Below are 135,995 nucleotides of genomic sequence, written 5' to 3' on the forward strand. Positions count from 1 at the left end.
ATCCTAGAGATGGCCCTTGTCATGTCCCTCCACTGTTTAATGTCTCCACAGGGCCCGTCCTCCCTCTCCCTCCCCCTTCCTTTCTTATTTCTTCTCTCCTTTCCTTTTTCCCTTCCTCCCTCTCTCCCTCCCTCCCTTCCTCCTGTTTGCCTCCTTCCCTTTTCTTTCTTAAGTGTTTATCAAGAGCCGTGCATGTTTTGTTGATGTATTGCTTTATTTATCTGATACCACCCCTTCACCCCCCACACTAGAATACAAGCTCCATGAAGGCAGAGACGATGCCTCTGGAGTACATGGGGGTGTGTCCCTTTGTGGGGTCCAGTCCCTCTCTTGGCACCAAGGAGATGCTCACCACTTGCTGGGCACACGAATGCACCTATGGGAGGTATCTGTGATTCTAGAATGGGAACAAGGGAAGACACATTTTTAAATCATCCTCCAAAAATGTCAGTGCTCTTGGGGAACCTGTAGCCAGTTTCTAAGCGAAAACTGCATAGACTGGTCCACCTCACCCCAGTGGTCTTCAGCAGAGTCAGGGTGGGCCTCGGGGACGGGGTAGGGGGCTTGTGGGGGTGACCCCATCCTCCCCCGCTGCATGAGGGTGGGTGAGGATGCTGTGAGTGCCCTGCTCAGGCCCCCAGTGGTGCAGCTTCCCTGCGTGTTGTCTGCAAGCAAATGCGTCTTTGTGATAACATCGAATAGAGCACAGAAATTTGAGAGAAAGTAAAATCTGACTTGAATAATAGTCTCTCTTCTAATTACAGAAAGCTGTGTGGTTTGAAAGGAAGAGAGTTTTCCATTAAGAGGTCTCTAAAAATAGTCATTGTGATTTGAAACGCCCTCTCCGGTTTCGGCCTGAATGTTAATTACGTGAGCAAATCAGCCTGGTGGCAGGAGCAGGTACGCCCACCGCTGCCCGGGCAGCCTCTCGTAAACACGCCATGCTGACGGGAGCCCTGCTGGAAACTGGGCTATTTAGAAAACACACTCACACACCTTGCCTGGTGTTTCCTGCAGGTGCTTCTCAGCCTGGACTTCATTGCACGGAACTTGCAGGGGCAGAAACTCATAAATCCTTTAGGTGAACTCCAGACGGCTGGCAGGCGTCCAACACACAGCCGCTGGGCAGCTGGAGTTGCACCTGGAGAAGACACGAGTGGGGATCGCAGGGAGGCAGCATGTGGGAAGCAGCAGAGACGTCCTCCCTCATCTCTTGCCCCGGCCCCAGTTGGGGTGGCTTTCTGTCCTCTGGTCCTCGATGGGCTGGTACCCTGCTTCTCTCGCCTAGAAAATGCACGAGAATGGCTCGAACCCTGAGGCCACGTGGGAGGTTTCCTGAGGAGATTTCTTACCTTTGGAAGGCTCCCAGATCTTCTGGAGCCAAGTTTGGGGGTGTTCAGTGCACATGGGGCAAAATGTATTTATTTCTGATTACTTTTTTGGCTTGGCATTCCACCGTGAGGAATTTGCAGTTTGATTTTTATGAAGCGTTGCAGCTTCTGGATTTAATTTCAACTTTATTCCAATATCATGCACACATGCCCAGAAGCTCAGAGGCAGCTAAGTGAGGCTGACATGATTTATAGCAGGGGTGTTTGGGGAGCAGGGATTTGGCAGGCCCACCAAGGCCCCGGAGCTGTCTGGAAGAAGGAAGGTGCCACATCCAACGGTGCGAGGAGGCTGCTGTGGGTGGGGAGGAAGAATCTGCCTGCTGGACTCAGTGTCTGCCCTGACCTCAGCGTAGTGTTTCCTTTCTGTGACGCATCTTTGTTCCATCTCTCTTCTAGGTGGGCATTAGTGTCCCATTTTATAGATCAGGAAACTGAGGCTCAATACGGTTACATACGAGGTTGGCACGTGTCTGCCCGTGTTGTCCCTCTGTCACGTTTCTGAAGACTTCTGCAATGAAAGGAGGAGACCTGCGGTCTGGACTGGGGTTCACGTGGAGGAAGTGAGCTCAGCCCGGCCACGCCGACCCCCAGAGTCGGTCCTGGGCCAGGGACGTCACCCTCACTGCACCGGGGAAGCACCCTAGGGCTTGGGCTCGTCCACTGAGGGTGATAGAGGAGGCCCCGCTTCTGGGTGAGTGGCCTGGACGCAGGACGGAGGAGGACCGGGGTGAGGTTGGGGTGGGAGGCAGGAAGCTGGGGAAAGGGAGGACATGGCTGGCGGGAGCGCGGGGGGTGCTCATGCCCGTCTGAAGCAATTTGAGGAGGCCGCGGTTGGGTGGGAGGAAGAAGGAGCCGGGAATGTGCAGCCAAGGTGGGCCCAGGGGGCCAGAGGGAAGCCTGGAACTTTGTGTGTTGGGTAGGGGACCCCTCGATCACCAGCATCCTCTGCCTTGGACTGACAGCGTCAGGGCGCAGTCACCGAGCACCAGAAAGTCAGGGGCCACAATGGGAGGAGGCGGCTCAGGGCTACCTGCTGCCCCCGAGTTGGCGGATGGGGCAACTGAGGCCCTGAAAGACTCAGGCACAGGGAGTGGCATCCCCAGAACAGAGAGGCTCCCTGCCCAGGGCTCCGTCTGCCTGCTCTACCCTCTGGGACCACAGCTTTGTCACAAGGTCGCACTATCCCAGCACAGAATTCAAGCAGGGCTGTCCAGCTGCTCTGGAAAGGTCTGTACATCTGTAAGCAGGTGCCTGCAAATGGCCCGGCTCCCGGGCTGCATCCAGTGTTCGTTCTCTCCTTTTCTTTCCCTCTTGCCGTTTGCTGAAAGGCCCACGCTGGAAATGGCCTTGCTGAGCGGAGCTCTGTGTGTTTGCAATGCCAGTGCCTAATAATGAGGCTGCAGAGCCCCACTCTGTCCTGGTCTCTGCTCACTTCCCGGCACACCTGCCACCTGCCTTGCCCAGTGCCTGCCACAGGATGACCCTTGGGGACCCATCTTCACAGTGCATGGGAGGCTGATCCCTCACTGGGATGCAGTGGCCCTCCAGGGGGTAGGCGGGGTGGGACAGTCACAGAGGCTGGGGGAGAGGAGGAGGCTGAGCACCTAGGAGGCAGGGTGGGACAGGTGGCAGCAGAGGGGACAGCACTGCTGGGAAGGCAGGATAGCCGGATGTGGGAATGCGGGGTGGGGGGTGCTCAGCTTGGCCAGAGAAGGGGTTCATGAATAACAGAAGTGGGGGTGAGTTTGGAAACACAGGTTAAGGGCAGAGTTTGGGAGAGCCCTGTGTTGGCCCTTACTGAGCACTTGTCCCTGCAGAGGGTTGTGCCAGACATGGTCACACCTTCGTGAATAAAACACACAGGAAGCCGACAGTGGGATGGTAATAATACAATTTAGCCTTTCTGATGGCGAGAATAGGATGCAGAGCCAGGAAATGAGGGAAAAACGGTAAGTCCTTTTTGAGATAGAATTTTCCAGAAAGGGGTCTCTGAGGAAGTGACATTTAAGCTGAGATGGGAAGGATGAAAGTGATTTTATGTATGTAAGTAATAACTGGGAAGGTTTCATTTGAAAGTGAAAATATTGTGTACTGATTTCCATCGTCATGCTATTTTCGTTTTATTTCCTAAGGCTCATCTACTTTTTTTCTCCAAAGAGGGGGCCGAGAGCTGCCTGGGCTGCGGCGGGGTGAACTCGCGGGGGGGCCCGTGTGGGTGGGAGGCCTCACGTCCGGCCGGGCAGCCCCACGCCAGGGGCTGGGAGCTCCTCCCAGTAAATCCGTTTCTGCCTGGCAACTCTGGCTTCATTTCCACCTCCCGGCTGTTTAAAATATTAATTGGTTTGGCTCCAGCGTTTCCTCCTTTGAGAACGAGAACGAGACCTGCTGTAAAATTTCAAGGGGCTGTGCCAAGCGGGGAAGGCTCTCTGCAGGTTACAAAGCCCCTCGGTGCCCCAGCCTTGGGTTCCCTGAGCACCAGACGGGGAAGCCGTAGCCTGGTCCCGCAGGAATAGCGGGTCCTCTTCCCCCACCCCTGGGAGGACCTCCCCGATGAGAACGAGGAACCTGAGGACTGGGTGGTGACGACAAAGGTGCTGGGACAGGACAGGCGGGGTCCCCGGATTTCAGCTGAGCCAGGAGACGGGGAAGGGCATGTGGAGGACATGCAGTCCGGGCGAGGATGCGACTTTGAAAGTCAGGTTCGCAGCACAGCTGTTTATGGAGCACGGACTCTGTGCAGAGCACTGGGAGAGGCCTTGAGGAGGGTGCCGAGAGGAATCACACTTTGGATTCTGCTCTTATGGTCTCTTCGTCCAGCTATCCAGCCAGCTGGACTTACTGAGCACCTTCTGCACGCAAGAGAGATGCCCTGTGCTGGCTCTGAACACTTGCCCCATGCCAAGAATTGTGCCAGATGAGGGACCCTGGAGGAGGTCATCTGGTAGCAGGGATCACTCCCAGGTCCCCCATCTACACACAGGTCCTGAGGGTGTGGCAGCCATTCAGGGAGCTGTGGGAGCTCAGAGGTCAGGGACACAGGGCCTCACCCCTGTAGTCTGGGAGGACTTCCCCAGGAAAAGGCATTAGAGCTCGGCCTTGGCATGCAAGTGGGGGTTGGCTGTGAGAGGAAGAGCAGGAGAGCACCCCACATAGCAGCAACTAGGTCTGCAAAAGCCGGGGTGACAAGAAAAGAATGACAGGGCATGGTGGGGAGGTGGCCTCGCTCCTTTAGGCAGTAATGAACTTGCACCTCACACCACGGGACAAGATAATAATAACTAATAACAGCAGCTAAGAACCTTTACTGAGTACTAGCTATGTGTTACGGTCGGAATGTTTATGTTCCCCCAAAATTCGTATGTTGCAATCCTCACTCCCAAGGTAATGGTATTAGGAGGTGAGGCCTTTTGGGAGGTGACTAGGTCATGAGGGAGGAGCCCTCATAAATGGGATTAGTGCCCTTACAGAGAGGCCCAAGGGAGCGTGTTTGCCTCTTCCACCAGGTGTGTCCGCCAGGTGAGGACACAGTGAGAAGGTGCCATCTATGAAACAGGCCCTCGCCAGACTCCGAATCTGCCGGCCTCTTGATCTTGGACTTCCAGCCTGCAAGACATAAATTCCTGTTTTTTGTATAGGCCACCCAGTCCATGGTATTCTGTTAGAGCAGCCCAAATGGGCTAAGACACTACGTACCAAGATTTATTCTAAGCTGTTCTGTGCATTATTTTATTACATTCTCACCGTGATTCTGCATTAGGTCAGGACATGATTCCCTCACTGTACAGCTGTGTAAACTGAGGCAGGGTGGTGCCGTCAGTCCCTGCTCCAGGCTCCATCGACAGTGAGGGTCTTGTCAGGGTGCGAGGCCCTCAGAACCACGTTCGTCTGACTGCCCTGGGCAACCTGCCTGTGCATGCCATGTGCCCACTTGGGCCACTCCAGGTTCAGATAACTGCGTTTGGAGGCTGTTTGTATATTAAAATATTCCCTTTCATGGTTAGCAGCCTTCACCCCAGATATGGACAAAAACACTTTCTGTTTTACCCACTGAAGTTGGGAAGCTTAGGTTTGAAAAAGATTTAAGAATTTTATCCAGGTTGTGACAGTGGTTACTTTGGTTGGATACACAAGAGCATCAGGTCTTTGACCTTGAAAGTTAATCTTTTTAGGAGTAGAACCATTTCTTAGCTACTGAATTTATCACCTGATGTGACAACTTACCTTCATTTGCACACGGAAGGAAAACGTGCGTGGGTGGAGGTGTTTGCTGCTCCCGGGAGCTCCTCATCTTCATTGCCTCAGCCTCACTAGCGCACGCTGGGTCTCAGCACATGATTTACAACTTGGAGGGAGTTGTCAGGGAGCCCAGGTGTGAAGGAATGATGCCAGGAATTTTTTTTTTTAAATTGTGTTTCGTGAGTGTGCCCCTAAGGGTAGATGTAATTCAACTGGATTTAATAAACTACTGTGCCTCACCTTTTGGTATGTGTTCAGTGTTATGATCTTAGGTAATTATAGCTTGAGAATTAGGAATCTATTTTTCTTACTGCTAGGGGTATTTATATAACATAGTCCCTGGAGGGCAAAAAGACATTACAAATGGCTTTTAATATACTGCATTTGTTTACTTATTCTTTATGCCTCTTACTCCCCAAAAGTAAAGTTCTGGAAGAATAAAAGGTTAATCAGCTTTAACAGATAATTAATTTGGGTTAACTCTAGAAAGTGGTGCCATAAAAATGGACTGGTTTAATCAGTTCAGTGGAAAAGGAAAAAAATCAGTTCAGCTGGTTGATCAAAGTCTCACATACTCAAATGGCAGCAGGTAGAAATTGTTTCAGTGACTTGTGTCCTGAGTTAAAATAATTTTTTCTATTGGCACAAGCATTTTAATAGAAAAAAATGCTTCTCAGCTAAACTTTTCTTTTCCACTGGGTTCATAATCTTTAACATCTTCTCATACAAATAATGAGCTGTCGGGGATGGCAGACGCGTGTTTGGGAAACACATCAAGGGGTGTGTGTCTGCTTGCCAGGTGGGCAGTACCTGTCTGACTTCTCACCAACAGTGTGGGGGGTCCCTATGACTCCACCTTGTCACCAAAAACTTTCTGATTTTTGCCCAGATAATAGTTGTCCAATGATACCTTTTCATTTAAATTTGTATTTCTCTGATTACTTGACTTTGAGCATCTCTTTATACATGATTAGCCTTTTGAGTTTTCTATTCTGTAAATAGCCTGTTCACATCTTTTGCTCATTTTTTTTATTAGGGCTCTTCTTTCTCTTCCTTACATAAGATGGGTATTAATTCTTTGTTGGATTTAGACATTACTGGTGTCATCTCCCAATATGTTACTTGCCTGTTCATTTTGTCCAGTGAGTCCTGTGTGCAACATAAATCCTTTATCTTGATAAAAGTAACTTCACTAATTCTTCTCGTTTTTGCCTATGGTTTGTGCTTCTGAGGTTTTATTTAAGAAGTTTTCCTTATCTCTAGGCTACAAAGATATTTTCCTCTATCTTCTATTATTGCTAAGGTTTCACTTTTTACATTTAGTTCTTTAATCCATTTGGAGTCCACCTGTGTGTGTGGTAAGAGGCCAGTTTCAGTTTTTTCCATATGGAGATCCTGGTTTCCTGAGGCCATATAGGAAAGAATCCGTTTTGATACGTGACATTCTCCTATTGTGTACCGTTCCCGAATTACCGCATGTAAGTCTGCACCTGAGTTCTCTCTTTCATTACATTGGATGATCATCTATTTTTGTGCCTAAGATCTTTCTTTCTTCTTTCTTTCTTCTTTCCTTCTTCTTTCCTTCCTCCCTCCCTCCCTTCCTTCCACTCTTCCTCCCTACCCCCTACTCTCTCTTCTTCCCTCTCTCCCTTTCTTTCTTTTTCTTTTCTTTCTCTAATATGGCTTTGTAATGTGCCTTAATCCCTAGCTGGGAAAGTAGACTATTATAGCTATTTGAGGACATTTTTATTCCTTATAAATTTGCAGTAAGTTTATTAAGTTCCTAAAAAAAATCCAACTGGAATTTTTACTGCATATAATTTATTTGTAGCTATAATTAATCTGTTTATAGATTAATTTGTCAAGGAAGGTTATTTTTTCTAGGAATTTATTATATTTTAAAGTCCTTAGGTTCATACTACTTTATTATATTTTTAGTTTCTATCTTCTCAAGTTCAGTGCCTTTGTGAGGTGGGGAGAAGGCAGAGACGGTCTCTTGCAGAAACGTCAGTGGGACCCCTGCTCTGGGATCTGGTTGCCTGGCAATGGACTACAGGTGCGGGAGGTGTTTTTCAGCCTTGGGGCCGCCAGGAGCGTGTGGACTAACTGCACGATGCATTGCTATTTCAGAGCACCCTGTACCCCAACAGAAAGACTTAGAAAGGTTATACTTGAGCTCAGGCCTTCCAAACCCTGTCCTCTGATTCTGGCCAGGGTGTGGCAGCCCCGCGCGTGTGGCAGTGGTGGCGGGGCCCAGGCTCTGCTGCTTGGCTTCTCACATTGAGTTCCTCGTCACGCACAAGGCAACTCCACACACATTATTGTTTCTTTTTTAGACTTCATGTGTTAAGTGACCACAGGAGAAGCTCCAGAATTTCTAAATTTGGAGGATCTAGGTCCTAGGCAATCTTGCTGGAAGGAGGGGCTTGAGATTTGCTGGGGGCTGAAGCCACCCACCATGACCATCACCAGGTGTCCCCGCTATGCACTGACTGTCACTCTGCGAAGTGTGTCTTGGGCTGTACACTGGCCCAGCACTCCCTTTGGCCTTGACGACCACGCTGGAGGCAGAAGTTTTGGAGCCAAACAGTTGGAGGTTCAACCAGCTCAATCAATTGTTAATTGGATGACCTGCAGCAAGTGACTTTGCTGCTTCTAGTTTCCTCTGCTGTAAGATGGAGGAATGATTCCTCCCTCACAGGGCTTTGGGACGATTGTATCAGTCAGGGACCCAGCAGGAAACAGAGGCACACTCAGATGACACGTGAATTAAGTGAGGTGCAGAGGTATGGGCAGGGATGAGGGGGCAAACAGGTGATATTGAGGCACCAGAGTAGTGACTGCAGGTGCAGGTGGGCAGGAAGTCATTGCTCCCTCGGCCTGCAGAGCTGGAGTTGAAGGTCTCAGGGCAGCACGGAGAGCAGCCACCACCAGGAGCCCTGGGGCCAAAATGGGTGGAGGGCATGGAAGGATTGGGGGGCAGGGGAATAAACACCCAGACATCTCTCTCTCCTCATCTTCCCATCTCCTGCTGGCACCTCCCATTGGCCAATCCCATCAGAAACTAGAGGACAAGGAAACCCAATCCATGAGGGTCAGCCTTTAGGATTCAGAGGAGAGCCGAGGGGGCTGGAGATCGGAGGAGGGGTGAACAGAGAAACCAGCACCACGAAGGGCAGCCGTGATCACTTCTGTAAATTACCCTGCACACCGTCGGTGGCCAAGAAGTGCTGGGTCTCCAGGCCACTCTGCAGGCTCTGGCTGTGCTGAGTTCAGTGTCTCCTGCGCATCCTTTTGCGGGTCCTTAACAGCTTTCACAGCCGCACCTTGCTGTTTACAAATGGAACATCTCGTGCCAAAGCAAGTGTCCCAAAGGTCACATTGAAAATGAAATCACAGAGTAGAGGCAACAGTGAGCAGAGGAATTGAGTTGTAAGACGGACCCGTGAACTGAGCGTACGGCTTATCAAAACATCCCACATCTACAGGGCATGGGAGTAAGAACAAACATGCTGAAAATTAAATATGAAACGGGTAATTATGCAGTAATGAGGTTGAGGACATTACAAAGGACACTGCCATTTAAATCATCACATCTCAACGTAGTAACGAGCAGGGAAAAACCCTCCAGCTTTGTAATTATAATCGCAGTTGCCATAACAACTTAGTATCTCTCTCCCTGTGCATCCATCTCGACTGTATTTTTAGTAATGGCTGTGCCTGAGTATGTATTTCTCTTTATATAGCAGCTAATTTTTCAAATTAATGATCTTTCAAAAAAATTCCCATTTTTATTCTCTCTGGAATTGTAAAAGTCTCGGGGATAATTAGGGAAATGAGCAGGTGTGAAAGTCCCTTATGAAAAATGCTGTGAAAGTATTGATGTCTTGACAATATTTGCTTCCAAAGAATGTTCTCTGGACCTGTACGCTCTATTGTTCCTTGTCAGGCAGCTTAACATAAATCTCCTCTGTGGGGCTCATAAATATTTGAAAAATTATTGGCCATGTAAGGTGTTTGAGGATTATTTGACAAGCACAGATTTATGTTGTATAACAGAAGTTGGCTTAACAGAATCCTCAGTCTAAGGGCCGAATGAATGGACAAACATTGGCGTACCCTGCTCAGTAGAAGTGCACTTAGCAGGTTGTCAGCGGAAGCAAACAATGGGTTGACTTTAAGGAATGCTGTTTGGAGAACTCAGACTGCAGGAGGGATCCCGAGCTGCCATTTTGGTTGCCCAGTTGGCTCCAGCGTCTCACCAGCTGGAGCATCTGGTTCCACATCACTCTCCTAACATCCAAGCAGAGTTGGCACGTTCCCTTTCTCCCCACAGTGTCTACACTCTGGGGAGACACTAACAGCCCTTCCTTAGGGTTCCAGACATGAGTTAAATAGACAAATTATTAGGTTGAGAACAAAAGGGACCCAGAACGCAATACTCTTTGGCTGATGCCAGGAAAGACCTTAGCCAAGATGAGTCATGTAAAAGGAGTTATTGAGAAGTTTCTGCCTTTCTTATACTCTGCTGGTTTCTGCGTAGGATGCAAAATTAGAGGATTATAATAATCACTTGTTTATAAAGGGCTCATAAATGCTGTGCAGGAGACCACACCTTATGGCTGCTGCCCATTGGTGTGTGAAGAGAACTGTCTGGGTGAGTAGGTGACCCTGGACTCTCACCCAGAGGGATGGACCAGGAGATTGTGAGCATTGCGGATTCTTCAGGAGGGCAGCAGCACTGCAGATAGGTGTTTCAGGGAGAACAGCTGGTAGCCTTGAGTCAGGGTGGACTTCAGGTCAGAGGCCAGGGGCAGGGAGAGCTGCTAAGCAAGTGTTCCAATAATCTGCCACAGGGCTCTGAGCGATGGGCGAGGCTGGGACTGCCTGCCGGAACCCAGGAAGAAGCAAATTCAAGAATATGCGCTACAAGAGCCACAGGACTCATTGATCTGTTAGATATATTAGAAGGTGAAGGAGCAGGCAAAGGTCACAGGCAAGTCTGCAGCTAGAAGCTAAGGAACTTGGGACCCTCCAGGGCAGGTAGGCAGGAGTTGGAAAGCAGGATGAGGTTTGCAGACCAAGAGAATGAGGCCAGCTTTGCCACCCCATCCTCCTAAACCTCATCAACTAGGACTGTGCACATTTCCAGGAGAGCAGCCCCAGAGAGAGGGAGTCTGAGGTAGACAAAGGACACTCCAGGAACCGTGCCATTGGCTGCTGTTTTGGGAGAATTGGCGTCAGTGCAATCAATTCTTGTTCTATTTGTTCTGCTTGCTTTAATTATGTGTCTCTTCCAGGAAAACAAACAAACAAGCATTAATAGGGAGAACAGTAATGAGTGGGGCTCATTTCCTGATTCTCGGGATGTGCTGAGAACCACGTTTGGGTGGGACATTCTAGATACTTACCAGACACTCAGTGCACCTGTATGTTATGTTGTTTGCCAAAGAGGTGCCCGGAAAGGAGGAAGTATTTTCAGAACTAATGGGTTTGGGACTACCAAGATTGATGCTGCCTGACTTTAAATACTGGATAAAGGCCGAAGAGCAAGGATTTGTCCCGGCCATCACCGGTTTGCTGTGTGTCCTGGAGTTAGGCTGGGCCTCAGGCTCCTCTGTAACATGGAAGGGAGAAGATTAGTCTTAAATATTAACTGTCAGAATTACTTGAGAAGCTTCTCAGATGAGTGAATGATTGAACCCACACCTCAGGAGATTCTGTAGGTCTGGGTGGGGCCTGGCTGGCTGTCTGCAGGTTTGGCAGTCTCCATGGGCTCTGATGGAGGTGGTGCAGGGCATGCCCTGCCCTGGACAATCTTTGCAGCCCCTGCTGTCCTGGACCTCAGGCGAGCCTCTTGTTGGTGCGTCACACAGCTGGCTGGAACACTGGTGTGCAGCTCGCTGCTGGAGCTGCTTTCTGTCTTGCCAGTGGAGCCCGTGCTGCTGTCTGGAGTGCCTGGCTTCAGATGAAACAGTCCCTGCCAGTGAGCCCTGGGGACAGATCATGGAGGACGGTGGGCGGGGATTCAGAGGGGTCGGGGAGCAGCCCAGCTCAGACTTGCTTGCAGAGTGGGGGGGCGGGGAAAGGGGCCCTTCCCTCCTCTCTCTCCAGAGACCTCTGCTGGCTCTGGGATCTGGGATGTCCTGGGGATTTGATAGGCAGGTCCAAGTCCTCCTAGTCCTCCCAGATGGAACCTGCCTCAGCCTGCAGCCTCCTCCTCTCACTGTGGTCACTGGGAGCCTAGAAGATTGGTCCTAAAGGATGGTCTGCACGAGGACAGAGAGACAAAAATGAGGCTAAGAATGGCAGCTGTCCTGGACCAAGCCCTGCCCACGGTGGCGCTCAGAAGTGACTCCCTCACTCCCAGGGAAATGGGGAGTCCTTGCCCTGGTGCCCGGATGTAGCTCAGTGGCATCCTGGGATCACACCACAGGCCCAAAGAGACTGTGAAGGGGACAGGCCAACCCAGGGTTTGAGTGTCAGTCTGTCCCTGCGGTAGGCATAGCAGCCCCACGAAGTTGTCTATGCCCAAATCCCTAGAACCTGTGAATAAGTTAGGTTAGGTGGCAACATGGACTTTGTAGATGTAATTAAAGTCATCACCTTAAGAGGGGATGATTATTCTGGATTATCTGGGTGGGCCCATCTAATCACACGAGGTCTTAGAAGTAGAGAACTTTCTTGAGCTGAAAGGAGGAAAGACGTGGCAGGAGGGGAACAGATTTGAAGTCGTGAGAGGGACTCTGAATGCCAGTACTGGCTCTGAGGCCTAAGGCCTGCATGCAAGGGGCAGAGAGAGGCCTCCAGGAGCCCGGGGAAAGCACTGGAAGGATGCAGGTGGCCAACAGGAGGAAATACTGGCCTCAGCTGATTTTTAATAAGTAAACTGCACCCCACTCCTACAACTGCAAGGAACTGAACTCAGCCAGTACCCTGAGTGAGCTTGGAAGTTGATTCTTCTCCAGAGGGTCCCCCAAGAAACCCAGCTCCGCTGATCCCTTGATTTCAGCCCAGTGACACCTGCATCTTCTAACCTGCAGAGCCGTGGGATGATAAATAGGTGTTTGAAGCCACTAAGTTTGCCGTAATTTGTTACAGCAGCAATAGAAACCAGTGCAGTCCCTGGTTCCCCGACATCCCAGCATGGAGACTAGAAGCCACAGGGCTTGGGCACCACATAAAGGACCCACACAAAGGTGACTGAGGGTGAGAGGTACTTTCTCAAAAGGTAGTGAGCTGGACGGTCTCTGGCCGAGAACCTGCTCTTTGATGAACCACCAGCCCTCTTGTGAGTCCTGGGATGGCAGCCCTTGGGCTAAATCCACTCTCTCCCAAGGTGCAACAGAATCACAGCCCCAGATGGGAGCACGGGTCTTCCAGGGGCACTAGGCCCGGCCCCCTGGAAACTTTACTCCAAGGAGCCCTGGGGACCTCAGGAATTCCTCATCCACAGTTCCTGAAAGGGGATCGTGGCCAGTGGGGAACGTGCATCTGCGGTGCTGCCTGGGGGTGGTTTCGGACTCTAACTTGCCTTAGGATCTTGGGGACATGTTTCTACACCTGTAAAACGAAGAAATGCACAGCAGGCCTCAAAGTTTCCTTCTAAGATTGAAACTCCTTAAAGTCTCTGGGGAAGCCGCGCCCAGCAGGGCAGCAGGACGGCCAGTCTCGGGGGTCAGAAGGCAGAGGAGGGCTGGAGACAGTCCTTCGGTGGAGGGGCCCCCAACACCTGCCTCCGGGGCTGCCCCGGCGGGGTCTGAGGGGAAAGGGAGGGACGAGGAAGGGCGGGGCCGGCCCCCCTGCGCCCGCCCCGCGCCTCTGCGGGCCCCTCCCCGCCCAGGCCCGGCCCGGCCCTGCCCAGCCCAGCCCAGCCCGCGGGCCGGTCACACGCGCCGCTGGCCGGCCGCCTCCCGCGCCCGGCGAGCCGCGCTGCTGTGTCCCGCGCCCCTGTCCCGCGCCGCCGTCCGCCCGGCGCTCCTGGTGCCCGTGACCCTGCCCGGGGCGCGGGGCGGAGCGGGCATGGCCCGCCGGGGGGCCGCCGCGCCGGCGCTGGCCCTGGCGCTCCTGGCGGTGGCCCTGTCTGGGGTCGGAGCCCAGGGCGCAGCCCTCGAGGACCCCGACTACTACGTGCAGGAGATCTGGAGCCGCGAGCCCGAGCCTGAGCCCTTCTCACCGCCGCTGCCCGCCGGGGCCGGGGCGGAGGAGCGGGAGCCGCGCCCTCCGGAGCCCAAGCCGCCCAAGAGGGCCACCAAGCCCAAGAAAGCTCCCAAGAGAGAAAAGCTGGCTCTGGAGATGCCTCCACCAGGTAACTTTCTGCGCAGGGCGGCCCGAGGCGACGCCCGTGGTTGCGTGCCTCAAGGGGACAGCTGGCTTCCCGGCCTGAGTGTCTGGGACGAGTGAGCCCGCGAACCGACCATCACTGCCACGGCCTCCGCAGAGACAGCACCTGCGCTTCCCGCCGGCCCCTCCCAGCTCCGCAGAACTTGACCTTGACCCGCTTCCCAGCTCTGGCTCTATCTGCCCGGTAGAGAGGGAGCCGTGCGGTTGGGAAGCTGCCAAGGGAGCCGGGTCCCTCTGCCCCAGCTTGAAATCTCCTGGGGAAAGGAGCTCTCTGCAGAAAACTTTTTCCTTTTCTACACACTTCTTCAGTTTTCTTGCGGCGCTTTCTTGAGAGTGAATTTTCGACTTGGTGATGTGAATGGCTGGCCTGTTTTGGCAGATAACCTTCTGGGGAGAGCTCTGAGTGGGCCTTTACCCAACCTGTGTCCCCGCAGCTCCTCCTCCCCCTTCAGCGTGTCCCTGGAATCCTCTGCCCCGCTGGGCTGGATGGCTGGGCTGGATGGCTGGGCTGGATGGGGAGCCCATGCCTGGTCTCTGCTGCAGCCCGGACCCCAGAGCTGCAGAAAGGGCTGACTTCTATCCATCCTGACGCCCTTCTCAAATCCATCCTCAGTCTCTGCCAGGCCTGTCCTGGGGAAACTACTTCTGCTGGGTTTGTTACACACCTTGGGAAGTGTGCCTTTCTATTAGTTGTTCCAAGTGTTCTTTGCTCCAATTGCAGGGGGCTGCAGGTCTAGTATTGCAAGAGAGGGGAGGGGAGCGAGCAGGACTGTGGCCAAATTCTCCTGCCTTGCAGTGGCTTTCCGGAAAGGAGATTTTTTTTATGTACCACCATGACAGAGCTCTGGGCACAGAAGGCATCATCTTTGTTTGGATAAACCACTCATGACAGTCAGCAGGCAGGAAGGTGGTGGGCTGGGGACCCAGAACTCTTGAAAGGGTGGGCCCATCTGCGTACCCGATTTGCACATGCGCGGAGGCCTTGTCGTGTTTCAATCTGTGGGCAACTTGGAATCTACAGGCATTTGTGTGAGTTGTAAAACAGCCCTGAACAGAACCAGCCAGAATTTCCAGTGTTTCAGGAGGAGTTATGGGGATTAAGGTGTATAAAGGCCACAGTGGTTCAACCACAGGAGTGGGAGTGGGAAGAGACACTTGTATTTGTAGGATGTCACTGTGACTGTTAGGAGCTTTATGTTCAATCATCTCATTTACTCCTTTCAGTGGCTCTGGAGGGTGGGTGTTCTTGTATTTCTGATGAGGAACCTGAGGCTCAGACAGTTTAAGTAACTTGTGGAGTGTCACTTGCTGGCTTGGGAGATTTGAAAGCCTTTCTCCTGTGTTTCTCACCTCGAGGCCTTTTTGGCTAGGTCGTTTGAACCAAATATGCATGTATTCTTGTTTTGTAGGGTCTAGTCTGGGTTTAACCCAGCACTGGGCATGGCAGGGTGGGGTGGGTAGTAGATGCATGTGTTGGGTTCTGGTCGTCACTGGGGTGGTGGCAGGAGGAAAAGTGGGAGAAGCCCCAGATTGGGGTGTGAAGACCATGCCTAACACCCAGGTTGAGGGCTCATGGCTCAGCTTCCTGAACCACAACTGTGGCAGCTGTGAACAGGAAGTCTAGAGCTTCACTTTGTCAATTGCTATGAAGGCCTTTCACCAGCAGCTTCCGGGGTGCCTGCCAGCTTATGGTTGTGCTGGTCCTGTGAACCTTCATTTGCTCCACAGGTGGTTACCACGAGCCTGCTTAGCACCAGTGTCTGGGTGAAGTCCTAGGATAGAGAGCGAAAGACAGCCCTGCTCCCCGCCCTCATGGAACTCCTAGCAGTTAGGGTTGCACGGAAGTGTGGGGTGTTAATGAGATGAGTACGGAGGGGAGCTCACTTGGTCTTGGGGCTTGGGCTATGCTTCCCGGGGCTTCATTGTTCTGGGGACTCTGACTGGTGGCCAGCCATCGTTCCCAAGATAGCTTTCTTTCCCTACAGAAAACAGCTCAGAAAGTCATGGCCTGGCCTCAGCAGTGTCCACAGGCTGATGTGTCTGCAGACTTAGATGGTACAATGGGGAGGTGACTCTCCTTAGTCCTTTGAGCATCAGCACTTGCCAGCCTTGGACTGGGGTCTCTGAAGGAGAAATCAGGGTGCAACCTCATTTGCAAGAAAAAGGTTGTTTGCTTTTGGAACATCATCTTGCAGGTAGAAACAGGGCTGTGGAGCGAGGAAGCCTATTGATTCCCGGTGAATAGCCACTTCCCCTGCAGGAAATGGGCTGCCCAGCCCTGGCATTCGCATGGATCAACAAGCCCCAAAGGGATAACAGGCCCTTGGAAATTCTAGAGACTCAGATCAGAGGCCTCAGTGGGGGAACTGCCTCTGCCTCCAGGCCTGCCGCTGTTCAGCCACCTTTCTAATGAATTGCGACAAGCCAAGTGTGACATTTTTCTTATACTTTTAACTGTCTTTTTTTTTTTTTGGGTGTTTGGTCAGAGGAACCCACCACTCTGGACCCCAAGTGGAGACGTAGGGGAGACACTTACGAATGACCTTCATTAGGGAAGTCAGTGATAGTTCTGTGCAGTGAAACTGCACTAGGAGAAAATTATTTTTTCCCATGTTAAGTGGTGGCTAAATCTGAGGGCAAGTTCTTGTTCATGGCAAGCTTCTCACAGTGAGCTGCCTGACCTCTGTTCACACATTTCCGTGGAGGGGCTCTCACCGTTCATTGGATGAACAGTGCCGATTGCTAGAATGCTCTTCCTCATATGAACCTGACAACTTGTTTCTCTCTAATTCCATTTTTTCAGCTGTTTCTAGTTGAATTCCACAGTTTCTAGATCCCTGCAGTTGGAGTGACTGGGGCCCAGGAGTGAGTCTCAGGTCTCCAGTTTTTATTATGCTAGGGTTAAGGATCAGGTAAGGGGCCACATTTTGGGCATGCAGGTAGATTTGGGGTGTGCTTACTTTTCGTACGATCTCCACATTTATGACCTTAGTTTGTAGCCATGCTCTTTTTGGAGAAGAAAATAGAACTGAGATTAAACTATAGCTTTATAACTCACCTTTTCCCTCCCACTTGGCAGTAACAAACAAACAAAATAATAAACTGAATTATTGGTTCGAATAAGTGATTTGAAGATTTTTTGTTCCTTCTGCCTTCATTGCACATTGGGTTAGAAGTAGGCTTGGATATGTGGCCTTTAAATTTGGGTTCCTCTTGGTGCTTTGTTCATCGCTTTCTTCAAGCATGGCAAGAATGCACCACTGTTAGAATATGCCCAAACCCGCATCCCGGCCTGAGTCCTGAGCCCACGGAATTTGCAGGGTTGGCATCAAGCCACGTTTGTTTGTATGTCTGTGCCCAGAATCATTGAGTTTGCATTTTGTACAGTGTTCTGCTCCAGTGGTGGGGGAAAATCACCAAAGAGTTGTTATTTGAGCATATTTAGTTGTAAACAAAGCCCTTTCTGTTGTGTGTGCTGCAAACCAGTTGGTGGAAAGGGCTTCACATTTAAGCTTTGCTTCATCTCTTTTCAGAGCGTTTTGCAGTGTTTGGCTTTTGGATGGAAATGTCTTCTCTTGGGCAAAGCTGGAGTGTGAGGATTAGGAGAATGTGTTTGTAAATATTTCAATATGTATTTTTAAAAACATTCACAATGCTATTAGTACACCTAAACAGTTAACACGAAATCCTTAATGCCAGATTATATGGTCACTTTAAGAGTTAAATCCAAAGTGTTTTATCCAGGTAGACTCCCTAGAAAATTCCAAGGGAAAGGACGTCGTTTCCTGTACATTAGCAAGAGGCTTTCTAAGACGCCACCTCCCTTTCCAGAATGCTTTCCAAAGTCAACTACTAATTCTGGCACGTTCCCTCCTGACTGTGCCCACGGCTCTAGAAACCAGGGCTCGTGCATGGATAATAAAGGAGGACACACCCACATGTGGGGAAGCTGGCTTGGACGCTGTGGTTCTTAAAAATAGCCACTGTGCCCCAAGTGCCTGTGCCTGCGGCTCTCACGGGGGTTGATGCCTTTAGTGCTGGGACAACGCAGCCTGGCCTCTGGAGCTTGGATTTTTGAGGTGGGGGTCTCCTCTGGATGTCCCTGGGGGGCCAGGGAGCCTGAGCTCTCGGGCTTGGTGCTACTAGCAATGGCTTCGCCCTCTGTAACCCTCTCGGGGCCCGGCTACTGCAGCTGCTGGTCTGGGATCACAAGACTCACGAAATTACGGTTTCTTTGGATGGCCATGTGGAAGGGCTGGGTCCACATGTGGCTGGCAGCCAGCTGGCTGCTCATTGGGCATCATGGGATGGTTGGCATGGCACAAAACACCTTCAAATGTTAATTCAAGGCTCTGATGTCAGAGATTTGTGTGGAATACCTGATCTTTGCAAGGCATGTGTAGATGATCCACATGAAGTTTGTTCAGGATTCAGAGAGAGCTGGGGTCAAAGTCTGGCTCTGCCATTCACAGGCACGTGTGACTTCTCCAAGCCCCACTTCCTCACTGTGGTGTGGGAACAACGGTAACCCAAGTGTCCCAGGCAGGTGTGCGGTGGGGTGGGTCAGTGCCCAGCCTCCCACCCTCTGGAGGGGCAGCTCACAGGCACCTTCTGCCCAGTTCCTCGGATGCCACAGCCTGGTCAAGTCCCCGTGGGCCTGCCAGACACCGCAGCCTAGGTTGTTGGTGTTTTCTTTCCCCTTTCTCTCTCCCTTTGCCTCTTCACTGCTGCTACGTGAAATCCTCTCTCAGATACAGTGCTGTGCCCAAGGCCTTCTTGTCTCGGGCTCTGTTTCCAAGTGGAACCCCAGCTGGGATGGGCAGATACAAATGGGGCCTTGCACGGTGCAGGCACATGCCCACCTGCCTTGCTACCAGGTGTCTCTTCCAGGCAAAGGACTCTATTTGGGTGCAAAACAGGAAAGTGGCTGCTGGCTGTGCTGAGAGTGGGAGTGGTGGCCACTAAGGCACCGTGGTACTAGCTGACCCCGCTGGTCCCTCAGGCCCTAGGTCTGATGGAGGCTGTGTCCTCCGCAGCAACGTCTGGCCCAGAGCAGGCGAGGGCTGACCAGGCTGGCTGCCCAGAGAAGACACAGTGGAGAGGGCTGGTGGGGGGCATCTTGATTGATTGATTGCTTAATTGATCCACCCGGTCGCCCTGGATCCTTGCTCCTCTGGGAGGTGACTGTCCTTAGAATTGGATGAGGGCACAGGTGGTTCCTGCCCATGTGGTGGCCCTTTCCGTGCTAACGTTGCATGAAGCAGGCGTTTCTAACTGATTTCACCTGCGGAGTCCCCCTGGCTCTCCCTGCGTGAGGGTCCCAGGAGATCCTCGCGTGTCTGCGGTGAGTAGGAAGCTGTGGTTATCGTCTGTCCTGAGGCCGTGAGGCTGCATTTCTGGGGAGCTCCCGAGAACACGTTTGGTTGTTTCTTCCTCCTGATGTGAGTTCCTTAACCAGAAGCAGGCAAGGACCTCAGAGCCCTGGGCAGATCCTTCAAAAGCGGGAATGTACGGCCTGCTTGACTGGAATTTCCTGGGGAAAATGCAAAAATGCAGCAAACCATGTTTTTCAGCTTCTGGGGGGTGCTACTGTAAGGTCTTTGTATAGAGAAGGGAAAAAATAGTTTTCTATTAACCAAGAATTATATTTACCACCGGGGACCAGAATAGAACACGTGGCCTGCATTCAGTTTGCCACTTTTAAGGAATTCTGTTTTGTCACACGGCCCAGACGGAGACGTTGATTTGGTTCCGGCTCCCCCATCGCTCCTGCCTCTTAACTTTCTCCTTTCATCTGTGCAACCATATGCTGCCTTTCCTGTCGGAAGAGAGGAAGGGGCTGCAAAGGGGGGTGCTCTGTGCAGTCTGGGAAGGGCCCAGATTTGGAGGCATTCTGCAGCTCTGTCGCCTCCTGGCTCTGTCGGTGACCTTGGCAGGTCTCTTCTCCCGTCTGAGCCCCCGTGTACCTGTAAATGATCCTCATGAGGAACTTCCTGCCCTCAGGGGGTCCTTGCCAAGACTGGATGTTAGAACCGATGTGGAAATGCCTTGTAAATTGTGAATCACGCTGCACACATCAGCTGTCACTCTTCCAGCAGCTGGAGCAGTGCTTTGTGGCATGTGGGCTCGATGGCAGTATTCACAGTGAGAAGATAAAAGCCGTCTTTGTTCAGTGACACTACAGGTCAGGTGCCATTTGTCCCATCCTTGGGGAAGTCTGTTCTCCACATGTTGCCCCCTGGGGGGATCAAACTCTCCTGGGTAGCAGGACATTTGCCAGACATCTGGACCTTTACTGGGGGTCGCAGAGCTGGGTTTTCTCATGGCCTGGATCTGCATATGGTGTAGTGTTGGGGTGCTACCTGGGGTGTGGTGTCGGGGTGCTACCTGGGCTGTGGTGTCGGGGTGCTGCCTGGGGTGTGGTGTCGGGGTGCTGCCTGGCCCGTGGTGTCGGGGTGCTACCTGGCCCGTGGTGTCGGGGTGCTACCTGGGGTGTGGTGTTGGGGTGCTGCCTGGGCCGTGGTGTTGGGGTGCTACCCGGGCCATGCTCTCTGACTCTCACTCTCCCTGCTTGTCCCTCTGGAGGCTCCGGAGAGGCTGCCCTGACAGAGAAGGCTTGCCATGAATGCTGACTGCTGGGGAGGGCTGGAATGCAACATTCTTTCCCAGAACTTTGGCTTTTTCCTCATGTATTCTATAATTTTTTTTTTTTTGTAAAACATCTTATCTTTCTGCCAAATTAGACTCAGCATTATCAAAAGTTATGCCACCTATTTTGCCAAACAACCACGGTTTTTACAGACTCTTTTGGAGGTGGCCTTCTCCGATGGTTTTCCTGCCAGCCGTGACGTTCCCGCCCACCGGAATGGGCCACACGCCGACATGGCATCAAGGCTGATGTGACGTGTCCAGGTCTCTGGGTCAGCCTTTCTCCTCTGGCTTTTATGAAAGTTTTTGCTTTATCGGCTTGAAGACCCTAATCAGGGCACTTAATTTTGTGGGTTTTTTTTCAGCTTACGTGAAAAATGAAAGGTATTTCCAGCAGGCATCACCTCAGAACATAACAAAAAGAGGATTTCTCTTGGCTGAGCCCAATATACCCTTTGAATTTCTTGAAGATTTAAGGTTTTCTTAATAAGTATACTTTTTTGGGGGGCGGTGACCATAGATTAATCTGAAATGATTTAATTGGCACAATCTACTAGCTGTTTTTGGTATTTCAACTTGCTTTTTAAAATCCAAACTAAGTGTTTTTCTCCACAGACCTGCCCACCTCTTGTTTTTGTCTGTTTGGTCATCCCTGCCTTGCTGGTGGTCTGTTCGTTTGTTCATTCCTTCATCGCACCTCTGAGGTCCCCGGCTCTGGAGACAGAGCCGTGAGCAAAGCCAGTCCCTGCCCTCATGAACAGACACTTCCCGATGCCACTGTGCTGCAGGACAGGCGTGCAGAGCTGCCGGGGGGGCTGCCGACGCCCTGCCCAGGTGTTCCTTCCCGCAGGTACACCTGTCTTCCAGCTGCGGGGAGTCTCAGCCATGGGTGGCTCACAGCTGCTCCCACCTCTGCAAAAGTGCCCTAGGGAGGCTGCATCTCCCATTCCCCTGTTGGTCAGTTTGTAGCCAGAGGCCAAGTGCAGTAGAGACGGCAGCCCTTCGTTTCAAGTGGGAGCAACTCTGTGTGCAGTTGCTGCCCCAGAGCTCCCCCCAGATCTGCCGAGCCAGACTCACGCCAAGACCGCAGCCTTGCTGAGCTCCTTGCCTGACCCCGTGCTCCTCACCTCCCTCTCTCCCTCCTTCCCTCGATGCGTCATGTGCACCCAAACCCCTGCATCAGGCTCTGCTTAGAGGCACCTTGGCCCAAGACAGGTGCTATTAGAGCCCATCAAAGGAGGATTTGGTTCTGGTGGGGAGGTCAGGAAAACCAGTTTAAGGAGGTGGTGCCAGAGCTCAGATTTACAAGATCTGCAGGAGCTACTTAGCTCGGGAGTGAAGGGACGGGCACTCCGGGAAGAGGAGCAGCACGTGCAACTCTGTGGTGGGGAGGAAGCATGACTGAAGGCTGAGAGGAGGCCAGTGTTGCTGGAGCAGAGAGAGGGGAGCTCAGGGTGAGAAGCAGCTGGGAGGTCAGCAGGAGTGTGGCAGACGGGCCTCCCAGGCCACCGCAAGGAGGCTTTCCCACTAGGGGCAGCATCATCGCACACAGGGACCACGCCAGGGCCCGGGAGGGTGGGGTGGCAGAAGCCCAGCATGGCGCGAAATGCTAGCTCTGGACTTCCGCTTCCTGTCCCAGCAATTATATATGCTATCCCTGGGCCTCAGTCAGGGTCAAATGTACTGCGCACAGCATTCTGCAATCTCACCGTGGTGACAGCTTGCACAGGTGTACACTGTTTTCATTAGGCGTGTTTATTGTCCTAGGTGTTTATAATAACGTGCTTCCTTCCCTTTAATCAGAGACCCCTCGGAGTCCAAGGCACCATGTTGGGGTCAGGGGAGCAGAGGGGGAGATGGCTGCTGTGCAGGAGAGGATGGTTGAGTTCTCGGCAACCTGAGCCTTCCCTGACTTATGTGGAAGTAAAGGCATCTCTCTCTCTCCCTTTTAGGTAAAAAAAACAACAGAAAAGGCATGAGAACCAAGAGCTCTGAGAAGGCTGCCAACGATGATCACAATGTCCCTGTGGCCCATGAAGATGTCAGAGAGAGTAAGTGAGGCTCCCAGAGAGCCCCTGCCCCGGTCCTCTCACCTGTCCGGGGAGGGTGGGAGGGCGCAGGCCCTGGTGCAGCAGCCCGACTACAGATTCCCTGGCGTGGGGCTGCAGGGGGCTGCTGTCTATTCTTACCCGTCGTGCGGGCTGAGAACTTCCCGGCAGCGTCTGTAGCACATCAGATCCCACAGCCAGGTTTTCCCGATTGATTCGACTAAAGTCATTTCTGAATTTCCTGGAGCTCTGGGTTGCTTTCCCCACCTCTCCCTCCTCGAAGACAACATTGTTTCCTTTCTTGTGGAACCACTTAGCTGCCCACAGCCTTGGGTGTGCATTTCTTATTTCTCATCCTGGCCCTGAAGCCTCGGAGCTCAGAGATCAAGTCTTCTGCTTCCAAAATATGCAGTGCTAGGCCTGGTGTCTTACAGTCACGTGAACATATTGGGCCTTTACTTACCTACCTTAGAATGTTCAAAGGTATTAGTTCTAGACTCATGAGTAAGCTCTGAGCCCGCTAGCTATGGCTATTACTATTATTGTATCTTTATTATTCTAAACTGTGGTGTCCAGGATCATATTTCTGCTAATATTAGTAATAGCAGCCACTTATTGAGCACTTCTGTAGTTGCCAGGCACTTGGCCCAATATTTGACATCTCTCAGGGCCCCTCTGAGTGGGTATTATCATTGTGGCATAGTAGGTGTTATTATTATTGTCATCCATATCTTACAGATGAGGAAAATGACTTGGTAACGGGGCAATTTGCCTAGGATTATGCAGCTTGTAAGTGGCACAACAGGGATTTGAACCCAAGATTTTCTCATTCTAGACTTTTTTGCTTTGCAATATGAGCTGCTCAAAATAAACAGTGCGTTTCACAAATTTGCATTTGCAGAGGCAGGACTCATTTCCTGCTGACATGCGAGCCCGTAAGCCGTGTAACAGAGCTGGTTGTCACAGAGGGAACTGCATGTTTCCTTAGACACAAGGTAATGCATGAAGCTGTGCTTCTAACCAAGAGTTCGCCATCAGAGGAATCACAGAGATGACTAAAGTACCTGCTAAGACACAAGCAGAGTCAACAACAGTGAACTTCTGCCGTCACTCACCCAGTGTAAAGTACATTCCATCTTAGAGTGGGCAGGCGTGTACTGTACCCATCGAGAGGATTCCGTATATTTAGGAGAGTGTATGCACGAGGCGCGGTGCCGGGCTGTGTTGCTGCTGATTCACCCTGATGGTGTGGTGCTTTGGCGGCTCACCTGAATGGGGGCAATGGGACTGCCCACCTGGAGTGGCCTTGGACGTTGACTTTTTGTGCTCTTGCCCGAGCAGGCTGACACGGGACCAGCTGTTTCTTTAGGATCACAAATGCCACTTGGCTAAGGCGGCTTTGAGTGTTGGCCTCGCCTCTCTGGGTTCTTGCTGCCATCAGCTCTGGGCCTGGTAGTTCTTCATTGTCTTGTTCATTCTTAAATGCTTTCACACATATCTGAAAACATATTTTGTCCAGATTTTTTTAGTAGCTTCCGCAGAGGGTTGGTTTGAATTATATTAGTTCTTCATTACCAGAATTGGATGTTATTGAAATTCTGGGAAGGATTTTCAGAAGGATTTTGGAAGGGCCATTTCTATACACACACACACTGGCATCTGAACTTGATTCCTTTTCTGCCACAGATACATCCTCTCCACATACCCCACCCTGCACCAGCCCACTCAGGCTGTCCCCTGACCTTGGCCTTGCAGCTCTGTCGGGTTAGGGTCGCTGTTCTCAAAGGCAGCCAATGTGGCTCTGATTCACTGAATGCTCTAGATGTCATTTTTAGCCTGTGAAACTTCTTCTATTAAAGAAAAAAAGGAGGGGTTGAGGACAATTAAGGACAAAAGCAACTGGCGGATCTCTGATGTGTGGATGATGGCCGTGGTGGCGGTGCACGCGGTGGCAGGGTGGTGTAGCAGTGAGGGGCAGAGGCCTGCGGTCAGGGCTGAGCAAGTGGGGCCTCAGGTGTGCACTGGGGCGTTTTCAGGACCCTGAGTCCATCCGTCTCTTAGCACCTCTTGGGGTTGCACTAGGGGGCCTCAAGGGACATGTGGCAGAATGTTGGGGTGCTGCAGATGCCAGCTGCGTCACGGTCAAGGTGGTGGTCAGTGCAGATGTTAACCACATCGTGTTGTGTGAGTGGATGGCATTATAAACGTTGTCTCTAATGTGGAAGTCCCCCTTGGGGAACGTCCACTCTAAGGGAGAGAATATGTCCGTGGCTGTCATTGTGAGTAAGGAACAGCGTCCGCTGTGGCAAGTATCCAAGATACATTCTGGATGTTGTTCTATGACAGTTTATGAAGTTGGTTGAGTCATTGCTCTAATTCTTCACCTTTCCCCATGTCCTCACCCTTTGCCATGTGTTAATAACTTTTCAGTTCCTTTTTCAAAACATAAAAGTCCCTTGGCTTTGGGCTGGTCCATGTGCCTTGTTTAGGCCAACAGACTAAGGTGAGGGGACCATGTGCTCGTTCTGAGCTGAGGTTTGCTTGTTTCATTTGCCTTGTGGGCCTCGGCCATCTCCGTGAGAAGAATGTGCACCCCTGGACCACTGGTCCAAGGGGGCTGAGCCATGAGTGGAACAGACAGGGCCCAACCTGCAGCCCAGGGCCACCCAGCTGAGCCCAGCTGATCTACAGACGCCTGAGAAGTAAATGCTGATTGTGTGCTATTAAGAGCCTGGGGCTGTTTGTTACACAGCAATAGCTGACCAATACAATGAAGATAAAGACTAGCCTTGTTTTTCCAAAAGATTCCATGACGTTTTATAATTTAACCACCTAATGACCCACATTTAGGTTGTTTCTAATCTTTTGCTGCTATAACAGCCTTGTAGTGAAATTACCATATGCCCTTGTTATTTACCATGCTTTGATTGCAGACTATTTCCTACTTAGCAATTCCCACCATGATCTGGCCCATTTCTGGCATTGGCTTCCCCTTTTTCTCAGCCAGGTGGGGGCTTGTTTCTCACACGTGTCCTGTGCTTTGATCTCTGCTCACACGTTCTCTCTGCAGGGAATTGGACGGGCTTCTAAGTTAGTGACTGAGAGGGCAGCTGTGACATCAGATTCTATACTCACTGGCTGCCGAGACTCTGGATGAGTTACTCACTTCTCTGTGACTCAGTTTCCTCCTCTGTAATGTAGGGATAATATCCTCTTTATAGGCATATTGTGGAGATTAAATAATGTCTGCAGAGTATAGCACACACAGCACATAGTAAACTCTCAGCAAATGTCAGCTATGATTTTGATTTGCTATCTTGTGATTTTTTTGTGCTTTAGAACAGGGATTGGCAAACTTCTTTAAAGGATCAGATTATAAATATTTTATGCTTTATTGGTTAAGAGGCAAAATCAAGGATATTATGTAAGTACTTACATAGCCATTTAAAGTATCATCCTTAAAATATGTAAAATTGACTTTTATGTCATGGATCATCCAAAAGCAGGTGGTGGGCTGGCTTTGGCCCTCACAGGGGCTGTAGTTTGCCATCCCTGCCTTAGAACTTAAGTGTTCTGCAAATGCTGCTCCCAGGAAGCCTTCCCTGATTACCTCTCTTTTGCTTTCCTAGTCCCCGTCCCCTCCTCTCTCACGTCATACTGATTCCTCTGCACAGCGCTTTGGTTCTGAGAGGCTGTGAGTGCTTCAAACTTCTGGGCTCAAACGATCCTCCTGCCTCTGCCTCCCAAAGTGCTGGGATTTTTAATTTATTTTTCTATACTCCATCGACAAAGACCCCAGTTCAAAAAGAATAGATTTTTCCTTGTGGGTTTTAATTCCATCTTTGCATTTTTAGCTTTCTTGATATTTGGGCTTATTTTAAGTATTTTGTATTTATCCATTTTTTTTTCACTTTAGCATTGTTTTTTATGGCAAGTGGAAGCCACATCTCTTGGATGAACAATTTCTGGATAAAATAGTTTCCTGACTATTACATCAAATCTCTTTCAAAGTTACATTATTTCTCCGACTCTTTTGGATGGTGTGCCTCTTTTTATGTTCTTTTTGTGGCATTTTTGTTCCTCAGAGACTACACATTAGTGTGTGTTCTCTCCTCTTCTTTGAATGAGGCAAGATCCAGCCAGATCTTCTCTGGGACGGGCAGTCTAGCCTTTCCTCGATCTATAAATGTTGGCCAGGTCGACATGCGGATCCCCTAGTACAGGCCAGTGCCCGGTTTCTAGCAGTCTTTTGGCTTTTACATATTTTTGCTCTTCTAAGGTGTCAATTTCGAGCCTCCCTCCTGCTCCCAGCCAGTAACTACTACCCCTGCTCCTTCTCAAAGATAAACTCCGTCAGAGACTACTTTTGCCTGGTTTTGAAGTTAATAAAATTCATGGGATCATACTCTGTATACTCTTTTGTGTCTGACTTCTTGTGCTCAATATTATATTTTTGAAATTCATGCACATTGTTGTATATAGTGTGGTATGCTGTAGTGTCCTCTATTGATTTATAGTGTGTTATTGCTTAACTATACCACAAGCTATTTATTCATTCTCATATTGATGAGCATTTGGGTTGTTTTCAGTTTTTGGCTATTGCAAGTAGGGTCGTTAGAATCATTCCTGTATGTGTCTTTTGGTGTATGCATGAATGCATTTCTGTTGGGTGTAGACCCAGAAGAACTGCTGGATCATAGGGTATGAGTATTTAAGAAGTGCTGCTAGAGATTTTTCCAAATTGATTGTACCAATTAACACTCATACTAGCGGCAAATGAGAGTTTCAGTTGCTTCACTTCCTCATCAGCATTTGATATTGTCAGTCTTTAATTTTATTCAGACTGGTGGATGTATACTGATATCTCATTGTGGTCTTAATTTGCATTTTACTGATAATTAGTGACTAATGCTTACTTGCCATTAGGATAACTTCTTTTGTGAATACCTGCTTAGGTCTTTTGCCATTATTTCTCCTATTGGTTTATAGGAGGGTTTTTTGTTTGTTTGCTTTTCTTAAAAATGCTCTGGACTTGTCCTGTGCTGGATATATGCACAGCAAATATCTTCTCCCTCTCCTTGGCTCACCTTTCCCTCTAGCAATGCTGTCTTTTGAATAATATGCTCTTAAGTTTAATATAAACCGATCATCAGTATTTTATGTTGTGGTTATTACTTTTCGTTTCCTGTTAAATTTTTTTTCCTACCTCAAGTTTCCAAAGGTATTTTCCTATGTTATCTTCTAGCAATAAGTTTTCCTTTTACACTAACAAAAGTTTCAGTAAAATAATTTGATTTAAACAAAAATATGAAGTAAATACTAGTGCAGGTGGTAGGTACATGGATGTAGAAAAATTCATGAAGATGATAAAAAGCAAGTGATTGAGGTTTGAGAAATGCCCTTTTGAACCAATACTTCCTTTTGGGGGCTTTATAAGCAATGTATAAAGAACAAAATATTAGTTTTCTGTGATTATGCAGACATTGGGTTATCAGCTATGTTGGGTCACAGTGCATATCCATCCACTATTTTGGGAAACATTGGTGGGCATTGGGAATTCAAGGCCAAAAACTCATCACTGCCCTTGAGGCTTACAACCTCTGCAGGAGACAGTTTAACTGCGGCATTGACAGTGTGAACTCTTTCTGGGAGGCTGGACTCCAGGCAGGGTGGGTGGGATGCCAGGGGCGGTGGTGCAGGTGGAAGGCTCGGTTTCAGATGAAGCAGACACTGATCTGGATGTTTAAGGAGATGAATGGTCAGAGATTTTGAGGCCGAAGGAGGCTTTGACTCCAGACATGAGCCGCCCTGGGCTGAGACCCAATTCCTGGAGAGTTTCCACTGGGGCCTAAGAAAGGAAATTCCTGAGGTCGTGTAGCCTCACAGGCAAGAGACCCAGCCAGGTTGTGAGGGACTCTCTGAAGCACTGGTGGTCTCAGAAGAATCACCTGGGAGCTTCAGACCAGTGGCAGGGCCCCTTTCTGTCCTGTTGATCAGAGTCTCCAGGGAGGGGTCTGCTTGTCTTTGTCCCTGCTTTGTCCGGGGAGGACATGCTTGTCTTTAAGCTGCCCGGGAGATTCTGATGCTCAGGGTGCAGGCTGCTGCCTGGAGGAGCCCAGTGGTGAGGGCCTGAAGGGTCATCTCTGATGTGGCTGGTGTTAAAGAGCTTTCCAAGGGTGACCATGTGAGGCTGAGACTAGTGCAGAGATTTCCCAAGAGAGAAATCTCCCAGGGAGAGGCCCTGCCCTTCTGGGGAGCCAGAGGCGTCTGGGGCAGGCAGAGCCCCCTGCAAACACATCCTCAGCGCTCCAGGAAGCTGCCTCCACACTTCATTGACCAAAGGGAATGTCAAGTTCAGAAAGGGGAAGGAAAGAATTCCGCACGTCAAAGCTATTTTGTTTATAGGCAACAATGAAAGCAAAGTTCAGGAGGCCTATGAGCCTGCTCCTGGGCGGCTCCTGGCAGTGCCCGCGGTGTCTTGAGCCGATCACAGCAGGCCACAGGGCCCCGGACGCTGAGCTGTGCTCCGCCAGTGGGTGATGCCTGTTCCGGCTCCAGCTCTTTCCCGGTGTGACCCCAGACACCACCAAGCGACTTGACATTTGTGTTGTACTCTTGAGCTGTCGAGTGACACGGAGATGGCATAAGGACCATGCTTGGGATTTTATGTCACACTTGATTTTCAGATTCTAACACGGACACTTAGTAGCTGTTTAACCCTGTCCGGCCTCCTTGCATCTCAGTTTGTTCGTCTGTAAATTGGGGATGAAAACGTCCATCTCTCATGGTCATTGTGAAGGGTAAATGGCAGGATGTCTCCAGAGGGTCTGGCTCATGGTGGTTGCTTGCAAGTCAGCCCTATCGCTCCCCAAGCCACTACACTTTTAAAGCAATTGTCCTGATACGACACCCATGACAGATTTGAGATAATGGGGGTGGGGTGTTGGGAAAGATGCCCCAGATTCAGAATCCTAACATACGTGCTGTACCCTGACTGTGCCGTGTAACTTCCGGGTCACAAAGACCTCCGTGATGTTAAAGGCAATGGATGCTTGCAGTTTGTTCGAGAGTTGATGTGCGTGTATGATAATCCATGGTGGTGATGAGGAGGAGGAGGAGGAATGATGAATCTATGCCAGTGGGCTAATGACTGTTTTGTAAAGTGGCTGCAATGCAGAGACCACTAGCAAGGGACAGAGCTGATGAGGTGTGTGTGGGTGGGATGGAGGTAGAACCAGGCAGGGGGTCTCTTCTTCACCTCCTGGGGAACAGAGTCTGGGGCTGGGGGATGCTGCTGCGCTCGGCACGGCATGTTCTTACGTGTTCTTAGAGAGCCGAGCACTCTCCAGGAGAAAAGCAGATTCATCTCTAATGACTGTCACTCTCCTTTCCTCCATCCAGATTGTGACACATCTCTGATCTCTAATTAATATTTTCCTGAAGTGTTCTTTTCACACTTTTTCTGTGTTCTCCTCACCCACGTGCTTCTTGGGATTAGAGCCTTTTTCTTCCTAGCAGCAACAGAAATTTGGTTTGATGGTAAAGGATTTGTCGTTTGTGTTTGTCGGAGGTGTGGGGAGCTCATCCTGGTCCCCAGGCTGCGGCTGCAGAGTCCAGCCCTTTCCGAGCAATTCTTGCCTGAGCCGCTGCCCCGCAGCCTCCAGACCTCGCAGAACGCTGCGGGGGGTGAGGAGCTGCAGCAAGTTCCGCATTATTTCAAGCGCTGTTTAAACCTAGTCATTATCTCATTGATTGACGCTGTGATAGAAATATACAGTTCCAACAAAGATTTTTTTCTTTCACTTTCTGATTACAGATATTTAAGTTAAGCTCGGAAGCATGTATTTCTCCTCCACTGCTTGGTCACCAAAGCGGCACTCCAGTCGTCCTCAGTGGTGGTGTCTGAAGGGCAGAGAAAAGCCCCAGCCATGGGAGGTGGCATTGTGATCACAGGTCCTGGGACTGGGACCAGATGTTTCTTTGAGAACTTAAAACCGAAGGAATTGTAACTTCTCATCCTCACTTTGTGTTGCTTTTGGGGTTCTTTGGTGCACAGAGTCTTCGGGCTTATTTTGGGGGAAGAACTGTGCAGAGTCTGAGTCTCTTGCGGTGCCCGGTGTTTATGTGCCTTTGAGTCTGTGTGTCTCAGGGACATTATTCCCGCAGCTCTTTCAGCAAGGGCCTTCGGTTATGTGGGAGGGGTAGATTTTCTGAGTCCTCCAGTGTCTGAAAATGCCCTTAACTACCTCGGCTGCTGACAGCTGGTTTAGCTGGTAGTGGATTCCAGATTCCACTTTCTTTTCCCTGAGCCCTTGGGATGCACAAGTGGCCGATGCGAAGTCTCACGCTGGGCTGGTTGTCACGCCAGTGGGAATCTCCTGGCAGTCACGGACGAGCTCAGGACTGTCACGGGGAGAGAGCGTTTGTCTCCTTTCTGCCATCTCTGCCCTTCCAGTTTCTGGTTTTGAAGATGTGGAGGTTCCTTGAAGCTGGTTTGTTCGTGCTGTGGGTTTTGTCTGGCTGCTTATTGCCTCGGAGAAACTGCTTTTGCGACTATAGTGTTACCTGAGGTCCCCCATCGTGGCTGGAGTCCAAAGGCCAGAGCATGGCTCAGACTTTGGGGACCAGGCACACTGGCCCGAGGGAGTGGGAGCTGGTGGCTCCTGCTGTCCTTTGCTGGGTGTCTCAGGGCGCAGCCAAAGAGGCCCCGATGAAAGGGCTTTGCTGGCACAGGTGACCCGCCCCAGGCACCGTGGGGGTTGTGAACTTGGTGTCCCTGCATCTATTTGCCTTGCTTTGCTGAGGGCACCGCGGTTTCCAGTGGGCAGACAGGTGACAGGCGAGTCAGGCCCTCTCTGGAGGCAAACGAGAGGTTGAGCGGGGGCTCTGAGAAGCGTGGTGTGGGCTGGAAAGTGCCACTGGGGTCAGTCGTTCCTCACAGGGTGTGGTGGAGCTCTGTGGGCCTGTCTGCCTGCACCTGTCCAGTGTCCTGGCCTCTGGGCCTCCTGTGAGCTTCCTGCCTGCCCTCCAGGGAGTCCCCTTCCTGCCTGAGCTGGCCTCAGTTGGTTTCTTACCACCAAAGGGCCGTCACTAACCCTCGTGGGTCACTAACTTGGTCTTTGCCTTTCAAGGACATTGTGTTTTCTCTGCGTGGCTGCGTGTCTAGCTTCTCTGTAAATGGCGTGGACTGTGAAGAAGGCGTGCAAACAAAACAAAACTCTAAAGATAGCATCTTCTAATGGGGGAAAAATCCCAGTGTCAGTGTCGGTTCACTGCCCACATGTGCGGGCAGGCCGAGCCCCATGTGTTTATCTGGGCCCCCACCAATGGCCTTATCTGGGCGGTGGAGAGGGTGGGTCTTCCGGCTTTGCTATGACATCATCGCAGGAGTGGACCAGACTGGCTGTCGGTCAGATGTGGCGGCTGCCAGCGCTGCGGCTGGGGGAACCTCCACCCTCGCCACGTGCACGTGACGGCCAAGTCCTTGGAGGGGCAGGCACCGGACTTGTGAGTTGCTGTTGGGCGTGTGCCCACGAGACACCTCGCTTGTGGGCACTTTCTCTTCACTTCTTGTGTGTCTGTGAGAGGATGCAGCAGAGCGTCCGTGTAACAGCAGAAAAGCAAATTTGATGACTATGTAATTTTATTCAGGTAGATCCTTTTTTGAATTAATATATTCATATACATATGAGATGTTTTCTTTTCCTGGAAGAAATGCTTTGAATAGCAATTACTGTTGCTTTATTGAGCTAGTAAATAATACGTATGTGTCTGCCGGTCTGTCTGGCAGGCCGGCTGTGCATCTGTCCGCGTCTCCCTGACCATATAAGTGACGTACATGGAGGTCGCTTAGTTGGGTGAATACAGGGAACGCACCCCCTGCCGTGTCATCTGCTGAGAAGGAAGGACCTGGTGGACAGGGACACTTTCCACATGGCTGGGATATCGGCTCATCCAAGTGACAGCAGCTGCCTTCTGGGTTTCTGACGCTTGGTCATGTGGGAATGTCGTGGATCTCTGCTGAGCACCCAGGTGTGGAGGAACAGGACCAGTGCCTTGTTCTCTGACAGAGTCTGAAACTCCCAGTCCCTTGGGGCCTGAAGCCAAAGCTGGCAGAGCAAAAGTGAAGGACACCTGTCCCCAGGACTGGAGGACTCGCCCCGCAGAGCTCGCTGCCCAGCAGGCGTGGGGCCGGGCCAGTCGGTGGGATCTCCCAGCACAGGCTGGTGATTCCTAAAGATGCTGATAGTGTCTCAGGCAGGACAGGCTGAGACAAGGTGACAAGGAGAAGAGCAAGGATGGAGGGGGAGAGGTGTGTGAGGATGGGGACAGTGGGGCAGCAGCCGCAGCTCAGGGAGCCCCAGAGCCCAGAGTTGAAGCCCAGGCTCCCAGGGGCAGGCTGTAGAGCATCCTGGGGTCCAGTCCCCCAGAAAGGATGCTGAGTCAGTGACCTTGACCTTCAGACCTTGCCCTGGATCCCTACCAGGGCCTCTGGTGGGTGCCCCTGACCACTGGTCTGAGTGTCCAGAGGGGTAAGCCACACCTGGGAAAGGTGCCCTCTGTCCCGGGGTCGGGGAGCAGGGGCGTGGGCCCAGGTGCCCAGCCCTCTTGGAGGGCTATGAGGGTCAGCTTGGAACCTGGACCAGGGCCGAGCTGTGGGGGATGCTGGACCACGAGAGGGGCCAGGTGGGGCTGCTGCTGCCATGGCACAAGAAGGCTCAGTGACGAGGCGTGGCTGTTGGAGGCAGGCAGCAGGATTTCTGAGTAAATAACCTGCTTGGTTGTCAGACGCTTGAAGTCACTTTCTGGTAAGCAGGATGGAGAGTTAGTTAACATTTGGGACTCAGGAATTGCCATCATGTGGGTCAGACTCATGTGTCCTCCAGGCCCAGAAGGGGCAAGGACAAAACCTAGTGAGGGAAGGGGGTGTGGTAACCAGGTCACCCTCTGTGGGGTCAGCCTTGAGTGGTTACTGCACGGACCCCTTTGCTGCATAGTCTCCCATTCACTGGAGCCCCCACTCCCTGCACCCCCTTCACTGCATGGCCTTTGCTCACGTGGCCCCTGACTTGCTGCACAGCCCCCCTTTGCTGGGTGTCAGTCACTCTCTGCAGGGCCCCTCTTACAGAGCGGGCTGGAACACCACTGCTCACGGCGCCATCTGAAGCTGGCTGCTGTCCTGCAGTGTCAGCTGTGGCAGTGGCTCCGTCACCTCCCTGTGTGTGCTCCTCTGCCTGACCGTGCACAGCACAGTGGCTGATACACATTTCCCAGCCCAGGTGCCTCCCGGCAGATGTCTGCAGGGCCAAGGGGGCAGCACGGCAGCATCTGCCAGCCTGGAGCTGAGATTTTGAGGCCAGATCCCACGTCCAGCCCTGCGGCGGACAGGGGCACCTCGGGCGGCTCGTCTCGGGCCTGGGGCCTCAGTTTCCTCTTGTGAGAACTCGGGAAGAACTAGGTGGCACCTCGGCCCTGGCAGGTCTGAATCCCTGTGACTGTAGCACCTGGTCAGACCTTCTCACCCAGGCTCCTCCTGCCGCCCGAGACCAGCAGAGCCTTTGCCCTTGGGAGAGGGTTTGTCCTGGATGGAGAGATACCCCACATCCCCTGGGGTGTCCTTGGATCTCTGGGGGTCAGCAGTGACCCACACGACTGTGTAAATTTACCTCCGTTATGTTGAGGGATTCTGATACTTCCAGTAGAAATAGATTCTGTTCACTTCTACTCACAGTTTTTGTTTCCTTCTCCAAGGTCAGGTGTTGAGGAGGTAGCATCCCTTCGAGAGCGTCCAGCCCCGTGGCAGGGGTGGGGGGTGAGAGCAGCAGCCCAGGGGTCCTGGCCTGCTGCTGTGAGCGCTGTCATCTGCGGGGAGGGGACGAGGGGCCGGGCCAGGACCATCAAGGGCCAGCCAGGCGCTGGCGTTTCAGTTCAGGGGAAACCGAGTTTAGAGCTGTTCTCAGTGTTTATCAGTTTTGCAGAAAACAGAAGACGATAGATTCTTTTCTATTCATATTGCTCTGCTCATTAGCATACACAACACAAAGGCCAGAGTTGCTGAAGCAAAATCAACAAGTTCTGATTAATTCGCAGAGGTCAACCATGGGATTGTTTGGAAATTTCTAACCAATGACGCTCCCTGACTGAGTCACGTTGTGGAAGGATCCTTAATTGGAAACAGCCTCAGACAGTAGCATGGGCAGCAATGGAGACGGAATGTCAGCACAGAAACACCCATAAGGCAGATACTGACCAGAAAGAAAATCGGCCTAATGTTAACAGCTGGATCCTGCAGGGTGGGGCCTCGGGGGTGCGTGCAGGTCAGGGCAGAACGGAGAGGCACGTGGCCAGAATTAGAAAATCAGAAACTCATTTCTGTCAGCATCTGTCCTTGTTTCTAACAAGCATTGTCCTTTCCAGGTTGCCCACCGCTTGGTCTGGAAACCCTAAAAATCACAGACTTCCAGCTCCACGCCTCCACGGCGAAGCGCTACGGCCTGGGAGCGCATCGGGGGAGACTCAACATCCAGGTACCAGCTCAGGAGGGCTCTGGCTGCGTTGCCCGTTGCTCGGACATGGCCGTGGTTCCTGGAGCGTGGGCCAGGCTCCGTGCACAGGATTTAAGATGCATTAGCCCTGATTCTCATAGCAAGGGAGGGCGTTGCTGAGCAATCCTGGCTTTACAGAGAGAGTGCTGAGACTCAGCAAGGAAGTGTCCTCTCCAAAGGTCATGGTAACAGTGAGCCCACGTGTACCATGGTGGGTCTGCCACCTCTGCTTCTTGAGCTTGTCCCCTCCACATACCGTTGGTCTGGAAAGGCAGGAGCAGAACCAGGAACGCCTGTGGGCATAGTTGGGGCAGAGGCGTGGCACACTGGCCTCTGTGTTCCTTGCCTCCCTGCCAGTGCGTCTCCTCTCTGCCACACACACCTCCTCTAGGCTGTCCTGAGGCTCCTTCCGTTGGGTCCCCCAGGTCAGACCCTTAGTGGCTCCTGGGACTGTGCACATAATGCCTGGCCTCTGTCCCTGAGGCTCTAGAGCCACCATGACCCTGGCCCTTGCTGCTGTCGGGTCTGTCCTCTGTCAGTCCCAAACCGAAGGTCTTGCTCCAGGAAGGTGAGCTCCTCCCTGCACACGACACACCACGCAAGTCCCGACTACAGACTGCCCCCCCCACCTGCAGCCCCCTTCCGCCCACCGTGCCTAAGCAGTGTCAACCCTGTCTGATCCATGTGTGAGTTTCCCACTGCTGCTGTGACAACTTGTCATACACTTGGCCTTTTCAACAACACAGATTTATTCTCTTAAGGTTCTGGGGTTTAGAAGTCTCCGTGGGCTAATGGAGGTGTCAGCAGGGCTAGGCTCCTTTCTGGAGGCTCCAGGGAGAATCTGTTTCCATCTCTTTCCAGCTTCTAGAGGCCGCCCCACTCCTTGCCTGTGGTTCTTTCCTTCCTCGAGCCAGCAATGGCAGGTTGAGTCCCCCCCATGTCACCAGCTCTCTGGTTCTTTCAATTCCTTCTCCCACTTTTGAGGGTCCTTGAGGTTACATCGGGTAACCTAGGACCATCTCCCTACCTGGAGCAAGTGTAATTCCATCTGCAACGTTCATTCCTCTTTGTCCAGTAACATGATGTACGCACAGGTTCTGGGGATGAGGAAGTGGCCGTCTTTGGGGAGGGGCGTTATTCTGCCTTCTGTCCCCACCTCCTCTTCCTTCTGCTGACCCAGCCCTGCTCCATGTAGTATTTCATCTGTCCTTTCCCATGTGGTTCTCTAATGGTGCTGTGTTTCAGTTTTCTTCCCCAGCTACTCTGGAACTGTGTGGCACATGCACTGTCTCTGTATAGGCAGGGAGGTGGCCCTTCTGTCCCAGCCGGGGGCCGTCCAGGCTGCACTCAAGCCTTCTGAGTGGCAGAGGGGACCCTCATTGCCCAGCAGTTGCTGCAAACATGATGGGGCAGCCGCTGTGCTGGGAGCCGGACGAGAGTGGACGAGGCCCCTTCCCAGGGAGTTCAGGGGCGCAGGGGGCTTCTGGGCCAAGCTCTGACCCCATGCTCTGCTCACCGCCCTCCCCTCTTCCCTCTGGAATTGACCACATCCAATAGACTTTCCAACTCCTCAACCTTCACCACTTTTCAGTTCAGAGGAATTCAGGTAGAAAATTTCCAGAACTATAATGAAATCCAAAGGTTGGTTTATAAATACTACTTAAAAAAAACTATTAAGAAACATTTGGGTGTGTACAACTAGAAAATGTAAAAAATCTCTTGTGTGTTATGGAAGGATGAGCACATTGAACTCTCAAAGTTTGAACAGCAGCTGCCTCCAGCACCCCGGAATGGGCTCCAGTCCTCTGAGTCAGTAACCGTCAGGCTCGAGCAGGGCTGGGTGCAAACTGGCCTTTGTGGACCGTTTTGTGCGTTAAGTAGGGTGGCTGCCATCTGACACCTTGGATGCTTTCTCTAGACCTCAAGTTATCCTTTAAAAAGAGGAAGTGTTTGTGTTAAGGCCCCGTGGAGGTGGGGCCTGGGGTGGTGTTTGTGTCCCTCCAGTTAGGAATTCCTCAGGCAGAGTGACAGACACAGTGTGTCCGTGAGATGTCATAGCCAGGCATGCCGAGTTCAAGCCTTGGCCTGGACATTTGTAGATTTGGGGCCTTTGGAACTGTTATCTCACATCTCTGAGGCTCAGTTGCCTCATCAGAAAACTGAGAGTACTAAGTGCTCACAGGGTTCGCTGAGTGGTGGGATTAGGTGGTTTATAATTTTAAAACATTCACTGGATCATCTCGGTCCTCTGTGGAAAGCCTCTCGTAGCTTCCATTAGCTCTTTGAATACAATCCTTTGGCCCTGGGAAATAGGGGCCTCTTAATCCCTGCATGGTGCTGTCCGTCTCTGGACGCTCCTTTGCTTATTTCCCTGGGTATCACCTGCCCCCTCCTGGAAGGTGAGCCCCGTGTTAGATGGGCCTTGTCTCTCCTGTGCGCCCGTCCCTGGTGCCAGAACAGCACCTGCATAGGGCAGGTGCACAGGGGACGTGCCCAGAGCCTGGCCGAAGTGCAGATGGCGTCACCGACCTGCCTTTGCTGGGCCACGCAGGAGACCCCTGGGTGGACAGGTGAGTCCTCCCGCAGGGAGAAGCCGCTGGGTCATCCTCATTCCTGGTCATCTTTCTGGGCTCCTGTATCCTTCCCCCGTGGGAGGCTTGCCCCAGGGAGAAACCAAGCTTCCCTCGGGAATGTGTCTTCCTGCCTTTGGTCAGGGTGAAAATAGTCAGATCGGTGCTACTTGTGTTTATGGGGATATTTTTTCCTTCGGTGGTGTTAAATATTTACTCTGATGTCCTCCCACAAGTCAATCTCCATACCTGTTTGTAGAGGGTGAAGCTGCTGCTTTAATAGCGAAATCTGGGCCTGCCATGCCCGGCCGCTGGACTCCCACCCCTCTTGGGCTGCCAGGTGTCCACCCAGCAGATGGAAGGTTGCTTGCAGGGTGCGTGAGTGGGCTCTGACGCACAGCCACCCACAGGGAAGTCACGACCCGGTCGGGACCCCCGTTTTGTGGTTCGTACCTTCCGGCAGCAGCGCCACGTGCAGCGTGATTCACAGGTGCACAATTAAAGTCAGTGTCCAAAAATACATCTCCCCACACGTAGTGGTTTAAAACGCAGCTTAAAAATAGCCACATCTGTCTCACATATAAGTATTTTGTAGGTGTGTTGAGTTAATGGGCTTTTGTGATCAAGAAACACAAAGTGTCAGAATTAGAAACTGTGTTTAATATCTTAGGGCAGGAAGTGAGTGGGTTCATCCGGCCCGTCGCCGGCCCAGGGTTCTGCGGCCACTGATGCAGCCGTGGTCAAGGCCAGGGGCACAGGGCTCGCAGGCTGGCACGCTCGTCCCGGTGGTCATGCTACCCAGCTGCGTGGCCTCAGGCGCGAGGCCTGCCGCCTCTGAGTCTCTGTGTCCCCATAAGGAAACTGCAGGTCCCGCTGCGGGCTCTGCTACCCTCATGGTACTGTGAAGAGCAAAAGGCGTAAACAAAGAATTGTCCTTGGCGATTCTCAAAGGCTGTGTCTGTCCCGTCAGAATTCGTTCTTTCAGCAGCCCGAGAGTCACAGATTGTTAGGGAACCATACATGTAGACTCTGTTCCACTTACTGTGTGAATTTTTCTTTAACATGTTATTAAATTTCATGAAATTGTCATTGCCTGTAACCATCAGTAGACTCAGAGGAATAGCTCTGTTTTGGAGAGACGGAAGCTAACGTCAGAGGCTAAGTGACCTGCCCTGACCCCGCAGTGAGTGAGTGCAGACCCGAGACTCAAATCCCAGTTTTCTGGCTGCAGATGAACACGGGGCTCCTTCCTGCCACCTCTGCACCCATGCGACGACTCCGCTTGGTCAGTGGCTCGTGGCCTCCCCCTGCCTCCCAGCTCCTGGCTTATCCCTCCGACCACTGGCTCGCGCTGCTTAGAAGTGCCCGCTGTGTGCCCGGCACCCAAGGGCAAAGGTGAAAAGCTCTGTTGATTCCCGGCCCACAAGGTGCTTCGGTCTGCGGCAGAGGGGCTGCGGGTATCGGCTCCATGCAGTACTGGCATCGTGCTGAGTGCCTACATGCGTTGTTTCAGCTATTCCTCAACACGAGAGGCAAGTACTATTATTATTACCTCTATTTTATAGAAGACAGACACATGGAGCGTGGACTAACTCAGCTAAGATTTCCCAGGAGAGGCGGATTAGGAATCCAAGCAGCTTTAATCCTCAAATTATTGGTCCTAACGATGCCATAAAACCACCTCCCAAGTCACTGGATGGAAGTTCTAGGTACAGCAGCTGGCATGATGAAGCCACACGCGTCTCTCTCTTCTGGCGACGATCTCATGTTGATTTACTCATGTGGTGCCCTCACCGAGTGCCCAGCTTGCGGGTCATGTGACTCTTGTTTTCCTGGGTATTCCCTGCGCTGTGTCAGCACAGCCTCTCCACATATGTAAGTGCTTAATCACCCGTTCTGGGAAGTGCTGCCGTGGAGACGTCTAAAAGGCTGGTCTGTGTCACATGTGTTTTGCTGTTGCGCGTTCGCCCATCCGTGGTTGGCAAATACAGGATCGTATTATCATGACAGAGAAACAGCATCGGTTCCTTTGCAGCTGTTGCCAGTCCATTGACGGTGTGTGGGACCAGGTACCAGCACCTGGCCGCACAGGGAACACAGAAGCTATGTGGCCTTCGTCCCTCCCGTCCCTCCAGGCTCTGCGTGGCCACAGGCCATTTCATTGCCAAGTTCCTTTCCCGTTGTGCCCCGGCCCCCACAACTCAGCCTTCATCCCCTTCCATTATCTGCCTTCACTTTTTTTCTTTTTAAGTCAAATCCTATAATTACAGCTGTATTTTAAAATTATTTTTTTTTTTTAGCAATTTAACATGTTTTAACCATGCTAATGTCTTTTCTTTAGAACTATATATTTTTTTTTTTTTTTTTTTTTTTAGTCTTCTGATCACAGAGCTGCTTGGATTTTGAATGGTCTGGCTGGAACCCTGTTTTCCTTGTGAATTTGGTTTTTGGAGTGCAAGATTTTGCAGACTGTGAGCTTTTACTGGAATGTATTTGCGACGTTATGGCAGAAACACCCGTCTCTTTTTTCCTCATTTTAAGCAGATGACTTTGAAAGAATCCTTATAACCCATAACTTCCCCTTTTTTCCCAAGTAGAATTTTACTTACATTAATTTAATAATATAAGGTTAGATCAAGAAGAAACCCATGTTTAGGTTTCATTAGCTCATTGGGACAGGACAGATTTTCTGAGAGTTCCGGGAATCCAGTTCAGCAGGACAGCACAGGTCTGGCCTCTCACCTGCGGCTTTTCTTCTTGTGCGCAGGGATCCTGTTAGCTCACTCACCTGTGGTCTCATTGAGAAACATTCACTGGTTTCTTGAGCTCCAGGAGCCGCCGCAGACAGACTGGAAATTAACATTCTGGGTCTCAAAAACAACATGTTGACAATGGCCTATGAAACCACCTCGGATCTTTTCCCTGTGGTTAGTCTCCGGGGTGACCCTGTATCCAGGGGGGTCATCTCACGCATCTCATTATGGGTCCTGTCCCGTCCTGTCCTGAGGAATCCTTTGAGGACCCTAGGCCAACTTCTGTGGCTCATAAACTAAGGAAGGGGGTTCAGGGACAGCACCACCCCCTAAGGGGCTTATCCCACCACTGCTGTTCTGTTGGATGCTTCCTTAGCGGGAAAGCCTAGAGAAGATGGCAGCAGCAATCGCCACTTCTCAGGGCTGGGTTTCAATCTCGTTCTTTTTTTTTTTTTAATTTTGTTTTCGAGGCAGAGTCTCGCTCTGTTGCCCGGGCTAGAGTGCCATGGCATCAGCCTAGCTCACAGCAACCTCAAACTCCTGGGCTCAAGTGATCCTTCTGCCTCAGCCTCCCAAGTAGCTGGGACTACAGGCATGTGCCACCATGCCCGGCTAATTTTTTCTACGTATATTTTTAGCTGTCCAGATCATTTCTTTCTATTTTTAGTAGAGACGGGGTCTTGCTCTTGCTCAGGCTGGTCTTGAACTCCTGACCTCAAGCAATCCTCCCGCCTCGGCCTCCCAGAATGCTAGGATTACAGGCATGAGCCACTGTGCCCGGCCTCAATCTCGTTCTTGAGACTTTAAAATTAGGGTAAGTCAGGGCCCGACATGTGAGCAGAAGAAGTGAAATATTGAGATTGTGTGGCTGGGACTCAGGGCAGCACCACGATTTCTGCCAGGAATTGGGGATGTAAGAAAGTTTACCCTCAGATCAGAGCTGGGAAGAAAGAGTTGACATTTTGAGGTCACCAGAGAAAACGCGGTGCACTGCCTTCACACCTCCGCATGTTTTTGTGACGATCTGTCATGGTCATTTGACACCCTGTGGCCCACGTCTTGCGCCGGGAGTGTTAGAAATGACTCAGAGTTTGGCCCCTTGGAGAAGCTCAACTCCTGTGGCTCTTTCATGCAGAAATGTCTGGTCATGGTCTTGGTGTCTGTCAGAGCCATTGCCCCCGCGCTGCCGGCAGGAAGTGCAACTCGGCTCTTCAGTCACTTCTTTAAAGGACCTCTGGGGAGCACCCAGATGCTGGCATTAGCATCTAGTTCCAGCGTTCTCATCACCTTTTTACCTGAAACAGGGTGTGAGCCTTGGTGGCGGCCGCTGCCCATGGCTTCGTACGTACCCCACAGAACACTGAACCAGCTACTAATAGTTACCCCCATGTCACAGCTCCTGTGCCTGGCACTTCCCACACGTCAGTCGCCTTCTGTCTTTTGGCCCTGGTGCTCCTGGGGCCCAAACGCAGAGCCCACGTTTCTCCCAGAGGGAAGGACGTGGACCACCTCACGCAGCACCGTTTTCTCAGCTTCACCCTGTGCCCAGCCCACACCTGCCTGTTGCTGAACTCTGACCCGAGTCTTTGACCCGACAGCCCATCTGTTCCTTCGGACCTTCCTGATTCTCTGGGTGCTCAGCCTTCAGTTTTTTTTTTTTCTGGTTGCACAAAAGCTTGCTGTGACTCAATAAGTCCTTCTTGGGGGCTATATATGTACTAGGTGCTGTGAAGACAAAAATAATCGCAGTAGAAATAGTTTCCAAGGCAAGGAATGTCATGTTTGTTCTGATAAAGGGATTTTGTTCTGCATCTGGCTTCAAACGCCAGTCTGGGAGACAGTGTTTGGAGGCCAAGATGCTGGAATTTTGGGTATTTGTACTTTTATGGGAATAACAGGACCAAATATTTTAAATTATGGCTCTCTTGGAAAAATCAAAGTGAGTATTTGCCATAATGATGAGAATGTATCGTGTTCATTTCTTGAGAGGCTTATGTCATAGACACACGGGCAGGTAGAAGAACAACGCAGCCACAGTGAAAGGGAGCCCCGAAGTCACCGAAACCTCCTTGGCCCATGAATCACAGATTGTTAGTGAACCACAGATGTAGATTGTGTTCCACTTGCTCTGCGAATTTAACATGTTATTAAATTTCATAAAATTATTATTGCATGTAATCATCAGGATACTCAGAGGAATAGCTCTGTTTGGGAGATAAGGGAACTGACGTCAGAGGCTAAGTGACCTGCCCTGACCCCGCAGTGAGTGAGTGCAGACCCGAGACTCAAATCCCAGTTTTCTGGCTGCAGATAAACATGGGGCTCCTTCCTGCCACCTCTGCACCCACACGACGGCTCCGCTTGGTCAGTGGCTCGTGGCTTATCCCTCTGACCACTGGCTCGTGCCACCCCTGGGACCTCCTGAGCCCACATCAGGGCGGTCCCAGAGAAGTCTGAGGGACGTCAGCAGCCACACCCCGGAGCCTGTGTGTCCACGCCGTGGTCGTCACGCCCTGTGCCTTCTGGAGTGATGCCTCGTGGCCGTGGACCTTCTGGTTGCCTGCCCAGCGCTAAGTGACTGACGGGTGGGGGGAGACAGCACGGATCTTCTGGACAGAGGGAGGATTCCCGTCCCAGCAAGGGGGCAGCGTGGCAGGAGAGAGTTCATCACCCTAACTCATAATGACGTGGCATTTAAAAGTCATGAATTACTTATTTCTAGAATTTCCCATTTAATATTTTCAGACCTGGGTTAACCGCAGGTGACTGAAACTGTGGGAAATGAAACTCGAGATAATAGAGGCAGGCCACTGTGTCTACTAAAGCTGAGCATTCTCGTATGCACTGACCTAACAAATTCACTCTTCTGCCTAAAGAGAGATGTGTTCACATGGACATGAGAACACATGGACATGTATGTTCATAGCAGCATTATTTATAGCCCGCAAGTGGAAACAATCCAAATGTCCATAGGCAGTACGATTGACAAGTCACTGCATGTGCAAATAATGAAATACTATACAGCAGTGAAAAGGAGTAATTCCCATCCATGCGATCATATGGATGAACCTCCTAGGTATGGTATGGAGCTAAAGAAGCCAGACACAAAAGAGTATTTATGGTAAGTTTCATTTATGTGAAATTTAAAAATAGAAAAACCAGTCTAGGGAGATGGAAGTCAGAGCAATGGCTGTTGTTGAGGGAAGGCAGTATCTGCCAGAGCTGGGGAGGCTTCTGGCTTTCTGGGCGTGTTCTGCACCTTGGTCTGGGTGTGGTTACGTGGGTCACGCACTTTGTAAAAATCTATTGAACTGCATGCTTAGGATTTGTGAGCTTTTCTCTGTATTTTAAAATTAAGTGAAAAGTTTATAAAAAAGCTGGTAAGTCAGAGAGGTATATTTGATTTAGAGTTTTAAAAAAGAATATGAGAATAATTGAAATTCGGTGATGAAGGAGAGGGAGGAAGCAGAAATAACGATGTCATCACTGCCATGGAAGGAAGGGGACAGGTACCTTCTAAGAAAATACAGAATTAAGTATGTTACATAAAGACAGAGTCACTAAATCAACCATGAACACAAAGATAGAGACATTTAAAATTTTCAGAGGAAATATGCACTTAAAACAAAGAAAACAGGTCAATAGATAAAGATAAAACAAAAGCCAAAGCAGCAATAATAATAGAATAGCTAAGAAAAGTTGGTGACTCATTCAGACAAAGAACATCTGTCACTGGCTAAATGGACCAAACTCACCTATTAATAGAAGAAAACTTAGATCATGTCGTGAAGTGAATTAATCCCCAAGTCGTAGCAGGTACGGAGCAAACAGAGTGAGCGGTGCCTGTGCCCAGACTGGCTCCCGTGCACTGAGTGCTTATTCTGTGCCAGGCACTATAGAAAACACGCATGACCTGTGTAACCATGGCAACGGTCCTGTCACGAGGAGTCATTTCTATCCCCATTTTACAGACTGACCGACCTATTTGGAGATGTGTAAATAATGAGCTGCAGAGCCAGGGCTTGAAATTAGACTGCACAGGGCTCCAGAGCGCCGTGTGTGGGAGGGGCGCACTCACTGTCTTTCCATGGGCTGCTGATGCGGGAATCAATAGTTGTTTATTTTCATAATTAAACTTATCCCATAGACACACAATTTTAACAGCCAAAGCCCTTCCCAGAGTTTGGTTGAATTGAATTAGAATGTTGATGTGAAAACATTCTTTAGTTTCTTTTTCAATTACTATATTTCTTTCCTCATCTTTTAAATAATTAATAAATGGCTTATGGTGCACTGAATAGATTTTACTTTTAAATGTTTTCAATTTCAAACTTTAGATACTTACTGGTTTCTTTGACCAATGCAAGGAAGTAGTTAAGAAATTGGTTTTGGGTTTTTAAAATGGCTCCTCCAAACGATGACTATTTCTTCGTAACCAACTTTACTGATGATTAAGGTCTGGATTGAGACAAAGTGCTTTGCTAATTTGTAGAAGGATCAGCTGATTTGCACCTGGGAAGTTTTGTGCGTTTATCAAAGATTTATCACACAAGTTTATTGGAAGTAGACATTCAGACCACATTTTGGCCATTTTGTGGCAGATTAATTACTTAACTGTACTAATCAGATGTCACATCTAACATATTTAGATAAGTCACCCCTCCCAAAAGGTGGTAATTTGTTGGTAACCTATAAAGTTTCAGCCATGGCTTCTGAGATTTTTTTTCTCTAAAATATTTTAAAATGACGATCACTTTATTTTGCTTCTGTCCAAATAGCACTGGGCTATGTCTGCAGAGTAGCAGCTGTAAGTCAGTTATCCTGGCTAAATAATTACATTTTCACTTGGATATGACTTTTTAATTTGCTTCCAGATGTTTCTGTATAGAGGTAGCCTATGATCATGAAATATGTTCAATGCAGATCAATGACTTCACTACAGCAGAATGATTTTGAGATTCACTGTTTTCTCCATCTACCATAAAGCACTTTGCATAATTGTGCCTGGCTCACAGTAAATGCTCTGTAGATACCTGGAAAATGAAAGAATGAAAAGTAGGCTTTCCATCAGTCACCGTCTATATCTATACATCCCTTTCCTTCTGTTTTTAAAAATTAAAATGTATTTTAGTCTGTATTATAAGCAAGTAAAAATATTAAAAAGATTATAACAAAAAAGCAGTGATCTGTCAAATATGTTCCACCCCTGACTGCCCTCAAATACTGTGTGGATGGGGCAGCTACTTTAACCTCTTTTTCATAATTTAAATCTTTATTTCTAAACAATATGCACATATTGACATGTATTGTGTTATAGATTTTTGACTTTATTTTTTAGATTCTTATTATGGAAGATGAAGCTAAAAGCTCATTTTTTTCACCCCTTTTCCCCTCTTCAGTCTTTCCAATAAAATTATATTTCAATTTTTGGGTAAATCTATATTCAAGTTTTCATTATTATGACTGTGTAAGTGTTGCTTCCTACTGAGCCAAGAAATATTCATTTTATATCATTATTTGACAACTTTTGGTTTTCCTAGACCTGTTTAGATTTTTAAAAACATCTTTTCCTATAATAGTTCTGGGTCTGTAAAAAACCCTTCCATATAATTGTTATGAGGCCAAGCCTGTTTGGTGATTTCTAGTCCACTTTTGTTTTTTATGTTTCTGTTGGAAGTCCCTTCTGGAGCCCTTGACCTGCGAGTTCCGAATGGGCTGCTCCCTGGTCTCTTGCATTGCTCCTGTCTCGGGACTTCTTCACCCGTATTCTGAGAATCCTCTCCTTGGTTGGAACCCTTGATTTTTGGATTCATTATATTCTCTTTTCATGTTGTTCTGCCTCATTTTTGTGGAGTGCATCCTCTAGTAGCTTTGTGGAAATGGTGCATAAGAAATAAATTTTTTGAAGATCTGTCAACCTAAAAATATCTTTATTTTATCGCTATGATTGGTAGTTTGTTTGAATTCTAGGACGAAAACCTTTTCCTTTGGAATTTTGAAGGCACTTTCTTGGCATTCTTCTGGCTTCAGATGCTGCTACTGAGAATTCTGGTTCCATTTTCATTCCTCTTTCTTTGTTTTTGTGTATTTCTTTCCTCTTTGGAAGCTGTTAGAGCTTCTCCTTATTTCTGATGTGTGTTTGGAAGTTTTTATGCATCACAGCACACCTCCCCTACTCTGTGCCTGGTGTCCCCCAACCCACAGCCTCTACAGTTTGCTGTTTTTTAATAGAAAAATTTCAGGTCCTCTGTGGAGTCAGGGTGGGGATGTGGGGATCTAATTTTATTTTTTTTTAATATGCACTTTGAAGCACTTCTCTGTTTCAGTCCTGCCTCCCCCATCCCTTCCATGAGGTCTCGGAACCAGGTTCAGAGCTTTGCTTAAGTTCCTGGTGGCTTGCTGCTCATTGCTGTGCTGTTTTGAGGTTTGCGCTTCCTTTTCTCACTGAGTCATTCAGGGTTCCTCCGTCTGATTTCTGTCTTCATATATTGTACGTTAGGGATTATAAATGTCTTATAGTTTTATCAGAGGTTGAAGTTGTATTTCTGCATCTTGTTTTATTTGTTTGGGGGGGATTTTTGAGTGAAGAACACAGAAAAACTAATATGTTTATGTCATCACCTTGAAAGAGAAAAATCCTGTTAGATTGATCTTAGTGCCAGGTTTTCTCTTTGTTATGGATTTAATAATTCCCACACTTATCTGAAGCAAAATTGAGTCTGTTAGGTGCATTGGTGTGTTTTCTTAAGGTAAAAAGTGATGCATAAAATTTAATTGCCTTGAGAAAATTACATTAATTCTCAATTTATTTGGTGCTGTAGTAGAAAGAATTATTCTACGTTAGTGGTATTTTTAAGACTAGGTTATCCTTTCAGGAGTCAAACTTCATTTCACCAACTTTTAACTGAAATTTCTCCAGAATTTATCAAGTATTTCCCTACATTATTAAACAGAAAGAGATGAATGTACTGTTTTCTTGGTTTCTCAGAGGCATATACGAATATCATTTATTGCACTGGGGTGTAATTTGGTGACATCTCTGGGGCTGGTACCTCCTCTTCCACTGAATTCTTCCAGGCACTTGCTTTTTAAGTTCACAATTGATCTTGCAGAGATGGCTGTCATTTCCCTGTGAGTCATCTTTGGGAAGCGCTGTCCATTGCCCTGACACTGTCCTACCTTTAACTGTCTAGTGTGCTCAAAAAGAGCTGAGATTGGCAGCAGAAGCAAAATATCCAGGCTGGCGAACCCAGGAGCCTTAAGTGTAATTCCAAATCCTGGTCAGTAGACTTTGGTGGAGAGTTTCCTTCAGGTTTCCATGATTCTATTAGGCAAACATCTCGGGCTCTGTGGCCGCTCTCTTCTTGTCTGCTTAGCCATAGACCTTGGCACTACTGACGTTTGGGCTGGGCACTGCTTTGTTGTGGGGCTGTCTTGTGCACTGTAGGGAGTCTAGCAGGATCTCTGGCCTCTGCCCACTGGAGACTGGGAGCACACCCCTCCCCTAGTTGCGGCAGTCAAAAACGGCATCTGACATTGCCACATGTCCCCTGGAGGGGCAGCACGGACTCTTGTTGAGAACTTTAGATTGTGGGCCTCCACTGTCTTCAGATTTTGTAACTCTGTTCTGGATATGTGACATTGTAGAAAATGTGACAGTCATGAACTGGAATAGTACTCCAATTCTCTAGAGTTTTATAAAACTCGAAATAATTCATAAAGCAACCATATTTCCACATTTTGCCAGTGCTAATCAAATATTCATTGTTTTAAATATTCTGGTAACTAACATTTACGGAGTGCTCATTTTTGTGTGCCAGGCCCTGTTGTAAGCACTGTGAGCACTCTGAGGGAGAAATTATCCTTGTCCCCATGTTAACAGATGGGGAAACTGAGGCACAGAGCACTTAGGCAAATTGCTGGAGTTTATGGTGTGTAAGTGGCCCTGATGTCTCACCCTGGCAGTGGGACATCAGACCACACACTCTTAACCAACACTCTGCATGGTGGTTGATTTTAAGACGGCAAGACCAAGACACAGGTGTCACATGTAGGGCTCAGTCCTCCTCCCACCCTGAGCTCCAAGAGGACGAGGCTGCAGATGTTTCCACAGCTGTCTTCCTATTGTCTAGGCCGGTATTTGACATACAGTCGAGGTACAGTGAAAGTTCATTGTGCCAAATGCATCAGACTACTCTAAACCCCAGTCTCTGGGCTGTTTACAAGAAAAGGGGAACTGCCCCCCAAAATAAATGCATGTTATGGTTTCTTGAAAAGATGAGTTGTGATATTGTAGGTCACTAATGTGTTGTAAATCTCTGTCATTAGGAGGATAACTGCCAACAAATACAGAAAGGGAGGGATTGGGTAACTACAGCCTTCAAGCTGCTACCGTGACCTTGACTGCAGAGTGGGAAACTGAGACATTACGCTTAATAGAGAGGCACCGTCACTTCTTTAGAATTAGACTGTAACTGAACACACCAAAGCACTGGTAACACACACTTGCAAAGCTGAGCCTCTCTTTGATGATTCTGGAAGGCAGAGCCGTGCAGCACCTCCAGGTCCTCACTACAGACACTCGTGCCATCGAGACACTGATGTGCTGGTTAATCAAGAGCTTGGGTTTCCGGAGGTGTTGACTAACAGCTTTTTTTATTCACCTTCATTTGAGATGATAGCACTTCTAGAGGGCTGTGATACATTAGCATTCTAGCATTTGTCCTCAAAGTTCCTTCAAGATTATTTCAGGAGTGGGTTGGGAGGGCACAGATGAGGGTTTGGTCCTGATGCAAGGCTTATGTTAGCTGGTGCAGCGGTGGATAGAGTTTTGCTGGTGGAACCCTTGGCCAGGTCATTTGTCTGTTGTAGCTGGACTCTTAAATTCATATTTCCCTTGCCTGTTAAAAGTAATGTTGTTCCCAGAATTTGGGCTGAAAAGTGCTTAGAGGTAGGAAAAATGGGCTGGCTTCATTTTTAACATTCAGACTTTTTCTCATCTGATTATGTCCTTGCGAAATAGCCACGGAAAAATAGAATAAGTGCAGAAAGGGTCTTAGTAAACCAGGATGCTTCACTTGGTTCAAATGTCCTTTCTTTTGGCAGGGATGAGGGACAGTCAGGCAATTCTCTCCTGAAATGGTGATAATAGAGGGAAAATTCCAGAGCAGAAACTTTACCTTGGAAATTCAGATCAGAGGGGATGGGCACAGTGGTGCGTGCCTTTAGTCCCAGATACTTGGGAGACTGAGGCGGAAGATCACTTGAAGCCAGGGGTTCGAGGCTGTAGTGAGCTGTGGTCACATCTGTTAGTAGCCACGGTGGTGTAGTCTGGTCTTGCCGAGACTGAGTTGGTTGTGCTGTCCTTAAATGCTCCCTCAGCAACGTGCTTATAGTCCCAGCACGTGCTACACCGTGTTCTAATTCCCTTGTTTTCCTGTCTGTCTTCCTGCCTGGATGGCGAGGTTCTGGGAAGGCGCCGCTCACCTTCGCAGCCCCAGCACCTGGCGCGTGTGGGCTGGTATGTGGGAGATGCTTCATGTGCGTTAGGTGCATGAGTAATAGGAGAACTCATTAAATTTCATCTTTCACATTGGCAAAAAGAGGACATAGCATATGGGAATATTTCCAACTCATTAACACTAAGCAGCTCCCTTTTATGATTGAGAATAAGGACTTCGGGGCACAGTTTTTCTTCACCACCTTCCTCATTTTCTTGCCCTATCACCCCTCCCTTCCTCTCAGTCTCAGGAAAAGACATGTCTTCATGTTCTTCGGTTCAGAGTCCTTCTGAAGAACCCCCCTCTTTCTTTGCAGGCGGGGATTAACGAGAACGATTTCTACGACGGGGCGTGGTGCGCGGGGAGGAACGACCTCCACCAGTGGATCGAGGTGGACGCCAGGCGCCTGACCAGATTCACGGGCGTCATCACCCAGGGAAGGAACTCGCTCTGGCTGTGAGTGTGCCCGGCCCTGTGTCTCGGGTCTAGCGTTCGAGGGTCTGGACAGACAGGGGAGTCGCGGAGAGGTGGCTGGTGACGGGCAGTAGAAGGGAAGAACATCACACCGAGGGTAGGGGCTGGGCGGGCTGTCGACCCAGGTCCCCTGGGAAGGTGCATCTGTTAGGACCACACCTTCTCCTGTACAAGAGTGGAGAGAGGGACCGCCGGGCAGGACGGCGGAGTAGACAAAAGCACAGTCAGAGCTGTGCAGTTTAGGCAGGTGGCTGCCCCCTCGGATGCCTGGCGAGGTGTTGGCATGCCGACTGGTGGACAGAACACAGCTGAGGTGGGACCTCTGGACACGCATGAGCACACGGTCCGGGGGTGGAGGACACGCACCGTCTAGCCTCTGGGAAGAAGAGCTGGGGGCCTGGGCAGGTTCCCCAGCAAAGGAGCGCCAGAGAAGTAGAAGTGAAGGATGACACAGTGTGGCGCTTGGAGTGAGAAGGAGCCCATTCCTCGGAATTCCACTTGGGGTCAGGGCTGGGTCAGTGACAGGTGTGACCTGATGGTAATTCCCAGAGGGCTGTGGCCCCTGAAGACCCCCCATCTTATGGTATATGCATGCGGCAGAATAGATCATTCAACCGTAAAGAGGCAGGAAATGCTGACACATGCTACGTGTGGATGAACCTTGTGCAGTAAGCCAGTCACAAAAGGACAAAGACGATTCCACTTACGTGGGGACCTAGAGTAGTCAGACTCATAGAGACGGAAGTAGAATGGTGGTTGCAGGGGCCGGGGGAGGGGGAAGAGGGGGTTACTGTTTAATGGGGACAGAGGTCCGGTATGAGATGAGGCAAAGTTCTGGAGATGGATGTTGGTGTCGGTTACACAACCATGAGAAGGTACCTAAGGCCACAAAGCTGTACATTGAAAAATGGTTAAAATGGTACATTTTATGTTATGTATATTTTACAACAAACAAAAAATTCAATAAATGCATATGATATAAAAATATAAAAAGCACCCTATCGACCTCAGCTCAGGGAAGGTTCTGGAGACAGAGATGGGGCTGCATCCGTGGGGGTGGTCCTGTGGCTCCAGCCGTGTGGATAGTGGGCACCAGAGACTGGGGTGCACGGAGTGGGGGCAGAGGATGAGGTGGGCCAGGGCCAGCGGGACCTCAGGTGCTTTCTGAATTTTACACCGAGAAGCTAAGATCACCGATGCCTCACACTTGAACGTTAGGAAACCAGTCTTGGTCCCTGTCAGCTAAGAGCCCTCCTGCTGGCAGCCGCTCCCCTCACATCCACACTGCACTCCTGAGCCCCATTTCTGGCATCTTTCAATATTTACTAATTACCTCTTGGCAATCATGTGATATCAGACAGTAATTTGCTGACTAGATTAACTTTAATTTCTGGAAAGGTCAATATTGATAAATAAACTGGGTTAAGAGAGATGAACCTGGCATGTGTGCTCGCATTGAACCTGCTCACCTGTCTGTCATTGTCCCTGCAAAGGGACACTATGTGTTACGTAGTGACAATTGTCAGGCAGTGACTCATTACCTGTTTTCCTCTGAATTTTTTTATTGTAAAGGCAACATTATAACATCTAGCAACATTTTAAAACATATCCCATGATTTCATGGTCCTTATGCAAATAGAACTAGTTTTCCATATTACAGTCATATTACATATCCAATTATGTTGTTTTAAACTTAAAGACATATCAGCAATGTTTTTCATGCTCTTACTTGGGCTTCATAATGCTCATTTTTAGTAGCCTATAATTCACTCAGCCATGCCTCCATCACCATCTGAATTTTCTGTTGTCACATGTCATATTACAAGAAAGTATGTTTATACTTTTTTCTTCATTTGAATTATTTTCTTCCAATAAATTTCCAGAGCTAGGTAATTTGTGCATTTTGACAACATTTGGTTATGTATTTGTGCTATTTCATATATCGCATTTTATTCACTTTGCTTTTCAGTGGCATTTATGTATGTGTTCACATATGCTGAGTTTTGCTCTGTGGTATGCGTTTTGCTCTCATCAGTGCTTTATAACCATGACAATATTTTCACTGTTTATTTTCTGAAAGGCAAGAATTTTTGGGGAAAATGTTGGATTGCTCAAGAAAAACGGAAACTTAAGTGGTTTGAGATTGCCTATAGGAATGAGACACAGGGATTTTGCCTTAATGCTTGGACATTAACCTGTCTGACCACTGTCATTCGAGATCCAGTAGTCGGTTGTTATTGGATTAGAAAATAAGAGCAAGGTAGGTATAACGCTCATATTGCATTTCCCCTAGAAACACAAGGGAGTCAGAAACTGCAGCAGAGCAGTATCTTTCCTTGGCTTGGCTAGGACAGGAACATCTGAGTGGGAAGGCAAGGGATAGAATTACTTTTAGGAGTCGATTTTTTTAAATGTCTAAATGTATTTCAAGTCAAATTATTCTTCAGGGACAATGAAGAGAAATTTGAATAGTGCCCTCGCCCCCAGGACTGAAGAGGAAATGGGACGAGGGCACATGTTGGTGTATGACCCTTTTCTCCGAGGCCTGGGTAATGCTGCAGGCGGTGGGTTCTATTCCACCGCGACCAGGAAACATGCCAGCCACAGATGTCACTGAACATTGATGGTAAAGGCGACAGCATTCGTCCCCTTTCCCTGTTCCATGACCCCTGTCCTCGCACTGTTCCCAGCACAGACAGTGGTGGTTCCATTTTAATATTTCCATTTACTGCCTCCATGTTTCCTCCCACTAGTCAGTGAGTGCCTCGATGGTAGAGGCTGTGCCCTGACAGTGTGTCCCTGGGACCTCGCCCAGTTCCGGGCATCTGTTAGACTCAAGGACTGACTCTAGTGAATGGACATCACTGTGAAGCGAAAAATTGACCAAAGTTCCTTCACACCGAATGGTAATGAGTTAGCTAATCTATGAATAAATTACTGAGAGTGGGCTTAAAATGTAAGGGAGGGGCGTGGAGGGGCTCAAGGTGGGAAGGTTGGGAGGTCACAGAGACTTCTAGAGCTGGACGATGGCTCAGAGAACAGTTGTGGCTTTGGAATCACGACAGGGCTCTTGGCTCTAGACGGTTATGGGATTTCCCTGCTCTGAACCTCAGTTTTATGTTCTCTAAACTGGGATAACTGTTCTCTGTCTCATAAAGATGTGGTGAGGGTTCGATGAAATTATATTATAATGTTTTAAAATTAGCCAGCACCTAATAAATGCTCAGCAAATGCTTCCCTCCATACCTCTTTAGGTTTATCTAGAACAGTGGTTTTCAAGCTTTATTTTTAGCTACAGACTCTTCTCTCAAAACCTTTCTTGGAAACATTTAGAAATGTAGACAGGTGAGGCTGCTCCCCATGAGTCTGGGGGTGCCGGGGAGTCGCCTGTTTGGGCCTCTCCCATTGAACATTCCCGAAGGACAGATTCATGGAAGTGTCTCTGTGTAGAAGCTTCATGCACAGCTCAAGGGGGCGTCTGTGCAGGCTCCAATCCTGCCCACTACCCCCAGCCTCTCTGCTGCTTCCCAAATCCTGCAGGGTCACAGACACACGTGGAAGTCAAACCACGACAAGCAATGGCAGAGCTGGAATTCGAGTTTGATTTGTCTAGTGAAGTGCATAGAGCGTACCCTAACCTCAATGAGTGTTGCATTTTGGTTGGTTAATGCGTTAGACATGGAAAAAGAAGGGGGCTGCCGGCCGCTTAGAGTTTGCCACGTGGATGTTGCTGTTTGGAAGGGCTTCTGTGTGGTTGTTGAAATACAGGACTTTACTAATAGTTGGAGTTACAATATGTAGTTAAGAATACTATTAATGCTTTTAATTCGTGGGAGTTTTGTAGTTGATATTGTGAAATGAACATCCATAATGTTATTTGTTCCTGATGTTCTCCATATGTTTATTAATTCATTCGTTTGACGTTTATTGAGCACTCTGTACCAAGCACTGGGGATATAAAAAGGGAGCAAGAGACGGACCTGCCTGCAGGGAGATGTTCAGTCTGGTGCAAGAATCTAGTACTTTCCTGGGTCTGTGAGAAGCAGCAGAGCACTTGCCGACGTCAGATGGGGACAGGGACCTGCCGTGGGACCTGTGATGCAGGGGCACAGTGGTGCTGTCAGGTCACAAGGCTGCTGAGTTCGTAACCAAGTGGATGGTAAAGTCTACAATTCCAGTCTTCATAATTTCCCAAATAATTCATGCCATTTGAAAGTAATAAAAATGTAATTGTTTTAATGCTATTGAATAATTTATATTTTTCAGAATTATAAATATCCTTTCCTACTGCATTGCAATTTACTGACATGTTAGTATACTAATAAAAACCAATTTTTTATTTCCCTGATGGCAGAAAGTATATTAGATATATGGTTGTTACAATTATAGCCAACGTGATGATTGAAAAGTTAATTATTTTGCTTGTGGTGAAGTGATGCTTCTAATGACTTGGAAGTAATATGGGCAATCTAAAATAACCAAATGTTTTTAATATTTACTGTTTAATAGACAAAATGATTCTCCTTATCTCTTGAGAGTCTGTGAATTTGTGGTTAAAGTGAGGCGGCAGCTGGATCGATGGGCTTGCAAGGGGAGGGCTGAGGAAGGCTGACTTGGCTGAGTCTGAAGGAGGGAGTTAGGCTGATTAGAGGAAGATGAACGGGGCTTCTGCCCCGGGCTGGGCTCTGTGCCAAGGACACAGGGCTGACAGGCTCGCCCCTCACCCTCCCCCCACCCCGAGCCCTCAGTCGCTCGCTTTCTGTTTGACAGTGGAAAGTCTCAGGGATTCGCCTTCTCTTCTGAGAATTCTGGTGTGAAGGAAGGGAGTGGGCAAGGTTCAAAGTCAGAAGGACAGGAGAGGCAGATTGCCCTCCTTGCTTCTCACAAGACAGAGTGTTCCTAGCCTGGAGCGAGGACCCAGTTGAGGGGACAGTGAGTCGGGGTGGGGGTGCAGCAGGGGCGGGTCCCTGAGGGACTGGCGCTGGTGCGGGGGCCCACCCTGGAAAGGAGGGTCTCCTGGTTCCCCGAGGTAGTCAGGCCGGGGAGCACGTCCTGAGGTGGGTCCTTCAGAGGGTCATGCATCTCAGCGGAGCAGGCAGGGCCCCCTGCAGAGCGTGAGTGTGGCAGGTGCAGGGAGTGACACAGAGTGTGAGATCCACGCTGAGCAAAAGGACAGGGAGGCTGTTCCTCCAGCTGCAGAGAGGGTGCAGCATATGCAACTGTCGTTGTCCCTTCAGGAACTCTTGGCGATGTGTCCACCAGGGGGTGGCAGAGTTGGTGGCGGTTGCAGTGGGGGGAGGTCAGGGACCAGGGCATCTGGGTGCTGGTAGGATGCAGACTGCGTTAGGGGTGCAGGGCTGTGAGGCCGGGCTCAGGGCTGATCCCCTGGAGGGGCAGGGCGGGTTCCGGAGCCCCTGGGCGAGAAAAGGCTTCGGAAGTGCTGGAGGCTTGGCCGGGAGGGCGGTGGCCTGCCTGAGGGCTCCACGGGGCAGTGGGGCTGACGACTGGGGTGGGGGGGCAGGTGCTGAGGTGGCGCCAGGGGCAGATGCCCTGGAATCTTCCTGGCACCCCTGGTGGGAGCCCCTCCCAGGCAGGCTGGAGTATGGTTCAAGGGAGGGAGGGAGGAGGAGGCGGCTGAGGTGAGAGAGGGGTCTGCAGCAGAAGGAGAAATGAAGGAGAGTAAAGACACAGCTGGAGGACACGGGGCCAGGACAGGGGAAGGAACCTTCCCAAACACCTTCTCCGCCGAGGTTCCCATCCCCGCGGTAGGGAGTGTTCAACGGTGCTGCCCTTTCTCTCTGGCTCTCTGCTCCCTGGGGGCCTGGCCTGGCCTCTGCGGTCCTCCCCTGTCCCTGGGCGGGTCTGGGCCAAGGCGCAGAGGGAAGGGGCGCAGGGCCAGGCCAGGGGCTCGGGAGCCAGAGCGCAAAGGGAGGGAGGCCGGAGGCCGCCTGGTGCTTCGTGCAGCATAAATCATTCGCTCTTCTTGGGAGGGAGGGGTGTGTTTTCAGAACGTGTCATGCTGTGTCTCCTCACTTAACGGTGAAATGACATGTTTGGCACCTGGCGAGGGGGGGGGGTGCTGGGGAGAGCGCAGTTTCCAAACTCGTTTCTAACCTCTTTGAAAACTGTCAGTTTCTGAACAGCAGAGTTTGGCATGACGTAGAAAGGTTTTAATGAAAACATCTCCAAGTTCAAGTGGAAGGCCAGGCGTGCAGTCGTTAGGCATTTTATGTTAAATTTCAATAATGTGAGGATCATTATTTGAAATTAAATAAAGCTCTCACAAGTGGCTATACGGCTCACACTTGGCTTTCTGGGTGTGGATGACTAAGGAATGCACTCTTAGCCGGTAAAATCTCTGAAATCGAAACAATTTTACAGCTTGTTCTTGGGTAGGAAACGTCTGCTTCTGCTTCCTACCTGCTTTACTCGGGGTCCCCTGGCTGTGACTCCCCAGGAAACCCTCCAGATGGTCACTGGGCACACGCTGCCTTTTCTTTCCTCTGCTTCCTGGTGGGGAGGCCGCCCTGCTGCAGGCCCCCTCCCTGGGTGGCTCACTAAATGCCCCCTACCCTCGACCCAGAGGCCCTGTGGGGACCAGCCACCACCACCTGTCCTGCTTCATTCCCTTTGCTCATTGCACTCCAGCCCAGGAGCCCCCTTTTCCTTCCACAAATACACCAAGTGTGCTCCTGCCTCAGGGCCTTTGCACTTGCCATTCTCTCTCCTGAAGGCTCATCCCTCCTTGCATTCACGGGCTTTCTCTGACCACCCTATAAAACCCACCCTCAGTTGCTTGGTGTCCTCTCTTGGCTTTGTCCAACCACCTATTATCTGTTTGTACTTGCACTGATGTTGCTCCCAGGGACAGGCAGGGTTGTTTGCCCCTGAATCTCCAGTGCTAGGTTAGAGCCCTGCACAGGGCGGGTCTCTGTGACCAGCCCTTCCTGACCCTCTCTTCTCTGGGGGCTGGACAGCCCCTGCCAGCCCAGAGTCCACCCAGTGAGGGGGCTCTTTGGCGCATGAACCACCGGGAGGAAGTGCAGTATAGCATTCCCTGTGGGGACGCAGTCCTCACCTGGTGTCAGAGAGCAGATAAGAGCACAGATTCCAGAGTGAGATGGGGATTCCAGACCTACCTAGCTGCATGTCCTTGGACATGTGTCTGAGTCTTTCTGTGCCTCAGTTTCCCCAACTGTAAAATGGAGATAATAATAGTAGCTACCACGTCGGGTTATTGTGGGGATTAAATGAGTTAGTGCACACCAGGCAGTTAAGACAGTCCTCGGCACGCAGTGAGAGCCCTGTGAGTGTCTGCCTGCTTTCTTAGGATTCCTTCCGTTTTGCGGAGGGTCCTGTTCACGTGCCAGAACCCCACCCGTCCCTCTTTCTTCTCTCCAGCCAACCCAAAACCCGAGTGTGCTCTGCCTCTTGGAGTGCTCAGACCACATTCTGGGTCCTCTCACGGCCCTTGTTCACTCTGGGTGGTCTCAGAGTTGTTAACCAGGAGGCAGCTGCCACCAGCCTTGAGCAGGTGGGTGGTCCCGGTGGTCATACCACCCTTCCAAGCCTCCGTTCCCCAATCTGTAAGAAGAGAGAAGCCTGGCTCTCTCAGCTTGTGGCGAGTGTTCAGGACAATGCCCACGGGAAGCCCTGAGCACATCCTGGACATGTAGCAGAGACTCAATGGGCTGCAGCTGCTCCGATTTACAGGTGGACTGATCTCACCTTTGCACCCTGCCCTCTACCCCAAGTCCCTATTCAACCAGAGCCAGGGCCTCCAGTGTCCCCAGTGTCCCCAGTGCCTCCAAGGCACCCAGGAAAGACTTTGCAACTGATTCATGTTGGGCCAAGAAGTAGAGTCTGACATTTTGTGAAAATACTCCCATGACACATCTGTATTTTGTTGGAATAAATTTGGCTGGCAGGACATTTCTTTAAATAAAAGCACGCTGCTTCCCTATGCTGGGGCTGCACAGTACTTTGCCTGTGTGAGCTCATGCGGTCCTCACAGTAACCCTGCCCAGGCCAGGCGGGTCCTGTTCTTGACCCATTGTATGGATGAGGAAACTGAGGTTTAGAAAGCCCTAGTAACATGGTTTAACCCTCTGTCTTAGTCCATTCTTACTGCTATAACAAAAATTATCTTAGACTAGGCAATTTATAAATAATAGAAATTTATTTATCACAGATCTGGAGGCTTGAGAAGTCCAGGATCCAGGCGCTGGCAGATTTGGTATCTATTGAGGGTGGCTCTGGGCTTCCAAGATGGCACCTTGTTGCTGCGTCCTCCAGAGGGGATGACGCTGTGTCCTCACATGGCAGAAAGGACCGCAGGGCAAAAGGCACTCAGGTGCTCCCTTCCACCTCGTTTATAAGAGCACTAATCCATTTATGAGGGTAGAGCCCTCATGACTTAATCACTTCCCCATGCCCCACCTCTTAATACTGCCACATCAGGGTTTAGGTTCCAACATACGAACTTCGGAGGGACACACATTCAAACCACAACGCACCCTCTTTGCCTCTTAGTGAGATGCTGTGCTTTCCGCTCCCTCCTCCCCGACGCATGCTCCCCCAACCCCCACCACTGCTCAAGGATTTCTCCTGTGCTGTGAGGCTTCTGCTAGTGTAGACGCCTCCACCGGCCCTGTGAATGGATGTGTGTGGGGGCTCCGTCTGAGCACTTCTGAGGCTGGGGCCGGGGCTGTTGCCTGGTTGCCCCAGGACCGACTTACCCCTCAGAGACAGGACACATGGTGTCTGGGGCCTCGTGACCTTTAAGGGCCTGTGAAAGCATTTAATTTCTTTTAAAATCAGAAGAAAGAAATGAACGTTTAGGTTAAAGAAAACATTTTAATATATAATGTTAATATATTCATCCTTATACCAACATGATCATAAAATATGATTAAAAAATTTTTTTGGAAAAAGGGGCCTGTGGTCAGCAGAATAATCTGCCCCCTCAAAAGATGCCAGCATCGTAATCCCTGGGACCTGTGAACACGGTCGGTTACAGGTGGAATTAAGGCTGCTCATTGTCTGACCTTAAAGTAGCGAGATTTTCCGGGTTGGGTGGGCCCGTTGTCATCACAGGGGTCCTTACATGTGGAAGAGGGAGGAGGAGAACAAACCCGAGACATGGCAGCTGGGGAAGGATTTTCTGTTGCTGGCTCTGAAGATGGAGGAGGGGGCCATGAGCCAGGGATGGGGCAGCTCTAGAAGCTGGAAAGGCAGGGGACAGATTGTCCCTAGAGTCCTGGAAGGAACACAGTCCTGCAACACCTTCGTGTTGGGACTTCAGACCTCCAGTCCTGTAAAAGAATAAATTTGTGTTATTTAAACTGCTATGTTTGCAGCAGCAACAGAAAACCAATAGTGTCTACAAAGGCAAAAGTGCCTGGAGCCCACAAAAGTCCTCGAGTGGCCTGGCCAGCCTGCCCCTACAGCCTCACTCTCCGACCCGGGGCCCTGTGTTGGGGCCACCAGCTGTGAGCAGAGCCGGCTGGGCCCTTGCTAGACTGGGGGTGGGGGGGGCGGCTCACTCACTCACTCTGCTCCACTCTCAGAATTCATCTGAGCCATGTCTTCCGTTCCTGTTTTCCTGGTCCCCCAAGCGACTATTCTAGATTTGGGAAACTTTAAATACCTTCTTTGTGCTTTTAGTTCTCTGTGCTGGGGCTTCCTAACTAGGAACTGCTTTACCCTTTACCCACATTTATTGTGACTTGGCCCCAAAAGTGGCATTTCCCCCCCTCTTTTGCTGGTAGATTTTTTACTGGAGGTAATGGAAAACAGATAATATTTCTAAGTTTATAACATTCCCTCCTATGGTCTGAATTCGTGAAAAGCCATGGTTACCAGTCCACAGTGAAAAAGCCAATAAATCAACAGGCTGATATTTCTCGCAGTGGCCAGCGTTTGGCTGTACGGAGGACGTGGCAGAACCATTTACCTGTGATTGTAGTTCCAGCAGGGCTGGGGGTGGGTGGAAGAAAGAAAGAAAATGAGTGTGCACCCACGTTCTGGAGTGTTGTGCATGCCTGTGCTTGTTGTAGACTAAAGAGAAAGCTTTCTGTTTTAGCATATTGTTTCCAGAAGCTGCTAAAGGCAAGCCTGCACCTCTTGGGATCTGCAGTCCTGCCCAAAGTTACAATTCGGCCTTAGGCAGGAGTCGAGCCTGCTAGGCTGCTGGAATGCAGCTGTCGGGAGGTGAGGGACAGGAAGAGGAAGCTGCCAGCTTCCTCAGGGTTCCAGCAGAGAATTGGCCTAGAAACGAGGAGAGCTTTTTGGATTCTTCATTTTCCTGACTGAAAGGGATTTAACAGTACGTTCCTCGCTTGTGTGTGGAGGTTGGCAACACCCAGTGTTATTCACAAATGAGGGTTGGGGGTATTAGTGGTCATTTTACTGGACTGACTTTGCCCATTTGCCACGTCTCCTGGTATTTGCTGTAGCTGATGGTGGCTGCCTGCAAGGAAAGGGAGATTCTCTGTCCTGTGAGGTGCAGGGAGAGAAGGACCTAACCAGCAAGGCCAGTCACTGTGAAACTCCAGTGTGGTAGACCTCCAGGGGCACCTCCCGTCTCACCTTGTGTCCACCCAAAATTAGCTCTTTGCCTGGGATTTGAGGTACTCATATTTTCTCCAATTATTCCCTGTCTTGTTTTGCTTAGGATACCTTGTGCTATACAAAAGTTTTGAATTTCCATATCGTTAACATAATTAGTCTCATAAGGTTTCCATCATACTTAGAAAGGCCTATTTCTTCTAAATATATGAATAATTTTTTTCTATATTTTCTTCTAGTGCTTTTATTATTTCAATTTTTACCTTGAAATCTTCGAACCATCTGGAATTTATTTTGTGTAGGGTATATGTAATATATGAAACTCTGTTGGCCACCAGGATGTCCCAACATTATGTATTTTCCATATTTTCTCCAATTGAAGTGCCACCCACATGATACTCTAAATTCTTGTCTATTGTGGAGTTTACTTTTGGATTTTTTATTCTGTCCCATTGCTCTGTCTTTATTTTCCAGAACCCCACAGCTGGAGTTGTTATAAAGCACATTGTGTTACTATCTCATAGACTTAAGTCTTCCTCCTTATTAATCTTTTCAGTTTTCTGTCTATTCTTGCTGTATTCTTTTCATATGAACTTTTTGATAAGGTCCAAATTATCTATGAAAAGAATTTCTGTTGATCTGTTAGGAGATTGCCTTAACTTGAGAACTTGAGAGAGAACTGGCATTCCTAGATTAGTGTCTTCCTCTCTAAGAACATGGGGTTGGCTATTCCATTTGTGCACATATTCCTTTTTATCCTGGTACTGTTTGTGGTTTTTTTTTTTAATGGAGTTTTCCCAGGTAGATCATACATTTCTGTGTTCATTGTATGTTTAGTTTTGTAAGAAACTGCCAAACTATTTTTCTGAGTGGCTGTACCATTTTACAGCCCTACCAGCAATGTATGAAGGACCCAGTTTCTCTGCATCCTCACCAGCATTTGGTCTTGTCACTATTTTTTATTTTAGCTGTTTTAATAGGAGTGAAGTGATACCTTATCTTGGTCTTTATTATTTGCGTTACTTTAATAGCTATTGATGTTGAACAACCTTCCATGTGCCTGTTTGCCATCTGCATATCCTCTTTAATGAAATGTTTCTTCATGTCTTTTGTCCAGGTTCTAACTGCATCATTTGTGTTTTCACTCTTGAGAGTTCTTATACAATATATTCTTAATATGTCTTTTGTCAGATATGTGGTTTGTAAATATCTTCTCACAATCCATAGTTCATATTTTTGTCCTCTTCAGGTTGGCCTCACATCCACTTTGCAGAGCAAAAGTTTTTAATTTCAATCAAGTCTGATTTATTGTTTTTTTTTCGTTTATGGATTGTACTTTGGTTTCACGCCTAAGAATTTTTTAACAAGTTTTAGTTCTCAAAGATTTTTCCCTTGTGTTATCTTCTAAAAGTTTTATAGTTTTATGTTTTACATTTAACTCTATGATCTGTTTTGAGTTAATTTTTATGTAAAGTATGAGACTTAAGTCAAGATTAATTTTTTCTGCCTGTATTAATAGATACTTAATTGCTTCAGCACCGTTTGTTGAAGAGGCTAACTTTCATCACTGAATTGCTTTTTCACTTGTATTAATCTGTTGGCCATATTTATGTGGATTTGTTTCTGGATTTTCTATTCTGTTCCACCAAACCCTCCACCAACACCACACAGTCTTGATTATTGTAGCTATATAATGTCTGAGAACTGCTTTACCTCTGTGCCATCGGTTCTGATATATAATGTTTTCTCTCACTGACTTCTAAATACTCTGTAATTTCAATTTTGATTTTCCTGTTAGGCAAAGATTATTTAAGAAACTGATACATTTCCCAGGGCCGGAAGTTTTTGGATTTTTAATTTTATACATTTATTATTGTATGAGAGAATGTTGTCTCTACTTTCTAATTTCTCGATGTTTTGGAAGTTTCTTCTGAGGTCTAAAATAGGGACAGTTTTTGTGAATGTTCCATGAATCCTGGAAAAGAAAGATTATTTTTGTTTTCAGACTATAGAACTTCATGTATATTAATCATATTTACCTTATGAATTATGATATTTAGTCTCCTTCCTACTAATGATCATTATGGTCTAGAGAGACTGTCTTTATCCCTCCGTGTATTGCATATTATTTTTTCATTAATGTTGATGCTATCTTTTAGTGCATAGATATTTATAACTGTTTAATGCCTTATTATGGGCTCTGTCTTTTGGAATCATGTAGTGCTATCCTTCACCTGGCTTATTGCTTTTTGCCCTGAATTCAACCTTCAGATTTTACGATTGCAATCTTTGGCTTTTTTTCTGTTTGCATTTGCTAATATCTATGTGCCCATACCTCTTGTGTGTTTCTTGTACGTCACCATAGGATTGTGTCTCCTCTGATAGCCAAGAAGTTCTATGATTTAATTCTGGTGTCTCTGTCTAATTTTAGAGTCAAAATTATGACTATAATTTTATATAATGCTCATAATACAATATTTCTTCAGACACTATTAACACCTTATTATGAATAATGATCAAATTTGTGCAATTCTCCTTCATCCCCTATCCTCTCCCTCTACGCCTCCTTCTAATTTTAGCTCATTAATTACCTCTCTCAGTGTTTACCTTTGCATTGTTAAATGTTCCTATACCTTCACTATTTAATTTATTAGCTTTAATATCTGCATTTCTTCTTCTGCTATTAGTAGCACATTATAACAACCAGGATACCTGGTTGGGGCCGCTTTCCACCTCTGAGTGAATTGGGAAGTTCACTTAAACTTCTGTGCTCAGTGGCATCATCTTGCAGAGGGGACAATAACCTTTCCAAGTGGTGTCTTCTCTGCCACTGGAGGGGCAGTAGAGCTTAGCAGTGAAAACTTTGCCACTTTCTGTATGACCCAGAGCAAATGATTTGACTTCACAGTGCTTCAGTTTCCTTATCTGTAAAATGGGAATAATGATAGTACTTGCAGCATTGATTAGATAAAATAAAACAAGTAGTTAGAACCATGTCTGGCACATAGTCAGCGTCTGGTAGATGTTCATGGTCACACTCTGATGATCCTGGTTACTCGAGCTACATGGTGGAAAGTGATTATCACAGAAGATGTTCACACTAGATACAACCAAGAGATATAAGGAAAACTGTGGAGCTCCTCTCCCCTGGAGGAGCCGTTTCTGGGGTAATACACCAGTCTTAAAAAACCTGCATTCTGCAAAATTGTGCACAGAAAGTTCAGGAGCTTATTTGGGCAGACTTCACAAAACCAAGCAACTTGGAACCAGAATGCTACTAGAACTGACCATAATCCTTATAAAAATATCAGCATAGCTAAAGATATGCTACCTTCCGTATTGAAGTTCATAAACAACCCTACTTTTCACGAAAGGTGAAGGTCGTTTGGAAGGGTTGAGGCTGCTGTGTTATGCTTTGGGAGACGAGGGAAGATGGACAGCATCATCTCAAGGCAAGGTAGGAGCTTGCACCTGCAAACTTTGGTGAAATATTGCGATGCCGGAGAGGAAGGCTCATTGCTTCGTTGTCTTGTGCTTGTCTCTTTTGCGCAAAGATGGTAAATAACTGTGTAGTAAACATTTCCAAGGCAGAACACGTGAACACACTGAGCAGAGAGGATGAAGTGGGGAGCATGGGCATGCTGTACCACACTTGTGCTGGGTTCTCCAGGGCCCACTGTGTTCAGCAGAGTCGGCACACTTTCCAGTTGGCTGCTGGTCCTTGGTGGTGCAGACATTCACATGCTGGGAAGCTTGTTTATGAACCAAGATGACTTTGGCCTTAAACTGGCATTGTTCTTCTCTCTCCCCCGCCCCCGAACCCTGTAATGAGTACATATACGCACACTGTGCTTCTGGGTAGAGTGCATGGTCTGAGAGGCCTACATGAAACCTGGCCAGTGGATTCTCCATGTTGTGAAGTCCATGCTGACCTGTGGGCAAGGCACACTTTAGGTACAGAAGATAAATGATTTCGTTCCTCATAATCCTCTACCCAGGAGCCTCTGGTCTTTTTGGAATTTCTGATAAGTGTCCAGCAATCTCAGCAGAAATTTCCAAATCATGTGTGGTAATTTTGACTGGAGAGAAAAGGCGACTTTCAGATACGAGAAGATGTGATTCCTCCAGGTGCACGTTTTTCTGCAGTGGCCCGGCCGCTCCCACCGGCACTGGCAAATTGGCAAGCTCTTGGATGACTGAGTCCTTGTTGTTGCCTCCTGTCATTCAGGGCTGGAAGATGTCACATTTTATTGCACAATAGTCATGATAAAAATAACTACCATGTGTTGAGCTACTATAATAGTAAGTACTGTTAACTCTGTTCCTTGCAACACCCCTGGAAGTTAGGACTTACCTTATTGTTACAAGAACTGCAACTGCCAAAGGTGGTGTGGTTAGTACATGGCAAAGCAGGTCTTTGAGCCCAATTCTGCCAGACTTGAAAGTCCCTGATCGTTCCAGGATTCCACCCAACACCACGAGTTGTCTGAGCAGGTCGATCTTCCCCCTCGGCGCTCCAGCTGGACTGGAGAACGTACAGTCCATGATGTAGATTTTGCTTACTTGATGCCGTCTTTCATGCCTGGTTCTTCCATGATCTCGCTCTTCTGGGGGAGGTTTTTCATGCTATGTTAGCTTCAACCCAGGTTGAAGGAATGGTTGAGCCCATGATTTCTCTAAGCATTTTTGAAAGCTAAAATCTTTGCTGAGTTTCACAGAAGTCATTATTTTTCTTTCTTTTTTTAAAATAACCTTCTGATCTCTAGTTTTTCTTCTAAAGTCCATCTAAAAAATAACATTAGTGCAGCCAACAGAGTGGTCACTTGGCAATACGTTTAGAACACAAGGCAGGCACGGGCAAGGAAAAACCAAAATGCTTTCCAATGTTATTCATATAAACTTCCACTGACTTTCTCTCCAGAATAGCACAGTAAAATGTGAACTCTTAAAAGAAAAAAAAGAAATTCTTCTTTTTAGTCTGGCTTTGAAATTATAACTGAGATATAAATTGGCCTCAATCCTTGCATGTGTCGGAAGAAAATGACCCTGAAATGGGTGGAAAAATTGAAAAAGTGCCAGAGGAGGAAGCAGAAATAAGAAAGAGAGAAATGAGGGTTTACTTTTTAATCAACAAACCATTTTATGTTTAAAAATTCAAATGACACTACTTATAATTAAAAAATAGTAGCCCCTGTCTCATACCTCTTGGTCCCCATTTCCTGGTCTCCCAAGAAAATAACTGCAAACCCTTTAGTTATTTCTTCTGTTTTATTTTTCTTAACTCCTGTTTCTGAATAAAATGCCTTTAGTACTCTTTCTTGATCCTTTAAAATTAGTTATTATCCACTGACTTTCTACTGTGAAAGATGAGAATTTAAGTCTCTTCTTGACCTAATTTCAGCATATACACATCTCTCTCTCACTCCCTCTATTTATCTCTCTCTCTCTCTCTCTCCTCTTCCTCCTCACAAAGGGGTTATATTACCAATTTTTTGTTAAGTTAGTGTTCAGGTTTTACATCATGGTCGTTGTTGAACTATTATTTATAGCTGGATCAAATAGTGTACTATACGTACATTTCCTTCCCTGGGCAACTGTTTTTGCTTTTATTGGAGGCAACAATCACTTCTTTTTAATGGTTTTCTGGGTACCGCTCACTAATTCTAAAGCTTTCTGATAGATCTGAAAATCTCTTTCAAATATATCCATACACATCAGCAATTTATTCTTTCATTTTCTTCCTGGGTATATCCCTCCTGGAGCTTGCTGGCCTCTGCTGGCCTCTGAATTGGTTTGGTCCCCAGGCCTACTGAACGGCTCTTGTCTCTTCACCATTCCCCTGGGAATTCTCCTCACCTCTCTCCTGAGTTGTATTCTGTGTTTCTTAGCCCCCACATCACTCTATTTTTCCCTTTATTTCGGTGGTTTATACCTTTTGGAAATGGAGCTTGGGTGGTACAATTTTGGATTCCTTCAATGTATGAAAATGTATTTTATTTACCTCACTCTTGATTGGGAGTTTGGAAATAATTTTCCCTAAGAATTCTTTAACAGCTTTATTGAGATATAATTCCCATACCATACAATTCACTTGAAGTGTACAACTCAGTGGTTTTAAGTATATTCCTAAGGTTGTGCAGTCATTACTACAGTCAATTTTAAAACATTTTTGTTATGCCAAAAAAGAAACCTCATACCTGTGAGCTCTCAAAATTTTGAAGTACTTTTTCATTGCCTCTTTACCTTCAGTGTTGCAATATAAAGTTCTGGGGGTTATTCATACTTCCAAACCTTTGAATCATTATTCCTCAGTAAGGTTTTAGGATTACTCTATATCCCTTGTGCTAAAAACTGCATGATGTTATGCCTTGCTGTAGCTGGCACTTCATGTGACCTTGGAATGTGGAAACTTGTATGTTTCACCTCTGGGAAATTCTATTTATATTATCATTATTATTAATCTCAGTTCCATTTTTTTCCTGCCTACTTTTTTGTTATTTGCATATTGAATCTCTTGTATTGATTTTTTCTTTCTGACTTGAAATGCTAGCCAATCCTCACCTATTTACTTCCTGTTTATTCTTCACATCTCACCTTAAATTACCACCCCTCCAGAAATGTCTCTCCCAACTAGCCCTGGACTAAACCAGCTCCCACCTCCCATTCTCTAAGCACTCTGTATTTCTCCTTGAACAATATCACAATTGCAGTTCAATAATTAATTGTGTAGTTAATTATACAATCTCTGTCTTCCCCGCTAGACTATACACTCCTTGTGTGTAGGGGCTGGGTTTGCTTTGAGCTTCACTGTATGCCAGTGCCTGGCGCCCTCCCTCTACCTGGTAATGACAGGTATGTAGTACCTGAGTAGACAAGTGCAGTGTCTATGCTAGCATGAGCAAGATTTGACCAAAAGTTTGCACCGTCTCTAAAGAAAAGTTTTGGTAAGCAAGGGAACAGGTTAACCTTGTCCAGGAGCTATCCAAAACATTTGAAAATAAATTGCCTTCAAATACATTGGAAAAAACAATTTCTGTTCATTGAACAGCTATTTGTGATATGTGTCTATCAGGTAACTGAGCCTCATTTTGGAAAACTACTTTAGCTGCCACCATTTTTGTTGGTCACATATTTGTTCTGAATCCTTCCCGTTCTTTTAGAAAAATCAATAGGAATATGTTGAAGAAGGCTGTATTGTCTGATATCCATTGTGGGATTTAAAATGTCGTAAGACCTGAAAATTCTGTGGCTTAGTTTTTTCACTGATAAATTGACAGTGACATTTGCCCCTTCTTCAAAATAGTTTTGAGCAAATCAAATGGAGAATTACCACTTTATTATATGAATTGTTTAGAATAGTGTTTCTCAACCTCAGCACTCTTGGCATTTGGGTGCATAATTCTTCACTATGGGAGTCTGTTATGTGAATATTAGGATGGTTAGCAGCATCCTTGGCCTCTGCCCTCAGTTAAAGCACCCTACACATTGTCTTCAGACGTTGTCAAATGCCCCCTGGGGGACAAAGACACCCCCAATTGAGACCCATTGCTGTGCATGCAGACATGGTATCTCTTCTCAGTCAAATGCAACATAGTACTTGCCTAGGGCCTTGCTGACATGTGGGAAAACTGACATTCCACAGTGCTGTGGGGACCTACTCTTGTGGTTGGCGGGATGGTCAAAAGAGCATTCGGAGCCTTGGGCTGGAATCGGAAGAGTTTTCAGAAGTCTCCAGTGGCCGATAGTAGGCACTGTCGGTTCTCACTAGTCGGGCTCACTAGGATAAAAAATAGAACGTGCCTCTTCTAGGAATGTGGCTTCTAAGATTATGTAGAAGGAGCCAAGTGTTTTGAGAAATACTAGGAAACTCTAATTACGGTAAGTGGACCATGAAGTCAAACATCGGCTTGTCAGGTGGGAAGGGATTTCCTTAATGTTTATTTAAATTCTATATCCACTTTGGGAGAGAGAGTGGTGTTTGGGGGAGGGTGGGGTGACTTATTTTCTGTGGTTGTGGCATCCTGGCTAAGCCCTAAGTTTCACATTTATGGAATGGAATTAGGGAACTATTGTTTCATCGAGTTGGGACTGAGGTGGCAGGACGGGACTGGACCCTCGAGCCTGGGTCAGGAGAGAAAGGGTTCTGGAATGAGTCGTAGAGGAAAGCCAGAGTCAGAGTGGGGTCTTGTGGTGGGCAGATGTCCTCCCATAGGGCATCCACATCCTAATGCCTGGAACCTGTGCATATGTCACCTTCTGTGGCAAAAGGGACCTTTGCAGATGTGATTAAGTTAAGGACCTTGCTGGAGAGGGGGTCCTGGATGATCCGGGTGAGCTCAATTAATCGCGTGGGTTGAAAGGGCACACCTTTTTCCGCCTGTGGTCAGAGGAAACTGAGACTGCTGCGGAGCCGCCAGGGAGATGCAGTGTTGCTGGCTTTGAAGGTAGATGGAGGCGGCCGCCAGCCAAGGATTACGGGCAGCCTCTAGAAGCTGGAAAAGGCAGGGAAATGGATGCTCCCCGGAGCCTCCAGAAAGGAACCAGCCCTGCTGGCACCTTGGCTTTAGCCCAGCGAGGGGTTAAAATAGTTTCCTTTTTTCTCTCCCTCTCCTTTTCTTTGGAGAACTTATTTTAATTTTTCTTCCTACCCCTCTCTTACTGTCTGTGGGCTCCTTTTGACAGAGGAGTTTCCTAAGTTCATCCCGTCTCTCTGGGTTCGGCGTCCACCTCTGCAGTCCGCTTTGCCGGATCCCGGTGGGACGTCATCGGCTGAAAAGCGGACAGCAAAGGGAAGCGCAGCTACGGGTCATTCGGAAATGATAGCAATGTGGGAAACAGGTTGCTATTTTGGGAGAGGGTAATTTTCCAGGGCAAAGGACGTGTGCTGTCGCTGAGGTGCTGTTCAGAAGTCGTGCTTCAGTGCACCTACATCTGCAGTCGTGGGCTCACGCCGGTGACTCTCAGAGGAGTGTGGCGTTTGAGAGAGTCTGGCCTCTAGCAGGTGTTCGGACGAAGCCCGTGGGGAGGAGAGAGATGAGGAGAAGGTGTGAGATGAGGGTTTGTCTCCAAGCGTGTATAAAAGCACCTAAGAATAATTTTCTTGACAAGGCAATGAGATGAACCAGAATGAGTAGAACCAGCTGCTCTTTCTAAGTAAACTTTACTGGGCGGTGCTGATTCCAGCTGGAAAGCCGAAACCTGGTCGGGGCAGATCCCCCTCCTGAGGCCAAGCAGACTCCACAGCAGGAAGAGGATTCCAAATGTTTCAACAGAATTTTCTAAAAGACTAGTAAAGTGGTGCTTAGTTCCAGTATTTAAAAAATTAAATGGTGGGGGAGGGTAACTCAGGAAGACTTTTCTATATGGCTTAACAATTAATTTTATAAAAAATCAAGGTGGAGAGAAAAACGTATTTTCCCCACGAAGGTTGTTTTTCTTTGCCAGGCTTATCCGATTGAACTCCACCGTGGGAAGTCGCATTAGGGCTGTCTTACCCCCGCAGTTTCTGTGCCGTGACGTTATGGCCAGGCTTGGCTTCAGGTCCAGCCATCCCTGGCTTCTTCCTGGGGTGGGGATTGTCTTCGTGGCTGTGACAGACAAGCAGAAAACCAATGTCTCTTAGCGACGCAAGATGTTATTTTTGTGGTTGGGGAGATCTAGTCTGTTGCATTCCCAAATAAGTTTCCTAATTGAAATTTCTAGACCAATTTTCAACCTTTACTGAGACTATTTTTCCACAGGGGACTCCATTAAGCAGCTAATGGTGCGATGTGACTTCTAAACACATAAAGAAGTATTTGTGTACCTTTGTGTGTGTGCTTCCTAGGGGCCAGGTATTGTTCTAAGTGCTTAAGAGGTATTAAAACACTTGAGGCTCACATCAGTTCTGTAAGGCTGGTTCTTCTGTGGTTCCCATTTTATGGATGAATAAACAGTGGAATGGATGGATCAGTTACTCGGCCGAGGTCACACAGTGGATGCGTGTCCTGGAGCCAGGGTCTGACCCAGTGCTGTCGGCGTCTGCTGCCTGCTCTCCTCGACGCTGCACCTCTACATGGAAAAGGTAAACATGTTAAAGTGTGTAGTCCCAATGATGTTCTATTTTCTCGTAGGAGTGACTGGGTGACATCCTACAAGGTCATGGTGAGCAATGACAGCCATACCTGGGTCACTGTTAAGAATGGATCTGGAGACATGGTGAGTCTCTTCTTCCCTCTGACTGTGCCCTTGGTGCCTGGCTGTGCGAGACTCTGCAAAGGGAGGCTATGTGTGAGCTGTCCCTTGGAGGTTTGCTGATTCAGTGTTGACTCAAACCTCCCGTGAGAGTCTGATGGACGGCCACCCCCTTCCCATTCCCTGGAGCTCAGTGGCAAGTGGCTCACATTTAGGGCTAATGTAAAATTCACTCAGTACTTACTCCATTCACAGAGCTGCTGGAATGCAGCCCCTTACATCATTCACAAGTTGGCCCTGGGAGACATGTGCATCGGGCAAGTGCAGCCCCTGCAGCTATGCAAAATAGTTTCCTAACTTGCTTTAATGACCTTAATCTTTTAGCTGCATGATTCGCTCCAGCTTAATCAGTTCTGATCCTGTCACTTTCTTCCTCAGATGCTCAAGTGCATGTTCCTAATGTGGCATCCAATGTCTTACACATCTGATTATATGTACAGCCTGCCTTGTCACCCTTCATCCTCATTCTTACCCTGCGGGCACAGTCCTGGGGGCCAAAGTGAGCCAGCTGCCCCTCTGCCTGTGAATCCTGTCTCTGGGCTCCTGCAACTATTGCTGTCACTTTCCCCTAGAACCCCTGTCATCCTGACAGATCCAAATAGTTTTCCCTCAGTGCCAGTTCAGACAGCACCTCTTCCCCAGCGCTTATCCTGGTCCCCTCCTCCTGGAATCTCAGAGCTCTCTGGCTGTCCCTTTGCCACAACATGAACAGATTTCTCCTGCAACATAGAATTACCACAGGCTCCTTCCCCTACCGCATGCACCAGCTAGACAGAGGCTTCCTGCGGGCAGGGCCAGGCTGATCCATTCCTCTTTTCTCCTCAGTGCCCAGCACAGGGTAGCTTCCCTCAATACAGTCTTGTTGAAGTGGACCACTGCCTCTTTGATCCCTTGATGATCAAGCTCTGAAACTCTCCTTTTCCCTCCTTGGGCATAAGTAGATATTTGAAGGAAACACCGAGAAGGAGATCCCTGTCCTCAACGAGCTGCCAGTCCCCATGGTGGCCCGCTACATCCGCGTCAACCCGCGGTCCTGGTTTGACAACGGGAGTATCTGTCTGAGGATGGAGATCCTCGGCTGCCCGCTGCCAGGTGAGTCTGTCCTCCTGTCCTCCCTGCAGGGCGGGAGGCAGGGGCCCAGCCTCGGCGAGTGAAAGCAAACCGAGCCATAGTTTTTGCGTCTAAAAAAAAAAAAAAAACACACGTCTATTGTAGAATATTTAGAAAACGTAGGTGAGCCAAAGAGAAAATAAAGAAACACATTTCTCCTACTCCCACTCGGAAGCGCTCTGACGTTTGGGGTATTGAAGTCCCTTGCCAGGTGCAGTGCTGCCTACTGCAAATTCGAGGTGGTGCAGACCACTCAGAAGTGAGCAAAGAAGATTTGTGCAAATACCTGGGGGACACATTTATTTGTTGTTGGCAGATCCCACTACACTGGGCAGCGGCAGTGGGCTAGGAGGAGGTAGACGTTCATTTTAAACTCGACCGTTTTACATGGTCTTTTTTTTTATTTAAATAGCTCTGCTTGGATGCCTTCGCCTTTGGGTAGATGTTCGCTCTATTAGATTGCATTTCCGTGCCCTGTTTTCACATGATGGCATTTGGGTGTAACCTCAGGGGGGCTTAAGGAAAGGGGCTTGAATCCACGTGTGCCATCCGGGTCCTTGGCACCGTCTGCTCAGGACAGGCTGACCTGGTAGGGCTCGTGGCTGGCTCCGTGTGGCCTGTCAGGGGTCATGGGCTTGTGCCCATATGGAGCCAGTAGGCAGAGCTCTTCATCCTGACCAGATGTCTCTGGGGAAGGCAGCTGGCCCCGAGACCACCCCTGCAGCAGCTCACTGGGGCCTGCAGGGACTTTCGCACTCCTGTCCACCCAGAGCCAGGCCATGGGGACATGGAGCACAGCTGTGGCTCTTGCCTCTCACACTCTCCCCTCCGGTGTGGCCCTCCTGCTCTGCCCAGTGTGCAGTGTGGCCTGGCCCCAGCCCTCCCAGCACCTCCTGGGGGCAGGGGACCAGCTCTGGTGCTATTTCTGTAGTTACTACCCCTACACTGTGTTTTTGAAGCATATTAAAGGTCATTTTATTGTTTTTTTCTCAATCCCATGCTATTCATGATCTTGCTTTGCCAAGCATGGATTTTTAGAACACAAACCTATTGTGAGAAAGATGGCCCTGTCTCCCTACCTACCCTCACTCCAGACGGATTTTTGTTTTTAATCTGTTTGTACTTAATAGAGTGCGAATTTTTTTTCATGTCATTAAAACTGTTAGAGACCATCTGTCCCAGGGATCCCTTCTAGCCTAGTCCATGGACAAAAGTCTCACGATTTTAATCTGTCTCATACAGTTAGAAATTTAGTTGTTTCTAATATTTTGATTCTGTAAACAGCCTCACAGAGAACATCCTTATTTCTCTGTCATTGTCCGTGTGTGTGTCCACGGTTATTTCCTGACATTAGCTGATGACAGGTAGGGTTGCTGGTGCGAAGAATGTGCACAATTTCAAGGCTGATTTAGAGAGAGCCCTGCCTGGTCTGGGATTTGCCTCCTTCTGTGGCTGGTTAGTGCTGGAACTGCAGACACAGGTCCAGCCCCTGCTCCCCTGGGCCGGCTGGGCTCTCCCAGCACAGGGCGTCTGTGGGCACAGGTGTCGCAGGCGCCTGCAGGGAGGGCTCGCGGCTCTAGCCGTCTTTGTGATAGGCCAAGAGAGTTGCTCTCCCGCTCTGCTCAGCACAGCCTGGGTCTGCTTGCTTTAAAAAGTAAGGTCATGGTTTTTCTCTGCGGGCAGGAATTCATCTGTTGTTGGTAAAGGGCAAAGGGCAGCCTGGGAGAGTCTCATGAAATAAATATTTCCCTGTGAAGTTATTCTGGGTGGGCGTGTGTTTGAAGATAGGTCCTGGAGGTCCTTTAAACACTCACAAAGGCAGAGTTACACTGTGCGATCTGAATTCAAGTATGGACTCACAATGGTTCTATTTTCCACCCGCAGATATTTAGGGCCATTTTTCTTCTAGAAGTGACTTAGCAGTCTGCTCCGAGGGGAGCTGGCTGTTCACGCATGCCACCTGGTGGGGGTCACGTCTAAGGACCAGGGTGGCACAGGGGCCCCAAAGGAGCCTTCCTCATCGCCCTGGTGCCAGTGAGATTCCTTTGTAAAAGGAAATGAGGCCACAGCCAGGGATGGCCCAGCCGGCTCAGCTGCCCAAAGCTATTGTTGTCGTGGTCTGAATGCAGCCACCCAGAGAGCTCTTCCCGGAAGTCTTCTGTACAAAAAAATCCATTTCCCTTTCTGCATCTCTGCCCCTCCACCCCTACCCTTTCCTGTGAGCTCTCTGGTGGGGGCAAGGAGGGTGCTGGTGCTTCTTTAGACTTCACAAATAAAGTTTCTAAAAGTTTTTTAGCTGGAAAGTGAATTACCATATACCATGATCTAGTCATAGGACTTTTAAAGCTCATAAATAAAAGAAAATGGGCATTTGTTGTTTAATGGGCACAGAGTTTGAATTTTACGAGATGAAAGAGTTCTGGAGGTGGATGCTAGTGACGGTCACCCAGCACCGTGAGTGTACGTAGCACTACTGAACTATGCACTTAGAAGTAGTTAAGATGGTAAATTTTATGTGGGTGTATTTTACCACAATTAAAAATGAAAATAACTTTATTGCTATTAATTTAAAAAAGTAAAAAAAAAGTCAAGTCTTTTTCCCCAAGTTTGAATGGACTTGTCCATTTTGGACTAAATATGTATGCTTATCAGAACCCAGGGAGAGCTTCTGAAGATGAAGTGTTAATAATGAAGAATTCAGGTTGAGACTTATGCCAGCTGACTTCACGATCAGGGCCTTGGTATTCGGGGATTTTGCCCCACTCCCAGAGAAAGTGCTTGAGAAATAATTGGAGGCATTTAGCTGGGCTCAGTGGCTTTTCCTTTGTGGTCTGGACAGAAGGCCAGTTCTCCCTCCCACATCATTTCCTTTTCCATGACAGTATTTTGTTTCTAATAGCATGACTGGAAGAACTTTTGTGAATATTAAAAATTGCATTTTCGGTGTTTGGGGATAAATGTGATTTTTAACTTGTGCAAGTGGACTCCATTCTCAAGGGCAAGGCCTGTCTTTAAGTGAGCCCCGGCCAGTTTGGGTCAGTTGATAGTGTGTGCCATGTGAGCCCGGTGCTGTTACCCAGTGCTTCTTAAACTTCTGGGCCTGCGGAGTCAGCTGGGTCATGTTAGAGTGTGGACTCTCGTTCCGTACGGTGTATCTAGCAAGCTGCTGGTGATGCTGGTCTGGGGACCACATTTGGTGGCCTGGAGCAGGCCTTGCTTCTCCTATTCCTCAGGGAGCAAGTGTTCACCCTCCACTGCCATCCACTGCTACTGCCACTGCCTCCAGAATGGCCCTCAGAGCCACTGGGGTCAAACAGATGGCTGCGTGGCCCCTCATTTCCCACATGGTCCATAGGGTAGTAGGTTGGCCTTCTAAAGCACTGTGTTTTCGCTACGTTGGAGCTTGCGCTACGTTGGAGCTGGCCTCCGGCAGGAACCAAAGCATGCGTTCCCAGGGAGGAAAGGTGAGACAGGAATTTATGCCGAATGGGCTGGCTAAGTATATGTATTCAACAGGTTATAGGAAGAGCTATTGTGGTTTAAGATTCATAACTTGGAAAGGAGAACTTTATTTCTCATAAAGGGTTGCAGCCTGCAGGTGACTTCTTATAGGCTGGGTAGCATAGCCTCGGGCAGAAACCAAGAGCAAGCACTTCTTCAGGGGAGGGGGAAAGAGAACAGGAATTTATGCCAAGTGGGTGGCTGAATATGCATATTTAATAAGCTATAGGAGGAGTCATGAATATTTATGAAAGGAGAAACATGTGCATGTGCAACTGAGTTTCATGTCGCTTCATAGGACCTATATTCAAAAACTGACCATGATAGCAGGATCTCAGTGTGGCGTCTCCAGCCCTGTGACATCAAAAGGTAAAGCAGAGGACATGAATTCCCTCTGCGCAGCCTCTGAGGCCCGCGCCACTCTGTGGTTGGTGGTCTCTTATTAGGAAGAAATGCCGGTCAGTTGTGTTGAAACCACAAGAGGGAAGAGCAGCATTAGGTGGCCGGGTGAAATCAGCAGCGGAGCCCTTTCCAAAGGGCTGCTTTCTGCTTAATCCTTCGGGAAGAAAGCTGAATGGCTCTTAGCATGGGAGGGGGTATAAGAAGGTGTGTCTGACCTCCTTTCCTGTTATGGCTGGAATTTCAGTTTATAAAGTTTCTCTGGGACCCCCTTGGCCAAGAAAGGGTCCGTCTGTTCAGTTGGTTGGGGGGCTTGGGATTTTATTTCTATATGTCACTGTGAATATTCGCAAAGGGGGAGTGTGCATGTGTAGTAAGCAAACATGCATGTTACATAGGTCCCATGTTCACTTTGGGGTGGAGACTTAACACTTACATGTATTAAAATTAGGCTGTATTCATCAAGAGGTGAGATGGTGGACGCTGAGGCATCCTGTACGCAGAACCCGTCCGTGGTCGGTGGTCTCTTATCAGGAAGGAATGCTGGTCGGCCGTGTGCATCAGCAGTGGAGCGAGTCTTTTGAAAGGGCTGGTTTCTGTTTAACTCTTAGGAAAGATCCTAATGCTGATTAGTGAGGGAGGGGGGATAAAAGGCCATGTCTGACCTCCTGTCCATTCATGGCCAAGAACTCAGTTTTTAAGACTTCTCTGGAGTTGCCTTGGCCCATAGGGATCTATCTGTTCAGTTGGTTGGGGGGCTTAGGATTTTATTTTTATTTCTCAGAGGCAATGTTAGAAGCTAGAGATGGGGCTGTGCTGTCCCCGTCGTTCCCACACGAATCAGGCCCCTAACAGAGACGCCGCAAGTAATAGAATAATGTACGTGAATTCAAACCCATATTTCTGTCCTTAGATCCTAACAACTACTATCACCGACGGAACGAAATGACCACCACTGATGACCTGGATTTTAAGCACCACAACTATAAGGAAATGCGCCAGGTAAGACCACAAAGTCTCATGTCAGGAATTTTTCAAAAGAGCAACATATCATGTACCCATAACATTTAATTTTTCCAGAAATTAGGATGTTGTGTCAGAGACAGGGAACTGAATGATTGGTTTGCTGAAAACACACTCAATGCTTGTTCTTTCAAGGTCTGGGGTTCGGGTCGCCAGAGCAAGGCTTCCTCACTGGCAAATGATTAAAACACAATTTGAATCCAGGGTCTTCTCACTGAATACTCTAGTTCTTAGGAATGTCAGCATGTTTGAGTGCTAGCACTGATTTAAGGATGTTGGTCATAGGTGGAGTCAAAGATGAAAAAGGATGGAGAATAATAATAGTATTAATAGCAGGAAGTGTTCACGTAGGATCAAATGCTGTGCTCAGCAGTTTACATACATGAACATGTTTAACCCTCCAACAACCCTAGGATGGTTGGGACTGTTGTTAGTTACTTATGGATGGGGAAACCAAGTCACCGAGTGACTATAACACTACCCCTTGTTATTCAGATGCTCAGAGTTTCAATCTTGGCCGCATATTAGAATCACCTGGGTGAATTTGCAGGACTGCCTGTCACTGAGCCCCGGCTCAGGCCAACTAAAGCAGAATCCTTCAGAGAAAAGGGCCGGGGATCCACATTTTAAAGCACTCTCTTGGGGCTGCCACGGTCCAGCCCGGCTTCAGAACTCCTGTTGATACCTTTAGTAGCTCTTAGTACTGTTAGAAAGAAAAGGCACTCCCAGATGAGAGTTTTCCCAGATTTCGTCACAGAAACAGGGCAATTCTGAGCTTTTAACAGCATTTGCATACTGGATGCAGAAAGGGGAAGACATCACACGTCTATAGGACGAGCTAAAAGGCAGTCCCCATGCCGAGTGCGTCGTCTATGAAATCCTGCTCCACGTTCACCCCCAGCAGGTACTAGAAAGCGTGGGAGGTGCTGGCCAACAAGGAACCTTCAGCTGAGACTCTGAAGAGGCAGACCCAGCAGAAACATCCTCGTGAATCCACTCACAGAGCGAACACTCAACAAGGGCAATGAACACGGCGCATGGGGAGGGCTCACAGGTGCCGCGGGCAGGAACCAGCCGTCCAGGACAAATGTGAGAGAGGGCTCTGAGGTCGGCACAGCCAGGCTGAGCCTCAAGCCCACGGAATGAACAAGCCTGTTCATCCTGGTGAAATTTAACTTGAGATACTCACACATAGCTTCCAGACACCTGTCAGCACAGACTTAGAGGTGGGATGTGCTAAAGAAATCTTCTCGCTGTCTTGCTCTTCAGAAATCAAGATGACGTGTTTGGACTTGGGGCCTGTGAGTCATCCCTGCTGCTCCACAGTCTCGGCATTTGTGTGGCTCCGCTCGCCATTCCACCTTACATGGTGGATTAACTGCTTTGCTCACTGGACGTCTCAGGATATCTTTTACAGCCCAGAAACAAAACCAACATCAACTCGGTGCAATTAATGTCAAAAGCAATAAATCTGAATGCATTTAAAATGAGCAGACTGCACAAAGAGAGTCTAGGTAAAGGGTAACTTTGCAAAGTTGTCCTGTGTGGAGAATTGGGGCTCTTTTCTTATAAGCAGAACTAGTGGGCAGTGCTTCATTTCACTAGGCAACTCTGATCCCTATCAGGGCTAAGAGGAACCTTTGGATTGTCAATGCAGCCCCCTTGGGTGACACTGGGGGACACCTCTGAGGTCCCCACAGCTCAGCAACACTCAGCTGGAAGCTGTCCAGGGGAGCACCCATCAATCCTGAAGAGTGTTCGAGCCAGAAATGGTTTGCCATTTGGATTCCTGTCTCCTACGGATGGGAAGGAAGACAGCATTTTTAGTAATTTGCCCATATGGAGTCTGCTTGGTTACTGTAGAAATCTTTCCACCTAGGAAAAAATGGTTCGTTTTTCCCACTATTGAAAGAGACATTGATAACAAACCAAAGAAAGAAATAGGAGCAGGAAGCAAGAAGAGACAATAGAAAGGGTTGCATTCATTGCCTAGTCAGTGAGGAACCGCCTGGCTCAGTGTCTGTAGAGCTAGTCATTGATCTGAATACAAGACAGCAGATCACCTGCCGATCAGGGTTTGCTGAGGTCAGTGCCGGTGGCTGAGAATGACTGTGCACCAGCAGGGACTAGCGCACGGGGCCTTGGAGGAGATGACGAGTGTGCTGTGGCCATCTTTCACAGTGGTCACGGTGAGTGGCAGACAAAATGGGCATCAGAGATGTGCCAGTTCTCATTGCCTTAGTGCACCTTCGTAGACAGGTAGGGGTGTGGGAAGAGCCCTAAGAATCCAAAGTCCTGGCTCCACCTGCTACCAGCTGAGTGACCCATGGCAAATCACTCAGCGCCTCCCTGAGCCTCAGTCTCCATACCTGTAGAATGGAGACAGCCAGCTGCCTTATCTCCTTCCTGGCTGTCATGGTGGTGAGAGTCAGTAGAGAAACAGAATGTCTTCTTACTGCTCTTGTTAACATTATTAGTGACATTGTTACTGTGAGTCTGTTGTTAAAATGTGGTGCCACTCATACGGGGCCCCACACCAGCCCTGCAGTGTTTATCCTTGTGGTGATGGCTACAGAAGCAACATTGGTCTTGCGTGTTCTTTCTCCATTTATGGTGGGTTTCTGTTTGGGCCTCTTGTGATGTGAACCAGAGTCCTGCGTAGCCAGCTTTCTCTCCCCTAAATATTGTGACACTAAGTGACTTATCATAAAGGGAAGCACATTTCCCCCAAAAGGAGCAAGAGAATTAGACCCTGAATTCCCAACCAAGGCTGCCTGGTCACCCGTCGTAGGTGCATCATAAAAGCCAAGCCATGGTAGCAATAAATCTTCCCGCCCTTTCAGAAATGCTCCTCGATGCCTGCTAAACCCGCTCTGCCCGTCGTTACAGAGAGCCGTGTTGCGAAAGGCAAATGAAGCGTACAGCAGTAGAACTCCACTGTATCATAAATTCTACATCCTACCGATTTTCCAGTTCTAGTAGATTTTAACCCCCCATAAAATTTGCAACAAATTTGTTTATTTACACTTTACAAGGCCACTTTATGGATAATTCGCTAGATGAGGAATTTTTTGGAAGCTCGGTTAGAACACATTCAGGTCCACACCGTGCCGCATGGGCCACGCCCTTCCTGGCTCCGCCAGCTCAGCAGCAGTACGTCCTTCAAAGGGATGGCACCCTCCCTAGTAGGCACCCACACTCCGGCCACCCTGCTGGAATGTTCTCCCTCTCTGCTTCTGCAGCACCCGAGCTTCCCTCCTGCTCTTTAACACACTGTCATGAAGTTGTCCCAGGAACACGCCAACCCCCACCACGAGCCGGTGCCTGGTGTGGAGCAGGCTCCTCAGTAAACATCGAGTGGATAAACATCTTCTTTCACTTGGGGATTGCAAAGCCACTTGGCAGCTCACTCACAGGTACTTACTCCACACGTGAGGCCAGTCAACCTCCAGGGAGAGGCATCCCTGGCCCTCCTCCCCGGGCAGCTTGTTCTCCTGTGACTGGCAGGGCCGTCAGCAGCTTGTCTCATTCTCGCATACTGAAGCTGTCAGTCCGACTAGCTAAGTTTAAAGACAAAATTTAGAAAATAGCATGTATTTATTTCACTTCCTTGCTGAAACCTGCTTTTCCTGCCGTTTAACCCCATTATTCCCATTGTCATGGCAACCCTGCACTCTCCCTACTTAGCACCCATGAATCGGGCCACTGTCTACCTCCCTCCAGTGCTGCCCTGCAAGCTCCGGGAGGGCAGGGGGAGCCTCTGAGTCCTCAGCCTGACAATGTAGATGCTCACTAAATTATGAAAAAAGTGATATTCTGTGAGAAATATTTATTTGGTCAGGGATAGAAATACAAAAGGCGCAGTCTGTCTCCTCAGGCATCTGCAGTCTAGTGAGGGGCAGTAAGAAAATAGGAAATTTCAATGAAAAAGTAATGAACACAACCAAGAGAGGTAATAACATCAACCAGGGAGGTGATAACCACAACCCAAGAAGGGATCTTGGTCCCTTTCGCCTGTGGTAACAAAAATACCATAAACCAGGTGGCTTAGAAACAACAGGAATGTAATGCCTATGGTTCTGGAGGCTGGGAAGTCCAATGTCAAGGCGCTGGCAGATTGGGTGTCAGGCGAGGGCTCGCTCTAGTTCATAGATGGCACTGCGTCCTCACGTGGCGGAAGGGGCACATGAGCTCCCTCGGCCTCTTCAATACGGGCACAAATCCCACTTATGAGGACTCTGCCCTCGTGACCTAGTCACCTCCTAAAGGTTCTGCCTCTTAATACTATTGCCTTGGGGCTTAGGTTTCCACATATGAATTTTAGGGGACACACACATTCAGACCACAGTAGGGCATGGTAAGTACAGGGCTGGGGTGGGGGCGATGGCCAGGAGCTCCTTCCTAGGTAGGGGACGAGGATAGAACAGGTGCTGGGAGGAAGGGTGGGGACCATCCTGGGGAAAGGGACACAAGGGGAGCATTCTGGGCCGAGGTGACACTGGCTGGGATGTGGGAGGGTGGGGTGTTCGGGGGCTGTGGAGTGGAGCAGGAGGTGGCTGTCTTGTTGGGTTCTGCCCCTTTCGTGGGTGGCCAGCATGGCTCAGAACTCTCACCTCCCTTTGCATTGCAGTTGATGAAGGTCGTGAATGAAATGTGCCCCAATATCACCAGAATCTACAACATCGGCAAAAGCCACCAGGGCCTGAAGCTGTACGCCGTGGAGATCTCTGACCGCCCTGGGGAGCACGAAGTCGGTGAGCAGGGCCCCTCTGGGGGGATGGAGCCGTTAACCCCACGAGAACATTCATGAAACAGGGCGCCAGCAGTCCATGCAGCGACCCTCTCCATAGACACGTTCTGCACTTGTTGATGTCTGATCTTACGATAAGGTCTGTAGAATTACTGAAACTAGAAATAGCCTCCTTTTCTCCAAGTGGACTATATTTAATTCTGTGTTCTCCAATCACAACAGCCAGAGAAGAGAGTGGCTGGGACAGTTAGGACAGAATTTCCTTCTCTTCTAGGACTCCATGATCAATAATGGCTCAAATTAGAAAGCTTTCCTCTCCCTTTTTAAAAAAATTTCAATTCTGTTTTTAGATGTTTCCTGTTTTTCAGCCATTTCCCATCCAAATGCTCCCCAGCCTGTGTTCCTACAGGTCGGATGGGCTTCTCTGTTTTTTTTCCCCTTTCTTTTTTCATTAAATATGGGAGTTCTTCAGAAATTTGCTGGTATTTAGGTGCAAAGATTTGTCTGATTCATTCAACTTTAACATTCATCAATATCTCAGGTTTCTTTCAAATGGCGCAAGCTTTATCTGCTGGTGAGATCACGTTTCCCGACAGTAGCGGCTTTGCTGGTGAGGGAAGGAGCTGTCCTCGGGCTCTGCCCAGAGCTGACAAAGTCCAGGCCTGAGGCTGCGTGGGCCGCTGCAGCAAAATACCTGCCGTGGGGGGACTTATAAACAACAGGGATTTACCGCTGTCTGTTCTGGAGACCGGGAAATCCGAGACCGAGGTGCCAGCGGCCTCAGTGTCTGGGGAGGGCCTACCCCACTCAGGGTACCTTCTTGCTGTGTGGTCACGTGGCAGAGGGGGAAGGGCAAAAGTGCCCGGCTGCTTCCCTGGAGCCCTTGTATAAGGGCACTAATCCCATTGAGTCTTAGATTACAACATAGGAATTTGGGGGGACACATACATTAAACTGTAGTACCCCCAACATTTGAAAAGCTGAGCTTTGAAGGAGGAAAAACTCCAAGCCTGCCCCCTTTACAAAATGGTGTCACTGTTGATTTGTCTTGATAGACTATTTTCTGCTTATATTCATTCATCTTTGTGTCTTTGTAAAACTTAATAGAAAGTTCTTTTAAGAAAAATGATCGCCTCCCAGATGATAAAAATAATTGCTATGGCTCATGTTCAACTTGTAAATTGTAAACCGTAAACACTACACTATTTTATCTGTTCTTGGTAAGTAAGAATGAACATTATCAGTGTGTGACTGGTATCACGTACGATTTTTTTAGGCATTGTCTTACATACCTGACTATCTGGGAATAAGGAAATTGTCCTGATATAATTGTAGAGGTTTATTTGAAAGAACAAATAGGGCTAAAATTGTAAATTTATATTAGTATTATTCAGAGATTTTTTTCCCCCAACACAATGTGATGAGCACTGTTTGGCTGTGGCATTTCAACATGCGCCTGTTTCCCCCGTCTCTGAGTGAAGGTGAGCCCGAGTTCCACTACATCGCGGGCGCCCACGGCAACGAGGTGCTGGGCCGGGAGCTGCTGCTGCTGCTGCTGCAGTTCCTGTGCCAGGAGTACCTGGCCCGCAACGCGCGTGTCGTGCGCCTGGTGGAGGAGACCCGGATCCACATCCTCCCCTCTCTCAACCCCGACGGCTACGAGAAGGCCTGTGAAGGGGTAATGGCCCCGCGTCCCCTCCCCAGTGCCAATAGCAAAGCCCCACTCCAGAGCGTGCCCGCCTGGGCATCTGTGAAATCCTACCTTCCCACCTTTACGTCTGAGTGTGTCTCTGCTGACACAGGGGAGCCCACAATGCCCACGAAAGATGCAAAGCAGGAATTGAGAATTATGGTGACCCTGAGAGCTGGGCCTGCTAACTAAATGGAGAAAGTGAACGAGATAACAGTATTGCCATACATACAGTGATGAGTGTACAATAGGGACACCTGTGTTGCCTGAGCACTTGGTCATGGCGCTAACCGTGGTTGTTGCCTTTAATCCTCTCATCAGTCCTCTGAGGAGAGTTATTCTTGTTGTTCTGATATATTGTTTATGTCTCCTGTTCCAGTTATGATATGGAATTTGTATAGATGATAAGTATGCGTAGAGCATACATATATATTAATAGACTTATGTATATAGAGAATATAGAGCATAGTTAGTATTATATTGTGTGTCCAGATTGACATATCACAATGTCTGGGAATGAAATGGAAAACTGTATTGAAAGCAATGGTACCTACGAAATGCAAGCTTTATGTAATGGAGCGCAGATGTACAGAACTTGGGTTGTGTGTATCAGTGCACATAGTTGGTTAGGGATTTGCCTAGTTAGACTGTGAGCCAGACTCGTGGGCAAGGCAGGGAGGATGCACTGCCGTGGCAGCTGCTGATCCTGCGATGACGGACGCGTCACCAATACTCTTTGAGCACTTCCCTGTGGTGGGAGTGGCCTCTGCAGTCCCTCCTTGGAGAGATTGACTGTATCACCCATCACCCACCGAATATTAATAGAGGGCTTTTCAATGTCCTCCTTGGGATGACATCCTTGGGTCAAAGGGCATCCAGAGATGCCCCAAGGGGAGGTGGACACAGGTGCATGTAGTATGGCAGAAAGTCAGGACTGCCCTGCAGCCTGTGGGTTCTTCACACTCCAATTTGTCCCCAGGGCTCGGAGCTGGGGGGCTGGTCCCTGGGACGCTGGACCCATGACGGGATAGACATCAACAACAACTTCCCTGACTTAAACACGCTGCTATGGGAGGCAGAGGACCGACAGAATGGCCTGAGGAAAGCTCCCAATCACTATATTGCAATCCCTGAGTGGTTTCTCTCGGAAAATGCCACGGTGAGTGAAAATACCCCTCATTTGTAGAGCAGCGGAAGGCCAGGCGTAACCCCGCTGGTATTTGCAGAGGATGTGACATTTAACAACGAGACAAAACCGTTTTTTCTTTCATGTTTTCTCTAAAAAAGCCCAAAAATGTGCTAGATAATAACTACCTTTTAAATTGATATTTGGGGAGATTCTTCTTAGAAGAGAAATCATTTAATTATATTTCTTAACAATGCTGCAAAACCAAAGCAGCCTCTCCTGCAGTGTGCATGCTGTTACTGGCATCACTGTCCTCACCGCTGTCAGCTATGCCACTGTGAAATTGTCGTTAGCCTTCATGGATTGCTTCGTGTATTTTATTTTTATCTTAGTAAGTCCCGATGGGATTACTATGTGTGGTGTTTCTTTGGAAAGAAAAGTGAAATTGGATGATAAATGTGTACCCCAAATTTCTCAGGCCTTGTTTCAAAAAGAGTACGTTGTAGAAGAAATAATTCTCACAGAATTTCCTGTACCTTTTATTGTCTTCTCTGACCACAGTAATTGGCCTACTTACCCTTATTCTTCGGTTGTATTTGTCCTTCACGAGATCTGCCTGATAGGTGTATAAGTTAGTGTTCGGTTCAGCTGCAGCAATAGAAAAATCAAAATAACAGTAGCTTAGCAAGGTAGAAGTTTCTTTCTTTCTTCACATAAAGGTGCCCTGGAGGCAGATGGTTCAGTGGAATAGAAACCCCAGAACCATCAGGAGACTGGGGTTCATCCATCTTTCTGGCTCGACCTTGTTAGCATGCAACATTCACCCTCAAGGTCATAATCCAAGGTGGCAGTGGGTGTTCTAGCTGTCATGTCTGTCAAGAAAGAAGAGAGAAAGGGCTTAAAAAAAAAAAAAAGGGTTCTCCTCTTAGATAACTCAATTTCCTGTAAGAAGCATTGCTAGAATTCCTGCGTAGTGCTCCTGCTTAGAGATCATTGGCCAGAATTCAGTTGCACGTGGTGTCAGCCACTGCAGGGGAGGCTGGGAAGTGCTGTATTTTAGGCAAGCGCATTGCAAGCTCAGAAATGACTGGACTGGACGTCTCTACCTCGGAATCCTGGGAGCTGGATACGGGACAGCAGCTCTCCTGCTCTGCCTGCGAGTTTCAGCCTCCAGAACAGCACGTGGGGCTGCCACTTACTGGGGGAGGCCAGCACTGTGGTCTCATTTAGTGACTCACAGTACAGTGTCACCCAGGCCCTCAAGAGCAAGCAGTGCAGTGATGGAGACAGTGGCAGTGCCACTTGGCTTAGTTAGGGGCCCAAGGGTACTGATGCAGGCAAGAGATGGGGGGTGGCCCTCTGAGTCTTCTGTCTTCTGATCCTTCCTCTTGTTTCCTAATTCTAACCCACAGAACCCTGCTTTTTGTTTGTTTTTTTCCAACTAATATCCTAATGACACCTGGTGAAGTTGAGAATTCAAGTGATGTTATAATTTGGGAGCATGTGAACCAAAATTGGAATTTGGATGCCAGCTTTTGTAGCCCTGAGGCTATGAGAGATAAGTAATTATTTTAGCACAGTTGTACAAAGTCTCTGGATCTCAGTCTTTGCTTTCAGACTAGAATTTGGTTTTTTGAATTGTTCTTCTCTACAATTATGGGGAAAATTACACCAATCTATCATCAATTCTCAATTATGGATAAATTAAATAGATGAGATATCAGCAAAGATAAAGATTTGGACAACAAAATGAACAGGCTTGACATAAGGGACCTATAAGAATTCAACAAGCAATAATTAGAGAATATTCTTCTCAATAATTGTAGAACATTTTCAAAAGTTGATTAACTGGGCCATAAAAGAAATCTCAACAAATCTGAGAGAGTAGGACTCAGGCAGACCCTGAACTTACTCCAGAAAATCTAAACTAGAAGACAGTAGTAAGATTAATGAAAACATAATCATGTATTTGGAAAATTAAAAAAAAAACTCCTCTTAGATAATTCAGTTTCCTGTAATTGGCATTCCTAGAATTCCTACATAATACTTAAAAGAATGGGTCAAAGAAAAATTCACACTGACAACTAAAAAAAAAATGGAACTGAATGATAATGAAAATATTACATATCAACATTTTTGGAGTGTAGCAAAAATTAGTGTGTTAGGTAAATTTATACTTTTAGGTGATTATATTGCAAAAGAAGAGAGGCTGAAAATTAACTAGCTTAAGAAGTTAGCAAAAGAAGAATAAGGGAAGAAACCCAAAGAAACTAGGAAGACTGATTGGAAAGCGCAGAAATCAATGAAATGAGAGAAAACAAAGAAATAATATGAAGCAATTTGTCCACTGAAAGAAGCATTTGATAAAATTTAATAATCATTCACAATAAAATCTCATAGTAAAACTTTAGAATATACTCTTCAGTGTGAGGAAGGCTGTTTTAGACAAGATGCAAAGTGCATTAATCATAAGCAATGAATAAATACAACTACATGGCAATAAGAGATTTAAAACACTAATATTACTGAAAGCTGGGCACTTGTCCTCGAGGCCACATCAGAAGAACAAGAATAAGTGGTTTGAGGAGAAGGAAAGAGAAGTTTATTACTTTGCCTGCAAAGGAGGAAGATGGCAGACTATTGGCTCAAAGTCCAAATTCCTGTCCATAAGCAGAAATACAGAGCTTTTAAAGGGAGGGCCCTCAGTTCTAGGCTATTGTCATACTACAGTTAACGATTCTAATGTCCCATCTCTGCCTGAAGACAAAGCCTGTGACCTCCGCCCACCTGGGTGGCCTACCTGAGTTGGAGCCACCAGTTCAGCTGAGCTATTTTCTGTAACACAAAGAACAAAAGATACGCCCCTGCCCCTCCAGACCACCTGCCTGAGGCAGGGATGCAGGTTTTAGTTCCCAAAAAGAGTGGGGGAAGTTTTAAAGAGACAGAAAACATCTTTTGCCACTTTTTTTTTTTTTTGTAGGCCATTCCCTCTATTCTACTAAGACAAGCTAAGAACTGGAAGAAGTTATTTGCAAATTATATAACTGAGAAAATTAGAATTTTAAAATATGTAAAGAATAACAAGAACAATATAAACAGCTCAGTAGAAAAATGGACAAAAGGTATGAAGAGGCAATTCATGGAGGAGACAGATAATTAACAAACATGAAAGGATGTTCTCCCTCACTGGTACTAATGCAATGCAGGTGGGGGAACATCTTACACCCATTGTTTGGCGAAATTAAGAAGCCTGACAATACCCAGGTGTTGGAGGGGACGTGGGACAATGGATCTCTTACACATTGTGGGTGAGTGTAAATTAGCACAAAGACTTTGGAAAATAATTTTATTACCTTGTAAAGAGGAATCTTTATATACCCTATGGTTCTGGAATTCCACCTCTGGTGATGTATATGAGATAAATGCGAGCACACCTGTAGCAGAAGACAGTACGAGAAAGTTCAAAGCAACACTGTTTACCATGGCAAAAGATTAAAATTATCTAATGCCCATCACCATAAGAATAGATAAATTAAATGAGATCTTCATATTGAATTGAAAAAGCCTGAACAATAGCTTTATTCAACAGCAGCTATGAATCTTAGACACATAAAATTGAGTGGGGAAAAAAGAAAAACCAAATTGCAGAAGACAAGCATCAGTATGGTTTCTCCCGCCCCCACCTTTGGATCAAAAGCAAGTAAAACTCAATGGTATATTTTTAGGCACACACATATGGGATGAAACAAAAGAGAGAGAATGTGAATCATGTCATTTTTAGGATGTAGTGGTTACCTCTGAGTGGGAAGCAGGAGGGTGGGTAGATGGAATCACAGAGGCACAGTTTTCCTGAGATCTGGTTCTGGGGTTGGATGGTGGGTTTGTAGGTGTTTATTGTATTGAAATATATAACAGAAAAGGACCAAGCACAGACCAACAACAATACTGCGAAATGAACTAAGTTCTATGATTAGTCCGATCCAGGGTCCCTTATATGTTTAAAAAACAAAAACAAAACTTAATGAATCCCATCAAATCCATTTCACTCCTTAATCAATTTTCTATACTGCACAGTGAAATGATTTGCAGTGTTTATTTCTTTGTCATTATCGATTTTATCTTACTGAAATTATCTTCATAAAGATTCTAAATCTATGACAGATATTTGATTCACTGATCAGTATTTGACCATATCAAACTTTACAATTTTAGCTTTTAACATAGTTTTCTTTTTTTCTTTTAACTTTTTATCATAAAAAAATGTCAAACATACAAAATTGGAAAGTCATAAAGGACCATGGACCCGTGGACCCATCTCAGCTTTGACACTTTGTCAATTCATGTTTCATCTACCCCTTTACCCACTTTCTCCTCCTCCCCCAGATTATTGAAGCAAATCGCAGGCATTATATCATTTCATTTGTAAGTATTTCAGTAGGTATCTCTAAAAAATCAGGATGCACTTTTAAAACCATCCAGTATTACCATTGTTATATCAATAAATTATTTCTTAATATTCTAAAATATCTCGTCAGTGTTCATGTTTCCCCATTACCATCCCCCACCCTCCAGTGTGTGTAAATCAGGGTCCAAATGAAGCCCATTCATTCTGATTGGCTTATAAGCCTTTGCAAGTTTCCTTTAAGTTTTCCCAGGACAGATTTTGAAATTCCAAATTTTCCTAAGATTATTGCATAAAATGATGGCTTTTCAAATATGTCCCTATTTTAAAAGCTAGGGAAAGAAAGCAGTCTCCTTCCTCCTTTATCTATCGGTTTCGCATGCTCACAGGTGGCCACAGAGACCAGAGCAGTCATAGCCTGGATGGAAAAGATCCCGTTTGTGCTGGGCGGCAACCTGCAGGGGGGCGAGCTGGTGGTGGCCTACCCCTACGACATGGTGCGGTCTCCGTGGAAGACCCAGGAGCACACCCCCACGCCCGACGACCACGTGTTCCGCTGGCTGGCCTACTCCTACGCCTCCACGCACCGCCTCATGACAGACGCCCGGCGCAGAGTGTGTCACACGGAAGACTTCCAGAAGGAGGACGGCACTGTCAACGGGGCGTCCTGGCACACCGTCGCGGGAAGTAAGCCTCTGGCCGGGCCTGGGGGGCATCACAGGCCCAGTGACAGTGGGCTGCTGGGACAGGAGGGCTCTGTGGGGGTCTCCTCCCAGCCCTGCGGCATCACTGTTGCCTGCGGCATTATTGCTAAAGGGTGGATGCCATAGTCGAGCACTTAGGAGGTGCCAGCCTTTGACGAAGCGGCCGCATGAGCCCACCTGGGATCCTTACTGCTGGCTTTGAAGGGGTGCGCCTTCCTCCCGGGTCTTAAACGACAGGGCTGGAGATCCAGAGGGATCTGATCACGTGAGAAGGGAGCAGAGCTGGCGTCTGTTTGACTGCGGCCTACTCTTAGCCGCTGAGCTGTTCAGATCTTATAGGGCTAGAGATGGGGTCTAGTTGGACTTAGTGGCAATATTGGACCAAACCAAACAATCAGAAAACCCAGGGAGGAGCAGAGAGCGTGCTGGTGCTGGCGTAGAAGCCAGGGCTTCTCGCCCAGAGCCCTTCTTATTCTGGGGGACGTCCCGTGCTGTAAACCCGCAACAGGGGCTGGGCATTGATCCCAAGCTCAGGGGTGAAGTGATTCTGAGCTTCAGGGGTGTTCTGGGACCCAACATGTGGTGAAGACCATTTCGTATATATCTGTCGCCACTGGCAGTCTGCATGCTGGGCCCCTGATCCCACCCACAGCGCGTGGTCAGAGCCAGCAGTGTGGGCACCGGGAGGTGTTGCTCCTGGCATCCACACGGGACAGCAGGGGCTTCTAGCAGAGACTTCAGGAATCTCCTCGCAGCAGCTAGAGGACCCCATGGTCCACGTGTCAGGACTGGTCCCAGCCCAGGGCTCCTAAACCAGGAGGGATGAGGAGGTGCTATTTCCTGTGGTCCCTCTGCATTGGATTGCAAGACCCCAGGCATAATGCTCGTTGCTTATTTTCTTCACTCTGTGAGGGTCCATCAAGCCCATGATGAATTTGAAAAATATTCCGTGTCAGATAGATGGGGGGTTAAATCCCACTCTATCATTTGGTTGCTCTGTGACTCTGCAAAAGTTACTTTACCTCTCTGAACCCTTGAACTTTCCGTTTGTAAAATGGGCATGATGGTGATGACGATGATGATGGTAACATCTCCCTCTGCGATGCTGTAAGGATCACATCAGGGCAGGATGTGGCTGTGCCCAGTGTCTGGCTCACCAGGAAGGCTCAGTTATGACAAGTTCCCACCTCCCACAGCTCCTTCCTGTCAGTAGCACGAAATCCCTGTTATGAGCTATCCTTACTCTCTGTTTCACCACACTAACTAATTAGCTTTAATATTATTTTATTTTGCTACTTTTCAAGTATGTTTCCACCCTTGGGAATAGAAAAAAAAAAAGTAGAACTATTCGCTTCTGTGACCACGTGAGAATGCATGCAGCAAGCTTGCAGTGTTTTCTCGGTGACAGAGGCGCTTTGTCTGTCTCCATCGTGGTTTTACCTTTTATGAAATAAAAAAATAAATGCAAATTGCTATCAGGAAAATTTCCTGATGGCAAAAAGCATTCTTGTTTTTCAATTTTCGCCCTAAAAACCTCCCTGCAAAACTGTTTAAGTGCAACGTCTGTTTATTTTTTGTGGCTGCTGTGACTGAATGGGGTCCAGACACAGCTGGATCCCAGTGTCGGGTCAGCAGTAAGGTTCTAGAAGTGGCTGCTGCATAATCACGTTGACAGTGTTTGATTTTTTTCCTATCAATTATATTTTCCATTATTTCAGGGACTTCGTGGCAGAGCCATGTGGTGGCTCGAGCCTTTTTAATCATTCTTCTTCCTGGCGGTGTGATGAAGTCTGCAGATTCACGTCTTTGTAGATTAATGAAATGCGATTTCTCATTTCCGCCCCTCCCCCCACAGCCCCGCCTTTCTGTTCAGTCCTTTCCCACGCGTGGACAGGGCAGTGCCGGGCGCCACGTCGGGGGAGTGGGCTGGCAGGAGCAGGGTTGCAGATTTCAAAATGCGCTCCATTCGCAGTGTGTGCTCGCGTTCCAGATTGACATGGTCCTCCCTGTTCCTCGCTGCTGTCCCCACCCTCTCCTGTGCAGAGAAGCGGGCGTGTGGTAGCGTCGGGCACAGGGCTGCAGGGACACGGCTCTGTGTTCCACGTTGAAGCAGTGACAAGAGGAGGAGTCCAGTCAGAGAGAGAACACGCAGGAACATCTCACCGTCCCCGACTGGGACTGAAGGCTTGTAAAGAGCTGTCTGGGGACATCACAGCCCCTCGTCGACGTGCCTCGGACAGGAAGTGGCATTTGGCTTTCGAAGCCATTCCCTGGCCAAGGCACCACTCTCTGGACACGAGGCCCACGCTTCCCACAGCTCCGCTGGTTCCTCGTCAGGCTGCCAACCCTTCTAGAGCTTCTAGTGCTTTGAACACATATTGCAAAGTGGCGGGCCACTCCGGGATTTTTAAATCACATTTATTTCAGTACTAACAAGGCCTGAAAGGGTGGGAATAATGATAATTTTATGTGCAGAGAAGAGTCCAGCCCTCCCAGGAAGTCAAACCTGTGCTCGCTGGTGGCTTTGTTGTTCCTCGACCTCCTTGTGGCTTCTGTAATGCCACACTGCGGAGCTGACTGGATGCGCTTTGACCAACCTCCTTTAACCTGGCCGGGCCCCGTGCGGAGGATTTCCCACTAACCTGCCACCGCCCTGCCCTCTTGTGCCACTGCTCTTACTGTCCCTTGTTGTCTCACGAGTGTGCTCTGAGGCCTGTTGTGATGACACGTGAGTGGTTCCCATCTGGAATCTGGCAGGGACTGGCCATATCTTGGGTACCATTTTGCCTCTGACTTCAGCAGATTGATGGAGTTGCTCTTCACACCCCAAAGCCCTGGTTTTGAAACAGACGTTTAGATGGAGCATTGCAGGAGTGGGTCCCTACGGTGAGCTCAGTGACAAGGGAGGAAGAAAGGATGTCGGAGAGCGTGGCCGATGGGCGCTCATCAGCCCCTCTCGTTCCCTCGGTCCGTGCGGAGCCCAGCCCACCCAGCTTCTGCTTTCTGTGACACAGACCCTCAGAGCCCAGGGAGGGCTGGTGAGAGGAGCCTCCAGACACTCACAGAACATAGCTTGCTCATCATTCTGTTCAAAAACAAAAATGCTGGGAAGAAAGCCACCAGTGCTTCCTGCCGTCTAACACGCCTTCATGCATTGCACAGACACTGGGCAGTGCAGAGGGTGGAATCACGGCCCCCAAAGCACGTCTGCTTTCTAAACCCGGAACCTGCGGATGTTACCTTATTTGGAAAATGGGTCTTTTCAGGTGTGATTATGTTAAGGGTCTCCGGATGGGGTTATCCTGGGAAACCTGGACAGGCCCTAAAATCAGTGGGCGGTGTCCTTATACGGAACAGAAGACAAGACACGGAGGCTGAGGAGAAAACTGTGTGAGGATGGGAGAGAGCTGAGTGATGCAGCCACAAGGCAAGGAAGGCCCGGGGCCACCAACAGCTGGAAGGGGCAAGGAAGGCTTCTCCCCTGGGGGCTGTGGAGGGAGCACAGACACCTTGATTGCAGACTTCTGGTCTCTAGAACTGGGACAGAATAAGTTTCTGCTGTTTTAAGCCACCCAGTTTGTGGTCGTTTGTAACGGCAGCCCTGGGAGATGCATACAGAGACCAACCATGTGTCAGGCTGGGCGCTGCCTGTCCTGCTGTGGTCACAGGGCAGCAGACTGGGCTTCCTGGGGGAGTGAGTGTGCCCTGCCGTCCCCATCCAGCAGTGCTCTGTGTGGGGACAAGAGCAAGGACTTGCTGTTACACAGACCTGGGCTCAAGCCCCAAGTGCAGCCCTTTCCAGACACGTGATCTTGGATACGATTCTCCCATTCTCAACCTCAGTTTTCTTATTTGTGAAATTGTGCTATGTGATCGACCTCTGCTGGGTTTGGGGTGAAGACTAAGTGACCTAAGGGATACAGATGCTCAGGACAGATCTGGCTCATATAAGGCACTCACCCAGCGGTGGTATGGATAGCTGTTTTACTGAATCAGAATAAAAAACTGTCACAGTGCTATAGCTGAGACAGCATAACTATAGAGATAAATTTAATTAAACACTTAAGATCTATAGTGGCAATTGATGATACTGTTACTCTAAAAATGGTGTGTTAAAGTGAGTTTAATAAAATAGATATTTTATCTAAAAAGCACTTATTGGAGTCCTTCTTTTGTCAAGACGCCCTTGCATGTGTCTGTCCTCACCATAAACTGTTCTAGCCTCATGCCCTCTCCCCAGTCTCTCCAACCCACATACATTTGCTCGAAAGCAAATTTTTCTCTATAATAGATACTTGTCACCTCCCTGTTCAATGAAGTCTTCTGAATGTTCTTAAATGTTCTTGCTGCCCCTGTCCCGCCCAGTGCCACATTGAACACTGCTCCATTAAAGTGCTGTCCCATTGGGTTGGCAGGTCTGAACGATTTCAGCTACCTTCACACAAACTGCTTCGAGCTGTCCATCTACGTGGGCTGTGACAAATACCCGCACGAGAGCCAGCTGCCCGAGGAGTGGGAGAACAACCGCGAATCTTTGATCGTGTTCATGGAGCAGGTATGGTGTTGGCACGTGGCCGTGTTAGGGAGACTAGCTAAGAACGTGGCCCAGGAGGTGGGTGAAAGCGTGGGATGGACTCAGCTCTGTCGACTGTGGCCACCTGGGGCCACAGCGTTGCAAGGAGCCAATGTCTGTTTACACTTGCTCGGACCCCAAGGAAGTGAGCTCTAAACCCACAGTGACCGCTGCCACTGGCTCAGCATGGGTGGCACCAGTCCAGGGGCTCACGGTGCTGCTCTGTGGGGAGCGGGCCATACATGTTTGCGTCAACACGAACAGGCCCCTGTCTTAGTCTGCTTGGGTCACCGTCACAAAATACCACAGACCGGGTGGCTTAAATAGCAGACATTGATCCTCTCACCCTTCTGGAGGCTGGGAGTCCAAGATCAAGGTGCTGGCGGAGCTGGTGTCCTCCGAGGCTTCTCTTCTGGCTTGCAGGTGGCTGCCTTCGTGCTGTCTCTTTACCTGGTCCTCCCTTAGGCATCCCTCCTCTCTCTGTGTGTGTCCAAATGTCCTCTTCTTCGAAGGACACCTGTCACACTGGATTAGGACCTACCCTAACAGCCTCATTTTAACTTGATTATCTCTCCAAATAGTCATATTCTGAGACACTGGGGTTAAGGCTTCAACATATGAATTTGGCGGGGGACACAATGCAGCCCAAACACCACCCCCAGGCCTTCAGAGTCACTGTTGCAGGTGGCAGAAGTGGTTACCTGGGAGCAGGTGTAAGTAACAAGTCCCGGCTGAAGTTCTGCTGCCCAGCTGGGGAGGGCCCCTGCTGTCTTCATTAGGGACCTCGGACACCTCCCCTGCCCCATGCTTGCAAGGACACATCCATCTTGTAGCATTAATGAGTTAACCAGTTCTCGTTTAGCGTTACAACTAACATAGCCCCACTAAGAAACGGTCTAACTGGAAACCAAAGGAATAAACAAAAACAAATGTTGAGCGTCGGGGCTCCTGCCGTTTGTCAGTATCAGACACATGGCTCCACCGTCTCCGCCGTCCGTTAGGAAGTGAGATCTGCGGCTAGCGGAGGTTGCCCTTCTCCCCAGGGTTGTCGGAGATGAGTCAGAAGATGCACTCAGCTGAGGGCTTGGACTGCCGGCTTCCCGGTCCCTGCGGCTGCACCTCTGCACAGGTGGCAGAGTTTGGCACCAGGATGCAGCATCCGAGTCTGCCCCTCGGGGGTCCCGGGAGGCTCGGTGCAGCCCCCCACCCCCCCCACCGTGAGCTTCCCTGGCACAGGAGGGTGTGGGCCACTTCTTCTCTTTTGGGGAAATGTCTCACTCAGGGAGCTTCTGTCCCCACCCTGGAATTTCATAAGGGAAGGCTCTTTTTCTTTTGCGTCTATGTAAAGAGAGAAGGCCTTGACTGTAGCAACCTGATCATTCTTAAGTAATGATGCAGTTTAGCCAAGGTGCCTCCCGTGGGTAAAATGCCCAGGCACAGTAATATGTGTAAAGAAAGCCACTGGAAATGATGGTGGTCACCTTGGATTGTCACATCATTCTACCAATAGGGAAACTGAGGCACAAGGTTCAGAGTTGATGTCTGTGCTGTAACACAGCTAATCATTGGAAGGGGCCCACAAGAGTTGTCATTTGTAAGAAGGTCTCTCTGATTCTTTTCTTTCCTCTCTGACTGTTAAGTCATTAAGTCCATTTAGTTCAGGAAAGTCAAAATAAATGTGCTTATAAAAATTAAATCACAGTTTTTAGTGGGTATATTTTTATGAACCATCTCAGATACTAATATTTTTTAAGCCTTTGGAATATTTTAATTCCTAGGGAAGATTTCTGGTGCACAGGCCCAAAGGGAGTGCGGAAGGAGTTTACACAGCAAATGCGCACAGAGCCCGGCGAGGCTTTTGAGTGAGACGTGGTGCTGTGAGCTCCTGGCAGGGACGGGGCTGACCTTAGGTGTCCAGCCCAGTCCCCTGTGCTGGCTGTGTCCAGAGCTGGTTGGTGACCTCACCCTGTGTCTCATCCTGTTTGCTGAGCAGATTCATCGCGGCATCAAAGGTGTGGTGAGAGATTTACACGGAAAAGGAATTCCAAATGCCGTTATCTCCGTGGAAGGCGTTAACCATGACATCCGAACAGGTAACTGCAACTGTGTACAAACTATTTCTTGGTAAGAAATACCCATTGTCCTGAAGTGTTTTACTTGAGGTACAGTCACAAGCTAAATGCCAGGAACTTCCTACTCAGATCCGAATGAGAGGCTCCTTCCTCTGCCTCCACTGTTCAAGAGGACTTGAAAGCGAGGTTTGTACCCTGTGCTCTCTGGCTCATCCTTGTCCCTCCCGCAGGATGAGCGTGGAGCAGCCAGCCACCTTCCAGCTTCCGTGGAAGTTTCTGAGAAGTTGAGGAAGCAGCTCTTTCTCTGCAGGATTGTGACATACAGGCAGCTTGGCTCCCAGACTGGCGGGATGTGGCCCGTGCAGTGAGCGCTGCAGGGCCGGGGAGGGTGGGCAGAAGCTGTAGGCTGCGGCGGACGCAGCAGGGCTGGCATGGAGAGTCCCTCAAGGACGGCAGCAGCTGGTGGCTGGGAGATTAGGATCGGCCTTTGGTGCCCACCTGGAGAGGATGGGGAGGATGCAGTTTTTCCATTAAACCACAGGAAAGCACTGAACATGATATTTTAGGAAAGACTCAGGTATCTGTGCTAGAAAGAGTAGACTACTAATCACATTAGCCATAAGCTCACTCTCTTAATAGTTTTACACGTATTGACTCAGCTACTCCTTACAGCAGTCCTGTTTTCTCAATGCCATCATTAGCTGAGGGAATAAGGCCCATGAAGAATTGCAACAGGGAGACCCAGCTCCCACCTGCTATCAGTCACGAGTGGTGTTAACAAGTCAGAGTTGGCACATGTGATTTGCATTCCACTGGAGAGTAGAAAATTCTAGAATCTTGGATAATCTGCGAGTCAGAGGATGATCTCTGAAAGGCAGTGCTGAAGTCTTATTCCAACTCTCTTTGCTACAGGAGAAAAGGAATTGTAAGACCTGGGGTCTTATAAACCAAACACGGTTTTCAGTTCCTAAAATTCCACAATAATCTTACATTTTTAAATGCACCTATAAAGTGGCCGCACAGCCCCAGGACAGCGAAAGACAGTCCCGTGGCCCAGGGGTCACTGAGCAACAGCAGGAACACGGTGCTGTTCCTCAGTGATCTGTTCTCAAAGAACTTCCAGGCATGTTTTCTCTCACTTCCTCCCCTTGAGCCCTTTGAGGGACACAGGCCTTTCTCTCCCATTTATGCGGGTGAGAAACAAGCTCAAAGAGGTTAGTTGACCCACCGAAGGTTTAAGAAGTGACTGGGGCTTGAATCCAGGTCTCTGACTCCCAGGTCGGCTGGAAAATACCCTGTGCACGCTCTGCAGGAGCCGCACCAAGAGGCTGCCCTATGCTTTGCTGATTAGAAAGTGATAAGAAAACAAAAGTCCAGCTTTTCCCTTTGAGCCCCAGCGCTGTCATCACCTGGGATGGCCCAGTTTAAACTGAAAATGCCGTGTCCCAGGAAGCCCCCCAGTCCCAGGCAAGCAGAGATGGTTGCTGCCCGCCATGCGCTCCTCACTGTTCCCTGTGGACTGACAGCCACACGTGGGCTCATCTCTGTTGCTCCACCTTCCACCTGAGCCTTCTTCCCCAGGGAGTCCCCTGGTTCCATCCTCGTCCCCTTCAGGACTTTGCTCGGATGTCACCATCTCAATGCGGCCAACCCCGACCACCCTGCTGAGCACTGCACCCCTGCCCTGCTGCCCTGTTGGTCCCTCTTGCCTGTCCCAGCTTTGTCCTTTTCCTGTGGCACTCACTTCTAACATATAAAATAAGCTACTATTTTTTGTGCTTATTAATTGTTTCTGCCTCCCCCTGCCCCCACTACGAGGGCAGAGATCCAAGCACACTGCAGATGCTGGTGGGTGTTCTCAGTGACTACTTGTTGAATGAATGGCTGAACAGATGTTACGTGTGTCTCCAGGATTGCACAGCGAGCGGCAGAGCTGATTAAAGCCAAGCGCTCGAGACTCCAAGTCCCGTGCTCCTGCCTTTAGCCCCAGGCTGTCTCTCCTGAGTGTGGGAAGAAGCCCTTCCCTGCAGACTGTTCACGTGTGAACAGAGCATTTCCTACCAGCAAATGATCCCATTCGAGCCTCCAGGAAGCCGGGACTTCGGGGCGTTAGGGCAAGTGAGGCTGGGACTCAGACCTGGCCCGCGTATTCTTCCATGCCAGGCTGCCTATTGATGTCCCTGGCATAGAAGGCCAATTATTCAAATAGATGAAATGCATCTGAAATGCCACAAAATAGCAAACTGCTGTGTAATGCCACACCTCACATTCTTTCCATCTAGTTACCAATTTCTTCACTCAGTAATATTTTCTGAACATTCCTGCCATTTGACCTTGATCTTATAGCCATGGACCGTGAGGTCTCAGGGTGCATAGCATGGAATCTCGTACACAGGATCCCCTCATAGGCATCCGTGTACATTGCTTCCCTCATTTACTCATTTATACATTCATTAATTCAGCAAGCATGGATTTGAAACATTGCCTATGAGCTCCTTTAAAAGAGTAATTCATAAAAGAGCCTGGAACATTCCTTGGACTATTTGGTGCCTCCTATGCAATGTGTGAAAACATGAGGGTTTTAAACTGAGTGGGAGATAAAAAGGCCCTGGGGCCTCCTGAGCTGGGATGAGAATACTTTGCCTAATGGGCTCTGAATATCAAGCCCCTGCAATCAAGGAAACGGTTTTGATGAGCTGATGGGAAACGCATCTCTCTCCCTTTGTCCCCCCATAAATCATTTCCCAGTGTGATTCTCACGGCAGATGCTCCGCACTTCACACATGGCGCTTTATTTTGTTTCAGTGCTCTAGAAACGCTCTGAATTTGCCTTGATTTCCGTCTGAGGCTTATGTGACCTGACAAGTTTTATTTCTAGAGGGATTTTGCATAAAATAAACTGAAGTGTTAAATGGAGTTCCACAGGGAGGGAAGCTTCAGATGCATGGAAACATGCTGGCCAAACACCTGGCTCAGATCCCACCCGACTGTCCCTTGCTTGGTGGGCACTGAGCTGACCCGCTAACGCATGGACGTTCTTTGGGCCTGGCTTGCCCCTCTGTCCACCCGTGCCGAGCGAGGCCTGCTGTCTGGGAGCCTCCACTGCAGCACCCTGGAATGCTGACTGCTGAGCACAGACCTGGCCACTCCCTGGGACGCTAACCCAATGTGGTGTCCCCTGCCTTTCGTAACGTGGATGATCCTGAGATTTCCCGGTGGTCAGCGGTGGAAGCAGAGAGAATGAGAACCGCTCGGCATTGAACTGAGGATATATTGTGTGACACACTGTTCAGTGCGGAGAAGTAAACTACAGCTTAACACGGGGACCAAGACGGGAAAAGGAGGGAGGGAGGGGGACAGGGAGGACCTGTGGAGGCGGCTGCTCGTGCAGGCCTGTCCACCCATGCGGGAGCCCACAGGGATGTCTCGAAAGGCCGACTGTATTGTGGGGCTCAGACCATCTGGTTTCATGACCAAGACTGCTTGATGTGCCTCTTGCCTTCTGAAATGGCATGGAGTGGTGTTTTATTTAGTTGAAAACCTTGCACTTTCACTAAAGGAAGACACAGAGCACAGTGCTGAGAAAAACCAGGGAGCCACCTACCTGCGTGTGTACACCTGGGCCTCTCAGGGGGAGTCCTGTCTGCATTAGCTGACTGTGCACGTGTGGCGAATAGCTGCCTCCTTGTTCCTTTTCAGTGGCTGCTTGCGCTCCTGGGAGCTCACTGCGTTGCACGGGTGTCTCGGATGAATCAGGGTTATAATGTGAAGTTAAACGTGATGTTTCAAAGTGTTGTATCTGTATACACGGGTGATGTATGTTTGCGCGCGCGCACACACACACACACACACACACACACACACACACACACACACACACACAGTTTTCGTCCATCCCTTGGAAGACTCCAGGACTTGCTTAGGCAAGTAAACCTCAGCCAGGGCCTACTTAGCACTTGGTCAAATCCAGCCTTTCTCTTTTTACCTGGCACCAAAGCTCTAGACTGGGTAGGACATTGAGAGACTTGCTAATGGCTAGCTGTGACCTTGTGCAGGATTTTATACCTCTGCAGGCATCCAGTGACTCACATAGAAAAGGGAGCATGCAGCCCACATCATGGAGTCGCTCAGAGCGTCCCGTGAATTGGGACTAGCCTTGCCCTTCGTGTGCTACGTTCCCCAAGGGTCTCTGGTGTCTCCTTTGCTGTCTCATATCTCTAACGTGTCATGGATCTGAGTGTTCGCACCAGGCTGTAGGCCTCCTTGGAGGAGTGACCTTGGCCTAGAACCCATCGTTATGCAACAGGGATCAATCCCAGGGCTAAGGATGGACCCGAGTCACGTTGGGTGCTTGCTGGGTAACTGGCCGGTGGTGTACCTGGGAGCCAGGGGGTTCTGCCTCAGCCCTAGCTGGGGCCTTGAAGGTCACAGGGCCCTCTGTGCCTTCAGCTTCCCTGTGGAGATGCTCCTGCAGCTCCAGGGCTCTCTAGGCCCCACCATAGAATGAGGTGCAGATGCCAAGGCCTTCCTTCCCTGGGTCATTTGGCCTCAGCCCGTACAGTTCTTAACTTCTCTTGTCAGGAGTGGAGAGCCGCACCCCTTGTAGAAATTGTTATTCTACGTTGTAGCCATGCTAGGGGAAGCCAGGAGGCCATGCGCTGATGGCTTTTCAAGATGGCATTTTGTGGTGAGGGCATAGCATTTGGAAGTTCAAGTTCATAATGAATGGCTCCTGTTGTCACCAAGCAAGGAGTGTGAGTGATCGTGATGTTTCTGCCCCTCTGCTCTTGTGTATTAACACTGCAGGGAGCCCACATCCCAGTGCCCTTCCTGTTAAAACCATTAAGGCAGTTTCCAAAGAGGACATTAAGAATTTGCATCCGCAGGAGCCCCAGTTCCACGCATGCTGCCTCCGCGTCTCACTCTGGCCCTGGGGGCTGGTCATGGAAGGGGGCTGGGGGTATCTGCATTAGGAAAAAACTGCCCTGAGTTTTCCCTGGTTTTCTTTTCACAGCCAGCGATGGAGATTACTGGCGCCTGCTGAACCCCGGAGAGTACGTGGTCACAGCAAAGGCAGACGGCTTCACCGCGTCCACCAAGAACTGTATGGTTGGCTACGACATGGGCGCCACTCGGTGTGACTTCACGCTCAGCAAAACCAACCTGGCCAGGATCAGAGAGATCATGGAGAAGTTTGGGAAGCAGCCTGTTAACCTGCCCGCCAGGCGGCTGAAGCTGCGGGGGAGGAAGAGACGACAGCGCGGGTGACCCTCTAGGACCCTTGAGACACATCCCAGACCTGCACAAATTAAACCAACCCAGTAGTAGCTCCATAGCGGCCTCGCTCATTGTTGTTTTCTCTGTAACTCAAGAGGCACCTGGGAGAGTGTGTGCATTGTAAGGCTGGTCCCAGAGCAGGGGGCTGAGGCTTAGGATGTTTTCCTATTTTTGTTCCCATTTATCCAAATAACTTGGACAGAGCAGCAGAGAAAGGCTGGTGGGAGTGAGAGAAGTCGGCAGGTCAGCCTGGGAGTCTGAGAGAGCGAGGAGCTGCCCATTCCTGGCCTCTGGGACGCATGGTGAGGGACACCGATGCTTCCCTGTGTGTGACAGCAAGAGTTCCACGTGCATTTGCGATTTGCACAGCTAACATTGCAGCATTCCCGGAGCCGGGCTGTCTCAGAGGTTGCCATTTGAGATGCTCACAGGCATCCTAAGAGAATCTGCCCTCTCTGGCCCTGGGACATTCCAAGCTGCTACAGATAAATTCTGCATTGTGTTGACAATAGAGACATTACTGAGGGAGCATCAGTAAGCCTCTTGAATCAGTTCAGTTTTCCTTTTCAACAAAGGATTGTGTTCATAAAAGGAGAGAAGCCGAGATCACTCAAGAGTGATTGTTGGGCAGTGGGCATGGGGCTTGCTGTACCCACACTGGGTCCACAAAGAACCCCCCAAACGCCCTGCAGACTCAGTATCCCTGGGGTGGGGCGCCCTAGGCAGGGAGAGCCAGAGGTGCCAGCCTTCCTGAGGCACCAGATAGTTTAGCCTGGATCTCCTCGTTGGCCTGCTAGAACTTGGAATGAACCAGAGGAGGGCTGGCCTGCAGCCCTCTCTGTGCTTGAGGGATTGCCCCTTTGTGGAATGAGCACTCCTGAGTGGGCCTGACATCAGTATGGGGGTTGTTTTTGATGTGCGGAATGCCAGATTTTCCAAATTAGGCTAAATTTGATGAAAACCTCTAAGGATTCTCTGTGGAGCATCAGTTTGAGAGGGGTTATTGAATTGTCATGCAAGAAAAAAAGTTGTGTCTCACATTTTATTAATGTTGCTGCCTCATTGACCTGGGAAGAATGAAAAAAATAAAGAAAGCAAATGATAAAGTCCTTCTAGTGTGTGGGGCTTTCGGGTAGACTTGCAGCCGCCCAAATGTTGTACCCCCACTGCCTCTCTCTGAGGTCGGTCATCCTAGAGGAGGCGCCTGCGTGGGGGTGGGCATGCTGGGTCCCCAGGAGCTCTGGGCCCCCTGACAGGTCTGTGTCCCCTGCCTCCCGCCCAGGAGAGACATGTGCTTGTGACCCACTAGTGACCCTTGGAGATGCCAGTGAGCATCTTTAGAGAAAAGATCCTCGTGCAACTTTTTGGCAGTCTACACCCAGGGTCAGCAAACTTTTCTTATAAAGGGTCAGTAAATGTCTTAGGCGTTGCAAGCTGTACCGTCCCTACGGTAACTACTCAGCTCTGCCATTGCAGTGCAAAAGCAGATACGCACAATGCGTACGTGAATGGGCGTGGCTCTATTCCAGCAAAACTATTTACAAAACAGGTGGCAGCTGGACTTGGCCTGCAGGCTAGGACATAGGTGACTCAACTATAAGCCAGTGTTGTCTGATAGAACTTTCTATGATGATGGAAATGTTCTATTCTGTGCCATCTCACATGTGGCTGTTGAGTACCTGAACGATGGCTAGTGTAACTTAGAAACTGGATTGCTTGTATCGTATCGTTTTAATCAATTTAAATTTAACTTTCAATAGCCAATTGTGGCTGGGGGCTACCTATTGGACCCTGCAGCTCTCAACTAAGCCCATCATAGGAAAATCTCACCCTCCCATTGTATATGGGAGATGATGCTATAAAGCATTTAAAAGTATAAACCACCTCTGTAGTTCAGAAGGATTCCACATACGCTTGGGGGCTTGTGGATTTGTCAGCTCCCTGCCATGCCGGGCCCAGAAGCCAGGTCCTGGCCACTGTTGCCAAGATGCTCAGTCTTACTGCCAGTATTTAGCTCCAGAGCTTGCAGGGCTGTCATGTGGTCTAGCACACTCACACGATCCTTGGCCCTCTCCACAGAGCCTCCCACAGTCTGAGCCCATTAACGGGTGCCTTGGGCTCACAGGCAGGAGCTCTGCACCCCAGGGCTGGCCAGGGCACTTTGGTGACTGGCCTCGTGTCAGGCAGCCTCTCTGATCTCTCACCTGCTCCTGCAAAGTGAAGCCCTTGAGCTCGGTAGACTCTAAAGGTCAGACTGGCTGTGGTGGCCACTGATTCTGGCAGAGAGCCTGCGTGCTGTGTTTCTAAAGCTCTGTTGTGTTGGAGTCACTTCTCTGCTCAGCCCCTCCGTAACACAGCAGCTCTGCCTGGGACCTTCCAGCCACCTTCCTGGCCGCAGCTCCTGGAACCTCTCTCCTACCTGCTTCTCGGCCACAGTTTCCCTCCTGGGTCTCTCCAGAGGCTCAGCTCGGGCCTTGCATACACTGTCCCTCCCCACAGCTGAAAACCTTCCTGCTCCTCTCTCCACGTGCCTCAAACGCCACCTCCTCCAGGAAGCATTCCTGCGTCTCAGGACCATGGTGATTTCTCATGCCTTTGAACCAACCTGCAGAGCCCCAGGGCCTCTCGAGGGGTTGTCTTACCTCAGGTTCTCCCTGCAGTCAGTGTGGACGCTCCCCGAGGGCAGGGACAGTGCTGCCCTAGTTTCTGTCCTGCAGGGCTGCTTCTTGCCCACAGCAGGCACTAGATCAATTCAATTCGAATTTGAACCAGCTTCTTGCCACAGGTGCCTTGTTTTTAAGATTCGTTTACAAGTTAAGAAACATGACTTTAGAAAATGAAAATCTGTAATTTGAATTTATTTAATGTCTCTTTACCTCTGCAAGTGTCTTCACTTTTTTACGTAAATTCTTATAATCGATTGAGTGGAAAAATGTCTAAAAGATTGAGAGACTGTTTTGGATGTTTTTCAACAGGATAAAATCAACTAATGCCATACCTCTCCTTCTGGCAGAGTCCGCCCGTATTTGTGACTTTTACTGTTCCACGTGAGTCCCAGATGGCTGGCGGCAGCATGGCCCTTTCTAACGCTGCCTGCGTTTACGTCGAAGGGCACTTGGGGAGCTGCATGGGGCAGAAGCTGGAATCAGGACCTGTCAGTGGTCACAGGCAGGAAAGGTGACCCTTCACCTGGATGTGAAAGATAACCAGAGTGCACCTGGCAGACTGGGGTGGGTCGGGGAGGGGACAGAGCTGGCCGGCCTCTTCAGGGAGAGGGGACAGTCCTTGCAGTGGCCGAGAGGGGAAAGGCAAAAGATGCCAAAGAGGAGGGCAGGGTGAGCTTGTGCAGGGCCCACGGCGCTGGGGTAGGTTTCCAGCTCACCCTGTGGTGCCCCAGGCCCATGGAGCACTCAGCAAAGGCCCCACGTGCAGTTCCAGGAAGTACAAAGGGAGCAGGGAGCAGCTTCTTGCTGGAAAGTAATGGGCCATTTCAGAGAGCGGTTACTTCAGTCTAAAAATATGCATGTTAAAGAGCTTTCTTTTAATAAATGGAGTGGAAAAATTGTTCAGTTCTTAAGAAAGGAGGAGAAATGGGCTATTTAAAAAAAAAAATCAAGCAACTGCAGGACAAGCCTCAGGATTTAATTGCAAACCTAAATTTGGCAACTCTGGTAGCTTTGTAACTGTTTCCCACACATTAGCCTGCCCAGTGAGCCAAGCACTGAGACCAGGAGACGTGTCATTATTTCCACCTTATTGTTGGGGAAACGAGGCCTGGGATGACCAGGAACTCACCTAAGCTCTTTTCTGATTATCAAGAAGCAGAAGTTTTGAGAGAGAGACTAGCATTTGTGAAAGGATAGAGATGGAAAAGTTTGCAGGATGGGAATTCGGAGCAGAAAGATGTCCACATTGGGACATCTTTTGTCTACTGTGTACATTGGTTTGGGGTCCCCAAAAGTCAAATCTGAAACAAGAACTTGGGTACAGGGAGTTAATTTGGGTTGTAGTTCCAGGGAGCAAGAGCGAGGGAGCAGGGAAAGTGACCCAGGCAGGGGAAACCAAGGTAAGGTCGTTGCTGCGGGCAGTGAGGAGCACATGGAAGGCCTCCCGCTATGGCCCACGTGCAGGGCCGGAGCCTGTTGCTTTGTCCCCTGCTCCCTTCCCAGTGGTCAAGGATTGTCTCCAGCTTGTTCAGCCCCTGCACTTTCAGGCTACACTTGTGTCAGGCCTGGTGGGCTCCTGGGTGCCCGAGAAGGGCCTGCTATGGAAGACGAGCAAGTCAGGGCGCTCGGGGTGGATGCTGCTGGCAGGAGGTGAGTGTGGATCTGAGACCCGAGGTGGACCTGGGGACACTGTGCTGGTCCCCACAGGCATCTGCAGCACCAAGCAAGGCATATGTGAAAGGTGGGTCCTGGAAAATGACTCATGCATGGGACAACTGAGCAGGAGATGTTATGAATTCACCATTTCAACACCAGGATCCGGGCAGACCCCAGGAATTTCTCCCCCCATCTCTCCCCAGTGCACTGTTGGTTATAAGGGATCCTAGACCACTGGTAACAGGAGGGCAGGAAGTGGACTAAAGGTTGATGTTAGCACTTTGATTTATTCATTTAACAAGTATTTATGGAACACCTACTGTATACCCAGTGTTGTGTTAGGCTCAGGAGATACAACAGAGAAGGAAACAGGAAATGTCTCTGTCCTCACCAAAATGGCATTTTCGAGTTCTTAGAGTTTTCCTGGTTGTTCTGTCCTGGTGGGCTTGCTGTGGTTGGATAGGAGAGGGAACAGTGGGATTGCAGGTGGAGAGAATCAGGTGAGGCATATCCTTGTCAAAGGTAGTGATGTGCTCTGCCACTTTGCAGGTGGAAGTCATGCAGGAAGGATACATGGAGAAAGGTATGCAGGACCTAAACATCTCCACCCAAGAAAGTGGTTTCCTGCAGAGAGATACGGGGCTGGGGTAAACCTCAGGCCTTCTGATGGGTCCAAGATGGTGGGGTTAGGAGATGGGAGGCCTCTCACTGCAAGGGAGTGAGATGTCCTGGGGGAAAAGTACCCCTGGCCCATGAGGTCTGGCCAGGCTGGGATCTGTTGCTGATGTGTTCACACCTAACTCCTGGTTAAATCCACCTCTACAAACATGCGTATGTGGTTTAGCAGCACCGAGGGATGCTACAGAGCCAAGGGTGAGTGGTGTTTCTCCAACTCATGTGTTCTGTGTTTTAGAAAGGAGGCTTTGGCAGCAGCAGGAAGGCTGGAGTTGGCAGGGAAAGACTGGGGAGGGAGGAGCCCTTTGGAAGCTCCTACACCAGGTGAGAGATGGGAAAGTTCTAGAAAAGAGCAGCAGCCCCAGGGGATGGCAATATACCATTCTAGGGCTTGATCAAAGGGATTCTATGCTGCAGGTTCCAGTGGCAATCTCAGGTCTCACGTCTAACATGTCTAACTCACCCAGTTGGTGCTGATAAAATGTTGAAGCTAGATGTGGCCTCAGGTGTGTCCCCACTGGTCCGTTCCCCTCATGAGGTAGGACTGAGGTCTGGGCCATGCCTCTTGAAGACCGTGGAATCAGCCATGCTGCCAGGGGTCTCCTCTGTCCATCCCACCCATATTCGGTGCCGTATTTCTTTGAGCTGAGCTGATGAAGTCCATTGGCTTTACGCAAACTGCTACAACATTCTAAAAGCTCAACTTTACATGAGATCCTCTTCTACTCTAGAAAGTCTTTAGCAAAACAAACAAACAAACAAACAAACAAAAAAACAACCACTGTACCTCCTTGTACTGATAGGAAGGGAACATAAGTCATCGTTTGCTCAGAAGAGGAACATGCGCTCCCATTTTACTAATTGGTTATATTTCCTGGCGGTGAGCGTGGTATTTTTCTACACATTGGGAATGGACTCAGGTGTGCCAGTTTTGCCAAGCGATGCCTGTCGGGATCAGCAGTACAGGGGGTTTGGCCTGTGCAGTGTAACCACCCAGAGAACAGGTGGGTTTTATAGTTCTTGCCTGTTCAAGTATCTACATCCCGTGCATCATGTAATGATTCCTACACAAAGGGACTAATACCCTTCTGGAACAGAAATGTACCTTCTGTGGGAAAGAAAACAGTTGTTGACAGTGGCCGTGTCCTGTGTTCTCCCGGGGATGTGTCAATGCACTGAAAAATTAACAGGACCAGATTACACGTTTAAGTGATTATCAATCATCCCAGTCAGCATGAATGCCAGAGGCTGGTTTGTTCTCTGCTTCCTCACATGAGTTTTGTATTTAACATTTATCAGGTGATAGAAACATAATCGAGAGCAATGTGAGGTTCTTTCTAGGGGGATCCTTCCGTGGGCATCACTGGCCCGGTTCCCGGCCACCACACCTTGAGGAGCTGCCGTCCTGAAGCCCAAAGCCCCTAGAGGACTAAGTGTTCGTGGGAGGCCGGATCAGGGATTGTCATCTGCAATTCCCTATGCACGGCTGGAGGGTGAGTCACCTGCCTGCCCTGCTGGTTCCCAGGCCAGGCTGGGGTTCGTCAGAGGAGGTGCCATCTTGCTTTTCTTCGAGCTGAGCCTGCAGGGCAGAGGTGCGGGGGGTTTCCAGGCAGGGAAGGGGTGGACTACTTAGCAATAGACAGAAATGCTGCCTTTCAGATCTTCCTTTGTAGGTTGTTTCACAGGGTCATGGAACTTCCTTTCCTTAAGACTTTCAGGAATAATTTGAATAAGGACTTCCCAATCCCCATATTCTAATGGAAATCTTTCTTCAGTCAAAGTGGTAGCTGAGACAGCCCAGGTCGGATGAGCCCACACAGGTGGCCTGAGTGTGCGGCAGCTCCGGCCCCATGCATGGAGAGGAGGAGGTGGAAGAAGCAGTGGACCCAGCAGCCGGGGCACAGTTCCCGTTGTCTGTGCGTCTGTGGGGAGGCCAGGGGGTCCCTCCAGGGGAGGCCGGGCCTGCTGGGACAGCCCCCTTTCCGCCCTGCCACGCTTTTCTTACCCAGGCTGTGGTCACTCCTTGTAGGACCCATCTGAGCCAGCTGATTGGTTTCCCAGGCCACACGGTGACTTCGTGAGGGCAGGTGCTTCCATGCAAACTGAGACTCAGGAAAGGGCACAACTTTGAATCCATTTCCCATGTATAGAAAAACGCCATGCTTATCTCCAGGAAGTACAACAATTAATAAAACGGGAGCACACAGGTGTGCCTGGCGAGAACAGGAGCAAATTTCCAGAACTGCTGAGCCACTGAGCATTACGCAAAATGCAGTCCAGGGTTACCAGGGCTGTTGGCTTCTCAAGAAAAGCCAGAAATCAGGATTTTGGGGGGATTTACAGGTTGGCTGCTAATTCAAATAAATATAATTTTGAGGCCAGATTTGGTTTGTGGCCGTGGGCTCATGACCTCTGATTATAAGAAACTCTTAATTTTTTCTTTTCTTTTCTTTTCTCCTCCCCCCACCCCCAGACGACTAATGCATGTAACCTCACCTCCAAAATCATGCCCATAAGTCTGGAAAACAAGGGGCATCTTTATTTGAACTATTGGAGTCTGATACAATCTTTTCAAAGCATTTTAACCCAATTATAGCTTAAGCCAGGCCCAAAAATGTTACTGGGAAATATGAGCTTTCTTAGATTAGATTACGAAGATCACTTTTCTGGTGATTTTTTAAAATTAATCTTTGGGGGAACAAGTCATATTTGTCTCAAAGCTATTCAAACAAAGGATCTTTTATGCTCAATTTTTAAAATAACTTCTATTGTTTACCGATTCTCAATAGGAAAAGCTATATTCTGCATTTCTTGGGATTTGGGATTTTTGTTTTGTTTTGTTTTACATTTCTGTCCTAGAAAAGCTCCAAAGAGGCTGCATGTAGCTTCTACCTGACTCTCCTCTCCTGACAGGGAGGCTGGGTGGGCAGGGCCCTGGGTCCTGGGGGGAGTAGGAGAGGAGCCCTTCCCAGAGTTGTGGTATCTGCCCCAAAATGATTCTGATGGAAAGGGACAGGGGTGGGGACAGCTACACCCGGGGGGAGGCACAGCAGAGAGACCTGGGGTACTGGGAGCTGAGGTGAGGTGCTGGTGGGGGAGGAGAATAGCGTTGGGCATGGGGTGGGGAAGACGTGGGAGCTGACAGCTGGGATGGGCTAAGTGTCAGTGGAAGACGGGCACAGTGGGTGGGAGGGATGGGATTTGTGCCTTGACTGCTTGTCAAGGGTGGCTCCACTGGAAGGAGGGTACACAAGGGTCACCCTCATGACAGAAGTTAGAGTTCTTTCAATTTTGAGTGACAGAAAAGCAACTGAAACAGGCTCACCCCACAAGCGCATTCATTGACTAATGTGAATGAAACTTGCAGGGGGTGTGGACATCAGGCATGGCTGGATCTGGGCACAGATGACATCACTGGGAACCTCTCTCCATACCTGGTCTTGGGTTTCCTCTGAAGTTGCCCCGTAGTGGGTCTCAAACATCGTGTGAGAGGTAAGTCATAGCAGCCCCAGACTTTTATCCCACCATCTTAACAAGACCAGCAAAGGAGAGCACCTCTTCTCCAGTAATTCTAAGGAAGACTTTGAGCTGACCAGGATTCTTTAAACCCATTCTCATGCCCATCTGTGACCCAGTTTCTCTGGCATAGGGATTGCAGTATTCCAAGTAGCCAGGCTAGGGTCCACTTCTGCGGTTGGGAGAAGGAATTTATGCCTATCTAAGAATATGGATGGAGGAGAATGGGAATGAGGGTGGTTCTACAAATGGAAACTGGGGTGCTGGTCCCAGAAAAAGATGATTGCTGGGCTGCAAAGGCAGCAGATAAGCTCGGTGAAGACAGGTTACGAGTTCTTGTAACAGATCCAGATAAAACCACCTTACATAACTGGGCCTCTGTGTCCCCTTTAAGCACTAAGCCTTTGAGACTGATTAATGCAATTTTACAGCCCCGCAGAGCAATTTGTCTCCCTCCCTGATGGGTGCAGCCCCCATGCCTTTACCCCATGTGTGTGGGGGTCATACTGTACTGGTCCCCCAAGTTAGCCACACTCTAGAATAGAATAGTCCCCGTGCTGGGTTTACAGGAGCAGCACCTGTGGACAGATGCCCCCTACTCTTCTCTTTGCTAGCCCCCATGACCTGGGAAGATCTTTTCTCCTTAGACACTGAAAGACCCTAAAGGAAATGCTGTTTTACGGGGAGGGGGCAGCGGGAACTTGGGGACTGCTGGATGTGAGGGGACCGAGCGCAGATGACGTATTTCTCTGGTTTTGCTCATGACTTCAGCTCACAGATGCACCTAGTTTGCTTGTATTTTCCAAATCCCGTCAATCTATTCCTGAGCCTTTTCATTGCTGGTCGAGTGTCCTTTCTGAGCCGGTGTGTGAGCTGAGAGGACGAGAAGAAACCCTTGAACATGTAATGGTGTATTTAGGCTGCGGGTTTTCTTTTTTAATCAAGAATTTGTGTGTAAAACTGTGCTTTGCGATGTCAAGATGACTCTAGCTCTGGGTTGGGGTGCTGGAGGGTCTGAATGGGGCCTTCGCTTGAGGATCTAGTGAGGGATAAAAGCAAAGTCATGAATGGGGGGCAGGTCGTTCTGTCCTCCTCTGTCCACCTGCCCATGTCTCTTCTTATTGCCTGACCCGGAACACCACCAAAGGTGGGCTCGGCTCAGGTACTAGGAACACGGGTTTTCAGGATCCCCATGGGAATGTCTTGGCCATGTTCAGAAATGCCTGGAGTCAGAGATCCTGGGGCTGTTCTGTTGTTATCTTTGCTGGTTCCAAGTGAGCCTGGGGCTCTGGCAGTTTTTGGTGACAGAAGACAGTCTGGGCACCCAACTGGGTGTTTGTTTTCAACGAAGAGCCCAGGCCAGGGAGGTCGGGGAGAGGATGCCAGAGGTGTCAGCTTGCTGGGCCAGACTTCCCAGGAGCCAACAGACCTGAGCAGGACAGTCTGCTCTTGCCGAGCACCCAGAGGACACCGCCGTGCCCCAGGCTGGCGGGCAGTACCTACAGGAGCAGGTTGGCCCACAGCTAAAGTGTGGTATTGCCAGCGCTTCAGGGCAGCAGCATGCCAGCAGCATTATCAGAGACCTAGGTACCCTCTGATGTATCCCTGAATTTCTGCTTCCCTCTTCCTGGCCCTCCGCACTCTCAGCCGGCCCTCACTTGCATCCTCTGCTCTGTGCAGCCTCCCACATTGAGTTACGTCTGCTTCATTGTCACCTAGGGCTGTGTCTATGCCATCCCGCTTTGTGCAGAAACCTCCCTGAGTGCCGTGGAGTGGCTGAATCCGAATCCGGATTTAATACTTAGTAAGTCCGAGATCCTAATCTCTCTCTATGGGCCTAAGCGTTTTAATCTCTTAAATGGGGATAATAACATCAGCATTTCAGGGCTGAAAAAAAGATTAAGAATAACAATGTTTATAAAGTGCTTGACACATTAAAAACTTATTAACCACGTGCATTCTTTTCTGAGAAAAATGTCTCTGCAGAAAGTCCGTCAACCCCGGTGCAATACTGATGCGAACGCTGTGTCCGTAAAGGCAGGGGTGCGTACACACAAAGGCTCCTTCGCCACTTCACCCCTGTTGGAACTCATGTTTGTCCACCGCTCTCTCTAGAGGCTTCCTGGCTAAGAAACTGTTACGCTCCTTCCCTTCCACCAGCTCTTCCAGGGGCGCCCCCCCTGCGCCCTCCTTTCCTGGCAGAACTGCCTTCTGCGCTTACTTCAACCTGATTTCCCCCGGGCAGGAGTTGAGAGGAGGGACTGCAGGGGGCACCAGGTGTGTTATTTATCCTGGCCTGATCCCCATAGGTTAGGCTGACCTAGAAGGTGACCCCACAGCAGTCCCCTTTAGTGTGGACTCTGCACACATGCCCAGGGACCCCGCTACTGTACCCTCAGGGAGTCGCAAACTTTATCCATCAAGTCTTGCCTGACAGTTACTCTTAGGCTGGGCTGGGAGCTGTGGCGTCTCCACCAGCAAACACAGTGGGGGCTGGGTATCTGTGGGAGACGCACCCCGCTTTGGAGGGCTTGGCTGGGAGCCATTTTTCCGAAGAAGACCTCACCATTTCCTCCTACGAGGCTGAAGAGGCTATCATTTCACAGACTTTTGATGATAGGATTTTGGGTATATTGATGAAATTTTTCTGAGTATTTAAGTTGTGTGTGGAGGGGGTTCCCTTCCCCCTCAAAATGTGTCTCTTCTTTTCTCTTTTTGGATTTTGTGAATATTTCAGAGTGTTTTGCTGTCTCTGAGTTACTGGAAAGGGCTTCAAGGGCTGTTCCCATTTTCTAAAGGGGAAATAGAGGCCTTAGCGCAGTCTCGGGAGACGCCGGCGGACAACTGTGCAGGAGTGAGAATTTGTAATAGCCCAGCTGCAGCCCAAGGCCTGAGTTCACGTTTCCTAGATAAGTTAGGCAAATTGCTTCATCTCTGTGAGTCTCAGCATATACTATAAAGTGAAATAAAAACAGTTGCAACTTTTTATTCTCTTAAAACTATCCTCTGAAGAGCCGTTTTTAATTTTGATGAAGTCCAGTTTATCAACTATTGTTTAATGGATCACGCCTTTGGTTTTATATCTAAGAAATATTTGCTCAACCTGAGGTCACAAATAGTTTCTCCTCTGTCGTCTTCTGCAAGTCTTATGGTTTTAGATTTTATATTTAGGCCTGTGATCTATTCCTGGGAGAAAATCTTTGCAAAGGATATATGTGATAAAGAACTTGTATTCAGACTGTATAAAGAGCTCTCAGAACTCAATAGGAAGAAAACAAACAGCTCAATTAAAGAACAGGCAAACAATTTGAACAAGCTTGACCAAAGAAGATATATGCAGGCAAATAACCCTGTGAAAATCTAACCAACATCACTAGTCATTAGGAAAATGCAAACTAAAATCACAATGAGATGCTACAACACACATATGAGAATGACTAATATATACATATTTTTAATTTACCATACCAAGTATTGGGGAGGTTGTGGAGAATTCTCACATACTGCTAGTGGGAATGTAAAATGGTATAATGACTTTGGAAGACAGTTCGGAGTTTGGTAACTTTCTCAAAAGTTAAACATAGACGTACTAAATAACCCAACAATTCCACTCATAGGTATTTATCTGAGAGAAAGAAAAGCATGTGTTCATACCAAGATGTCTGTGTGAATGAATGGTCATAGGAAGCCTTGTTTGTAATAACCCCAAACTGGAAAAAACCCAAAGGTCCCTCAACAAGTGGATGGATGAACAAAACTGTGGTACATCCATACCATGGAATACTGCTCATTAATGAAAGAAATGAACTATTGATACACGCAACAACCTGGGTGGACCTCAAGGTCATTATGTGAGTGAAAAAAGCCAAGCTCAAAAAGTCATGTACTGTATGATTTCATTTATGTGCCATTCATGAGTTGGCAAGCAGACGCTTGGTACGTGCATACACACTGGGGCTCATCCTTTTGGTCTTGGAGCTCACTGGCTACACTGTGAAGCCCAAGCCACATAGAGAGGCTGCACAGAGGACAGAGACCCTCTGGTGGGCAGCCCCACCTGAGCTCCCAGCCGACAGCCAGCATCACCTGCCACCTGGATGGTCCAGCCCAGTGAGCACCCACGTGCTGCAGCCTGACCTTCATCACATGGAGCAGATGAACCTTCCAACTGATCCCAGCCAAGCCACAAAATCATGAGAGAGAATAGTACAGTTGTTGCTTGAAGCCGCTAAGTTTTGGGGTTTCTTATTATAGACTAATAGTTGGCCAAATAAGTCCCTAGCAGTTCCAGACCTACATCCTACGAGCTTAGTGACTCTGGTATAAAACAAAGCCTGTTTACAAGTATTTCCTGCCAACATCTGGGGTTATTCTTTACAGGATTGACTTGGGCCACGTGTCCCTCTAGGAACTAGTCTGACCATGATTGAGGAAGGTACCTGTCAGCCAGGCCTTGGTCATATATCCGGCCCTGGAGCCAAGACGGAGTCAGCTCCCAGATAGCACCGCCCTGACAGTGAGTGGGGAAGAGCCGTTTCCAGAGGAAAATCAACGTGCAGTTACCAGAAGGGCAAATGCGTGCAGAGCAGAGAAGAAACCAGAGCAACAGCCCCAGTGCAACCAGACCACAGGGGACTCTCAGCAGAGGGAAGAAGTGAGCGCTCGTGAGAATCTGAGAATGTTTACACAACTACAGAAAAGTTAATAGTATGTGTAGATTAAAGGGCAGGATTTTGGGTAAAGCCTTTCACCCAGTGCCTGGCACACAGTAAGTGTTCACTTATCAATAGCTATTATTATTTTATTTTATTGTTATTACCAAGGAGTGGCTATATAACATTAATAGATATTCCTACTTCAGCAGACCTTAGCCCATATTTGGTCCAGCACTGGCTACATTTACATATGAGTACATTTGATTCTATGTGAAGAGACTGTCCCCAGTCTAGGTGGCCCCAGCATTTAAAGGCGGAGAAGTGCTGTGCGTGTCTATTTGAAAGTTGTTGTCTTATTAACTCGTAGCCCCAGGGACTGGACTCTGTTGTAGCTCCTCATTTAGGAGACAGATAACTCAGCGTGGCCTAGTCCTGTCTGCTTTAAACGTTTCCATGGAGACTAGGAAGGAGACAGACTGAGCTTCCAAGGCCTGATGCCTTCCCTTTTGCAGTCAGGGGACAGGCAGGGCCTCTTCTGTGGTTTACAGTGACAGTGCATGTGTACAGGCATGTATGTTAGAGGCTTGACATTATAGACACACATATGCACAACTGGGCCTCTCTTAGGAGAGACGGTGTACTCCCCGAATCACAGCGAAAAGCCATCACAAGTGCCTGGAATGACACAGGAGAAATATTCAGGCTTGCTGGACACAAATCCTCCTATGAATGGGCCTCGCTGCTGAAGGCTGGCTGGGGCGACTTGGTGACTGGCCTGTGCTAACCTGTGAGCCCAGAGGCTGGACTGCATCGCCGCTCCAGTTATGGGACTCTGAATGGCCTGGGTGCAAGTGCTTGGTCTGCTGCAGAGGCAAAGGTGGGAGTTGTGACCTCGGTCTCCTGGAGCCGGGCTTAGTGCTGTCACAGGGGCAGAGCATTCCTCTTGACGCTGAAATTCCCCCTACTTGTGGTTTGGGAGGGGAGGCCAAAACCGAGAGGTATGTGTATGTTCCAGCATGAACATCTCCAGCATACATTCGCTATCTAGGAATCTATTTCTGCTGTTTCACTGGAAACCTCTATACTGAGCACCTCTTCCTTGCCGGGCACTAGTCCACACGCTGCTGAGTAAGATGCAGTCCTTTTTGGTAAGAAGCTCACAGTTTATGTAAGGAGGCGGCCAAGTCAACCGGGAATTGGAGCACATGGCACTGAATGCCACAGAGCGCTGCAGAGTGCAGAGAATAGAGCCACTGCTGTGCCCCGGGGGCTCAGGAAAGCCTTGCACTGTTTCGAAAGTCCTGCTTAGCTCCATTTCTGCCATGGCTGGCTCCTTCTAACCGTGCGTGGGACATCCACTTTCCCACAGAGCCCACCCCCAGGCCCGAGTTGGTGGCTGCGTGATCTGTCACCCGGCCTGGCACCTCTCCTCCCCACCTGTGGTTTGGTTACTTAAGACAATAACACCTGCTTCTCCTAGCCTAGGTTGAGTTTGTTTCCTGATACTTGTAGCCCCTATAATTCAGCTAATCCAGGAGGTACCTTATGACCTGGTTCCTCAGAAAGGTGGCACTTGCCAATTGGTGACAGGGAGAAGAGCTCTTCCAAGAGAGGCAGGAGAGTGTGCCGAGAGAAGGGGGGACACATGGCCAAGGCCTGAGCAAATTGGCCAGAAGTTGGCTTGGCTAGGGTGGGACTGGTGGGTTAGAACTGGATTCTGGAGCCTCTTATAATCAGCCACATGGAAAGTATCCATCTGCTGTCTTCCAAGATAGTAGATGTGAAAGATCTTTGAATTATTTTAGAAGAGTATACCAACATCCAGGCACCATGACTGCATCAGGCACGGCAAGCTCTTACCCTCACAAGTGGGAGGGGAAGAGTCAGGTCTGAGACCCCTTCTCCTCTCTAACTGTCCTCCATCCCACCACAGTGACCACTCCAACACTTGTACCTGTGCCCTGACCTCAGACCTGTCCATCCAGCTGCCCGCTGGGCGCACCCACTTGGACATCCTTCAGGAACCTCAGACCGCATGAGCTGAGCCCTGGTCTCCCCTCGCCTGCTCTGCTCCTCCTACAGTTTCCCCACATCAGTGGAAATTCCATCTTTTCGGCTGCTGTGGCTAAAACCCTGGTGCCGTTCTACTTGCACCCCCTCTTCCTTTTGTACCCCAACCAATTCTTCAGCTCCCCCCATGGTGCTACTCTCCAAACAGACACAGAGTCTGACTGATAAATGCCACCTTGCTCTGAGCCTCCATCGTCACCAGTCAGGACTGTGGCTGCCACCTGACCTCTCTCCCTGCCTCCAGCCTACTTCAGTCTATTCCAGCCCCATAGTCAGAGGAATCCTCTTAAATCTAAGTCACACTTTGTCATTCTTTTGCCCCAAACCCTTTAGCGGATCCCATCTCATGCAGGGGAAAAGCCGGGGGTCTTGCTGTGGTCCTCAGGGACATCATGGTCTGGCCTCCTCTGACCTCACCAGCTTCCTGCCCTCACACCATGCTCCCTCCCTCCCTTGCTCCACCTGGAGGATGCTGAACCCACTCCCACCCCAGGGCCTTTGCACCTGCTGCTCCGGCTTCCCAGGTATCAGCATGCACAGTGCCTCACCACATTTTTGCTCAAATGACATCTTTTTAGTAAGGTCTTTCCTAGACACCTATTGAAATCAGTGTCCTTCCCCCAGCAATCTTGAATCCCTTCCCTGCATTATTTTTTTCTAAGAATTTCTAGCCTTATTACCTCCTATGTATTTTATTTATTTTGTCTTTCTCTTCCTTCTGGAAAGCCCTATAAAAACAGGGTTTTTTTCAGGTTTGTTCACTGATAGATTCATTTGTGTCTAGAACACATGACTGTGTATTGCAGGTACTTTACTTTATGAAATAAATTGTGCCCAAAGATGCAGGTGCGGCTGATATGTTAGTCTTATTTGTGTCCCCAACTGAATTTCAAGGCTCTTGAATGTTTTGTGGCAGCAAGTAGTGGAAGCAGGAGGAGGCGCTGCCGAGGGAGTGGGTTTCCTGCCAGCCACGTGTGCTCTCCTCACCTTCAGATTTCGGCAGCGTGTGATAGGCTTGGGGCCCTGAGATCCTTCAGCTACAACACTGCTAAGTATGCTACACACAGGAAATCCTTTCCAAATTACTAGACAGTTCCCAAGAAAATAAAAGGAAGCTTCTGAGGCCAGGGACGAGGCGGGAGCCGGAGACCAGGCAGATGGAAGAGCACAGCATCGCTGGTGCCACTTACCCGGGACCACCCGCTGCCCCTGGTGGCCCAGTGCTTCCCAGCTCTGTGCAGGGCAGGAGCCCAGGCCGAAATGTCCCTGCATGAAGACTGGGCGCAGGATGGCCACACTCTGAGATAAAGTGTGAACTAGAAGAAAACCTGCCCCAGTAGTGATATTATGGAAATCTTTCTACCTCATACTTGGCTCAAAGAGGGAGTATTTAAAAAAAAATTCTCCCCTAAAATATTGTTACCATAAGCTGACCCCTGGAACTAGAAAAGATATCACTGGTATAATTCAAGAGACCTAAGGAAGAATATTTCCTTTAAAGTGGACCTTTAAAGGGGTCCTTCGTGCCCCCTGGGAACCTAGCAGAAGCAAACACAAATCCTCCCTGGAGGGACACGCTATGCAATTACTCAGAACGCCCAGAAAGAGAGTGCCAATAAGTATGAGCCCCCAGTTAAAAAAAATGACAAAATGTATACGGTAACAAGCTATCTGATCTAGAGCCAGACGAAACAGCAAATGAAAGAACAGACCTTTGAACAACAGAATGATCAATGCTGGAATACACAGTAGGCATGGGCAGAGGGAACTGTCAACACAAGTGAGGTGCAAGAGACTGTCCAAACTGACCAGAGCAAGAATAAGTTTTGAAAATTGAAAATATAGTAACAGAAATTAAGATCACAATGGAAAGCTTTAAGATGAGGATTGACACCGCAGAAGAGATCATGGTGAACTGGAAGATAGGGCTGAAGAATTTACCCAGGAACCACAGAGACACAGATGAAAGCTAGCAAGGGGAATTGAGATGTACAGAGGTAGAGTAAGGTCGGTTCCAGGAGAGAGAGTGGGCAGATCAGGGAAAAGATGATGCTCGGCGAGATGACTGCTAAGAATTTTTCACAGATGATGGGAGGAAAAGCTCTTGAGATTCAGTAAGCAGTTTATCACTAAGCTGGTCCTAGCTGGGCGTGGTGGCACCTGTAGTCCTGGATACTCGGGAGGCCGGGGCAGGAGAATCACTTAAGCCCAGGGTTGGAGGCTGCAGTGAGCTGATTGCACCACTGCACTCCAGCCTGGGTGACAGAGTGAGACCCCATCTCTGGGGCAGGGCGGAGGGGGACTAGCTGGTCAACGAAAAAGAATCCACATCTGGATACATGCGGTTAAATAGCAACACCAAAGACAAATGGAATGGCTGAAAGCAGCCTGAGGGGAGAGACCAGTTACTCACAAAAGAAGAAAGGTTATGCCAGGAGCAGATTTCTCAACGGTAACAATGGAAACCAAAGACAGTGCAATAATACCTTTGGATAAATAAAAGAAAATAATTGTTAGCCTCGTATGCCCAGTGAAGCTACCTTTTAATAGTAAGAATGAAATAAACACATTTAGATAAATAAAAACAGAAAGTTTACCACCCAGGGCTGGGGCTAGGTAAGGCGAGTGAGGTGCCTGGGACATAAAATTCAAGGGGGCATCATTCTTGGGGACATGAAGTTTAGGGTTAGGACATACCCTTGCATTTTACCTCCTGGGTTCCTCACTCTAGTCCCAGCCCTGTTACCTCTAAAAGCAGTCAGGTTCATTTCCGCAGCCGCCAGGCTATACACAGTTGCCGGGAAGAGTAGCTTTCACAGGTGGCTGTGTGGGGGGCTCGGGCACCTCACTTCCACTGTGATAAGAGATGTGTGGCCCTCAAGGAACATCCATTCAAGCTGCTAATAGACTGACATTAGAAGAAGGCGGGGCAGGGGGGAATACCAACGAACTGGTTGGTCCAATTTAGTCTTGTTAAATAAACCATAAGGATCATGCGTGGGAAGGAGCATTTTATCAGCTCCTGACTGTTTGTCATTGAAAAGGCGCCTGCTTGCTAACACGTTGTGGAGAAAGTCACTTCGAGACTACAACTGTTGGATAAATAAGAGGTTCCTCATGTCTTACAGGCCACTCGAGGTGAAATTCCAAGGGAGCTAAAAATTGTCTGAGAAAATGGGGTGGTTGCAGCCTCGTCTGCTTTCTCATGACTTATTGGGGGGTTCTAGGAGGACCCCAGGTCCTTCTTGCATTTTCCAGTCACTTACCCAATGGGAGTGCCACTGTCCGTGGTCTAGCTTGGGCAGGAAACCGCAGCTTGTGTGACTTAGGATGCGTGCTGGGTAGTTTCATGTGCCAGCCTGGCCAGCCAGGGTAGCCAGCTCTTTAACCAAACGCTAATTGAGCATTGTTAGGAAGGATTTTGTAGATGTGGTTAACATCTATTGTCAGTTGGCTTCAAGTCAAGGCTATTATTACCCTCAGTCGTGGGGCGGGAGGGTGGTTCGTCTGATAGTCAAGACCTTAAGAGCAAAAACTGAGGTTTCCTGGAGAAGAAGAAACTCTGCCTCGCGATGCTGCCTGAGCTCAGCCTGGGTTTCCAGCCTAAATTCCACACCTGCCACCCCCACAATGACATGAGCCAATTTCCTAAAATAAATTTCTTAATATATATTTGTTCTATGTCTCTGGAAAACCCTGAGTGATACAGGATGCATTTTTTGTCTGTTTTAAATACTTTTAAAGCAAGCATCTGAAAGCAAGGTGACTTACAACACGACACACACAGGCACACACGTACAGTCTGTGGAGTTGGAAGAAGAGGGCTCTGGGCCCGGCAGGGGCTGGGAAACATAGGACAGTTGTCTTTCTTTTTCTTTTTCACTTTATCTAGTGTGCAGAGAGGAGCAGGCTGTTCTCATCAGTCTGGCGAGGCCCTCACCTCCCATTCTCGCCTGCATCTTCTGTGCACTTTCACCGCCACCCTGCCACCCTGCCACCGCCTCCTGAACCACACCTGCCACAGTCCCTGCCGACTCCATTCCTCTAGCCAACGTCATCAAGGTGGCCTTATCTTATGGCCCTTTCTGCCACATTTTCTCTTTCTTGGAACTTCTCCACTCTTGGGTTCCTGTGGTGCCACTCCGAGTTCTCCCTGTTCATCTCTCCCCCCTTCTCTCTTTGCACCTTCTCTGTCTCTGCACCCTCTCTCCCTGACCTGCCGCATCGGCATTGGGGTTCTGCGGGTCTCTCTCACCGAACACATCGTTGCTGGGTGATCTCTTCACTCATACGGTTTCATCCGCCTCCTAAATCTTGATGAGGCCCAAATCCTTGTCTCTATTCTACAACTCTCCCTCTGTCTTCAAAATCGTCAACCCACTGTCCACAGGACTTCCCTCCCGAAGTCCCCTCTGGCACCTCAGACTAGACATATCCCCAGATGGATCCACCCTTCCTGTTCCTGATCTTAGCTCGTGGAACTTCCATCTGCCAGCCACCCAAGCTAGGATCAGTCTTTTTTTCTTTTCATGCCTGATATTAAAAGCAGTGTAAATACTTCACTTTACTCAGGTGAATGAAATTGGATTACTCTGAAGCATAATCATTATTCCAAGTGCATGATTTCTGTAATGGGATAATTGGCTGCCGCTGGTCCTAGATAACACCTGAAATAAGTAATATGTGCACCTGTGTTCTCAATCAAAGTAAAAAATAATAACCAGGGATAGGGAGAAGCACAGGAAATGTGTTAGTGGAGCTTCTGATAAGTTTGTGTCACACAGCTGTTATCTTAGTCCATTTGAGCTGCTGTAATGAAATATCAAAAACTGCATGGCTTATCAACAACAGAAATTTATTCTTCATGGTCCTGGAGGCTGGGAAGTCCAAGATCAAGGCACTGGCAGATTTGGTGTTGGGTGAAGACCTGTTTCGCTGTTCACAAATGACAGTCTTGCTGTGTCCTCACGTGGCAGAAGGGGTCAGGGAGCTCTCTGGAGTCTCTTACAAGGACACTAATCCCATTCATGGGTGTTCTGCCCTCATGATCTAATCACCCACCAAAGACTCCACCTCCTAATACCTTCACACTAGGGGTAAGATTTCAACAAACAAATTTTGGGGTGACGTGAACATTTAGACCGTAGCAGGATGCATCTTTGTGAGTGAGAGGAACAAGATGTGTTGAGGAGGCTGGCAGAGAAGACCTTGGGGGACTTGAGGCCTCAGTAAGGATATAATCTTTGTCCTAAGTACAATGGGAAACCACTGGAAGGTTTTAGAAGGGGTTGTGAGATGATCAAATTGAGGCTTTAGAAGATCACTCTGAGTTTCATCGGGGGCAGGTCTAGACGGGGCCAGAGCAGAGCTCATATTCCTTCCTCTGATTCAGTGGGTCTGGGGTGGGGCTTTACAAGTTCCCCACGTGATTCTAACATGTTGTCAGGGCGAGGCTTCCTGCACTATACTAAGCCCTCCAGAACGTGAGGCCCTGTAGTGGCCCCCTGAGAAAGATCCGTCCAGCTTCTTCCTCAACAGGAGAACTCACTCCTCACTGGACATCCTGACTCTTCCGCAGGCAGTTCTGACCGTTGTAAAAGTCTTGCCTGTTCACGTCCAAATCTTCTCCATGGCTCAGCCCTGCCCTTTGCCCAGGGTAAATATTCCAGTTCTTCTAACAGCCCACATGTGAACTGCATCCAGGGACCTTCATGTTCTTCCTTTTCATCTTTCTTTTCTTTAATATAGGATGCAGGCACGTGGAAGGAGAAGGTGCAGAAGGTTGTGAGGTGAAGGGCAAAGGATGTCTCATCTGCCAAACCCTGGCCCCCAATCCTTCTTCCAGAGTGGACCATGTTTCCACTTTCTTGTGCGTCTTTTCAAAGGAATTCTATGCATTTACAAAGTCTACACTTTTTTATAGACAAAAACACTACATACAATATTCTGCACCTTGCTTTTTTAAATACCTAATAATAAATTTTGAAGATTATTCCACATCAGTATATAATGCCCTACGTGATTCTTTGAGAAGCTTCCAGTGTCTAGGTGTACCACTGTGTATTAAACTAGTCCCCTATGATGGGCAGTAGGTAGTTTCCAATCTTTTACTGCTACAAACAAGGCGGTTGTCACATTCTTGCATTGCATGTATTAATGTTTCTTTGTACAGGTTATCTGTGTGATAAACTTAGAGTCGTGCATGCTCTCCAGCAACAAGACATGAGAGTTACTGCTCTCTCATCACTCTTAGAATTGCCAGTTTGCAATGCCCTGCTGAAATTTTTTGCCCTGGACTGAACTCACTATTCCTGTGACGCAATGACTTCAGTGAACATGGGCCACATCCACTCTTATTCCAGAAGCTACGCTTCTCATGTAAATCTCATATAAATCTCAACACTGAGTCTGCCATTGTGACCACACCCTGGACATACAGTCATTAAGCTCTGTCCTGAAGTGTAGCTACTAAACCACTTTTCTCCCATTTGGTACCTGGGCTATTAGATTTCTACACCCAAGTTGCAGAAATTTTCATTTATAGGTGTATGAATTTCCTTTTTCTGCCGTAACAAGTCGTCACAAATATGTGGCCTTAAGATAACACAAATTTTTCATCCTACAGTTCCGTTGTTCAGAAGTCCAAAACGAGTCTCACTGGGCTGAAATGAGGTGTTGCAGGGCTGTGTTCCTGCTGGGGGCTCCGGGGGAGAATTCCTTCCCTTGTCGCTTCCTGCTTCTAGAGGCCGCCCACATTCCTTGGCTCATAGCCGCTTCTTCCCTCTCGACGAAGCCAGCAGCACAACGTCTTCAAATCTCTCTGACTCTGAGCCCTGCTTCCATTGTCACATCTCCCCTCTGACTCTCCTGTCTCCCCCCCATCATCCTTTAAGGCCCCATGATTGCGTTATCCACCTAAATAATGCAGGATAATAGCCCCGTCTTAAGCTTTTTAACTTCATCATATCTGCAAAGTCCCTTTTGCCTGTAAGGTAACAGTCACAGGCTCTGTAAGTAGGACATGACATCTTTAGGGAGCCATTGTTCTGCCAGCTACAATCTTCATTAATCATCATCCCGTTAAGGCTAATTGCTTCAAATAAGGCTTGAACAGAAATAAGCTTTCAGTGAGGGTCTGGGTACCTTCCCTTCTACTGAAGTTTTAAACTGAGTCCCAAATGGTTAAGCTGAACATCCTTGGGGCTAGATTGAAGAACGAGTGACACGGGCTTTTCTGTTTATAAAGAACACTTACATCCATTATCACAATATAATCCCCACCATCAGGTGAGGAAACGGAGGCTCGTGGGGTTTGGAGAATGGCCAAAGTCCCACAGTGGGTCAGTGCCCGAGAGGTCCTTCTAGCTCTGAAGCTCTCACTCTTCCTGCTGCACCAGCTGCGTGACAGTCATGCTACCAGCCTGCAGGGAGTCCCCAGTAAAAGTTCTGAGAACTCTTTTCTTTTGTGGATTTCCTGAAGCTACCAGTCTGGGTTGAAGTAAGGGCTCACCTTTCACAGCTAACAGAACTTGTTTTCATGCCTTAAACACCCAGAACTTGCCACAGCCTCAACAGCCTGGCTGGGCAGGCCTGGGGCAGCCCCGGGAGACGTAGACCCAGGGAGACTGGGGCCACAACCAAGGTAGCAGAGACTCAATTCCACGGGGCTTCTCTCGCTGAGCCACACTGTCTCTTCCAGAGATGCCACCCTAGAGGGGCTAGAAACTCTGAAAATCCTAAGCGGTGCCCTCGCTCCAGAGAAGCTGGAGCGCTTGGGGAGGAGGTGGGGCGCTCACATGAATGCCGTGTTGACTATGTGCCAGCACTTTCCAGGGCAGCTCACTTCATCCTTCTACGAGTTTAGCTGCCACCATGATCATTTTGCTGACGGTGGTTCTGAGAAGTTAAGGTCACAAAGATGGCAAGCCATGGACTCCGTTCTAGGTCATTCCAACTCCAAAGCCCATGACTTTTCCACTCATCCATGCTAGAGTTGCCGTTAAGCATGAGTCCAGGTTAAAAATGAGATAAAACAAAACTAGCACCTGTTACGTGATAGGACAGATCTAGGAGCCCCCCCGTCACCCTGGTAAGGTTTGCAGCCGGTTGGATTAAGGTGCACGGAGCTGGCGAGAGAGGTGGGGAGGAAAATTGTCCTCTGGCTGATGTCCAGTGACCTGTGGCCCTACAAGTAGCTGCCAGAACTCTTCTCCTACCAAGAGGACAGAGGGGAGGTGGCAGCAGAAAGTCACTAGGGGTGGGGGAGAAATGATAGTGCCAATTACCAGGTAAAGTCACCAAACAAATACCTAGCTAGAGGCTTGTCCAGAAATGTTCTCAGGGCTTGCTTTGATCATCATTTGTCTGAGTTGTGCTTCATTTCAGGTTTTCCTTCAATTTAGATCCCATCTGCTGCCCTGTTTGCCTGAGCCCACAGCTAGACGCGGGCATGCAATTACCCAGCTCCCACACACTTTCTTGTTCTCTTTCTCTCTGGGTTTAATTTCCCTGAGAGGCTCTGCCTTGAGCTTGCTTTAAAACCTGCAATTATGAGGAGGCACCTAATGAGACTAGGCGAAAACTTCTACACTGCACAGGTATTTTTTTTAATGGGATAAACAGAGGAAAATGTCAAACAGAGGGATCTCCATGTTGCTCCAGTGCGTGAAAGGGTACCCAGCGTTCCAAATGAACACGCCGTACTCAGCGCACATCCGGTGGGTTGTTATTCCTGGGGTCCTTGGGCTGTCTGACCTTGTCTGAGATGTGTGGCTGGATGTCATCTGGCTGGGGGCCCACTGTCCCCGAGCCTGGAATGCCTTCTGGACATGATCACAGAGAAGTGCCCCTGGAAAGGTCACGAAGTATGGAGGCAGAGCTCTGACCTCAGCCACTACGTGGTGGCATTTCCCAGAGAGGTTTGTTTTCCTCCCCAAGCACATTATGGGGTAATGACTTGCATTGTGGAAATTGCAAACAGCATGTGTCGTAATGAATATTTTGACTTGGAACACAGCATTCTCAGGGACTCCTAATGTCTGCAGAAACTCACAGGGTGACAGAAAAAATTGATCATGAAAGTTCCATTCACACAGTGTAGCTATTCATGGGAATTCAATTAAAGAAGCATTTATGTAGCACCTGCTGAATACCTAGCACTGTGCTGGGTGCTTAGGATACAGGGAGGATGGAGGACAGAATCAGTGCATAAGTGTATAAGTAAACGCAGGTGCCTCTGCAGGGCTGTGTGGCAGAAGCACACCAGGACACAGGAACCGACATTCTCAAGATGAACTGGCAAACCCCAGTCCAGTGCTTTGTTGCTGATCAGTCCCCCTGCATTAATTACGGACCCCTAGGGCTTACTCTCTTCCTAGGGTGAAGCAAATCCCCAAGAGTGTAATGCTCTAACCTAGTAACTGAGCTCCCTTACTTCTGGGAAGCCAAAGCCTAAATGTTGATGACAGGAGGGCAGGAGGGTGGGGGCAGGAGAGGAAAAAGAATGAATCAATGTAGCTTTTCCCCTTGGGGCCACCTTGGGACCTGCCATCTCCCACAGCCACTGAAGGGGAGGATGGGGGGGTGAGAGTCCCACCCACGTGCTCCTGCTACAGGCACGTGGCATGTAAGAGGTTAAAGGCTATTGCTCTAAAGGAAGACTAGTTAGCACAGGTGAATTTCATTTTATTGGGAGAATGTCAGGCAGTGTGGAAAAGGGAAGAATTTTAATAATGTGGAGAAGGTAATTCTGCATATTTGTCAAGATTTTCAGGAGCTAGAAGGGATCCTAGAGGCAAATAGCTTTACTTGTTAAATCAACTGTATTCAGCCATAATTTGTATATAATAAAATGCACCCATTTTACGCGTGAAATTCTATGAGCTCTGACAAATGTGTATGTTTGTGTAGCCACCAGCACAATTGAAGTACACACCACTTCCGTCACCCCAAAATATTGCCTGCACGCGTGTTCTCTTTACAACCTCCCCCGCCACTGATCCACTTTTTGTTACTACAGCTTAGTTTTGTTTTTTAAAAACCATGTCATATAAATAGAATAAAACAGAATATCCCAAATTGTTCAGTCACCTATTGGTTGATGTTTGGGTTGTTCCCAGTTTGGGGTTGTTACAAATAAAGCTGCCGTGAACACTCACGTACAGTCTTTCTGCAGACATGTTTTTATTTCTCCTGGGGAAAACCTAGGAGTGAATTGCTGGGACATGTAGTCGGTGTATGTTTATCTTTATAAGAAACTGCCAAACTGTTCTCCAAAATGACTGTGCCATTTTGCATCTTCAATTTTAGCCATTCCAATGGGCATGTGGCTGCATCGCATTGTGTTCTTAATTTGCACTTTCCTGACGGCTAAGACTGTTGAGAACTTTTCATGTGATTCTTGGCCATTGCATGTCTTCTTTTGTAAGTTTCTGTCTAAATCTTTTGCCCATTTTCATTGGGTTATTTGTCTTGTATATTCTGGATACAATTCTTTTGCCAGATCCACGTATTGCAAATATTTTCCCCATTCTGTAGCTTGTCTTTTCATTTTCTTGATGTTTTGAGAACAGAAGTTTTTAATTTTGATGAGGTCTGTTTCATTATTTTTTAAAATTTCATGGTCATGCTTTTTGCATTCTATCAAAGACATCTTTGTGTGCCCCAAAGTTGCAAAGATTTTTCTCCTATGATTGCCTCTGGAAGTTTTCTATTTTCAGTGTCTACATTTGGGTCTAAGAGACATTTGAAGTTAAGCTTAGTGCCTGGGGCGAGGTACGTGCCAAGGTCTATTTATTTATTTTTGTACGTGGACATCCAGATGTTCCAGCGCTGCTTGACGAAAGACTACCCTCCCCCGCTGAATCGTCTTGGCACCTTTGTGGAATCAATTGACCATATATGTGTCAGTCTATTCCTGCACTCTATTCTATTGATCTCTGTGTCTAATCTTACACCATAGTTTTATTTTTAAAGCTGAGAAAACTGCGGCTGGGAGAGTGAAGAGCCCGTACAAGACCAAACCCAGTAAGTTAGAAGCCAGGCTGGAATGTGACTGTGTCAATATCCATCCTAAACCCTTGTTGGAAGTCAGCAAAGAGGGGCACACCAGCTAGTCGTGTGGATATTGGTGCTGGGTGCGACGCCTTGCTCTCGGGCCATGCTAAAGGGAGAGGCCAGTGGGAGTGAGCGGGAGGCGGGGAGGGAGGGAGCTGGCTCCTCGTGCAGCAGCCTCGTGCCCTTGCACGAGTTGCTCAAGCCCTGGAGGTTCCTTAACTGAAAAATGGGGACAAGAATAATGCCCACCTCATGGGAGTATCGAGAGATCAAGTGAGATGATGCTTCTCAAGTATTTGGCTCAGCATCTGGGACACAGTGGCTGCTCAAGCACTTAGTTGGCATAAGGGACTTCCCTTTCAGGGACTCCTTCCCCCCAACCCCTCTCACTCTGTTTCTGACCCCTGAGCAGCTAATGGGTCATCTAGCCAGGCCTCAGGAACCGGGCCCACAGTGGTGAAAGTTGCACGGTATTTGAGAGGGTGGGGGACGTGCCTCCTCTTGAGCAGATGTGTTTGGGAAAGAGCTGGGGGGCTTGAGCGAGTTAAGGGACGGTCCCAGCCACTCAGAAGGCTGCGTGAGGCTAGAAGCCCCTGGGGCAGTGGACGTGGGAGAGAAAAGGGGGTACCATATTGAAAGGAAGGAAAAGAAATAGAAACTTTGGTGCCACTGTGAGATTATGGAAAACTGACATTTTGGACAATTAACTTGTGCCTGACAACACGTTCACACCGGGTCATCAAAAGCAGGCATGAGGTTTTATGACAGGAGGCTTTATTGGACAGAATCACAATATATACTTTCTCCCCTGTATTAACCATCAATTCTATCATAAAAATATATTACAACATTTGATATGTATCCACGAAACACAAGCCATTGTAAACAGAGCTGGCAGCATTGGCCTTGGATTCAAAACTTGTGAGTCCCATTTCAACAGAAAACAGCTTTTGGCAAGTGTATTACACGGAAGGTAGTATTGCCACATTGGGAGGCTTCAGGTAATAGTTTTTCAAAATAAAGGGAGCCATACTTCTGTTTAATAAATTAAGAGAAAGGAAAGTTGGAGAAGTAAAGTTAAAGCTACAGTGTCAACAAACATGAGAGGACGATAAACTGTTGCTTCATTTGTTTTACACTCAGTGTGCGGCTGTTTGTGTTTATGAACATTCACCCATATTCATACTGTCACGGGCGCACAGAGTCACGGGCACACACGTCTGTGGGCACATTCGCTCCAACACAAACACACAGATGTCCCACCCATTGTCCTGTGAGGCTGACATTAAAGGCTTGCAACATTGTACAGAAGCCAATCATTTGCAGATCACTTTGTCCCCAGGAATGAAATACCTTTGATTTTTTTAAATCCTGGTTTCCAGTAGTATACTTGAGGTGTGCAAATATAAAGTGCATTTCCAAATGGAATACTAAACCAGCTGGCATGTACCTTAGGTTTCCTTAATGTGGACTACCTTCTGTCACCCACTGGCCACTCTCTGGATGACCTAAGCTATGATGGTGTGAGTTCCCCCACCTCACCAAAACATTTTTAAAAACTAAGGAAATTCAAGAAATGCAAAGAATTGGACTTTGGCATTCTCATTACTTGGAGCCTCCTGGGGCTTCGAGGGTAGCATTTAGCCACTATCGGGAGGTGACAGTTCTCCCATTGGAACCTGGGCAGGGTGAAGCCTCTGTGTGGGGAGACGGGCATGCTCCGTGACCGAGGGTGGATGGGTGTGGAACTTGTCTACTGGCATCCGCTGTGCATGACACCCCGACAGAGGGGGAGATGCATGTCCTCCTAGGAGCTTCGTCACTCAAATGAATACTGCACATCCCCACGGCAAGGATGGGAATCCCTTCTCCCAGCGGAGCCTAAGGAATGCACACTGGCCCATTCCAGCATCTAGAAAACCACCCCAGGTGGCAATGAGGGAGGCAAGGCACCTTTTTGATTTGCCACTGGACTTCCAAGGCTGTTTGTGATCCAGAGTCAGCCAAGCTTCCCCGGGTAAATCCTGCTGGGGTTGGCGAGACACCAGACTCCGTAGACGTCCCTACCCTCCAAAAGAGGCTGTGTTTACATGTTTGTTGTAAAACAGTATTGTTGAGGTTTGGAACAATTTCAGTTTGCAAGGGAACTTGGCATTCAAGGTTTTCAGAGCAGGCGGTTTGGTGACTGTTAATAATTCAAGCAAAGGTTTGGTACTAAGTGAGTTCAATGCAAGGCAGTGGCAGGCTGAGCCTTTGGGTGCTGGGTGTTCTGTACTTTATCCAAGACAGGAGCAGTCACCATGATCTTGTCCTTAGGAAACTGACCATCTCGGGTCACCCAATGAACTGAGTGTCATTCTGATGGCATCGGATGCTCCCCAGTCCCTGAGGATGGTCTGGGGTACAACTGAGACTTGGGCCTTGACAGTGATACCTGACTTTTGCAATTCAAAGTGGACTTCCTGTCTCCAAATACAGATTTTATGCTCTTTGAAACCATCGCATCATGGACTTTCGGTTATATTAAACACATGCAACAGTTCTTCCATGCCAGGGAGTAAGTACAACACTGACTACAACCGAGTCACTGAGCATGCGTGAGAGAACACAGGAAATGCCACGTGCTGGTGTTCCTAAGAGCACACGCACACCCTGGGAGGCACACGTAGTCTGTGAGTCCAAAATCTAAATTACTTTAAAAGTCCTTAGATATGGGTATACATGAGAAACTATAGCACTGCTAGGATTGATTAGATTCTTAAGATCTGACCTTTAAATGCTAGATACATATTTACATGACACACTGTACCGGCGAACCGTGGGAATGAGGGGAGGGTGGTTGAATTGCTAAGTAGCACAAGGACAACTTCTGCCAACTCGGCATTTCTGCTGTGTGGATTCTTCCATGTGTCCCTGGGGGGATGTCGCAGTGCCCACTGGGCTCCTGCATTGGTACTAAATGTGCAACACTCCGCCACTGAAGACACCCATTCCTTCCTCTCAGGATATTGTCAGAGGATGTGTCCTGGCTGACTGTGGTTGGTTTCTCGGGAATGAATTAAGCTCCCCACCTTCCTGCACTGTATAATGCAGATGATCTGCAAAATGGACATGATTTCTTTCCTTTCCCCCTTCCTTCCTTCTCTCCTTTCTTCCTTCCTTCCCTCTCTCCTTTCTTTCTTTTTCCCTTCTTTTCTTTCTTTATTTTCTTTCTTCCCACTCTTTTTTTTGGCAGCTAAACACATACGGACTTTCCCCATATCTTTTCTTTCCAAAACAGACCTAACTTTGATACTCCCAACTTTGACTTCTGTCATCTCCCTCTGGCCACAGATCACATTCGACCTGTCCCAGGAGACGCCGGACCTCCCTCTCAGCGCTTGCCTGCCACCGTCCCCTGGACCCAGCTGAGTTCTACCCACACAGACCCCACCACGCCGGCTCCCATCTTTTCTGTGTCGTGCCACACGCTCTTCCCTACTCTAAGTTCTAACCCAAATGTCAGCACCTCTGTGGAGCCTTCCAGAACTCTCCTTCCTCAGCAGCCAAGCTCTCCAGCCATCCCCCTTTCAGCCCCACAGCACTGAGGCACTCCTCTGAGGCCCCCTGCCCCCCACCCCATAGAGCAATGACATGTCTCCCCCGAGGGTGACACAGCACAGGGCCAGCACAGAGCCAGTGCTCAGTAAATGTTTGAGGGGTGACAGGGGAGTCTTTTCACAGCGCTGGGTCAGGGCCCAAGGCTGCCAAGTGTGCACTTCTGGCTGCCCTGGTGGGTCACTGCCCTGCACAGTGACGTCTGGGGCAGGCTGGGCGAAGCCCCCATCTGTCCTCACCACCCCCTCCCGATGCAGACTCCCTGGGACGTTGGGCAGCTGTGTTCCTCGGAACCCCTGACCCCTCCCTGCTAGGCTGTCGAACCCCAGGGAGGCGCAAGGAGGCCTGTGACTTCCTGGTTGCGTATGAATCGAGGCAGGGACAAGCCTGAGGTTCCGGCCACCTTCCTTTGACCAGGCCAGGACTTTGGCCACCAGCGGAGCAAAGGCAGCTGGCCTGGGGTCAGATTACTCTTTGGGGGCTAATAGGCTACTTGGTTTTGAGAGAAAGTGGGAGCCAGCTGGGAAGGTGGGGACCGTACAGACCACACTGCTGTCAGCCGGCTCTCTCCCCTGAGGTGCGAGAGCCAAGCTCCACCCGGCCTCTCCCCACATCCGCTCCGCCCCGGGTCCCAGAGCCAAAACCGGGTCCTTTGTGTAAGTCCTCCTGGCTTCCAGGGGCTAAGAGGTTCATCGCAGTGCTAGGGGGATGCTGTGTCCTCCAGATGCTCATGGAGGCTGATGGCCCAGAGTCTCAGGAAAACCCAGGTTGACAATGGGACCCCACACACCCAAAGCCTTTGGTCGGAGGGGCTCCCTGGAGGGGCTGTGAGCTGTGCCTTCGGGGCACAGAGGCTGCTGCTAAGCTTCTTCCCCTGGAAACACACACACAGAAAGAGAAGTCCAAGGAATTCCTTCCCAACCACATGACAGGGGGTCCCAAGGCCCAGCTGGTGGGCCTGGGTGTTAGCCTAGGTGCTGAGAAGGTGGGGTTGTTGCTGATGGCTGAGCCCAGAACTGCCCAGAGTGGGGTAAAATCGGGGACTTTTCCCATTGTTGCCAGCCTGCCCTTCTTGAGACCACTGTCCTGTTTGCGTTTGCTCAGGACCTACAAGTCTTCCCAGATGTTCAAATGGAGATGATAACAGTGCCTACATCAAAAGATTATTATAAAGATTAATGGAAACATGACCCCAGCATACATCAGACACAAGCCTGCGGTCTAGTCCTTACTCTGTACACACCAGCTGTTAGGACCATTGTCATTAACACCAGCTGTTCCCGGGGTACCAGCAAGCGTTAGCCACGCTGGGTGGGACCAAAAAGAGACCTGCACCCAGGCGCTGATGTCCCGAACTGTCTCTCCCCAGCTCTGCCTCAGCCTGGCTCAGCTCCCAGAGTATGAGGCTGGGTGGGAAGAGGGTGGGACAAGCTCTGGGTAGTGGCAGAGGTGTCAGATGTCATTCCCTCCCACAGCCAGCCTGCCCCAGCAGAGTCTGATCCAAGACCCAAGCAAGTGTCCCTTGGGGGTCCCTCTGAGCACCATGGATCCTTTCCTCTCAGAAGGCTTCCTGGCCATCCTCTGCCGACACCCCCAAATACATCTCGTGCTGACAACTTGGGAGCCCCACAGAAAGGAATGAGGCTGCTCTGCAAATGCCTTGGGAGGTGAGGGCGGGCAGCCTCTGCTGTCCAGCCAGAATCTTGTGAAGACGGGTTTTAGAATTTCATGGAGAGATCAGTTTTGTCCCTCTGAGAACACAATGCCCCAGCCCTTGAATAAAGCTGGAGATTGAACTATTGGGAGAATTAGGGAAAGACACAAGACAATTGAAACTTAGATATTTAGAAACACTCAGTTTTCCATAGAGTTTATCCAAGCATCTAAGATCATTTTTCCTTAGGGAGTAGTTACCTAAGGCCTTGGTGAAAATGCAGAAACCCAGGTGCTGCCCAGACCTGCTCGAACAGATCTCTGAGGAGGGGGCACCAGAATCTGCATTTTAAACAACCTACCTTTGTGACTCTCGTGGGTAGCAAAATTTAAGAGCTGAGGGCTCCATTCCAGATACAAATACATCCAGGACCTCTTCTTCCCCACAGCGCTCACGGTCTAAGGGGTATGAGCTGATCCAAGGGATTTCTGGCACCTGATAAAATACCCTCATTAAAATCAGGCAAATCAGTTCATCCTGCATTCGGGTTAAATCCTAACCATGCAGCCTTCGGTACCTCCACCTCCACGTGGAGGTCTTATCTGCCTGCCCCCAAGCATGTAGAAGGCGACAACCAGCACATGAACCTGGCCCATTCTGTCCTTCTTCTCTCAGAAAGAAAGGCACCATGAAAAAGAAAATTAATTTCACAAACACAAGGAGAGAGGTTTATTGCTCATGGTGACAGGAGACTGAGCTGTGTCCTAGAAGAACGTACAGTTGGTCTGTGATGACTCAAGACAACCTCCCCTCCTCCCCCAGCCTGATTTCTAAGTCAACACGGCAGGCTGTTGGTGAAGCATCTTTGAGAGGTGAGCTGGCCGTGGGACGCACAAACCCCGAATGCCACAGCACGCATGCAGGTGGACTGTCTGCGGGGGTCCCAGGGCTCTATAATCCCCTCCTTCAGGAAGGGGCCTAAGGGAAAGCCGGAGTAGTTTTGCAGGATGATTAAAAAGGCAAATTCTGAGTGTGTAGGACTAGGAACCAAGCCCCATCTGTGGATTTGGGAGTCTGAGAGCCTTCCCTTTATGAGTTTTATTTTCAAGCTTCTTAAATGTTTTCACCAAGTCCAACCATTCACCAGAGTCTGGGCTAGGCCCTTGGACTTCAATGCCGAAAATCTTGGTGCTTCTAAGTGTTATACCTGAGAAAACAATGTTACATTTGATAAATTAAATTACCAAAATGAGGTAGATAATTCAATTTGGAATCATAAAGCCAGGGGCAAATTTTATAGCCTGTATATAGATGAGTATAAACATTTCTCTAAAGGTAATTGTAGCAGAGTGAGAGCCATTTAATACTGACTGCTAATAGTCATTTTCTTTTCGCTTCCCCTTGGGTTTGAGTGCCTGTGTCCACATAATAAAGAAAAAGCCCATCAGTGAATTTCTCTGGAGTTTCTGCCTGCATGACACCAGTACAACTGGTTTTACTGGTTGGTTTTTAAGCAGTTTTAGAGATACAGTGAAAACGATGAAATGCATCTTTTCAAGATAAGTGCTGCTGTGGGTGACAGATCTTGCTTCTTAGAAAAGAGATCTAGTTGCTGCCGGGAGCAGGACATGCTGCCTGTACGGTACACAGCAAACACAGACAGGAGCTGCCAGTTATTCCTCCAAACTGAAACTGGTGAAAATGTATATTGCTGCTTGAATTTGACTGTCCACTGACCCACCTCATCCACGGGGTCACTGTGCCCAACTTTAAAAGTGTTTGTGTAAAAAGGGAGGTACTCTTGTGCGTACGGTCTTGGCTCCCTGCTTATTTCACTCCCAGTGGGACACTGCGGGGTGAACAGCTGCTTGTCACTGGGAAGGCTCTACAACAGCTCATGTCTGTCGTGGTTCAAACTTGAGTGGCCAAACAGGCTCTGAACCAGAGCAATTTGGTTTCAGTAACGCACAAAGTCATGTCTGGCAGTGCTGTGCTGGTAGGTGTTTAACAACCAGCTCTCTGTGGGGGAAAAGGCCGAATTTGTGGCAGCTGCTGATCTTCATGGTGTGAAAGCTCCCACCATGGCTGATTCCAGGCTACCAGCGTGGTGTCCCTGATCACGGAATTGGGGAGGGGGGGACCCCAGTGGCTCCCCCAAGCAGGTGTGAGCACACACCTCTGACAGCAACTCCAAGATATCAAAGCCTATTTGGAAGCTACATCTGTCTCTGTTCTAGCCTTCGTGGAAACTTTGAAACTAGGCAAGAGCAGCCCAGCCTGAGTGGTTTTCTAAATGAGGAGCTAAGAGTTAATAAGACGACCTCTTATCTTTTCAAATACACGTGCACACACTTCTCTGCCTTTAACTACAGGGCTGCCTGGCAGATAAAACCAATAGTCTCTCTCTGGTTACTCCCTATTGAACTGGGTTCTCCCCATCACACCTGGAAGTGGTGGAAAGTCGGGGAGCGGCGGAGGATGGAGAAACAGTTGCTCTTAGCCCTCGAGAGTTAA

The 135,995-nt window shown here is 48.7% G+C and overlaps 1 protein-coding gene across 1 annotated transcript; it reads left to right on the plus strand.

The window, feature by feature from the left end:
• The first annotated feature begins 13,360 nt into the window (after positions 1 to 13,360).
• On the plus strand, positions 13,361 to 103,049 carry CPXM2 (carboxypeptidase X, M14 family member 2). The gene is made up of 14 exons (XM_045568028.1): positions 13,361 to 13,935; positions 22,571 to 22,669; positions 35,084 to 35,193; positions 50,351 to 50,490; positions 71,190 to 71,274; positions 72,252 to 72,402; positions 77,234 to 77,322; positions 81,974 to 82,097; positions 83,575 to 83,771; positions 84,763 to 84,942; positions 89,701 to 89,998; positions 94,431 to 94,570; positions 96,582 to 96,681; positions 101,675 to 103,049. Exons 1-14 carry the CDS (start codon positions 13,650 to 13,652, stop codon positions 101,926 to 101,928), a joined length of 2,253 nt encoding a protein of 750 aa, XP_045423984.1. The 5' UTR covers positions 13,361 to 13,649; the 3' UTR covers positions 101,929 to 103,049.
• The last annotated feature ends 32,946 nt before the right edge of the window (positions 103,050 to 135,995 follow it).

This window comes from Lemur catta, chromosome 14, assembly GCF_020740605.2.
Source record: "Lemur catta isolate mLemCat1 chromosome 14, mLemCat1.pri, whole genome shotgun sequence".
Lineage (NCBI taxonomy): Eukaryota > Metazoa > Chordata > Mammalia > Primates > Lemuridae > Lemur > Lemur catta.

Bases quoted from the DNA above. Each gene is read 5' to 3' on its own strand.
- CPXM2 (XM_045568028.1), top strand. From the start codon at position 13,650: ATGGCCCGCCGGGGGGCCGCCGCGCCGGCGCTGGCCCTGGCGCTCCTG. The intron at 22,670-35,083 runs GTAAGTGAGGCT...TGTCCTTTCCAG, and splicing joins CCATGAAGATGTCAGAGAGA to GTTGCCCACCGCTTGGTCTG. The intron at 94,571-96,581 runs GTATGGTGTTGG...TTTGCTGAGCAG, and splicing joins TGATCGTGTTCATGGAGCAG to ATTCATCGCGGCATCAAAGG.